The sequence below is a fragment of the Akebia trifoliata genome, chromosome 12 (genome assembly GCF_017979445.1).
Source record: "Akebia trifoliata isolate Shusen 1 chromosome 12, ASM1797944v1, whole genome shotgun sequence".
Taxonomy (NCBI): Eukaryota; Viridiplantae; Streptophyta; class Magnoliopsida; order Ranunculales; family Lardizabalaceae; genus Akebia; species Akebia trifoliata.
The window spans coordinates 13,047,960-13,192,138 of record NC_141386.1 but is presented as its reverse complement, the minus strand read 5'-3'; the positions used below and the strand labels follow the sequence as shown (position 1 = coordinate 13,192,138).

Here is a 144,179-nt window from a genome sequence, read left to right as displayed (position 1 = left end):
GTGGTTTTAGAATTGTGAACCATTAATTATTTATCAAAAATTTGTAATCATTGTGGATGGACTTAGAAGTTTCAGATTTGACTGATTTTTGGTGAGAATGATCTCTTTACCATAAAAATCATCCTCAAAAAAAAAAAAAAAAATCAGCCCAATCAGAAATTTCTAAGCATATATGAGTGGAGTTTGGCTCACAATCTTAGGTTCACAAAATGCTACCAAAACGTTTGTCCTATGTGGCTTATAAATTTTGGATTAGGTTGATTTGTTTTAAGGATGATCTCTATGGTGAGTAGATCATTCTCACCAAAAACCAGCCATCAAAAGTGGTTACAAATTTTTGATAAATAATTAACTGTTTACAGTTTGACGCACACACCCACGTGAAGTCAAATTGTTGAAATTTGCACCCCCCTGCGCATGCATCATGCACATGCATTAATAATTTTTTAGATTAATGGTTTAAATCCTTCTTAACCCCATGGGCCCCTTGCGCGTGCGTGGACTTACCCAAGTCTCTCTCTCATATTAACTTAAGTGATATGAGAAGTTCTATATAAGAACTAGACAAATTTCTTATTCCTATCCGATGTGGGACTAAATAGTTTCACTAACAAATTCAATAGTTCTATAAACCACATGCTAAAAAATCATGACTAATAAGGGTTGTTTGAAGCCAATTTCTCATTCACCCAAAATGGATTTTCGACAACTTAATAATTGAAATTATTCTCTTCAAAGAGAAGAATAAGTTTTCAAGTGGTCCCACCTTAAACAAAGTGTGGAACCCACTTAAATTATAACTTAAAGCGACCCACTTGGTCACAAAAAATTTACAAAATTCTGCAGATTTTTCCAACACACCCCCTTTATATGTAGAGAAAATAAAGTTAATTGGTATGTATTATACACCACAATAAGAAATCTTAGAGGTCTTTCAAAGAAACAAATTATTTTTGTGCTTAAATAATGCAAGGATAACAAATTTATCGAAATGATTAAAACATAATGGAGATGAGAATGACAAATTTATCGAAAGAAGTAGTAGAAGATGCGAGAACTTTCAATTTAGGTGTAATCGTTCAGTTTGGGTTTAGATTTAGATTATAACATTGGAGATGAGAATGGTAAATTAGGTTTGTGTGTAATTGTCCGGTACTCAATGGGTGGGCGCAATTAGAATTATTAAAGATATTAGTGAATTATGTTGTGCAAATACTTATTTTAAAGGTAAGGTGGGTATTGCGATAAGTGGGTGCAATGAGCCTTTTTGGTGCGTGCAAATAGAGCCACTCTTATTAATACAACGCCCTTAACCGTAGTCTAGGTAAACTGGTGGGTCTATTTGCACATACCAAAATGGCGAAATGTACTCACTTGCTTGCGATACTCACCTAAACTTTAAAATCTACATGCACTTAATAAATGTACTTTAAACTAAATTGTTTATTTCACCCACCTAAAAGTATCATACCATTCCTCTCCTCCTACCTTTCTCTCTCATTTATTTTTCTTCTTCTTCTTTGCAACTATAAATGTTTTAATGCGAGTTTTACATTTTGATCTTACTTATTTTCTTACCTTAACACTTCTAATCGAGTTAGAGTCATTCACATGAGAAAATTTTGTTTAGTAGGTACTTATCGAATATGTTTTGTAAGATTTTGTAGGTACCTATTGAATCGATTTTGTAATGTTCAGTAGGTATTTACCGAATCTGTTAGGTAATATTCAGTAGGTAAATTTTGAATTTTATAAAACAAGTTCAATCTAAACGTACCAAATATAATTTGTTAAAGAATCTCCAAGTTCTTCGATTCAAAATAGTTATTTTGAGATTTTGATTGTGATTTTTAAAATTTTTCTTGATGACCAAATAAAAAAAATAATTGAAATTTCAAAGAAATAAGATAACATGAAAAAATAATCCTTAAGACCTAATTTCCATTTATTCAACTTCTCACAAAATTCAAAACGAGAAGAAGTATATTTTCTTTTTTAATAACAAGAGTAACTTAATAAGTGGGTGCAATTTGCCATTTCGGTGTGTGCAAAACTAAAAAGGTTGATGCAAATAGAGCACTCCAAAAACCTCCACGGCAAAACTAATTTTTCTCTCGAGCTACTGTTGTTTTCGTTCGATCGAAATGGCTCTGTTCTTCAGACGACTTGCAAGAGCTGCCGCTCCTTCCACATTCGCCAATGCATTCAAGGGTCGAACCAAGCCAAGTGTTGGTTGTTTTCAGGTTCCCCTAGGAGCAATCGCTGCAGTTTCTGGTGGAATCTCATATTATTTTTACTTTTCTTCGCCAAATACGGTAATTAATAATCTCTGCAATTTGATCTCATATAGTGTTTACTCAAATTCTTTGTAGATGAAATGGGTTGATTTTATTTTGACAGATTTCTGGTATTTATGATGCATTCTTTCATTTGGGGTTTTGAGATAAATCATCGAATGAGTTGCTTTTTTTTGTTTGTTTTTAAGATTTATTCCTTTGACATCCATCCATGGTTTTAAAACTGGTTTTGACGTCTCGTCAAGTTTTCCAATACGTTTGAGACATCTCGTTCATCAATGAGAAAAAATGAACGTAGGTTTTAAATCTCGTGTGATACATTGACTTGTCCGTCCATCTCGTTGCTGGGCGATACTGAGACGAGTCGGGTGATATGTTTCGGTGAAACCATGCATGCATCACACTCTTTCACATGTTGGCGAAATTCAAATTTCATACCACATCAATAAAAAACCCGTGACACCCATTTATAATTTTCTTATAGGTTGAATGACTTGTTTGTAGATAAGTCGTGAAAACCACTGATGCAGGACGATAAGGGACGAAGAGGAAATATTGGGAATTAGCAAAATTGATTTAGGATTGAGTAAATGATTTAGGCTAGGATAGAGTAAACCCAAAAGTAGAATAATTTTTTTTGTAATTATGACATTTTCAATAGGATATGAAAAGGGTTAAAGGTTAAGATTTGTAGGGTAAGAAAATGATTAAGGGTTAAGAATTGAAAAAGAGATTAATGAAATAAGGGTTAAAGAAAATGGGAAAGGATTTAGGGTTGATGCTTCTATGTTTCAAGAATCAAGTATCAAGAATTTAATAATTCATGAATCAAGAATTCTAGAAAATCAAGACTAAGGAATTAAAAGAAAATCATGAAAAGCAAAAATAGAAAAGAAAAATAAATATTAGAAGAAAATAATGTTATATTGGACTCATTTCAAAGTCCATTGTTGGGAAGATCAAGCTCAAGCTTTCTTTTTATTTATCATTTTTTTTTTCTTATAAAAACAAATCCTAATACAATCTATATAAAGAAAATAAATCTAAGAGTCATAATCAAATTAAACATTAAATAAATGACCTAAATTTCATAATTTTTTCTCTCATAAATTTTCAACCCTAATAAGCTTCAATAAAAGACAGAATAAAATTATTAAATTGTCCTTAAATATTATACTAAGGCCATGGGTCAATAAAACATCAAAATAAGCCCAAAACATATAAAATTAAAACCCTAAAACATAAATCTAAATAAAAACTAAAATCTACTCTTCAAGATTTGATGTCCCCATCAATCCTCCTTGATTGGAAAATTTTTGCCATTGGTGGAATAAAATTGTGCTAATTCCCCAACAAATGAAGTCATGTAATCTAATCTTGAATTGGTTTTCAACCAAGACATCCCAAGGTGGGGTCTTCCACTTTAATTCATCTTGAAGTTGAGTCTTCAATTCAATCTCTTCTCAGATGTTGACATTATCGAACCAAATTTGGACTCTCATTTTTTGATAGTAACCGAAGCTGGTATAATTCACTGATTTATCTAAAATATTATCTACGTTTTCTTTTAAATGGGATAAAATTGGTGTTAAAAGCAAAGGATGTTGTGACTCCACAATTTCCTGTGCCAATTGTCCAGATTCTCTAGACTTGGATTCTTCTTCAAGGATCAATAATGATGTCTCACACTCGTCAATCTCACTCTCGCTTAAATCAGGCTTATAAATTTCTTTCTCGATTTTTTCATTACTCTCCTTGAGTTTAGACACATGGATTTTGACCTCATAAGCTTCATTATCCCAATTCAAGCCGATTTAAAGTGTCCAAGACGATTGCACTTGGGGCACAAGTTTTATTGTTTGAACGCTTCATACCAGAGATCACGTAATTGCCTGTGCTCTTCGCTTTCCTTCATAATATGGTCACTAACAATGTAAAAATATGTCAAAGAGTAGTGCGTTCGATGTAGTTCTGACAATATATTTTTTCAGCTCATCTTGTGTTGCCTGAACTTAGGCTTTGATACTAAAGTTGATGCAGGACGGTGAGGGTAGGATAGTTTAAACCCAAAAGTAAAATAATTTTTTTGCAATTATGACATTTTCAGTAGGTTAAATGAAAGGGTTAAAGGTTAAGGTTTGTAGGGTAAGGAAATGATTAATGATTAAAATTTGAAAAAGAAATTAACGAAATAAGGGTTAAAGAAAATGGGAAAGGATTAAGGTTTGAGGCTTGTATGTTTCAAGAATTAAGAATCAAGCATTTAAGAGTTCAAAAAAGGGATTTCAAGAATCAAGAACTCTAAAAATAAATAGTAAGGAACTAATAGAAAATCATGAAAAATAAAAGAATAGAAAAATAAATAAAGATTAGAAGAAAAGAATGTTATATTAGACTCACTCCAAAATGGTCTTACATATTGTTGGAAAGATCAAGCTCAAGCTTTGTTTTTAATTATCATTTTTTTTATTATAAAAACAAACCCTAATACAATCTACATAAAGAAAATAAATCTAAGAGTCCTAATCAAACTAAAACACCAAATAAATAACCTAATTTTTGTAATTTTCTCTCTCCTAATTTTTTAACCTTAACAAATTAAAATTATTAAATTGCCCCTAAATATTATACTAAGACCATGGGCCAATAAAACATCAAAATAAGTCCAAACAATATAAAATTAAAGCCTTAAAACAGAATTTTAAATAAAAATAAAATCTATTCTTTAAGATTTGATGTTTCCATCAACCACCTTTTGAATGAGAGCTACGATGGGTAGCACATGCGTCCTTTATAAGACCCCATCATGGATTGAATAAGAAGACACCAGCTCTCCCCTTCCCAATTGTTCAATTATAGTGTTAACTTTCGGGTCCAATGAATATGAGGACTTGATATTGTCGAGCCAATCACAAATCACTCTTGTGATGGGTGAAATCATGCCTTGCTCATCTCAACAAGTGATCTTAGAGATTTTGGGGATGATGTTCCTTTGGTCGAAGATGAGTAAGGACTTTGAGGGAGTAAGCTTTCAAGATTTTGTATTTAACTGGGGAAGCATTTGTGATTCTTAGCTTCCCGTCAGACTTGTTTTCTTTTCCATTACTTGTTTCTTTTTTGTTGTTGCTGGTGGTTTGTTGTTGGGGGGCTATCTCAGCCTTCTTTACTCCTTTTCTCCATTTATAAAAGTTATATTTATCAAAAAAAAAATCATGCCTTGCTCATATCATCAAGACAACACTTCTGCAGCTGTGTACTCTACTCCTTTTTTATATACATTATCGTAATTCCAACTCATGAGTTTAGTAAGCCATTTTTGTTCGGAAGATGTAGCAGTACACTTGTTTGGTAGATGTTTGAGACTTACGTGATCAATCTTTGTTGATGAAGCAATGACCCAATTTATACGTTTACCATTTATCGACTACATGCACAATGCACAATGCCCAATTCCATGTGTAGAGTATCCCAAACTTTTTCCAGCCAAAGCCTTATTGAGAAAGGCGATTAGCCGACCTTCTTGCATTAAGATACTACCTTTGCCTGTGCCAGATGCATCGCATTCAACAAAAAGTAGTGATGAAATGGAGTGCAAGAACTGGAGCTGTTGTCGTAGCATTTGTTTCAAAATTAGTTATCTTGGTCTCTATTAATTCTGATTTACAATCCGTTTGGTTTGTGAATTCAAACTAAGAAGCTTTTGGTGGAAACAATTCCTGTTCACTGATTAATGAGAAGTTTGGTTTGTGGACTGAATTGGACATGGATGAAGTTTTATGAGTAAAATGTTGTAAGACTTGAATGTGAAAAGTTTTAAAAACTTGCTTGCACCACTGCATCCTATTTTAAAGATCTATAATCCTTCGATTTCTCCTGTAATTATTTAGAGGTTGAAGAGATAAAGAAATTATTTTCTCTGGTTTACAGGTTCATCTAGATCAAATTCGTGAAGAAGTGGGTCCAAAAGTAGGTGGGTTTGCTTTTCAGCTTCTGGATTTTATGTGATTTTGGATAAATTCTTCAAATGATCATAATCAGAGAATACCAACTTTTGAGTTCCTTTAGGCTTTGTTGAAGTGTGAAATGGATGAGCAATTTATTGTCTACTAAATGAGTTCTGTACCATGTTTTGGAAACCCTATTATTATCTAATTGGAATGTATATTTACAGCGAAACATGAAGCTAACACTCAACTAATTATTTTTCTTACACATTATAACTCAATATATTATTTTATTCGATTTTCAGCTCTAAATCCAGACAAATGGGTTGAATTTGAGCTCCTAGAGAAAGCAAGGGTCAGCCACAACACCCAGCTATTCAGGTTTGTCCCCCCCCCCCCCCCCCCTCTTTCTTTCTCACCTTGTATCAATACTAGAGGTGTATATATATATATATTGTGTGTTATGTGAATGCACAGGCAGATGGCACAATGTGATGTCTTTCTTCACTAGGTGGCTATCAATCCGGATTTTCAATGTTCTGGGATTATTGCATTAGGGTAGGGCCCAGATTCCCTTTAAAAAAATAGGGAAAGCAATTAATTTGCTGAAGAATATATGGAATCTTAGGACCTTGGTAGTACCAACATCCCAAGATTTGGGTGGAATTAGGAATTTTTGGCTGAAGGGAAGATGGATATGATATGTTGCATTAGTGTGCAAGCATGCAGGACGAGTGGGTTTTTGTGATGGGGTGATTATTGGGTTCAATATGCATTGAAGTAAAAAAGGGCTTCCTTCAATATGCTAGATTGCATAATGGTACATGCAAGGTTGAATTTGTTGCCGAAACCTCATGATTGAAGATGAGAATGGGCGATTTTTTATTTTATTATCTTGATTGATGCAGCTGATTAATGAATGCGGCGGCACATCATGATGAGATGTGACTGCTACTTTGAAAGTCTAGAAATACACCATCATTATCTATATATATATATATCTGATCGCTGCATTTCTTTCACTTTGATATGTGGGGGTTGAACTGTCAATTTATAATTTTGTTGGCAAGAAGAAGAGGAAGAAGAAGAAGAAGAAGAAGAAGAAGAAGTTGGAGGATGATCAGGATGGAAAAGGGGATTTGAACCTGGAGGAGAAGGCTTTGATGGAAGTTGCTTGAAAGGTTGAGTGATCGTCCCAACAAGAATAGTATCTTATCAATGCATATGTGAATTCCCTATGAGTGTGTTAATGGTAAAGATCTTTATTCAAGGGTTGATGTTGTGTTGGCCACAGTTCATTGTTTTTTTTTAAGGGAGATTTGGTCTCACATGGTAGATCCTTTTATAAAACACAGCTAACCATATGGAAAAAGATTCCTTGGAAGGAGCTTTAGGTCCCCAGACCAAAATAATGTGGTACTCCATATAATTGGCCAATGAAAAATATAATGATTTAATAGAGAGCTATCTCTCCCAATTTCATGTACATTCCCTTCGCTAAAGGGTCATTCTTTGAGCATCCACACAAATGTATCAAAGTCCTTATAGGCATTTTATAGACCCAAAGATAAAAATTTTCTTTTTCCAATGGTTATTTTTTATTTTTCGAGCTCAGTGGCTCAGATCATCCCCGATATCAACTTTTTCATCCGCATTTTTCGCTGCAGTATCTTGATTCTCAGAATACTGGAAAACAACATCAAGCTCCTTATCGAGTTTTTCATCAGAGTTAGGCCCTTTTTCTTCCTTCTCTTGCTCTTGCTTTTATCTTGCTCGTCCTCTCCATCTTCTCTTTCTTTCTCCAGTTCAACTTCTTCATCCTCTTGACCAACTTCAGTGGTAGCCTTGGCCAATGTAAGCACTTCTTGAATCCTACTCTTTCAACCCATCAGCTGTTATTAGTACTCTAGCTTCTTGAATTTTTTGCACAAACTTGGTTACAAGGCCGTTATACATATTTTTTCCTCATAACATCAAATTCTGCTTTAGTTGCATCAAATGCAGCTTTGATATTAGCCTCTCGTTGTTCTCGCATTTTCTTCAATTCGACATTCCGATCTTCAAGTTTAGTTTTAATCTCGGCGATCTGAGCAACAAAAGTTGCCTGTTCATTTTGAAGCTTAGAGATAGTATCATTTTTGAGACCCAAGAGTGATCTTTGACTTCTTAGGTCTTCAGTGTTCTGAAAGAGACGGGATCTGAGCACTCTACCTTTGTAGAGCATCTAGAGAACCTGAAAAATATACTAAGTGTTCATATGGAAAAATAAAAACCGAAAAAAGGTAAGTAATGCACTTGCACCAATAACATCTTGAGCAAAATAACCATAAAGATCCTGGTCTTCAAGATGTTCTAGCTTTGCTTGGCCAAAAGGATGAATGATTGCTTCTGTAAGAGATTTGGAAAGATACGAGCTCTTCAAAATACTTTGGTTCATATGGACTAGACCATTAAGCACATCAAACTTTAACTTGCAAGGAGCAATAACTTTCTAGGAAGTGGTCTTGTCCGAGCTCCTTGTTACTTCGGAGGGGGAGATATTGACAACTTCTTTACCTTTCTTTTTTCCTTCTTTCTTTATCTTTATCCTTTTTCAGCTTTCTCGACTTCATTCCGTTTTCGTCTTTCTTCCTCTCTTTCTTCTTCTAGTGGGCCAGGCACAAAGCCATTTTGAACTTTCCTTCTTTTTGATGCAGCAGGAGGCTTAGTTTGAGTTTTTCTTCTATACCTGAGGGTAGAAGCATCCAACATCAATTGTGACACTTCTGGCAGAGCAAATTTAGAGTCACCCATTTTTGACTCAGCGCCCGTGATGTCCCTGGCATAGTCGAGCTCATTCACATTTATACTATCAGTATCATCGGAAACATTAATGATAGGAATAACATAAACATGACTTCTATCATAAAGAGAGTAGAAGGCAATAGTTACACCAGCATATGTGCACCTTGTTCCTCTTCATCATGTTTAATTTTCTTGGGAGGTTTCAATAAGTCCAATAAAGATCCAACATGCCGATGAAATTTTTGGGAGTTCAAGAGCTTTAATCAAGATTGCTATGCACTTTAAAGTAATGTCATATTTTTCTTTAGCTCTGTCATTTGCAAATATTTATTTGAAAAAAAAAACTAGTTACTTAACCAAATAATCATCTCGGAATTATGGAAAGGAAACCAAAACTAAAATACCTGACTAAACTCTTCTTCTCAGAATCCAAGTATTCTTCGTTCAATAGGAATGTCATCTCCATATTCCCATGACCCCAAGACGATTACTAGAAATTGGAAACATAACTTTTAGCTATCTTGTATGTTGAGCACAAATACAAGGTTTTTCTTGTAGGGACTTAAATAATAACAGACTCTTTTGAATGGACATCTTTTCAATTTGTACAAGTGCATGATGTTTTCAACTCCAATATCAAAATTATACAACCTATTTAATTCTTTTATACAACTAGTAAGTCTAAAAACTTAGCATTCATCGAGGTGATAGTAATGTTCAAAAACCGGAGGAGATTTCCAACTAAACGACTCAAAGGAAATTGAAGTCCAACGTAAATTTGGCTGAGAAAAAATTTTATTTCACTGTTTGTAGCTTTTGGCATCATTTTCATGGCTGGCCCATCTAAAAGCTGAGTGTCAGGAATATTATTTACTTCTCAGTCTTCCATAAGGTCAGGACAAGCTTAACGACTCATGATTGTATAATGGAAGCTGAGGTAAAAAAGAAAAATGAAATACTAGAAAGGAAATAAGGATCAAACCAGGCAAGAAAGAAGAGAAGAACAGTGGTGGACACTGCCGAAAAACTCAAAATGCACTGGAAACTTCAAAATTGCCGCTTCTGAGCTTCTCTCTCTTCAAACAAGGTAAAAGTGAAAATGAGGTGGGATCTTTCTCCTTATATAATGAATTAAATTATTTTTTCTCCTTAAAATTTGAACCTTCTCGAAAACACAAGAAGCCTTATATGTTTGACACGTGTCACAAATAGCTGTACACCACCTAGAATACGAAACGACATGGAGATGAAGCACCATGAACAATACAAATTCTCTTTACCTTGGGTCTTCAAACATTGGAATTTCTTGCCATCTCAGATTTATTATCATCCGAGCTAACAAGAGGGAGCAATTGTGGATACCATTTTTCTAATTAGCTCAATACGATGACACATATAACATAATTAGTGAATAACTAATCAGTCATTAAGTGTTAACACATGAGCTTGGAAGTAACTGAACAATTCAGATGATCAAAGTATCACAAGAGATTGTGATATCAATTTTGGGTTTCTTGTTCTTCTGTCTTCAAGGAATTTAGGTGAGTGTTCTCCGAATACTTTGTAGGAAGATGTGATCGGTTCTGTCATCTTAGCATGGGTTAAGCCTATAGGGTGGGGGCATTTTTATTTTTTGGTGCTTGTGTTGTTTATCCTCGGTGGTCACTCGACTAGTAGGTTTCAATTGTAATAAAAAATATCATTTTACTTATCGGAAAAAAAACATAAAATAAATTAGACAATAATAAGCCCTGTTTCTTGAGCTGCTTTATGGGTTTTTAGGTCAGGTCATCCTTGTTCAGGTTATTTAGGTCAGACATTTATCGATGTCTGTCATAGACTCATGGTGTTTGACACTGCACTTTTGAGAATCCTGGAAATCACATTTCAATACCCCTGTGTTACAGTATTAAGTTTTTTGTAAATCAAATAAGGAAAAAAGATCTGGAAAGCAAAATAAAATACTTCTACACATAGAACTTACAAAAAAAAAATAAAAATTTCTATATCATAGATCAGTTCTATTACTATATGTAAAGATTTATAAGAGGGAAGACGGTGGAACACACTTAGTATTTAACTTAAAAGTTGTGTGCATGGAGGATGGACTACACCAGCTTAACTCTAGACTACTTTCTGTGGTTTCCTTTGTTTGTATCATATTCATATTACTGAATTTCGTATCATTTTCTGCTCTGTCACTTTAATTTGCATCAGGTTTTCATTTGATCCTACGGCCAAGTTGGGCTTGGATATTGCTTCATGCCTTCTTACCAGGTACTTTCTTTCTCGTTACCAATAGAAATGAGAGGGTTTATGTGATAGGGTTACTTGAATGTTTCTTTTCCTATACTCATCACTTCAAAGCATTTTGTTACTGTAGGGCCCCATTAGGGCAAGATACTGAAGGGAAAACAAAATATGTTATTCGCCCGTAAGTATTTCTTTCAAATTATGCTTCATCTGAACTTGTCTAAACTTGTCTTACTGCTGGATTAACTTTACAATGATTTCCGATTTTTGTTGTTCCCTTGACATGTTTGAGTCTATGTATTAATGATGCTCACCATCATCAAAGCCTTATCCAAAAAATAAAAAAATTGGAGCTGGCGTAATATTTGGGTGTGGGTATGCTAGACACCATTTTCATATACACTTCTCAAAGGAAACATGACAGAGAGAACCGTAATATTCTAGGGTAATCCTAAGTGTTGCACTGCTCAAATAAATCTCGGCCACCCACTTAAAATGAGACAAAAAAGCTTAGCGTCCCTTAACTAAAATGACAATGTTATCTTGGAAATTCCCAAAATGCCAAAAAGATATCTCTGGTTTCTTTCCACTGATTGGTTTGAAAATGGGAACAATGGATATCTCGTTCTATAATTCTTCCCTGTTTAACCCATCCTTGGGTTTTGTCTTGAGGTATCCATCCAACCAGTATCATTCCAAGACGAAACCATTGCGAAATCGAAAAAAATTGTTAGTTTCAGTGATTTTTCCTTAAGTGAGAGATCCAAAAGAGAAGAGAAGGGAAGAAAAGAATGTCTGTTCTACCCTTCCATCAGTCACTAGAGCTTTAAGGTGATGAAATGCATATCTTAATCATTATTTCTCATAGACGAACAACATACATACATACACAACATACATGATATTACGTCTATGATTGTAAAAATCTCAACATTTCAAAGCAGCATGAAATCTTAGCAATACATGCTAACTTTTAAGGAAGAGAATAATCTTGGGTATTCGTATCTATGTTACATGGTTCGTCAGTTCGCTTGGGGGCTGTTTATTTGCACTTATTTTCAGCACTTAATGCTGAAAAAAAAAACAATTCAAGACTTTTTGTCAAATCAACATGTTTGTTTACTACATATTTTCAGCACTTATGGCTGAAAAATAAGTGAAGTTGGGTCACTTAATTTTTTTGCTGAAGTGGTAAGCACCGGTATTTTTCGGCACGGACAAGTATGCCCTTATACTTAAAAGGATACTACCTCTTATGTCTCATGGATAATTATATAAGCACCCCACAAATTAATAAGGCAACACATAGTCAAATTGTTTTATCTTATATGGGTTAAAAGTTTCGGAATGAGCTGATTTTTGGTGAGGACGATCTTTACAATGAGGAGATCATCCTCACCAAAAATCAGTCCATCCCGAAACTTCTAACCCCCTGTCAAAACAAGTTCAAGAACTGTAAATCGTCCATTTTTTTTGAAAACCATTTTTGATGTGGTTAGAAGTTTCAGAATGGGCTGATTTTTGGTGAGGATGATCTCCAGACCGTATAGACCATCCTCACCAAAAATTGGCTCATTCCAAAAAATTTAACCCATATAAGACAAAAAAATTTGGCTATGGTGTGGTTTGCCCTTAGTAATTCGTGAGGTGCTTTTATAAGTACTCATCCTTCATTTCTATAGAAAATTATTCATCCAAAATTAAGTTCTTTCATCTTTGAAATAAGATGATGGGATGCTCCAACTGTTATTACAAGAGAGAAGATTGTGCATATTGTATGAACAAATTTATATTTGGATGAGAAAGTTATTATCTTGTAATTTAAAATTTGCGTACAATGAATTATGTACGTACATATTATCTTTTACATTTATGCTTTTTTTATTATGTGTGATGTGAATTAACAGTTAAAACCGTCAAATAGAATATATTGTGATTGAAAAGGGTAATATAGTTATTTTATCAGCTTTTAGTAGTAACTAACAAACAATATTCTGTGATTACAATGCTTAATTTGAATCAGTTCAGCAGAAGTCAAACAGGTAAACAAACAACATTCTCAGCACTTAAATTCAGCGCTTATACAGTTTCAGCAATTATAGTCTTTTAGCACTTATTTACTTAGTTTAACAAACAGCCCCTTAGTTTGAATTTGGCTTCGGGGTTTGGCACTCTAGAATGAACCTGGTTCATAGGGGTAGGTAGAGATAATTCGTCTCTTGGTTTCCTAGATTGGTTTGCTTGTGCACATATATAATTCAAGTATACAAGTTACAAGTACAATTATAATTTTCAAAAAAATTCTAAGTTAAATAGAAACAAATTAATATAATAATCCATATTTTAAATATAAACAATGAAAACAATATAATAAATTAGTTTGGTTCATCGAATTAATTAACAAATGATTTGAGTTGTCGAACCAAATACTTTGGTTCGCTGAATCCGAACCCAATCAAAATTTGGCGGGTTCATGTTTCGCTTGATTTTATGAACCCAGTACGAATCGTACCACGAACTGGTTCGCTTCGTACCGGTTTGTGGTTCAGAACAGTAGCAACGAATTGTGTGAAACATAGATCCTTATAGTGGCTATTGGTAAGGAAAGGAACACATTACCCTACAAAATGTGGTTTGTTCAATGACTCAGTTAGATGATTTATTCACTTCTCATCAACTTCATGTGGAATTTTCATTTTGTCTTAAGGGGCAAAGGGTATGAATAAGATTTTCCCTGTGATATACCCAGGTATACTCCCATATCAGATCCAGATTCTAAGGGATATTTTGACTTATTGGTTAAGGTATGTCATTGGCAATGGGGTCTACTTCATTATTTTCTGATTCAACTTCAACTTCAAGTGTTCATAGTAACTCTTGATTCAAAAAGAGTAACACTCCTTATTTACATTGTTGATTTTATTACCTTTTCTTATATAAATTATACAGATTTATCCAGAAGGAAAAATGAGTCCGTATTTGGCAAATTTAAAACCTGGCGATGTGATAGAAGTCAAAGGGTAAACTCTCCATATGTGCTAAGTATCAACGTGAAAAACAACCTATGATTTGGTTTTCATTGTTTTTCCCCCGTCTTTCAGGCCAATTGAAAAGCTCAGATATAGTCCCAATATGAAGAAAAATATCGGCATGGTAAGTACAGGGTACATGGAGATCCAGAACTAAATTTCTATAGATAATTTATTAGTGCTTCTATGGCTACACCAACTTTTGTTAATGCCACCACAAGATGTGTGGTAATTCTTTGGTGATTTACGTATGAATTGGGTGTCATTAGCAAAAGGTGGTGTGGCAATATAATCTCTCAAATTTATTCTAGTCCAACAAGATGCGTGGTTTTTAAATGTCAGCTATGAAAAATAAATTACGTACTTCGACATTGAAAACAGAAGGAATCCGTCCTCTGTATTATGCAAAATGTGGCAACCATGGAAGAGAAAATTACGGCCCACTACTTGAAGGGCCCCACCAAATCATCCTGGTTAAAAAAGTTGGTCCTGACTGATAATAGACATGGCAAAAACCCTTTTAAGTGCCGTTTCGTTGTTACATAGAGGTAGTCATCCCATCCTGACCCCAATGTTCTTTTTTTAATGGGCAAGCTGGACATGAATCCATGCCCTCAGACCTCAAAGTTGCTTTGCAATACGTCAAACCACCTGAGCTATGGGTCTAACTGTCTAAGACCGCCTGATGCCAATATTCCTCCTTACTAATTGTTGTCAAACTTGTTTGTACAAAAATTAGGTTAAAAGTTCAAATGTAAAAAAAAAAAATTGATTTGATTAATATCTTTATAACTCTTGCTGGCAAGGAAATACTAGGTGTTGAATCTTTTATTATTTATTTGACAGTTCTTTAACCTTTTGGGTTTCTAGAAACTACTGTTAGAATTCATAAGATAGTTTGGACTTGGTAAAAAATATCAACAATGTATAGAATCAGTGATTTTATCTTGTTGAGGAACTGAAAATTTCAAATTTCCAGAACTAGGATTATTATAAGAGAAAAAATGGTGAAAGAAATAAACGATTAAAATAATAAAAATCTGAAAAATATCTATGTAGTAGTAACTGTTGTCAAATACAAAATAATTCCGAACTAACAAAGGTTAATTACATATTTACAATAAGCCATGAACATTATTTTTGATTACGTAGGGTATACCTAATCCCTATGGTTGCATGCCCCAACCCCACGGAGGTTTCCTGACATGCAATACGGTAAATCAAGAGGTCATCCAGTTTCGAACACATGACTAGATAAATCGAAAGGTTTCAGAATCCTTACCTAATTTAAATTCGAAAATTAGAATGCCACTAGTAATTAATCTGTTAAACGATACATGACTTGAGAAAAACAGTCATTTTTTCTTAGTAATTTATTCTTTCAATTCTAGGTGAAGTGATGGATGGCAAAGTTACTGGTATTCTAGAAATTCATTCAATAACTGCTTCTGCTTGAACATTGTAGCATACTGTTAATCAAATCTTAACGAAAATGACGGCCTTGATATATAGGTACAGAAAAGAAAAAAAACTCTAGGGTTAATATTGTAATGAGCGTATGTTTTTGGTTTAATGAGCATTCAGCTGTATATCCAGGTTGCAGGTGGTACAGGCATTACACCTATGTTGCAGATAATTGAGGCCATTCTAAAGAATCAAGATGACAATACTCAGGTAAAAAACCAATCATCTCTATTTTCTTGAGATAACGAATCTCGTTCATTATCTTTAACATCTCCAAGTTATGAATATTTCAGGAACAATTTAATTTTGTATATATATTTACAAGACTAAATGTTTAAATCAGTATCCAGCCTGAATATTATTGAAATAGATTGCAATTTATAAATAGAATACAAAGGACACCTGAGATGCATGTGTTGGGTTTGTGGGCCCACGTAGGTGACTTTCAAGGTCAAAATTTAGATTGTTCAAGTGCTTATAATAAAAAGAGCTGCTATTGCCACCCCATATTTACTTGTTACACCCCAATTTCTTAAATTAAATTTTTTTATTTATTAATGGGGCTGGTCGAGATGACCTAAAACCCCAAAGAGAGAACCAAGCAAACTAAACAAGGAACAAAACAAAAGCAACAACAAAACAACACACAATTACGAACTATAATCTCAACATAACAAAACATTGTAACACTCGTTCAAACAGTTTCAGTATTTGTTACAATTATGACTAGGGTCATATAAAATCCTAAACCCAAAAAATAGAAATCTAGCATAAAACAAGAGAGCTTCTAGTGGCACCCCAACTTTTACTTATTCTCAACCATTCACTTATTTTCTTTATTTTTAATTGGGGTGTAATAAGTAAAAGTTGGGGTGCCAATAGCAGCACTCTAAATAAAACATCTGATTGACTACTTCTATTTGGATGGTTTGTGATCATTCAAGTCTAGAACCTCAGTATATTTGATTGTTTGTGGAAGTTCTAGTTCTCTTGAGAGTGACTTCTTGTTCTTTCAGGTATCATTGATATACGCTAATGTATCTCCAGAGGATATACTACTCAAAGAGAAGCTTGACATATTGTCAACCAGCCACCCAAATTTGAAGGTAACTGCTTCTACTGCCGTGAAGTATTTTTTATAATAATATTCATTAGATTTTGTTTTACTATTTAAAAATGAAGCTAATCTTCTGTGGTGGAAATACCAGATCTTTTACACCGTAGATAACCCATCTAAGAATTGGAGAGGAGGTGCTGGTTATATATCCAAGGATATGATCATTAAAGGCTTGCCTGGTCCAAGTGAAGACTCACTTATCCTAGTAAGTCCTCTATTCTATTCTGTTCTGGATCCTCAAGTCTTACCGCTTCTCAGTTTGCAATTGTTATCATGTCGTGGCATCAAGCAAAACATAGTTGTGAAGGCATTCCATTTTTCCTAAACACGGTTATTGGGAAAAGAAACAATCTAAATGGGTAAAATGTGGAGCTAATCTGAACCATGCACATGTTCTCCTTGCTCCCGAAGTGATGGGACGGAGGTCTTTGCACAAGGATTTGTCCCTTGACAGGGGGTTAATCCCATCGAAGGTGAAGAACGTCACAAGTCACAACAAGTGACACCTTGAAGACGTAACTGACGACAAAAATCCAGGGAGCGGATACAGATGAATCCCTGGTATCATGAAGAAGATATCTGTGATCATGAAAAGAAGATTGGTAAAAGAAAATTGCCCAATCGAGCTAAGTGGGGAAGAAACCCAATAAATAGAGATACATTGACAGGTATTGAGGACTTTTGGCTTTTGTGAGCTTCTTCCTTCGTATCTGTAACTAACTTTAGCATTAGAGACTCTTTGACAGGTACCACACTAATGCCCTAGGTTGGAGTTAGCAAGCAAGTAAGGAGTGCAAGTAGATATATGTTTGTCCCAAGAGTGATCTCGAGGTGTAAGTGATCAAAGGATAAAAATCACCTCTACAGCTTTGGTGCGTCTATGGGATAACGATTTACTCAAGTGATCAAGATCACTCAATGGCACGAAAAATCAGATCTCGAAGATTTGTAGTAGCTGCACACCAAGGGCAGACAATGTTGGAGAATGCATTGTTGGCCTAGATAGGTGAGATGATGAGGCATTAAGCGGAGATGCAAAAGCGTATGGGGGACATTGTGCAAGAACATGTCAATCTTTGACAATGCTTGGAGGCAGAGCCCTGCAAAGGAGACAGCATTGGAAGACCCTTAGGCTGAGAGGTAACCTGAGGGTTGAGGAGAGAAAAGTAGATGAATGGTGGTAGACCCTAGAGTAGCATAAGGATTTTATTGTTGCAAATTCATCGATGGCCTCATCCAACTTGGCAGGGGATTAACTAGAAAGGAAGTGAAAGAGATGTTCATAAAGGAGAAAGAGGGTTGTAATTAGATGCACCGCAACTTTGGAATGCAAATTTTCACATGTTAACACAAGTAATGAAATATAAATTACTAGTTAATAACTATATAAATGAACAAAATCTTACTCTTAAATTGAAGTGCCAACTTAGTTCAGTTGGTAAGATGTGTGGAGTGTTCTACCCACGTCCTAGTTATTATAATAAAGGAGGAAGAGGACATAAAGAGAGGCTTGGATTTAAACCAATTGGTAGTTATTTCAATGAGATATATCCAACTGTGACGCCCCCCAAAAATTCAACCTGAATCCTCATGATTCCAAGTTGAATCTCAAGGCATGATATCTCCTCCATATCATGATGAATCTCTCTAAGACATTAAATTCTGACAATGATAAATAAATAACACAACAAAAATAAAATTTAAATATATTAACTACATTACATACTTGAGCATTGCCCATATTAAAATTGAAAACAAACACTTGTCTTTAGAAGATCCTACATTTGAGATATATACATAATCAAAAGTAGTGACAAGTATTGCATTTTTATATGTAAAATCTTTCCAAAAACTCCAACTTAACTCCAGTCTTAGACTTACTAGTAGTAGATCCAAACTCCTCTCCCAGAACCTTGGATTCAATGTATGTTTGATACTCCTTAAATTGATGCTCCTCAAAAGATTCATTTGGAAGTGAGAGCAGGTGTCTGAAGGTCTCAAATAATTGTAAGACATAATAAAATACCTACGAAAATTTAAAATATAAAAAAGGCATCAACTCATAATATAATACAGTGACAAAGTTCTATAATAGATGTTTGAAGGTCACGACTGATGTGAACATCTCAGTCAAGATACAATTGATCCGATACATCACCGACATTGAATCTCACCGTTACTTCTTGATTCTATGGTTTGCCTCTACCATATTTGGGTGATTGATTTTCCTGCTCGGGTTGGTTGTTTACTAAGATTTTCAAAAATTTCCATTAGTTGCTCACACTGTAGACTATTAATAATCATTTTTTCCCCATCTTATATATATATGCCAATTTGGCGTGCATTCGATCTTCAATAAAATTCTATTATTTATACTACTATTTTAACTACTTGTTCTTTATCAAAGATAGAGAGAAATTACTTGAATTCTATGATGAGGCTATGTTCACATCCATTACTAAGTAAAAGATCAACCATCTTTACCATTATCCTAAAATCGCGTGTTGCTCTGGAAGTGATGCCACATGTTATTCGTTGTAGGCATTCCCACTCTTTAATAGATTATGGAAAATATTATATATACACTCAGGAAGGGCAGGTCAGTGTTCGAAACCCCACAAAGCTATGCATTCCTTTGGGCCACCTTCTAGGGTCCGATTGACCCTCAAGCAACCATTTGCACGTAGGAATTTCTGAGGGGGTGGTGCATGTGATCGTGGGATTAGTCTCATCGATAAGCAAGACCTTATGGGGACGTTAGTATTCTCCAACACATTTTTTCCAATAATACCCCTATTCATTGTCTTTTAGTGACAAAAAATAGGGGTATATTGGTCTTTTACATAATAAATGCTTGTTTGCATTGATTGTCAAATCATTTATTGCAAACAAGACATTTAATTCCAAAGATTAAATGCCTTTAGTATTTATTATATGAGAGACAAGTATTTATTATGTAAATAAGCATTTAGTGTGTAAAAAGACTAATATACCTTTTTATTTTTCACTAAAAAACAAAATGGGTAGGGGTATTATTGGAAAAAAATTGTTGGAGGATGCTAATGTTCCCATGGGGTCTTGGACGTTAGCATTCCCCTATATATCTTTTCTTTTTAAAACGTAAATTGAAAATAACCACGTATAATGTACAAGTGTCCTGAATACCCAGTTTACTCTCAAACATCACCAAATCCTCTTTCTTTTTTTCCTTTCGTTCTCACACAACACAATTGAAACATTTCACAACATAAATAATCAACTCTCACCCTCGTTCGTGATTTACACGACCATTGATCGACACATTATCCCACACTTCTTACCTTACACGGCTAAAGCTGAAGCATTTCTTCATTTATGTGTTCATGGCAAAGCTGATGCATTCTCACTCTAGCTGGGTATTTAAGCAGCACATCACTCAATTAAGAACTCTTTAATATCGTTTAATAGAAAAGCTATTATTTTTCGAAACAACCTACCTGACAAAACCAAATTTTCACTTTTATTCATTATTATATATATATAGTTTCAACCAAAACCTATTCTCCTTTTTTAAAATTCATTATACTTAACACACTTCATTTTTTGAAAATATTTGAAGACTTAACCCCATTTCACCCAAACTTCATACTTTCATAGAGTCAAACACAAATAAATCAAGAAATAAACCAAATAAAACCTAATCTTTTCCCCCATCAATATCAACTCTTCAATATACATATGTTTAGGCAAATTAGAATAGGAATGGGAAACTAATTTGCACTATTTGATAATAATTATTTAAATTTTTCTTTGACTATTGTAAAGGTGTAAGTTTCTGTTTTTTTTTTTCTTTTTTTCTTTTTTGTTACTCTTCTTTTCTATCTTTCCCTTTTTTTTTTTCCTTTTTTTCCTTCCCGTCTGTTTCTATTCTTGGATGAATGGGGCTTAGCTCCTTTATACATAAAAGGTGGTGGGACATGTGGGCTTAACCCATATGTTTAAAATTTATTTTCCTTTAGAATTTTTAATTAATTAATATTTTAAACCTGTATAGGGTTGGGATCAGTAGACTTATGAAAAGTGAACACATGTTCACACACAATCCCGACTGTGTATGTGCAAGATCCAACGGTTGGGATCAAAGATGTATCTTGATAATATATTATAGATCTCAAAGATAATCTCAACCGTTGGATCTCACACATACACGGTCAGGATTGTGAGTTCATTTTTCATGAGTCTACGGATCCCAACCTATATATATATATATATATATATATATATATATATATATATGTATATGTACATGTATATATGTATTTATATATTTCCTCCAACATGTCCATTACACTATAGCGAGCCATTTCGTGTTTGTCGGAATTTTGAAATTCTTGAACAATTTGCCAATATTTTAATGAAAATGCCTTTACCTACGACCTTCTAATCGAATTTATTCAAACTTAGATGTTCGTGTTCTTACACTATTACTAATAGTTTGAGCTTTACCTAATGGTATGGTTAGATTTTTCAGAAAAGTATTATTGGTTGATGAGTTTTGCATTTTTGAGGTTTTGCTAACTTATCTGATTAGATTCAGATTTACGCATGCTTACAGTCTAACTTGGTTTCTTGGTGCTTCTAAGTCTAATGGTAAAAACAAAATGTCCAAAATCTATCTTATAGACACGAGTAATAAAGTGGCCACGTGTGATTTAGGACATTTACAATTCTAGTTAGAGTTTTAGTAGGATTTCTATTTCTATTTCTAGTTCTAGTAGGATTTCAATTTCATAGTTATGTTAGGAGTACAATTCCTTATTAGTTTCTAATTTGTTTTAAAATTCGTTTTTATTATTTAGACTCTAATTAGAAGTGGTTAGAAGTATCCAAATTGAGTTGCAATTGGATTAGAAAGTTGCTATTATGTTATAGATAGGTTAAGAATGTTAATTTTTAGTATTTTAGTAGGTTTCTAAGTTGTTATGATGGGGTTATCTATATAAGGAGCTCTAAATCCGAAAATTGATAATAATAAAAATAAATTCTGATTTAAAAAAAAAGGTTTCAGACATTTTCTTGTAGATTCTAGTAATCCTACCGGTTGAAGACGGTGATCTTCCTTGTTCATAATCGTGATCACCTTTAAAGCTGACACGTGGCATCATCAAGGGCTTTGACCATGATAGCATGAAAGAAGGGCATGTCCTTACACCTCGAGTTTGGTACCCTCATAGGGTCACATATATATAGAAGGCACCAGACTCTATGGCTGCCACATAGGTGACTGACATGCCATAGGAGCTTGACAATGCTAATGCCTATAGGCTCTAACATAAGCAAAAACGTGACTTTACTTCGGTCTTGAAAGAGATAGGTCACAACCACCATGTTAGGATGTGACCTTACCTCGGACTTGACTGTGACAAGTTGCAACCACCCTGTTAGATGGATTGACTAAGGAGACCTTTTCCCTCTCCATTATAAAGGGAGTAGAAACCTGCCATTGAAGGGGTTAGGCCCTCACACATAGTTCATCATTGTAATATCTTGTTCTCATTTTGTCTAACAGCAACAAGGTCCACATGGCTATTTCACGAGCTTAGTGGGGTTTTGGAGTCTTTGTAATCATTGTCATTGAATATATATATTAAAGACCTTATTCGTACTATTCAACATTTGGTGACTTTGTTGGGGAAAACATCGGGACTCACGTCGCAAAATGAGGATTGTTATATATATCGGTATTTTATATATGTGCCATAAGGGCATATGTGTAATTTCATTTATTTTATATACCATGGTTCATAGTGAGAGTCAAGTTCGACTCCTTTCTTTCTCCATTCTTTTCTTCTCTAAACCCTAATATGATCTTCTACATGATTTCAGAGCTTCTCTAGTGATCAGATTTTGGTTCTCTCTCCGTTTCTTCCGCATTTTTTTCTTCTTCTTTTCTCTCTTGGTATAAGTCAGATTTTTTTGATCTAATTTGTACCTATTATCTTCTTTGTGGTTAAAATCCTTTGTTTGGAAGATTTTATTTTTGTGGTTGGAAAATATCCCTAATGTGATCATAGATCAAGGGATTTTCGTCAGTTATTAATGATTGGTTGTGGTGCAGTGTGGTAGTTAGGTTTCAGATTGTGTTTCTAGTTTTCAAGGTACCCTGTGATTTCATCTTGAAAGGTATTGGAGATTTGCGATTTTATTTGGAGGAGTTTTAGAAACCGCGACTTTATTGGGATAAACTTCTCTCTATTTTTTGGAGGTTTTTCATAGCTCTAAGTTATAAGGAATTCGTGTTGAGGAGATTTTTCGGTAGTAGAAAATCGTCCACGACAAATATTTGAAAACCTCTGAGCAATTTTCATCATAGAGTAGAAGATTATCTTGGGTATATCTACTGATTTGGTTGGAACTCAAACGACTTCTATTTTCTTAAATGGAAGTAACTACATACAATGGTCGAAGGTCGTGGAGATATTTTTGAATGCCAAGGGTAAGAGATCTTATCTAACCAAAGCGAAGTCCGATTCTCTTGATGAAAAGGTCATTAAGGTATGGGAACAAGAAGATCCTCAGATTGTTACTTGGTTGTGAAACAGTATGGAGTCGTAGATCACTGTTAATTTTATGTTTTTGGATACTGTGAAGGAGATTTGTGAACGAATGAGGCACATGCATTCGGGATCCAACAATATAATTTGAATTTATGAGATCACTCAGTAGTATTTTTCGTTACAGCAGGATGATAAAATTCTATATCAGACCTTCACTGTTCCTCAGATGGGAGAGTGATAAGCTCCCAAGTATTATTTTTTTGCAAAGCATCCATCTCAATAGTCAGAGCTTTAGTCCACTGAGGGTCTTGCAAAGCCTCTGATACAAATCGAGGGACTTGAATAGAATTAATGGTTATAAGGTATGCCTGATAAGAGGAAGATAGACCCTGATATGAAACAAATTGAGCAATAGGATGATTAATAACACACCCTCGCTTACCTTTGCGAAGGGCAATAGGTAAGTGAGAATTAGAAATAGAAGGGATAAGAACAGGTATATGTGTGGAGGTAGGAGACGAGATACTTGAATCCAAGGAGGAGGTTGGCAAGGGTATAGGGGAGCGATGGCGACGAGAGTAGACCTTAATCCTCAGTGAAGATGGAGGAAAAATGGGAGATGACAACACTATAGGAGACGAATCCTGCAAAGTAGATGTGGCATGAAAGTATGAAACATTTTCGAAGAAAGTAACATTAAGAGAGTGTATGACACGGTGAGAAACTAGATCATAACATCGATACCCTTTGGACATAGAAGAGTAACTCAAGAAAATGCATCGAATGGATTTGTCATCCAATTTGGTACGATTGGTTGTTCTATCCTGAACAGAATATGTGCACCCAAATACTCGAGGTGTAACGGGAAAATGTATACTATCAAGTTAAAGGACATGAAGAGGCACTTGTCTCTCTAAAGTACGACTAGGGACGCGGTTAATAAGATAAGCCGTAGTGAGGATTGCCATATTCTAATATACCTTAGGAACATGCATTCCTTGGAGAAGACATCGAACAACGTTCATGAGATGACGATTCTTATGTTCTGCCACCCCGTTTTGCTCATGAGTATAAGGACAAGTCAACTGGTTAAGCATACCATGCTTATGAAGATGAGAACGAATCCCATCAGATATATATTCTCCCTCCCTAATTATCAGATCAAAGAGATTTAACAGTAATATTGTACTGAGTTTGAATCATTTTAAAAAAATTGACACAAATAGGAAGCACCTCAGAACGAGAACGCATCAGATAAACCCAAGTGCAATGTGAATAGTCATCAATAAATGTAACATAATATCTATGACCATTAAAAGCAGTAATAGGGGAAGGCCCCCACTCATCAGAATGAGTTAAATCAAATATTTTATTTACTTGATGCACACGAGGAATATAAGAAGTACGTGTGTTTAGAAAGTTGATGCACAGAGCACTGAAATTTGTGTCCACTACAAGCACTTTTTAAAATAGGAAATAAATGACTCCTAGAGAAATGAAGCTCAGAAGTCGGAACAGCAGTAGATTGAGATCCAAACAAGTACAGTCCATCCCTCTCATACCTCTTGCCAAAAATCCTCCTCGAAGTCAGGTCTTGGAAAATGCAGTGAGTAGGAAAAAAAGTAACTGAGCAATTTATTGATTTAGTAATACTACTCAATAGACATAACATTAAGAGATAGATGAGGGACATGAAGTACAAAGTCTAGTGAAATCTTAGAAGATAAGGGGATGGTACCCTTGGTGTGAATAGGTGTAAGAGATCCATCAACAAGACGAACCTCCCTATGAGTGGTAGGAAAAGTAGAAGAGGTAAAATGACTAGACTAGACTCACCGGTCATATGATCAGAGGCAACGGAATCAATAACCCATGTCAGTCGAGTAGAGCCAGATTGAGTGACATGGAAAGTAGAGGATGTACCTGGAGGAGCAGTAACTGAGGCTACTGTCAAGGATGGGTGAGTGTGAGCATGGATATGATCCCGAACAATAGTTGCAATCTGAGTCTGTAACTGTTGCAAATCACTTGTGCCAAGTGAGGAAGGATGATCAGTGGGAAGAATGGATGATGACTCCACTGTAGCGGCACGAGGAGCAAACTGTTTCAAAGATGAAGTGGACGAAGATTATGGTATCAAATGCGGATAGAGTTGAAAGCAGCGGGCTTTCTCATGACTAGTTTTTCCATAATGACTGTAAGTAAGGCCATTCCCTTTACCACGACCACGGCTACCACGACCATGATTCCCTGATCTCGGGATCCAAACGTTGGAGAGACTTGAATCGATTGCTAGAGTCATCTGATCTGTAGAAAAAGCAGAAAGAATACCAGGTGCCTGAGTTTAAGATGGAACAATACGATGATGACGTTCATCACTATCAATGGTCGCCAATATCTCAAATAAAAGAGGTAAAGGAGTGGTATTAATGATCTGGGTCCGAAGTGCTTCAAACTCAGGATGTAAACCCATGAGAAGCTGATATATTTGCTGTCGAGCAATCTTCTTAACTACAAATCTGGCTGCTTTTGCAGATAGCTTAGGCATAGACTTATAATGAGAGAGCTCCTCCCAATGGGTCTGGAGGAACCCAAAATAATCAGCTACACTTTGTGCTCCTTGGGTAGCCTGGGCAATGTTTTGGTAAAGCTCATAAATCATCGAGTCATTCCTAACGTGAGCATATGTCTGAGTGAGGGCTAACCACAAAGACGAAATAGTTTCGTGATACATAAACATTGTATAGATCCGCTATTCCATTGAATTAAATAGCCATCCAAGAATAGTGCAGTTATCGATTTTCCATTGTTTAAATTTGGGATCAGTGAGAGGTGGTTTAATAATGGTTCCCAAAAGCCATCCAGATATACCTCTACTACCCAAATAAAGTCGTACAGACCGATACCAGGCCTGAAAATTCCGACCATCTAGTAGGGCATTAGTTATACACTGAACTGATAAATTTGCCCCAAGAGTTGTGTTGGAATCCTTGGTCTTGTGATTTGTCGTCATAACGAACTATAAACAATAAAACTTTGGATCGAGGGAGATCTCTCGTAGTATTAATCCAAGGTGGAAGAAACCACAGGTAGAAGGGGTAGCAACACTTTCACAGGTCTCTTAGCAGACTAAACATGAATCTACAGCAAATCTACTCCTGTTGCAGATCAACAAGTTTGTCGCAAAGTCTCGCAAGCCCTTACAAGCAGTCCTATTGCTGTTTCAACCCCTCGCAAGATCCCATGGACCTATCGTAAGCAGTCCAGTCCACACAGTCAAACAACAATCTTGTTGCTGTCGCAGGTCTCCACAGCAGGTCTGCAAACAACAAAAAAACAGTAAAAACTGCAGCCAGCAGCCTCACACACTGTCGCAGCAATCTGTAGTCCTATCGTAGCCTAGGCATAACAACCAAGCCCAATCGCAGCAGCGTGTAGCCCAATCGCAGTCCAGTCATAACAGCCAAGTCAGTCGCATCACAACAACACTGCAGCCAGCAGCCACACACACTACCGCAGAAAAAAAAAAAAAAAATAGCCAGCAACAATCGTACACCTTGCTGTAGAAGTCAACAACACAGCCCCTTATTGCTGTTGACAACACAATCCTTATAACAGAGGCAGCCAACATCAACCAACAACAAGTCCCTAATTGCATAACAGTCCAGCCAGCAGTATGGACCTAATCGCACAAGAAAAAGATAACCTAACAGCAGTGCAACCCCATCGAAGGGAACTATTCGCGCAAGAACCCCCTTATCGCATTGTGCGATTTAGGTCAAAAGAAAAAAAGAAAGAGGAGAGGAGAAGAAAAGAGAGAAGAGCGGGATGGCGAGGGTAAAACTCCAAGAAACTCAAAAAACAAATGAGAAACACCAAGGGGGAGAAAAATGATGGATCCTCTAGGCTCTGATAACAAGAAGAATTGTAGAAGAACGATTGTCAAGTTTCTATGTGAGAGCGTGGTAGGAATTTATATTAGTAAAAAGGTAAAAAGACAAAAGTGCCTTTACAAACCAGAAATAAATAAAAGTTAAATAAAAAGCTATATCTAAACAACAATTAGAGCTAAAATAATAACTAGATTATTTCCAATAGCATTCAACATTTTATTGTGAATGACATTATCATTGATAATTTCAATTTCATCTGCCCACACAAAAGACCTTGCATGTCTCTATGAAGTAAAAGAACACATGAATTAATATTATCAATCTAATTATTTATCATAGGCATCCAACATTAATATCAATGAGATATTACCTACCAAGATGGACACCTATAAAGCATCTTCCCATAATTTTCCTTCGTTTTAGTTATAACTAATTTCATCACTCGATCACATGAACAAAGTGGTGGGTTTGTATAGTTTGTCATCAATGCTATTCATCATCAACCACATACAGCAGAAGCATATATAATATATCATCATCTACCACATACAACAGAAAATATAGATAATAATATCAATCAAACATAAAAAAACATAAATAAAATATCCATCCAACATAAAATAGTTAGAGTATCATAAAACCAATGCATACTGCACCTTACCACCTTATAGGTAGGATGCAAAACAAACAAGTAAAATTATTGACATGTCGATGAAAGAGAACTACTGTCCAGCCAAAAAATTAGCCATCTCTCCCTCCAACCACTCAAGACGAATAACTGTTGATCACAACCCAGATAAGCCCTCCCTGAATTCTTTGTTCTTTATAAACATCTTCAACGCAAAACGATAGAGATCACTGTTGGGGGTTAAATCTGTTAGTTGGTCAAAGAGGTCGATGGACTCTTGAATACTAGATGTTTTAACAGGAATAGGCTTGCTAGTGGCAGATGCCTGGGTGAGAACCACATCTACGAGCCTATCCAATGTCTGGCCAAATCACATAGCAGTAGGCATCTTCTATCTATGACCTTGAGGTTCTGGAGTAACTCCACCTCTACGATGAACGTGATCTGTAGGTGTGTGTATACTAGGGGTAGCATCATCTTTAAACTCGTTGGCATCATCAAGAGTTAGGTCCAGAGGTGTTTGAGATTCCAAGGGTTGGGTCTCGATGACATAATCTAGATCATCTTTGTCAAGGTCCTCCTCGTGAGCTCTTGATCTACTCGCAGGTGGTATTGAATCAGATGCAAGTGACCACATCCATCCACTATTAGCATACGTGCCTCCAAAGATGAAATTCAATTCCTTTACAAACTTCAAAGGCTTCATTTGAAACACTGCATCTTTCGGATGATGCTATAAAAAAAAATATTAACCCTAAATTATATAGAAAGATGCAAAATTCCTAAAAGAAAACTAACAGTATATACCTCTAACCACCCATCCCACCACTCGGTTGCATCTAACTTGCTGGTGTCAGGATCATAAGCCATATCAGTATTTGAGCAAATCTTATTCCACGTCCCCAAATGTCTTTTTGGCTATCCCACTAGTTTGTTTTTTAAACTCCCTCACTAAAATTCCATAGGCAATCTTGTCAAGAACTTTATGTGGTCTCCTTGCCTTAATTACTTCGTAGCATATCTCTACCCAAACTTGGTGCTGTTTGGGTGTCCAATATGCTTTTGCACTCTTTGAATTGTTATCCTCCATCGGACAATGGTAAAAAATAACTACAAATTCATGTAATCCTATTTAAGAATTGACCAAAAAGCATGAAATTTCAGATTATTCATCAATCAAATTATATAAATACAAATTTGAGACTTTTTTGCCATCAATCGAACTATAAAATAACAAAATTTCAGTTTTTTCGTCAATCGAACTACATAAATACAATTATCACATTTTTTTGCCATCAATTGAACTATAAGACCACAAATATTTTAGATTTTCTTCATCAATTGTAAACCCACAAGGTTTGGTCGACCAAAAACCTATGAAATTTCAGAATTTCATCAATCGAACTATATGAAATACAAATTTGAGAATTTTTTTGCCATGAATCGAACTATTAAATCTCAAAATTTCGGTTTTCTTCATCAATTATAAACTCACGAGGTTTGGTCGACCAAAAACCTATGAAATTTTAGATTTTCATCAATCGAACTATATTAAATACAAATGTTAGATTTTTTTGCCATCAATTGAACTACAAAACCATAGAATTTTGGTTTTCTTCATCAATTATATACCCACAATGTTCGATTGATCAAAAACCCATGAAATTTTAGATTTTGATCAATCGAACTATATAAATACAAATTTCTGATTTTTTTCCATAAATTGAATGATAAACCACAAGATTTCATATTTTTCATCAATTTATAAACCCACAAAACATCAATTGACCAAAAACCCATGAAATTTCAGTTGTTTTCATTAAAAATACCTGTATTTTGAAGTTGATGGGAGTTGATGCAAGATTAGTAGTTGAACGAAGTTGACAACGATTATGGTTGCCATCGATCAAGGGTTGAACTCGAATGAAGTGCTTGCTGGTTTTAGGGGTCTATTGAAAATGATGATTAGCTTCAGTCAAAGAAGATTTTGTAATATTTTAATTTGTCTAAGGTTATTTTAGTCATTTCACGTGAATCATTTTGAATGTATTTGCTTCTCCCGCAAACGCATATTTGAAAAACTCTTGAAACCCGCTCGACCAAATCACGTTCAAATAAGTGGATATTAAATGCGATTTTTTTTTAACAAACGGTGAACACTTTAAAAATTTGCGTTTTTGATCCACAAAAAGCGCAAAAGCGCCATTTTAACGTAGAATCAAACACCACCTTAGGAATAGTGTAATGGATTGTTACGAGTCTGTCGAAGAATTGAGGTTGGTGGAGATTTGCATTGTAGGAATAGTCATTTCTTTTCACACACATTTGGAAAACCTAAGGATATCATCTTTCTTGGATTTGCAGTGATGTTGGCAAATGAACGAAGGTTTTTGTGGCGGTGAATGCAGAGAAGGCAAAAATGTGTAGGGTGCCTGAAAGACCACGAGTAGAGAAGTGTCAGGCTTAACACACCTTTGTCGCTGATAATCGGGGGAAACGACGGCAGAACAATGAACAAAGGACATTTCAAAATGGAGAAGGCACGACAACAGTGAATACCCTGACTTTCCATGCACTATAGAGGAAGTCGAAGAGATATTATATGCATGGGTTCGAGATGATGTCATACGTCTGCCACTCGCTAGGATTGATATGAATCCTTTGCTAAATCATGATCACCATGCTGTATTGATGACTGCAAGAGAGACAAGCTATGACGGTGCAACTAACGAGTATGCACCTATTGCGACCAAGCTCCAGCAGACCTCGATATTTAAGCAATTTTTCGACAAGTTAGTGTTTACCGAAGAAAAACACTATGAGGCTGCGTTGGCACTGGCAGTGATACCGGCTCAAGACAAAGGATAGTTGATAGCAGCGTTAAACTGCAATGTCAAAGGAGTTATTACATTTACCAATGCGGATATACCCATATATTCTGACTATATGTATCTGTTGTACGTCACGATGCTGTTAAATGGAAGAGAATTAAGGAGGGCCTTTGTTGAAAGGGGCTTTTTTCTTAATCTATTACCGATGGGGACTTTAGATATGGTTGGGATATCATTGCACAAGGTAGTACAAGTACCAACTAAGATACAAGGCTTCAATAGACATAGTTTCAGCACAGTAGACTACATCACGGTCAATTTACGTGTTAGACCAATTAGGTCTTCCACACGCTTTCATGTCCTAGAGACAGACGCCTTGTACCACATGCTGTTAGGGCGCCCATGGCTTCATGCAAATGAGGCCATTGTGTTGACATATCGTCAATGTGTGAAAGTGGCTATTTGTGGTAAAGCGATAGTGATCCAAGCGTCTGAAAGATCTTTTTCCCAAGAAGAAACATATTTTCTAGAGGCTTTTTTTTGGAAAAGAAAGCTTTACCAGGGGAAATGGTAATCACATATATTCTACTCCATTACCCATATGGGACAGTATGGACATGACAACGAAGAAGGCACTTAATGCTAGGAAGGTTGAAAGGCTTACGATGCCTGATGGGAAAGTTATTTATCGATTATGACGGTTGCATGAGGTCGGCGGCGCCTCCTCTAGCAAAGTGCATGAGGCACATGTCATCATAGATGATGAAGAGGAAGGAATGATGGATGCTCCTCCACACATGGAAGGAGAGAAGGATGTAGGTGATCAGCTTGAGGAAGTAAACATAGGAGCGGATAATAAGAGACGCCTTGTCTTCATTAGTAGAACATTGACATGAGTGAAGAGAAATGATCAAACTTCTAAAGCAATTTTCAGATGTATTCTTGTGGACATACGACAAGATGCCTAGTCTAGGAGAAACTGTGGTCACGCACTACCTTCATGTTAAATGTGGCACCTGCCCGGTTAAACAAGCGCCTAGACAATTCTGTCACGAAGTGGAAGAATAGATCAAAGAGGAAATTCAGAAGCTTTTATCCACAAGTTTCATAAGACCTATCCAACATCCGGTATGGTTTGCTAATGTTGTACTTGTAAAGAAAAAGAATGGTTGGATCTACTGTTGTGTCGACATCTACAAGTTAAAAGAGCTTATCTGAAAGACGAGTTCCCCCTCCTGAATATCGATCTTTTGGTAGATGCTGCGGCTAACCATAAGATCTTTTTGTTTATAGATGGGTTTAGTGGATAAAATCAAATTTGGATGGCTCCTAGAGACGTGGAAAAGACAACTTTTCGTACACCAATAGGAAACTTCTTTACTATGATGCCATTTGGGCTCAAGAATGTTGTAATACTACTCACAGACAAAATGTTAAGAGATAAGGAACATGAAACACAAAATCAAGAGAAATACTAGAGGATAAAGGGATGGTACGTTTAATGTGTATAAGTGTAATACGCCATTAGTAAAGTCAACGTTCCTATGAATAGTAGGAAAAATAGTTGAAGTGAATGGCTAGATTAACCGGTCATGTAATCAGGGGCACTACATTCAATAACCCATGTCAGGGTGACATGAAATGTAGAGGATGTACCTAGAGGAGTGGTAATTGAGGCCACAGTCGAAGATGATCGAGTATGAGTATGGATATGATCACGAACAAAAGTGGCAATCTGGGTCTGAAGTTGTTGCAAATCAATAGTGCCAGGAAAGCTGGGAGATCAGTGGTAAGACTCGGTGATGACTTCATAGTAGCATCATGAGGATCAGAATGCCCCACAGAAAGAGTGGTAGTAGATCGCAACAAGTGATGATAAAGCTGTAAACATCGGATTTTCTCATGGCTAGTTTTCCACAGTGATTGCAAATAAGGCTACTCCTTCCACCACGACCATGGCCCCCCGACCACAACTTCCAAATCACTGGGCCAAAGACTCAGAAAAATCCGAATTGGCTGCTAGAGCCATTTGATTTGTCGTTGAAGCAGAAAGAATTCCAAGAGCCTGATTCTGAGATGGGATTACACGGTGACAATGCTTATCGCTATCAATAGTCACAAAGGTTTCAATTAAGGAAGGTAAAGGAGAGTGTTAATGATCTAGGTCCGCAGTGCCTCAAACTCGGGACGTAAGCCCATGAGAAACTGGTATGTCTGATGTCTAGCAATCCTCTTAACTACATACTCAATTGCTTTGACAGATAGCTCAACCATAGATTCATGATGAAGAAACTCCTTCCATCGAGATTGAAGAAATCCAAAATAATCAGGTATACTTTGAGTTTCCTGAGTAGCCTGGATAATGTCTTGATTGAGCTCATCTTCGATAGCATGTGCATATGTCTAAATGAGAGTTGACCACAAAGATGAGACAGTTTCATGGTACATGAACATAGTGTAGATACGTTGCTCCATGGAGTTAAACAACTATTCAAGAATAGTACAATTATCAATCTCCCATTGTTCAAACTTGGAATTAGTAATAGATGACTTGTTAATAGTGCTAAAAGCCATCTAGATTTGCCTCGACTACCCAAATAGTCTTACAGACCGAGACCAAGATTGAAAATTTCTTCCATCCAATAAGGCACTAATAATACGTTGGGCTGAGGAATTGGCCCCAAGAATAGTATTGGTGTCTGTTTTTTTGGTTCGATGTCATTTCTCATAAAAATAAGTGGATAGAAGAGAAAAAAGGCAATAGGACAATAATCAAATGTAGGAAGACTACAATTTGAAGGAGAAAGTGTAAGATCAAATCAACACACTTAGAGTGCCAGAAGTAGAATAAAATCAGCCGAGAAGGTCTGGTATATTAAGAAATCACTAGAAATTTGAAGAAAAGGGGACGAAATATAAACTAGAAGCTTTGGCTTAAAGGGAGGTCTCTAGCAGTGTGCGATCAACAAAAAATGCAGGGAGCAACTCGTACAAACTAGAAAATAGTGGCACAACTCAAATAATAGTTTTGTTGCACAATAGGCACACAACAATACCTAGCAGCCCTATTGCAAGGCATAATCGCAAGGTAGAAACCTTATCGTAGGGTAGAAAAACATCAACACAGCCTATTGAAAGGCAATGGCACTATCGCAAGGAAGAAACCTTATCGTAGGATGTGATACCTCGCAGCCCAGTAGATTCTCTATAGTAGCAGCCTAGCCTATCGCAAGGCAGAATCACAACCTCGCAACTCAGCATAGCAGAAGAATCTCTATCGCAACATGCGATTAGATGAATTCGACCCAAAACAATAAGAAAAAGAAACCCCCAAAGGGGGGACCTTCTAACGAAGATGTTGCTAGGTTATTTGGTCTTAATATCTAAGGGATTGTTGAGAGAGAAAAGAGAAAGAAGAGATGAGGAGATGCTCCAAGATCCCAAAATCAAAGAGGAAAATCCAAGGAGTGCGTGTCAATGGGTTCTCTAGGGCTCTGATACCAAGAAGAATTGTAAAAGAGTAATTTTCATGTCTGACAATGAGAGGTTGGCAAGATATTTATATTAATTAAAGTGAATGGACATAAATGCCCTTACATAGAGAAAAATAGAAAACTAGGAAAAATAAACTAAAGGCCATTATTTCCCAATACTACTCACACCGTGATGGTGTCGATACCTCAAAAACCATTGTTGATATACATAGCCACAACGGATGAGGCTATTGGGGCTTTGTTAGCTCAAGAAGATAAAACATGTCACGAGAGACTAGTTTACTACATTAGCTAAGCATTACAAGGGGCAGAACTTCGATACTTGAAAATTGAGAGGATGTGCCTTGCCCTGGTTTATGCCTCTCAGAAGTTTAGACTTTACTTATTAGCTAATGAAGTCTAGGTGTTGACGGTAGTTGACCCCATCAAGTACCTCTTATTATAGCCCACCCTAACAAGACGGACGGCAAAGTGGTTGCTTTAGGTAATCGAATTTGACATCAAATGTATTATACCTTGAGCCTTCAAAGGACAAGTTGTTGTGGATCTCTTGGCTGCCTTTCCTAGGACTGACATCAGTCCTATAAATGATGAAATTCAAGGGAATTAGCCTGAGGTTGCAATTGAAAATGAATAATCTAGATGGACGATGTATTTCGATGGGTCCTCCACAACAAGAGGAGGCGATGTTTTTGTATATGAGGCCCCGAACAAGTCAACAATCTCTTTTTCGTTCAAGTTGGTTTTATATGCAGTAACAATGAGGCGGAGTATGAAGCGTTCTTGCTGGGACTCACCTTGGCAAAACAAAGGGGTATTAATAATCTAGATATTAGAGCAGACTCCAGTCTTTTGGTGAAGCAAATGAATGGGTTGTTCGCTTTAAAAGAACTACGGTTGTCGGACTAGAGCTCAGCATCTATTGCATTACTTCAAAAATTCTATTATTACACATACAGGGTAGAATTCCAATAGGCATGCTGATGTTTTAGCAACACTGGCTTCAAGGTTGAAGTTTGAAGGGGAAGTCAAGGACGTTCGAATTATCAAAAGAACAATACCCTACTCATGGGATTGTATGGAAACATGAAATGAAATTGAAGAAGGTGATTGGCACAAGGAGGTGACCGATTCACTTAAGTCAAGTAACATGAGTTGCATCAAAGTGCCTTTGAAAAAGAAAAACGATTACATGATTTACGATGGCGTACTCTATTTTCATAGGGCTGATGGTACTTTGGCTCATTATGTAGAGAAACAAAAGCACAACAAATTTTAAGAGATGTGCATGACCTGGATGCGGTCACACTCTTGACGCCTTGTTGTATCGAAGGATTCAATGTCAAGGGTATTTTTGGCCAAAAATGACTCAAGAATCACAAGCCTTACAAGCAGCGTGTCCAACCTGCCAAAACCTACCATATCATGGAGAAACTTGTGTCGTAGAAACAACTAATGATTGGAGGGAACCATATCTAAAGTATCTTGAAACTAACGAGCTACCTCTCGACAAACAAGCACTCAAAATTAGGAAGTTCTCTATTAGATTCTTGATCATTGACGGCGCCTTATAGAGGAAAGGCATCGTTGGAAAGTTGATGAGGTGTCTTACAAGTGATGCTTTGAAAAGGCGAACTAGTTGGTGCATACGAAGACAAGAGAACGTATCCAAAGCATCATCTGCCGAAGGAGTCACATGAAAACCCATAGGGATGCCTTGGTCGAACCCAAACTAACATGTAGACCGATCTGGATTATATGATAAAGGGACCCATATACCCTTAATGAAGCTTATGACAAAAGACGGTGTGGTGTATAAAAGAAAGACGATCTCGGTCCAGTCAAGAGAATCCCTAGCGTGAAGGTTAACGACGCCACTAACATCTGGGTACACATCATTTGGAGAAATACCTTTAAATGTACGCCTATAAGGTTGAGATACAAATGAAGAATATGGTGCTAACTTGAGTCTGCCCTACATTGAACCATTGTCAAGTTCGAGGTACATTGTTTGGAATGCAACAGTAGCAAGCAAACCCAAGCTAAAGATATCCCCTCTCTTAATGGACTTAGTAAATTCGGTTGCCGGAGGTGCTTACTTTGAAAAATGTTCCCATAGCCACATCTACAAAAGGAGGTGTTTACAAAACTTTGAATGATCCTACGTCCATTGGATTGTCTCGCATTTTCTACATATAAGTCAAGATTTTTGTATAACACCGCAAAGAGATCACCCGTATGGGGAGTGGTACTTGATGACATCTTAGCTGCTAAGGGGAAGATAAAGTCTTGTACCTTCTCAGAGGGATAACATTCAGTTTCATGGTGAGACAATCATAGTGCAATCAGCACTGCAAGGTTCCAAAAATCGTCCCAACGAGACCCTCATGTGAAGCCATCGTTGGCGGAAAACCCATAAAAGTGATGTATCCACCCAATAAAGTTAGCGCGTCTTGATTAGTCGTTTTTTGTACGTTTGTTTAGAGGGTTGACAATTTGTTTTGATGCTGCAAGACCAACCACCAATTCGTCAACTAGACATCGCTCCTCTATAGATAATACGTTAAGGTTGGGGGACTCAAAATAACCACAAATGGGTAAACCAAGGAGTACATGGACATCTTCTAATGATATCACTACCTCCCTCCAAGTCAGATAAAAGTATGGCTTTGATGACTCCAACGAGACATTAACATCAATAAACCTTCGACGTCCATCTCCACCTTCAGCTTCCTCAAAGTGATTAAAGCGTCAAAACTCTGACACGATCAAGCAATTCAAACTTGTGCTGGTTGCCTAAAGAATCCGTCACTCATTTTCCCCATAAATTAGAAGGATGAGCATGAGAGACCGAAATTGATTGAGAGGGTGAAAATTCATTGCAACCAAGAGGAAAACGTATTGTTGAAGAAGGATGAGGAACTACACTATTAACGTCGCCTTCAGAAGAAAGGAATTCCCAAGAATGCTTAGAAGAAGGTTTGTCGCATTGGGTGGAAGAGGCGTGCTTGAAAAAGTTGTCATTGCAACTAAGAAGGTTCTTCATGATTGCCTTTAAAAAAGTTGGAGGGAGAGAAGAAGGAAAGCTTACCTTCTATTTTGGTACAAGTAGCTTGTTTTCCAAACAGATCATTATCTTTCAACGAGACCGCCTGATGAAGGTACTTATAAGAGTCTCATCAAACATTTGTAGTGCGGAAATAGCCGTGACTCCATGTAGATGCCACGATAACTTGGGGACTTCACAAACGATAGTAAGCTCTAAGGCGTCGTATACTTGGGCTTTTTAAGTAGTGGCAAGCTTCAAGGTGCCATATTGATGTAGCGGAAGCGTATGAATCAATAGATTCGATAGATCGTATTCAATGGAACACTCAAAATCAATTTGAATCAATAGATTCAATTGATAAACAAGCAATGGCTTGAAAGAAAATAAAGTATAAAGCTAAAAAAAAAATTAATTAAAAGAAAGGATAATTGAATTGATTCTTAATTTTCGGATTTGGAGCTCTTTATATAGATAACTCCATCATAACAACTTTTAATCCTACTAAAATACTAAAAATTAATATTCCTAAGTTATCTATAACATAATACTAATTTTCTAATCCTAATAGAACTCAAATTGGAGACTTCTAAGTACTTCTAATTATAGTCTAAATAATAAAAACGAATTTAAAACAAATTAGAAATTAACAAGGAATTCTACTCCTAACATAACTATGAAATAGAAATCCTATTAGAAGTAGAAATAGAAATAGAAATACTAGTAAAGCTCTAACTAGGATTGTAAATGGGGGGGTGCGTTATGCATGAACACGCGTTCAACCTCTTCAAAATCATGGAAGGGCTGATTTGTGGGTGCGTGATAATGGGTCCGTCTTACATTGACTTTGCAATATGGAGGTGGGTGAGTATGGGGAGGGTTAGGGAGAAGTCTATCATGGTTAAAATAGGGATGTTTAGTTGGGGGAGGGGTAGTATAAGGATTCAATTCATCTATGTAATCCATATATGGGGCTGTTATGGTCATTGAAGGGTCATTGAAGTTATTTGATGGGTTTTGAAGGTTAGGAGAAACGTTTTGTGGGGGCGGATATGTGGCTGTTGGAGGGTGAGGGATTTTATTTTGAGGGAATAGGAGTGATGCAATATGGTTAGAAGGTTGAGGGAGGGTGGTCTGAGGTGCGGGAAGTGGTATGGTTTGGGCAAAAACAAAATTATGGGTAAGGTTATGGTTTTGAGGGAATTCGGCCTCTCTACAAGAGTTTCTAGGGGCTGAATTATGAGGGGAATTGTGGGAGGGATGGTGGGAATCTTTTGGGTCTTCTTCTCCAAAAGTTTTCTTACTTTTTTCCTTCTCAATGGTGTTGAGAATCATGCCTTGAACACGAGACTCCAACATAGTCATAATTTTGTTGGTAATTCTTTCTTCAAACTTTTCCAATTGAGTTTCTAGATAAGATTCTGTGATAAAATCACTTTCACCATCCATCTTTTGTGGATCGCAGCAAGAGCTCTGATACCACTTGACGTAGCGGAAGCGTATGAATCAATAGATTCGATAGATCGTATTCAATGGAACACTCAAAATCAATTTGAATCAATAGATTCAATTGATAAACAAGCAATAGCTTGAAAGAAAATAAAGTATAAAGCTAAAAAAAAAAAAAATTAAAAGAGAAAGGATAATTGAATTGATTATTAATTTTCGGATTTGGAGCTCCTTATATAAATAACTCCATCATAACAACTTTTAATCCTACTAAAATACTAAAAATTAATATTCCTAACCTATCTATAACATAATACTAACTTTCTAATCCTATTAGAACTCAAATTGGAGACTTCTAAGTACTTCTAATTATAGTCTAAATAATAAAAACGAATTTAAAACAAATTCGAAACTAACAAGGAATTGTACTCCTAACATAACTATGAAATAAAAGTCATATTAGAAGTAGAAATAGAAATCCTATTAGAAGTAGAAATAGAAATAGAAATACTAGGAAAGTTCTAACTAGGATTGTAGATGTCCTACATCACATATACTAGGGCCTTCTTAAGTATGGGCAATCTTGAAGGCGCCATATACTTGGGGACTCAAACTGTTTTTACTTCAAGGCACCATATACTGTCAGATTGCCTAACATGTCATGTCGTGCGACTTCCTTTAAAGTCGCCCGTACATCACTCAAAATAGCATGATGTGCTCAAAGATCATAGTCCAATTGGGTGTCGTGTGCTCCTAAACAAATGCACTGTGTGTATTCTAGACAAGGCGCTGCGCGCCTTACGTGAAGATTTATTACTCATTCGTACTCGATGAGGCACCAAGCACCCTTTGAGCAATGTACCGTGTGCAACTATTGAACGGGTGCCGTGTGCCTTACTCACGAATAAGCATTAGTACTCGTTTTCACTCGACGAGGCGTCACATACCCTTCTGGTGAATGTAGTGTACAATTATCAAATGGTGCTGTGCGCCTTTTACTAAAAAATTACATTAATGTTCATTTTGAAGAAAAAGAAGCGTTGGATGCATCATTCAAATAAGAATGATCTCTTTCTAAAAAGTGCTTCAAAGAACGATTGACTATAGGATTGATGAAGCATCGGAATGCACACCACACGACTATAGAAATAATAAAGTATTCCCACGGTGCGCAGGGGACTATTGTAGACGCGAGTAATAAAGTGGCCATGTGTCACTTTTTGAAGTTGTCATGTGTCACCTTTGAAGCTGCCATGTGGCATCATCAAGGGCTTCTATATATAGAAGGTGTTAGACTCTACTGCCGTCACATAGGTGACTGACTGCCACATGACCTTGACAATACTGATGCCTACAAGCTCTGACACAAGCAGAAGCGTGACCTACCTCAGACTTGAAGGAGACAGGTCATAGCCACCATGTTAGGATGTGACCTTATCTCGGACTTGACTGAGATGAGTCGTCTAAGGAGACCTTTCTCCTCTCCACTATATAGGTAGCCAAGCTGCCATTGAAGGGGTTGGATCCTCACACATAGTTCATCATTGTAATATCTTGTTCTCATCTTGTTTGAGTGCAACAAGACCCACACGGCTATTTCACAAGTTTAGTGGGAACTTGGAGTCTTTGTAATCATTGTCATTGAATATATATATTGAAGACGTTATCCACACTGTTCAACATCTCAATCAAATTTTTGATATTTGCCAATACCACAAAGTGGAATTTATTCATCGAGATTTAGAATAATTGTTTCATGTCATTACAACATTCGCCCTTAACAAAAATTTGGTTCTCAAAATTAAGAAGATACCTCATTCAAAGAATAGTTTTGGATATCTAGTTCGTTTCTTGATTATTTTTCCTAGGTTGATTGTTTGATATTATGAAGTCTCCACACATTTACTAGGGGGATTAATGCGTGATCTCAACATTTTTTCCTTTTTGCCAATGATCTGTAGTGTTCATTCTTTATAAGATATATCTTCCCCTAACTACAAAGATTGCCAGTTGATCACATGCGACGGATGTGGTTCATATTTCCTCAGCATCGATACTTGAAAGACTTGGTGAATTTGTACTAGCTGAGAAGGTAAAGCTAATCTGTATGCCATTTGACTTACTTTTGTCCCACATCTCCTATCTTAAATTCCAAAGATGTAGCTCTTTTGCCTCCTCTGTAGTCTCTTCAACCAAGTTTCCTCCCATGAGGATTGTATCCCCGACTTTTGTCCTGCCGTAAAGTTCCTTGAATGTAGTCATACCTATACTGGACCGATAACTATTGTTATATGTAAACTCAATTATTAGAAGGTGAGCCTTCCATTGACCTTCAATATACAGTACACTTATCCGAAGCATGTCACCATTTCTGACTGTCCATCAGTCTGTGTATGTAATACAATCAATGTGTAGTTTTAAATGAGTAGCTTGAGTTAGACTGTAAGCTCTTCCCAAACTACGAAGTGCATATGGGATCTCAATATGAGACTATAGATACTGATATTCTATGTAACCTTACAATTTCAGTTATATGCAATTTGTTCAAGCTATCTACTGTGTGTCATTTTGATCATTAAAAATTGAGTTAACCTTGCAAATCTGTTTATAATCACCCATATCGCATCTAAACCCATCACTAGCCTTAGGTAACCCGATCCCAAAATCTATGTTTTGTGTTCCCATTTCCATTTTGTACGGGAAGTGGTTGTAAAAGGCCTGTTCAGCTTTGACTTGCTGACAAATCATACAACAATTCACTACACTTCTTAGTTCCAGCCGGTTGAATCAAATGACGGGATTGATGTGCCTCATTTAAAATCTCTCTTCTTAGCTGTTCATCTAACGGTATTCACAATCTGCCATGGAACCCGAGACTGCCATCTGCCGTCAATGACGATGACAATTTAAAAAAAATTGTGAATCCATTCATTCCACATGTGATTCATTGCTTTATAAGTATCAGGCAAGGTAGCTACTACCTTGGGGGTGTTAGTTCATGAAATCCTAATTTTGGGCTTGAATTGATTTTTTTCTTTTTTCTTTTTTACTTGACTAGGTATGTGGTCCCCCTGGAATGATGAAACACATATCAGGAGACAAGGCAAAAGACCGGTCGCAAGGCGAGGTATGAAAGAGACATCTTGTGTTTTTTAAATGTTTTAGACTAGAACAAATTACTGAAAGAAATCTTGTGTGCTTCTCCTCTCCCATCTGTTTTATGTGCAGCTCACTGGCCTACTCAAGGAACTTGGGTACACAGAGGAAATGGTTTATAAATTTTGATGTTGGTTCGGTGGGAAAGTTGCTTTTAGGTGATGGAACCCTCCCCTTATACTGAGCTTTTTTAGTTATTTTAAATGTCCAATTCACTCGTGTGGGTGTGTTAAGTTACTAACAATGGAAGTTGAGTGCTTGTTATAACTGCAAACAATGACATTCAGGAGAAGATTGATAATAAAATAAAAATGGAAATGAGCTGTTCACATTCCCAACACATTATATCAGAATGTATCATGGTTTGGTGTAGATAAGATCTATTTTTTCTCTTGGCCAAAACATTTCCTTGAGATTTTAAACCTTGGTTTTTCAGTAATGGTGTTTCAGAAGGAATTAAAAATAAAAAATAAAAAAATTTGAAGGCAAACAGTTGAAGGGAGGAGCAAAATTCCTTACACCAATATAGATTTTGAATCATATAAATTTGATCTACGTTTCGGCATTTTATTTAGTCCTAATCTAGAACATCTGGTCTTATATTGGCAGTTTGTAAATGTGTTTCAGATGTACATCTATGTCTCTGGTAGATTGTATACTTGGTATGCAATTAAAATAGCAAAATTCTATTGCCACACCAACTTTACACATAGCACACCAATTATTGAAATCATATGTGACACTAAATAATCAAATACACGCCAAATCTCTCTCTCCTAAAATAATTAGTGATTTCAGAAAACCACCATGAATGAGAACTAGACAACTGTACTATACTTTCTTTTTGATGCACAATTGTCAGCTTCAATGTGGAAAAGAAAGAAAGCTTCTTCGCCTTCCAAAACCTTAAATTTGAGCCATCTCACCTCATAGATCGCTCCCACATCACATTTTTTCGAAGAGAGGTTATATTGGCACTTTTAACTTTTATTTATATTTTACTAGTAAAATGGAACGCACGTGATTTATTATATTATTACTATTAAAAAAATAAATACAAGTAATTTTAAATATTTTATTTTAAAATAACAAATCATAAATTAAAATAGGTAAGAGTACTTGATCAAGGATGTTAACAAAATACATGATTGAAAATTGTATATTTTATAATTAAAAATTAGTATTTTAATAAAAGAATTCCCTCTATTTTATGAAACCTTATAAAAAGCCTCAATTACAAGATGAATGCAACTTAGTACTATTAAACATGAATTCATATTCATTCAAAGTACACTGAATTAGTCCACTAATTATCGGATAGTGTCCCTAATAGTGAGATACATGAAGGATTAAGGATTATTTAATAAGGATACCAAATCTAATAATTCTCATATCCCAAATCCTTGGTCCTAACCTCAAGTTGGATTTGATCCAATCCATTGATGGTAATATTCCAAACAATTTAAAAGTTCAATCGGGACAATGACATCAGTTCTTCTCATTCAAACGTTTGATTATGGATTCATCTCATTTTGCAAGTGCAAAAAACTTTAAAATTTAAAATTGAAAGATTGAGCATTTTGGTGTATATCATTTGTGGAATAACAAGATTGAATGTTGCTACTGCAAATATTCCTTCAAACAAACATTAAACATAAATTTGGTCTTGAAATTCCTCAATTTTTCTTGACTGTTTCTACCTTGCAATAGTCAACTGTCTACATTTAAATCTAGCTTCCTTACAGTTGTTTCTACAATGAATGACTACATCAAAAGTTATTAAAAATGATCATTATAAGATTATAGGAACATAACTATCTAAATTGATAACTGGTTATATGTCTAAGACAACAAAGTCAATTGAAAAATAAAAATCCTTGACTTTCACAGTCATATCTTCAATTATTCATTTGGGAACCTTGGTAGACCTATTGACTAAGCTTAATGTGATATCGGTGGGTTTCAAAATCTATAAACCTAGTTATTTATAAACTGTTTAATGTAAAAGATCCACACTTGTCCCTAAGTGTAATAAATATTTTTCAATCACTTGATCTCCAATGTGAATGAAAATTGTCAGACATCCAAGATCTTTAAATTTTGATGTAATCATTTGTTGGATGAGAAACGAAGCTTGGACTACCATGATGGCTTTCCGAGGAAATGGTGTTTTCTTCTTAGTTGTGGTTAAATTTTTCAAAATTTTTGTATAAGAAGTTATTTGCTTAATGGCATCTAAGAATGGAATATTGATGTGTATATTTTGAAAATTTTCGAAAATACCCTCGAATTGCTTACTTTTCTTATTGTCTTTAACGCGATGGGAAAATGAAGTTTTAGGAATTAATAGAATGATGGAAAATTTTTCCAAATCTTTTTCATTCTCCTTAGTAAATTTTACGATTTTTCTACTTGAACTTTGTCATTTTCTAGGACATCATCTTCCTCGTCAATAAGTTAGATATTGTTGTCCACTTTCTTTCTTGACTTTAAGGTGTAGATAGTATAGACAAAATCTTGTTGATTTCCTTAATGGCTTCTTACCTGATATTGACCTTTCGATCTATTGGAAATCGTAAGTTGACCTTTAGGATTGGGAATATTTTGAATGGGGAATTGCATTTTCTCTATTCCTCCAAAGGAAAGAGCTAACAGATCCAACTGAACTTCCATCTTTGTTATAGATTGAGTAGTGACCTGATTAAGCTGAGTTTGATTTTGATTGGTCTGTTATTGAGTTTGGATGAGTTGTTGTTGTTGTTTTATCAACTTTGCCATCATAAATTCTAAAAGTATGGATTATGAAATTATGATTCTACATTCAGTAGGTTATTAAGACTGATACGAGACTTATGGAACAATGGCTTGGTTCATGGAAGGATCGGTTTATTTAGAATAACTTTTATTGTAACTTGGCGGACTACTAGATTAAATAGGTTCGTTTTGCTTGTATGAAAAATTCATATGAAACTTATTATCTGGATGATACGTTTGGCTATAAGAATTCTGAGTGAACTTCTTAAAAGTATTATAGGCATTAACAGTATTGGCTTGTTAGGCCTTAATATATGACAAGTTGGGATAACATTCAACCAAATGGTTGTTGCTGTTGTGTCAAGACACATAGAGAAGTTTGTTCAACTGAAACTGGTGACATTGAGCGAGAATCATAGTGAGAGTTGGATATTGAGATGCTAAAACTATCTAATTTCTTTATAAGACTGTGCATACCATTCATTAGAATAAGATCAGGTCTACCTTCATATTGTACATTCCTACTTTTTAACGAGATTTTCTCTATCAAACTCTCCATTATTAGTACTCCAATTTTGAGCACTCTTGGCTAGTTCAACTAGAAAATTGTATGCTTGGATAGGAGTTTGATTCATGAATTGACCTTTATGCATAGATTCAACTAAGATACGTTGATTCATTATTAATCATCGATAGACATATTGCACCAACTTTGCATTGTGTGGGCATTTGACTAACAAATCATTGAATCTTTCTCAAATTTGAGAAAATTCTTCATCTGGACGCTTTCTAAAATTTCTAATTGCGTTATTCATTCTCTTAATTTTGGCCACAAGGTAAAATTTGACCATGAATTTCTTGGATAAAACATCCCATGGAATTGGAAGTTAGGAAGTTCAACCACATAGCTACGTGATCCTCCAAGGACAATGGAAATAGCATGAGCTTAACACTCCCCTCATCAAAATTTTGATTTTTAAAAGTTTAACAATTGGTCAAGAATTGTTTGAGGTGGGCATACGGCGATTCACGTTTTAAATTGTGAAACTTAGGAAGTATGTTTATGATGGCTACCCTAATTTCAAACTGAAATGCATTGTTTAAAGGTAACATAATACACATAGGTGGGATAGCAGAAACTAGAGCGAAGAGCTCATTGAAAGTTCAGTTTTGATTACCCATAATGTTTAATGATGGTTTCTTACGAATTCTACTGATGGTACGCTCGATTTTAATATCAAATGATTCTAATGTGTTACTCCTAGATTGTCTACAAAACATGAAATTCACAGAGTATTTCAAACAATCATGAAAGAAAAGACTAAACCTAGATAGGTTGCTTAACTTTAGACAGCTTCTAACTGGTTAGAAATTACACAACTAGCTTTCTAACTCAGTTTTATAAAATTAAATTTAGATTATTCGAATCTCTAGATCGAAGACGACGCACAATGCATAAGCAAGGATATTATTAAATCACATTCCTTTCTCGAATAAACTAATTCTATCATCTTAAAAGGGCAAGATCTTACTAGATGCCAAATATAATCAAGAAGTTCTAGCGGCACAACTTGAAGCGGATTTCTCCTATTGAATTCGTAGGTATTATAATCAAGTCTAATTGCTTTTAGTTAATTTGATTGAATAATTAGTCAATTGATTCTCCTAATTAGAGCAAAAAATTAGAAATGACCTCCAATCTTTATCTTATGGTGTCATCTCTAGAAGAGGGATGCTTTATACTAAACTTAATTAACTGATCTAACTGTGTGTAAAATAGAAAATAACAAATAAAAGTAAATAGTAATTCACTAGTAATGAGAGGTGTGGGTGTTTCGAATTTACCTCCCGTGCTAGATAGGGTGCAGATGGGTTGAGTCGACTTAGGCCACCAATTCTAATTTTAGTGTACGAACCTAAGGAATCGTGACGGTATCATCCAACCGTTATCCTTCCCTAGTCTATTACAATCAAAGCCTTCTTGGATAATTAATGAACTAATGAAGATTTTACAACATTCCTAATACAAGTGGATCTTAAAAAAAATAAACCTAACTAAAATAAAAGCAAAAACTCAAAAAGATGGAATGAATCTTTGATCTAATGGATTGAACTTAATCTTTTTGTCTTAAAATTCTCCAATCTACAAGAGAAACAGAGTGTTAAAAATTGAACAAAATAGAAATGAAAAAAATAAAAACTAAACCTACCACCACAATCCAGAAGCAAAAAAATAAGGTCAGTGTTAAAATTTGGAAATTCAACTTTCTAGACTCAATGTGGTGCAATGAACAGTGCACTGCGTCACATTGAAAACTTGAGATTCGTGTCCAAAATTTTCACACAAATCTTAGTTTGTTTCTTTGATTACAATGAACACATATTTATTTGATTTTTTGAAAAAATTTGGATCGATAAAAAATAAAAATAGAAATGAAAAGAAAAGAAAAAGAACTATTAACTTCAACCAACTTAGAATAACTACACTTTTTCCTGGCAACGGCTCTAAAATTATGATCGTTGGATTATAGAAATTAATTATTTGAGACTCTCCTTAGCTTGTGGGCAAGTAAGAGATTGAACCCAAAAGAAAAGAAGGATGTTACTGAGTTGACAAGAAATGAAGTTAACCTAAGTTGTAAATTAAAACCTGTTTTTATATTTTTGTGAAATAAAATGGAAAGTAAATGAATGTTGCTGAAAATTAAAATAATAAAAGAGAAAATAATACTATGTAAATAAAAGATAAAGTACCCATTAGTGATTAGAGTAACCTAGGATTAGCATATAAAACTATATTTGAGTTTATCATTCTTTGCGCTTAACTACAAGGGCTTGGTGTGAGCTCCTTGAGTTGGAAGATATGGGATGAAGCTTTTTGAGAAAATACTATAGTTAAGACTCCTTCACTCACTGATATGTGAAGTCCTTACCACCAAATACCTAATTTAAGTGTGTTCTATCTAGATCTTATCTAAGTATAGAACATATAAATTAAGCATATAAGGTGTAGATATTCAACTAAAACTTTGATCCATTAGAGTTGGATAAAACCTTGAAGTAAATCCTATAAATATTATGAAGAACATGGAAGAATAAATAAATAACATAGAATTAAAGCTTGCTCCTAGGCTTTATCCTCTCACTAATGGAGAGAGTCTGGCCTATGGTTATGACAAAGATACAAGAGAAAGTAAAAGAATTAACACTTATATTTATGATAACCAAGATACACTATCTCCTTGAAAAATTACAAAAGTTGTTGAATTAAAATCTAGCTAAAAAATAAAAATTATAGAGAAAATGCCAAGGGCATTGGAAGAGAAGAAGAGAAGGGACAAGTGCCCAATGACTTTCTAAATTGGGGAATTGTATTTATAGGCTTGAGGTGTTCTCGAATGATCCAAATATAGTCGCTATCACTCTTGCATATAATTTTACGTGCAAAGTAAATAGGAGAAATTCTGGCGTGATCCAATCATGGTGGACTATGCCACATTGAAAGTTTACTGCGTCACATTACTTTGGAAGCATTAAGATTTCATCTTTTGACTGGATGTTTGATCTGACCTCTTGATTGCAATGCACTCTTGCTTAAGTGATGTGGTGTCCTTCTTGATGAGTTGATCATTGACCTGTACAATAAATACACGGTCAATTTTTTGAAATTTACAATTATTTTGTGCAATTAAGTCTAATTAACATGGTATAACATAAAATGTGATAATTTGAGGCTTAACATACTTATTTATCTAAACTAATAAAATAAGAATAAAAATCGAGAAAAATACCTAGGAAAAGTGCGATTAATTCAGTATTTTAAGACACTCTCATCGGTATGTATATTCACGATCAATGAATTAATTGTGGTGAATTTATAAGCGTATAAGTTATTAATGTAAGAATGTTAAGGAGAATATTTGCAAGACTTTGATAACGATGATAATTTCAAAGGATTGGACAAAGGAATGATATATGACGAAGTATCTTAAAATTTTTAGTCTCATATGATTGTAATACTTTAGTAATAAAGGTTTTAATTTTTGAAGTATGGTGAGGAGAATGTCTAACTAAGTATATTGAAATATTTAATGCATTGAAGAATATTATCAATATGGACTTAAATTTTTTGCATTAAAAAATGATCATATCCAAAATAATCAATAATCCAATATAGCATTGAAGTGAATTTAATGACAAGTTCTGATAAAATCAAAAACAATTGTTGATTATTGGATACAAGGTAGATTGTATGTAATTTTTTATTATTATCTCAAAGCTAATATTTGTCTATTAGTTGAGGTTTAATAGTTGCTAGAGTTAGGAAATGATTGAGGTTTTAGAAAATCATACACTTTTTTCTTTTTATGGGAAAGTTTATGATGACTACGAAAATTCCATCGAACATTTTAAGTCATAGTCTTTTATAATTTTCTTTTTTTAAGGATGTTGGGGTGCCCCGCCAAACGCTAACACCAAGTCCCATGTCAAATCTTGAGGCACAAGGTGGAGCTTCAAAATTTCGACATGGTCTTTTTTGTTTATGTTAGCATTCCAAGGCATTCAACCTGCACCTGATAAACAACACATATTATCCTGCATATATACATACAAAATATAATACTAGCGGAAGCCTATATACATCTAATAATGTACGTTAAATTAGAGTGCGGAAGGATAAACAAAATACATGATTATACAAACATTCGTCACTCTAACAAAAGTCCTAACACTCAGTATAAGACCCATAATACTACCTGAACAAACTCACACCACTAGGAGTATAACCCCCAATACTCACCAGGTGACGGACTCTGGTTGTCTTTATAACCCACCAGATGATCCTCACTTATGCTCTATACTTGCCTCGCCAAACTTTAAATCTGAAACTAAAAAAAATGGAGAAGGAAAGGATAAGTAACAATGGTTACCCAATAAGAAATCAAACAATTTATGCCAATAACCTCTTTTAACATGAACGAATAAACATAATGAATCATTTTAAAATATGCAAAGTTTTATAAAAGAAAGTACGATTAACTGGTACATATAGCCAGGGATGAGCAACTAAACATTTTAAAATTCATATTACGTCAATCAATAGTACCCACTATAGCATTTTCTTTTTATACAAATATAATTGATCAAATAGTAACATTAAAGAGGCATTTCATTTTATATATCAAAATAAGGCAAAAAATACATAATACATAATGGTGGAGTAGTGGAATTAGAGAGCTGGGATTCACGACTGGATCGTTCACAGTCGGGACATAATGTTTCATAATAAAGTATTAGTTTCTGATTTTGTGGTTGGTCGCTGTTTATCACATTTGCAAGACCATTTATTTGGTTCAAACTGACCGTTTGACGTGACTGTAAGTAATGGGTCTCTTTTCGATATATCAGAGCGTTCGACTACTATAGATTATTAGTGATCACTGACTAATCATCTTCGTTTATGCCTATTAGGCGTGCATGTGATTTCTAAATATACAATCTATTCGTATACGACCACTTTTATAATACAAGTTCACTAGTAAAGATAAAGAGGAATAAATCTGAATTCCAGTTGTGACTCTACTCTCATACGCATTTCATACCGTGTATGAGTTTGGTTGTCCCTACCGTGTATCCTAGGATAGTACACCACTCCGGATGCTATGTCGCACTATCCCTTCAGGCATTCACAAACTCTTTAACAGGTCACGAAATAGCAACATATATATATATATATATATATATATATATATATATATATATATATTATTTTCATTTGAAAACAAAAGAGTAATTAATAATACAAGGTTGACAATGGATATTCAGTTTCCTACCATGCAATTGTGACCATTTGGCCTAAAATAAATAACAAAACTTGGAGCCTCTACGTCAATAGAATTTAAAAAAATATGCAACCAATCATTATCCCTGGATATCCTTTCACCAACCTACACACAATACACAATGTAAAATGCAGACATCACTCCTTAGCCATATTTCCTACCCATGGTCACGTGTCAGCTCATGGAACCTACCATGTGTAGCACTGCTACCACACCGTTATCCCAATTGATCACGGACCCAGTTTAACACGTGCACGGGGTGTGACATCCTATCTTTTTCTATGTAAAATGCAGACATCACCTCTCGGATGTGGTTATAACATTTTACCGTTTCATCCATGTGGCGTCCCATCAAATGCTAACATAAAACCCTATGTCAGATCTCGATACATTAGGTGGTGCCTCGAAATTTCAGCATGGTCTCCTCTTTTATGATAACATTCCAAGGTGTTCAACTTGCACATGATAAATGACATACATTATCCTGCATATATATATACAAAATATAATACTAACGGAAGCATATATAAGTTTAATAACGTACGATAGATCAGAGTACAGAAGGATAAATAAAATATAAGATTATACAAAAATTTCTCACTCTAACAAAAGTCCTAACACTCAATATAGAATCCAAAATATTTCAAGACGAACTGACACCACTAGGGAATATAGCCCCAGTACTCACCAGGTAACGGATTCTGGTCGTCTATCTGACCTTCTAGATACTCCTCACCCGTGTTCTACACCTGCCTTGCCAAGCTTCGAATTTGAAATTAAAAAAATGGAGAAGGAAATGATAAGTAATAATGGTTATCCAGTAGGGAAGCAAACAATTTCAGCCAATAACCTCTCCTAAGATGAACGAATAAACATACTGAATCATTTTAGAATATGTAAAGTTTTACTGAAGAAACTACGATTAACTGGTATATATAGTTAGGGATAAGCAACTAGACATTTTAAAACTAACATTACATCAATCAACAGTACTCACTATAATATTTTCTTTTTATACAAATCTAATTGACCAAATGGAAATATTAAACATGCATTTCATTTTATATATCAAAATAAGACAATAGATACACAATACACAATGGTAGAGTAGTGGAATTAGAGAGTTGAGGTTCACGACTGGATCGCTCCCAATCGAGAAATGATATTACAATTTCTTACTAGCTTTTAGTTCCTGATTTTATGGACAGTCACTGTACTTACCACACTTGACATGACCGTAAGCGATGAGTCTCTTTTCAATATGTCAGAACGTTTGAGTACTATAGATTATTAGTGATCACTGACTAATCATCTTCATCTATGCCTATCAGACGTGCATATGATTCTCAAATATACAAACCATTCGTATATGACCACCTTTACATTACCAGTTTACTGACAAACCATTCCTTCTTCACCGATGGCCAACAAGATTTTGATCTCAATGAAAACCCGACTCAAAGTTGTTGAAAAATCAACATTTTTTAGTCAATTTTGGTTGTTGGTTTTTTATGTTTGGGGAAGACAATGAACATTAAAAGAAAAATATAAATCCTTTATATAATGTAATTGCAAGACGAAACTGGTAATTTAAAACTTATTTATATTTTTTATGATAATTCAACTTTTTGGACTTGAAAACTGACGAGTAAATATGCCATTTTTCATAATTTTTTGTTGTGGACCTAATGGTGCGATTGGATTATTCTAATTCTCATTTGAACAAAAATTCATGTTTTTGGCTTCATTCGACCTTAAATCGTGGATTTTTAATTTTTTCGTTTGAACTCGAATTTGAGCGTGCTTATTGGTAAAATATGTTTTTCAACCATTTTGAATCCAATAGTGAGATAGATTTTATTAAAAGTGAAAAGAACAAAATCTTAAAGTTTTACTCTAAATTTCACTATTTGATTTTTCTCAAGATATGAATTAAAACTCGAGGTATTATAATGGTTTAGAATTTAGGCTTTGAAGCCCTTTTGAAAATTTTTTTTGGGTCAAGGCCATTTCAGAAGGTTTACGAGGCTCCTAGGCTCGGTCTTGGCAAAATGGGGTGTCTACTAGGGCTATAGATGGAAAATTAAATTCTTCTAAGTTTATAAATATCAAAACTTCCCTCATTTGGAGGGGACCTATCACTTTCTTTTTGAAAGACAAGTTTTTCCTTAAGAAAAAATCTCTTCTAGAAATACAGAAAGGTTCTTCAAAAGAGACTCAGACTTCAATTAAAAAACATAAGTCTAAAGTCCCTTTTCAGACGTTAAGAAATAATTCTAAAATAATCAAACGCAAAGTTTGGAGAGAAGAAATTCACACAAAGATCTTAGAAAAGATCAAGCTCAACAAAATCACTATCAAAACAGTCTTCGCAATCGATTAAGCACGAAGTTCGGAGAGAGGAAAGCTACACACACATCACTAATATTTTATAATTGACTATTAATCAGAGAAAACTACTCTATTAACTGAGTATAATTAGATCTATATCACCATTTCTCATTAAAATCAATTGCAATCCTGCTGTATGTATCTCGAGATAGGTTGTAAATTTTTTTTGACACTTGCATAATCACAAAACTAACCACAAGATCAAGGATAGAGCCAATAAAGGGCTAGGGGGAATTTTGCCCCCTCATTTTTTTGGTTAGCTTCAAAAATCATGTATTTTTTTTGTTAATTTGAATAGCACTCCGTGTTTTCAATTCGTTACAGGCCACCTTCAACCTTATTACCACCCTCTTCTCAACCTCATTCCATTTTTGCCCCCATCCCCTCCTTTCCCCTTAATGTTTTAGGTGATTAGAGATTTTTTTTCACTTCTTTGGATTTTAAAGAGACCCCCACCTTAGTTTTCAAATTGATACCATACCTCATTATCTTATCCTCCCTTCTCCCTCCCAAATTTTTCTGAGTGATATAGACACCCCTTCTGTCAAATTTGGATATTGTATGTGTAGATAAATGATTTTCAATTACGAGGGCCACTTCTACTTAGGTTTGGAGTCGTTACCATTCATATTGTAAGTGGGTGTGAATGGTCAACTAATGCACATTTTTAGGAAAATTACCATTTTTGACGTTTAGTGACTCTCGATGGATAAGGTACTAATCTAACCTTGAGATCGGGGTAAGCGGCTCGATTTGAGAAAAGGGAAGGTGTTAGGCACCCTTTTCTTCCCGTCAAGTGGCGGTAACCTCAACTCAACTCTATCATTTTGTTCGAAAATACAAAATAAAAATAAAGTGCCACGTGTCGATAAATTATACCCTAAGTAGGGATTTATTTTTAGCTTGATTATAGGATCATCCTATTGATGGAGATGATCCTTATAAACTTTTTCCTTGAGAACTACATGTGATTTGAAAAAATATGGGCTAAGGTTGAGGGTTCATTCTCATGAGTTGAAAAGAAACCACATACCGATTACCTCAAAACAGTTTAAGGATTTAAAACTGATTTTATTTTGAAAGTGATTACAACCCTTATACTTTCAACCGAATCGAAATCTGATCTATCGGAGATAAGGGAGGGGGAGCATTACATCCTAAGTCCTTCTGGAGTAAAAATTAAAGAAAGGAAAAGGATAGTAAAAGAAGGATATGAAGAGGGTAGAAAGAGAGATATGGAGGGTATTGATCCTTTGACCCACCTTGAAGTTTCAAAGTTGTTTTTCTTTTCTTCCTTCTTCTTATTCTTCTATGTCTTCTTGAGTTAAGTCCTTAGTAATTTATGATAATGTAAATTTTTTTAAGAGTATATGAGAGTATGAGAGTAATAAAAGAAGATAATTTAGAGAAGATTTGTTCTTATATGAGATTTGGTAGGGGAGAATTAGTCACCATTTTGGAAAGAGGACGGGGGTATTTATAGATGTTTAGGGGTTACTTTAGAGATATAGTGGGGTACATTATTGGGAGAGTAGAGAATAGCATAAATTTTAAAGGTGGGGGGTATGAAATTTAGAGTGGAAAGGAGGGTAGTTGTGTAATGAAGGTAAATGGATAGTGTTTTGATCCAAATGATTTGGATCTTACCCAATCCATTTGGGTAGAGTCTTTGATGAGATGAGATGAGTGATATGAGATGGAGAGAATGGGGGTGTAAGGATTTAGGTGTTGGATTGTGTGTTAGGTTGGTTGAAGAGGTGAGGTGCTTAGATTAGGAGAATGGGTTGTGTAAGGGGTTAGGTATTTGGATTTTTGAGAAGGTTGAGGGGATGATAACATGTGGCAAAAAAAAAAAAAAAGAGATGAGGTGATTTAGATGAATTGATTGGAAAGAAGGAGTGTTGGATTGGAGATGAGGGGTGTAGGTTTTGTTTATAGAAGTGGATTTTTAAGAAATGATGAGGGTAAGCGTGGGTTGTGATGTGAGTTGGTGGAGTATTTAGAGAAAGGTGATGGGTTAGGGTATAAGGGATATGAGTTGTGATGTGGGTGGTTGGTTGTGTTAGAGATGGGTAAGATGGGTAGGTAGTTGGATAAGGGAGGTGAGATGGGGTAATAACATATGTCCCCTTTGATGATCAAAGGGTGATTGGTTGACGTGGATAATGGTTTATGGGTTAAAGTTATGGGTATTGATGTGGATTGGATATGGATAGTGGTTTGTGGACTTTAAAGTATTGGGCTTGGGGTATTTTTTATTCGAGAGTGGAGCGGTGAAAGGTAAGGAAGGTGGTAGATATCTCAAATCTCATTTTATATCTATTCATCTTTTTAGGGGTTTTGGAAATCATCGGATTGGTCAAAATGCCACATGTTGACAAATTGGGCCTTGAAGGCCCGTTGGTAAATTTTATTGAAAATCGAGTATTTTGGGTTTCGAGAGCAAAGTGGGGTACGCCAATTCTTTTTTGTGGGCTCATTAGACCCTTAGGGGGTCTTAAGAACCTCAGTTCGATAAAAATGTCACTTTTCAATGATTTAGGCCTTTGAAGCCCATTGACAAATTTTGTTGAAAATCTAACATTTTTGGACCCTTTCGAGTGAGGGCCAGTTCAAATTGGGGTGTCTACAGTATGTGTTAAGCCCATGACCTTTTTGAGAATTTCTTCTTTTCTAGAATTTAGAATAATCAAAATACCATTACGTTCTATTTGTAACTAAAAAATCTTTTTTCCCCCTAAAATCATTCATATTCAAACACTTTAGTCTCTATAGAAAATTAATTTATTTTGAACCATCCTTTTAAGCATTGCTTTAATTCCTTGTATGATACATTATAATTTTCTATAAAAATTCCATCATCTTCTAGTTCAAAAAGCCTATCATATTATTTAGATTTAAAGGTTGAAATGGTTAAATTTAATGTTGAAAATTAGGGTGTAAAAAAAATTATCTAGGAGGTTGATGATGACTGATGTTGAGAAGAGGATTTGAAGGGTTTCTAATTTCAAATTAAAAATGGGGGTAATAAGGTCATTTTACATTTGCCTATTGAAGAAGACCGAGGTCAAAGAGGCATGTAAGCATTTTGGTAAATATTTGAGATACCGTATTGGTTTCTAGCTGATGGCATTCCATCACTTGATTTTGGTGTTTTCTCATAAATAAATGAGAAATGACCTAAATACCTTTTTATTTAATCTCTAATTAAAAGCACTTGAATTTTCTCTCAAATATTGGTGATTTCGCCCTGCACAAGATCAGTCTCATTGTCATATAATTGTGAGGTGCCAATCAAGCCCTATAAAACTAATCCTATCCCACCCAAAAAATCTAACTTCTTGACTGATATAGGCTTTGAAGTCTACCAAATAGTGAGTAAAACATAGATGTTTCAGTGGGTATGCAAGAGTGTGCTACGTGGCTTGCGACGAGGGCAGTAGTTGAGTTGTAAACCAACTTCTTGACATACAGGAACCGAATTCTTCCCATACCTTCCACAAACGAAGACCAACCAGTGATTTGCGGCTAAGGTTTGTATACTCTCCAACTCGTAAAGAAAACAAGAAAGAGAGAGAGAGAGAGAGATGGCTATATATCTTACCCACCATACTTTCCGGCCAATTCCCAATATGTGTGTCGTCAGATCACAGCAACTAAGCTCCCTAAAACATGTGGGATTTTCATTCCCTAAATACAGAATTTCCAAAATTGGAAAGATGGCTGGTAATGAAAATTTGATAAAGTGGAGTCTTAAACTAAGTTTAGTAGATCAAAAAACAACAGTAGACGTAAACAGGCTGGTTGATTTTTTGTATGATGATCTCCCACATCTTTTTGATGATCAAGGAATTGATCGAACTATGTACGACGAAAAGGTCAGATTCCGTGATCCAATCACTAAACATGATACCGTTAGTGGATATCTTTTCAACATTGCGCTCTTGAAGAGACTTTTCAGGCCAGATTTCCAGTTGCACTCGGTCAGACAGGTACTCTCTTCTTCTTCTTCTTCTTCTTTCATGTTTTTCTTTATCAAAATTGAAAATTTCCCAAATAAGTAAATATTCTTTCTGCTTTTATTAATTTTAGTAAAATTCTAAAGTTTATTTTCCTTTATAAAATTGAGTAAATTTTTTCCCCACTTACACAGTATTTTAATTCTGAAAGAGGTTTATTTATTATCATTTTGAATTAAAATGTGTGATCTATCATTTTCCGAATTTTCAACTTTTTCTCTCCTGATTCGGTTATTCTCCTTTTTCTTATTTACGCTTTTGATAATTTTGAATAGATTATAAGAAAATTAATGAACTATTTTTATTTATTTTTTAATCAATGAAGTATTCATTTGAGTTTGCCCGATATGAGTATCCTCTATTCCAGCTCTACTTCTCCTTTTTTCATTTTCCCCCCACAGCTTTACCGTTGTTTGGCCCATCTGCCTTGTGGATGATTATTTTTGTAAACGTATTAGATTGCGACAAGTGGCATTATAATTATCTTAACCCGAAACAGAGTGATCTATTCCGAGTCAAACGTGGCATCGAGTCCAATCAACAAAAAAGGTAAGTGAGTCGAGTCCAAAGATAAGCAAATCCAATATCCAAGACCAAGGAAGGAAAATGAGAATAACCCAATCTTGGACCTCGGAACCAAAGACAACAAACTGAACAAAACACAAGATCCGAATCCAGAAATATCCAAGATTCAGTTGAAATACTATTTGCTGGATATTCCATAAATCAGGGATTATCCTTGATTGCAAGGAGTTCGTTGCAAATTTGATTCGGCGAATATAGACATAGTCCATAATAAGATACATTCCAAGTAGGGTCTCATTTCCGATTTGGAAGGAAGATGACATCACCAGGGAAACATAGAGGCTAGGGTTTCACCTCTATAAATACAAAAGGCAGAGACATTAAGAGGGGGCCTTTTCTCCTAGATTGAAACTTTGATCAATTTTACACTTAAATCTGACTTGGTCGTCGAAGTGGTTGTGTTGCAGGCACACTTAGGATCAAGAAAAACCAAATCTATAACGGTGAAGAGAATCTCGATGTAATGCAAGAAATTGCATCTAAAATTTGGCATTGTCCGTGGGAATCGATACAAAGAGAAACGACGAGATGATGAGAATAAGGCGAGAAGGAATTGGTGAGGCAAAAATTTCATCACCAACAAAACCTCCACCAGTTCCACAAGACCCAATGCAAGTAACACAATTCTTGCTGATTGAAATGAGAACGGAGATGCAGCAGGGACTCCAACAACAAAAGGAACGAGATTCAAGCAGTCAGGAGGGAGAATGAGCAATTGAGATAGATGTTCTCAAAGTGATAAAAACAAGGGGGGGCTAAAGAGCAAGGAGGAGTAGTAGAGTGGCCCCCTTCATGAAGAAATCAAGTTAATAGAATTTGAGCGAACTTCGAATTCAATAAAAATGCACACACATGAATGAGTTTGGAGGTTCAAAACCCTGTGACATGGGAAGAGATTGAGGAATTGCTCCAAAGAAAATATGACAAGAATAGTCGGGGGAGGGACACAAACCGACTTGCTCGCGGAGTCATTAAGGAGCTCCAAAAAACTTCGTTCTCCCTTGCAATCCTAGCAACCACTCCATCAAGGACCTTTCATCCTCTAAAGTTTAAAGAGTTCGATGGAACGAAGGATCCCTTGGACCACATCCTACATTATCAGAACCAGATGATTCTATAGGTTGCCTTCAAGGTCAATCAACTACTTTTATGAGCTTGAGGAAGTCTTCGTCATGCAGTTTATTCACAATCAGAAGAGGAAGGTCAGAATGAATGCCTTGTTCCACTTGAAACAAGATACGAGGGAGTCAATTTGAGCATTCCCTATCAATTCAAAACAAGGCTAGTATTAGTAAAAAAAACCTTGATGAAAATCATATGAGTAATGTATATGACGGTAGTGACTTTGGGAACTCGACTACATGAATCACTAATCAAGATAGACCCCACACAATTCGAAGACCTCAACCTAAAAGTCGAAAAGTATGTAATGGTAGAAGAATCGATGAAACATAAGGGCCAAACTTGGCTCGTAAGGGGAGCCAAGCCCGATTGTAAAGGGTCGGTTTACAACGAAAATACTTAGCTCATAAGGGGAGCTTATCCCGATCATAAGGAGTCGATTTACAATGAAAATCCTTGGCTCATAAGGGGAGCCAAGCCCGAGCATAAGGGGTAGGTTTACAGTGCAAAACCTTTGCTCGTAAGAAAAGCTGTCTTGGCTAGTGAAGGGAGCCAAGCCCGATCATAAGGGGGTCGGTTTACAATGAAAAGCCTTGGCTTGTAAGGGAAGCCGAGCACTACCATAAAGGGGTCGGTTTACAATGCAAAGCATCAACTTGTAAGGGGAACCAAGCCTGATGATAAGGGGGTCGGTTACAACGAAATGCCTTGGCTCATAAGGGGAACCAAGACCGACCATAAAGGGGTCGATTTATAACTAAGTGATTTTATATTTATAAAATAAACATAAATGCTTAAGCATGGAAGGTCCAAGACATAAAGAGTCCACAAAATATGTTTTCGTTAATATGAAGATTACATGAAATGAAAAGAAAAAAACAAAATGAAAACTATAAGATATTAGGTTGTGGGGGTTGATAGGTGGAGTTTTCTCCATAGCCATTTCCTCGAACCTAGCGATCTCGAAATCGAGCCCACTTGAAATCTCCGAAAGAGTAGCTCTAGTATTGGCAGTGCTGAAATGAAAAAATCCCTCAACATCAACAATGTTCAAGATCACAAAGTGAGTCTTCGGGTCAATAACACTTGGTTGGATGGAGGAGAGGGAAACTTTCTCAGGAGAAGTCTTCTAAACCTTTTCAAGTTTGGCCTCGACCTTATTTAAGGCCCTCTCTCATCTAGCCTCCGAGTAGTCGACCTATTTTTAAACAGAGACATCATGGTCGATCAAAGCTCGGACTTAAAAGTTTCAAGCTCTTGCTTGCTCTTTTTGAGTTGAGCCCAATTAAAAGTTTCAAGCTCTTGCTTGCTCTTTTTGAGTTGAGCCCAAAGGCCTTCTCTTTCCTTTAGTAGCATTAGGCCGATTGCCTAAGCTTTCTTTTTGTCCAAAATAATACTATCTCAGAATTGATCAAGCCTGGATAGTCCATGTTGGACTTACGAAGAAAAAAATTAACAAAAAACAAGAAAAAATGACAAATGAAATAGAAAAGCAATTGTTTACGTAAAAAGATTACCACAACCAAAGCTCAAAAGACATTGTTAAAAAAACTCTGAAGGATTGTTAGTGAGGCTCTGACCAGTCATGGCTAGATTTTTCGGAAGGCAAGCTACCTCCATTAGCACCCTCACAACCTGGGAGTTGTTAATTGGTCGGTTAGAAGATCATTGACCTTGGGAATGACTAACCAAGGGGTCCCCAAAGGCTCGGAACCCCTTGAGCCCTACTCTTCAGTAGGGGTCGAGGTAGTTGATGAAGAAGGACAGGTCGTAACCCCTCATTTTTCCATGGGAAGGACTACCTTCGTAGGCACAACATTTTCTAAAGTGCCCTTCTTTAGCTTCTATAAGGTTTTCAGGATTCCTTCTTGGTAGCGGTAGCGTCGGTGGCAGCAAAAGAGGGAGTAGATCGATTCACTTGGATATTCGACTCGGTGTTGAAATCATCAGTTAGGGCCCTCGGATGGATGAAAACCATGTCACCATGGTCTTCTTCCTCCTCGTCCAGTAGGTATTGAAGAGGCCCAAGAGAGCTCATCCTCACAACATCATCTTCTTCGTCTCTTTTGGAAGATAAGAAGTTAGCAACCCGATCATATAAGGCACGATAAAAGGAAGATTTGCGATAATCGTTGAGTTCGAAACTCTCATATTTTTGCAGATCTAAGAAAATAAAAAAAATTAACCAAATTAGAATATAAGGAAAAAGATTGACTAAAAGGAAAATCAGAAAGGTTGGAAAAATTACCGCCACAATTGAAAGTGTTGAAGGAGAGATGAGGACCTTCATCCCCAACCGCGTACACACACCCTCCGATAAGTTTGATCAAAAAAAGGAACCAGTCCTTATTTGAATTAGATAGGACAAAAAAGGGCTCCTTCCCTCTGCTTTTGGTCAGGTAAAAGAAGTCCTTCCTCCCACCCTTTTGAGGGTAAAGAAAGATGGCATATCCAGCAACTTGAGATTTTCACCTTCATCAAGCTAAGCATTGATCTACTCAACAGTGTACATAACTCGGTAAAAGTTACTGCTCATCTGAATCGAGGCCCTCATGTAGTATTATAAAACCTCCCAAAACAACTAACTAAAAGGAACTTGAAGGCTAGCTTTAAATTGTCCCCAGAGTATCGCTGTGGTATTCTAAAAAAGGTCATGCAAAAAGAGGGTTCCTCAGTAAAAAAGGGTCCCAACCTCTTCAGGGATATCGTAGGCATCCCTTATCACAACCATGGTAGGGCACATGGGGAAACAAAGACGATGGGAGTAAGACGACTTTTTTGACCTCACAAAGAAATTGGATGAATGCTTTACCGAATAGTACCAAAAACTAGAAAGCAAAAACAAGAAGAAAAATGAACGAAGCCCAAAAAGACCAGAAGAAATGAAAAAGAAAAGAGAATGCAAGAACAAGCTTAAAAAATAAAGAAAAATGGATTGAGGAGTACTTATAGACAGGAAAACGTCTAGATCTGTGATCTAAAATGAACAACTAAGATAGCATAGAAAGATAAGGTAATGATGGGATGGTCGCGGCATTAACGAGACGCAATGATCGAGGAGACCAATTCGAACACATGTGCGGAATGAATGAATGAGAAACTGATACGTGGTAGGAGTAGTAACTATGATGTTCTTCGATTTCGCGAACGATGTAGCCTCATCCTCGACATAGTATAGAACCTTCATTATGTCGCTTAGATTCTTGAGGGCCAATAAATATAGGATTTAACAAGAAAATCAAATAAAAGAAGACCATACTTCATCAGTACTATACTCGATGTCTCAAGGATCCAAATAAAATCTGAACCCTCAAGAGGGGTAATTGTGGATGATTATTTTTGTAAACGTATTAGATTGCGATACATGGTATTATAATAATTTGAACCCAAAGAAGAGTGATATATTCTGAGTCAGACATGGCGAAGAGTCCAATAAAAAAATGTAAGTGAGTCGAGTTTGGAGATAAGCAAAACCAATATCTGAGGTCAATGAAGGAAAATGAGAATAACCCAATCTCAAACCTTAGAAGTAAAAATAACAAATTGAATACAACACAAGATTTGAATCCAAAAATATTCGGTATTTAGTTGAAATACTATATGCTAGATATCGAATAAATTAGGGATTATCCTAGATTGTAGGTGAAAATTCCGAGCTTCATACCATATCTAGTCCTAAAGGGGGCTGAATAGGATAATTAAAATTTCATTCGATTTATACAATTTTAACTTTGATTGATTAATTAGACTATGTGTTCTAAGTCACTCACCTAGCCTCGATTTTGTACTCATGTCTCTAATTTGCATTTAATGATATACATTTGGAATTTAAACATTCATTTTGTCATGTCATTGAATGGTTCATTCATATAGGATTTACCTATTTGGCATTCATGGCATCTTATGATACTCAAAACATTCAAGTGTAAATTGCCAAATTATGAAAACATGCACAAGACATAAGATATCTAATGGATCGATAATATGCCTACATCCATTTTCATGACTTAGCTTTAGTTTGCAATGCAATTGAGGTTTACTTAGAGTCTAAACATTCATGGAATATTATACATAGCATAATACTCATTCATGGCATGCATTCATCTAAGTATAAATTGATAGAGGAATTTTTACAAACATAAGACAAGTATTTTATAGTGGTTCGGTAACGCGCCTGCATCCACTCCCAAAGTTCTTACCTAAGAACTTGGTGTTCACTATCAAAGAAGTATATGGTTCACCTTGAACCTTTTACATAGAATTTTTATACCTAAGTTAAATTCTAAAACCTTAAGATCGAGAGAATGTATCCTCCGGAAATTATAAGTTTTGTTCATCGAAAACTCACGAACCTCTACTCTTGTCATAAATCTTCAATTCTAACAAGAGTTTGATTTTTGAGGGCCGAACCAAGTAACCTCATACATAAATTTGAAAATAAAAAATCAAAATAATAAGGACTCACTCAATGCTTAATATTTGTTAATGGCGATCTTGAATTCTTCAAGTCTTTGAGCTCACAGGTGAGTCTCGATTGTTGAATCTTTTAATTAAGCTTTTGAATTTGTCAGATCCTTATGATCACTCCTTATATCTTCTCCCTTTGCTTCTTGCTCCATAAATGTACGAATGTGTGTGCAGGAAAAGGATTTAATGGTGGGAGTGGGATCAAGAGAGAAATCTACATAAGTTGAGGGTAGGCTCACCTTATACTAAGCTATCATGTAGGTTGCTTGGGTTGAGGTGCATTCAACTAAGATATAATCCTCCAATGGTGTATAGAATGCTCTCTAAGAAGGGATAGGCGAGAGTCAATCTTCTTTAGTCAATGATCCAACCCACAAATGAACTCAAGAAATTAGCTTTATAAACGTTTGAAGGGTTTTTCGAGACTTATCGATGGTGTCGGGGTCATTACCGACGGCACCGGAGGATCAACAGTCCAAAATATGATCATTGGGTACTTACTTCTGGCAGTGTCAGGAGCCATCGTGAGTTCCATCGGTGGCACTGTGAAAATTACCAAAATGCCACTCTTGGTAATTTTGACCATAACTTTTTCATAGAAGCTCTGATTGACAAACCATTCAGGGATCTTATAGATCTTACTTAGTAGAAGGTCCCCAAACTATCACCAAGGGGTAGGCCATGGCCTAAGGGGATAAAAGTATCAAAATACGTTTTTTGCCATTTCAAACCAAAACGAGTTCTTGGAAAGTCTGGTGATGAAAGGGTTCGTAAGTGCAATATATCTTGTCCATATAAGGCCCCCAAATAATCTTAGGGTGGTCAAATTTCTAATGTCCCCTTTTTTATCATTCTTGATTCTCGAAAGATTCGATGAATGAAAGGGTCGAGAAATTGGTTTACCAAAATAATATGGGTCGACCTAATAACCATCTTAGTGTTGGATAAAGGTCTAGGTGGTTTCATTACCTTTTAGGCTTTGTTCACACACATTGGGGGTTTTTTTGTCAAAGTTCGTGAGGTTGAATGACTTTATCGAAGTCTTCATACGTCTTCAAATGCAAACTGATCTGACACTCGACATTAGTCTCGAGATTGAAAAAATATGAAACTAACAATATCCCCTTTTGTCAATTATGAGATAAAATCCTAAGCTAGACCAAATAAACTGGGAAACATTCCCAAAATGACCAACACAACTTACACCTGATTAGAATCTTACAAAAGTTTTTAAATATAAAAATCTAAGATTCTAATTGTTTTGCTTCCCCTTAAATATTGCTTCTCCTAAATGATTTACCTATAGAAGTCAATTGGGATAGTACACACGGGTGAAAACTACATTCTCCCCTTTTTTTATAAATATTTGACAAAGGGCATAATCAACCCAATGTTGATACAATACATATACCAATAAGCATAGGGGAAAAGCAATAGGCATGCAAGCAATAAATGTAACTATTATAACAAAATGCATGATGAAAGTAAAATCGAGACATACCAAAAATAATATTATTATAAAGTATAATTACACATAAAAATATAACCAAATGAATCAGTGTCGTAACATGCATACATGTGCAAATAATATGCTAATGAATGCTCAAACACACACGTGATAGTTGTAAAAGATTTAACTATAAAGAACAACTATTTGAAAAATAAATGTCAAAATTATTTACTATTGAAATATTAAGCATAACATACTAGCAAGATAATAAAGATATACAAATAAGAGCATAGGAATTATAGCATGATAGATGTGTAAGAAGTTATAAAGTATACTAATATGAATACTCACACAAAACAGTTTAAAAAGATTTTACTTTTAAGGGCTAAAGAAGTTGAGTCATGTTCATGAGATTCAACACACTAAGCACGAAAGGTGTAGGGGCTAAGTTTTTAGAAAAAATATTTTCTAAAAGTAAAGACTCTTATAGAGACAATTATTCCTCAAATTTGCCAATAGAAATAGCTACAATGGTTTTCACTCAATATGAATCAATGTGGTGCAAAAATAAAAAGTGAAATTTTTTCCAACATGTGTTTGTTTACTTGAACTAGTGTTACATACTTGTGCTTCTCTGATTAATTGATGTTATAGACAGGACCTTATGAAATAACAACAAGGTGGACTATGGTGATGAAATTCATTCTCTTACCTTGGAAACCAGAGTTGATATTCACTGGGACCTCTATCATGGGCATCAACCCAGATACTCAAAAGTTTTGCAGTCATGTGGTAAGGTTCACTTGTTCACACTACATTAAAGTTTATGAAGTATTAATTATTTATTTTGATGTAGGATATCTGGGACTCGATAGAGAAAAATGATTATTTCTCTCTAGAAGGTCTATGGGATGTTATAAAGCAGGTATTAAATTTCTACTTATTAACAAAACCAAATTATTTAGATCTAATTTTAGTGCATATATATATAGTCCTTTGAACCATATATCTTATGATAGTTTTTACTTTTTCTTAGTTGCGAATTTACAAGACTCCAGATTTGGAATCACCAAGATATCAAATACTAAAAAGAGCTGCAAATTATGAGGTACATATTTCCCTCTTTAGAAAGATACATTGCTGCAATAATCACACTCATACATATACACGGACAAATGGCTTGTATAGATAAGGACTTCGACATGTTTCATGGTAAATGCTCTTAGACAATTCCAATCATTAAGGAAATCATGAATATAGTGGTTCAATGACAACTTTTGTTGTTCTAGGTTCCAACCAATGTTTTTTTTGGAAGAATTCATATTCTCTTCTCTTGCACTTTTTATAGCCCTTTTCTCTTAAGTGAGACAAAAATGGGGGTCGCTGCATGGCAATGATGACTCCTCTCCATGCTCTCAGACACTCCTTACCAAAAGTTGCCTATCCTTATACTTGTTACTTTTGCACACTACTTTACAATTGGCTGTCTGCGTCAGGGAGAGGTACCTCAAATGAAGAAAGTAGCAAACAAGTTGCTTGTACACCTAATCCCCCATCATCTTTTTCCCTTGGAGCGATGTACTGTCCGTCGTCAACATCTTAGAAATTTACGGCGATGGTGCCAAGAAATCCTTACAACCTGTCCATCGAGGTAAGCTCTTGACATCGACAAGGCCAAGCCTAAATATATTATTTCTTCATCTTAATTTGGAGAGAGGATATGACATCATTTCCAATATTTTTCCTTCCATATTCATAATTTTCTGAGCACTATGCAATCTAGGTGCTACACACCTTATAAGATGCTTAGATAATGAAGAAACTAAAGTCAGTGGGCATATATGACATTTGTGCTTGTATATGAGACTAGAAATTTAAAAAAATCTGCTCAAATTTGTTAGTGGTATGTCGAGGTAATGCAACAATATGCACACCTTTGTTTGTTAATAGGGCCAATTGCCATTACTTTAGAAGACGTGGGCCTCTTCATAGGTTTGTCCGTTTCTGGCTTTATAAATAAAGAGGACTAAAGGCTTGCCCATGCCGAGTAAGTGATATTGGAAGATCTAGGGTTATCTCAAGTGGTTGTCTAGAGGAACCCCAACCCTGACTTGAGTAAAATAACAAAGAATGAGTAGTTGAAGTATACGAACTTTGCTAGATGGATGGGCGTTATTTCTAGAGTAAACCAGGGACCAAGGGTCATGGGAATGGCAGTGGACAAAGGACGTCTATCTGAAAGGATTGACCACCTATTGAATTTCTACCTCCATTGGAGATAAAGCTTTCTCAACAACATCAAACGTACTTGCCCTATTTTCCTTGGCAGTAACCATCACTATTCATTTTTTGAAGAGGACTTGAAGCTTGCAAACAATATCTTTACTATTAGACGTTTTTCTATCCTTCATTTTTGCAAATATGAGTGTGAGAATATTTTCTCAATTATGTGTCAAACCACGTGGAATTCCCCACTTTTACTAAAAAGGGTATTTCTAAAGAATGGTTCCAAGGAAAAGGATGATCTCTCCTTGGCTAAATGGCATCTTTGTCATTGATTGGGGTGAAATCAACAAATAACGACCCATTAGTGATTAATGTCTAAGATAGGGTGTTGCATCACCCCTATTTCCATATTTCATGCAACATCGCTTAAATTGAAACATTTGCAAGTAAGGCACGCAAAGACATTCACTCTTCGATAGGAGTCTCTTTTGAAAAGGGAATATGATTTTTATAGCTACATTATGAATTCCTTTTTGGCGATCGTTAGGTTGTCCAACATTATAACTTGCCCAATTGTTCCACTTATCAATTGTCAATGTTTCGTGATAATAGTTGTGGCTTTTTGTTGGCTTGTTTTATGAAAAAAATGTTTCATAACAAATTGAAACTCTTTGATGGTTGCCTACAATCCAATGTAAATGGAAAAAACTTCGAGTCCCATTCCTTTCGAGGGGGATAGCTCACATTTTACTGGTGGCAAGCGGATGACAATTGTCTTGAATCCATGGCTCAAGGATTTCTTCCACATCCTCAATGTTGTATGGAAATTTTGATATCTTTTCATCTTCTTAATGTTTGAACATGGGTTATCTTGTAATAGATTTGGCAAAAATTTTCCAAATGGCATTTGGCCGGTTCAACAACAAAGACATGGGATGCCAACCATTTATCTATATGGTTGCGTTCAATTCTTCAATTTTCATCATTTGGTTTTAAAGGGATATAGGAAGACAAATGAATAAACCGACAAACATGACATATGAAGACTACGAGATTGTCGATAAAAAATCCCTAGGTACTATTCAATTATCTCTCGTTCCATCTGTGGCTTTCAATATATTTAAGGAAAATACTACAATAGATTTGATAGTCACTTTGTCAAGGATGTATGAGAAACCCTTTGCCTCAAAAAACATTTTCTTGATGAAAAGATTATTCAACATGAAGATGGCCGACAATGGTAGCATAGTTGAGCATCTGAATGAATTCAATACTATCACAGCATAGTTGGAATCCGTTGGGATTACCTTTGAAGATGAAACTAGGGCCCTACTGATTTTATCTGAATTACTAGATAGTTGGGATAATCTGGTAATAATTGTGAGTAATTCTTCTAGATTTAGTAAATTGAAGTTTGATGATATTGTTGGCTTCATCTTAAATAAGAAAGCTCATAGGAAATCTTCAAGATTAGCTGATGCTTCGAGTGATGCCTTGAGCATTGAGGAAAATGGAAGGAAGTTCAATAGAGGAAACCAAGGTAAAGATCGCTTAAGTTCGAAAAGGAGAAAGTCAAGAATATCACTGGAAAAATGATGTAGCGGAAGCATGTGAATCAATAGATTCGATAGGTTATGTTCAATAGAACACTCTAAACCATTTGAATCAATAGATTCAATTAATAAACAAGCAATAGCTTAAAACAAATATAGCACAAAGCTAAAAAGTAATTAAAAGAGAAAAGATAATTGAATTGATTATTGATTTTCGGATTTGAAGCTCTTTAATAGATAATTCCATCATAACAACTTGTAATCCTACTATATTATCAAAAATTAACATTTCTAACCTATGTATAGTATAATACTAACTTTCTAATCCTATTAGAACTCAAATTGGGGACTTCCAAGCACTTCTAATTATGGTCTAAATAATAAAATTAAATTTAAAATAAATTAGAAACTAACAAGGAATTAAACTCCTAACTTAACTATGAAATAGAAATCTTACTAGAAGTAGAAATAGAAATCCTACTAGAAATAAAAATAAAACCTAATAGAATTAAAAAACTACTTAGAGTTGTAGATGTCCTACATCATGCCTATTTTCTTTGAAAAAACTCATCCTCAAGTTGTTCATGAAGGCCTTTTTTTTCTATTCATCCCTTGTTCTAATCCATTTCTAGTGATATCCGTTTTTCAAACTTAGATAAGAGAATATAATTAACCATTGCTTATGATTAGGCAAATTCTTCACATAAACATTATCGTTTATCTTATTCAAGATATGAATCAATTTTTTTCAACTTATTCTTGTTAGTTCTAACAGGAAAATGATATTTACTAAGATAACCCATGAACAAGTTTCCTTTTTCATACCTCTTTATCTTCTATCGACACCGATTTTATACTTGTTAGTAGAAGTTTCAAAGGTTTTTTAGTTGTTATTTCAATATGTCATATTCTTTCAAACTCGTTCCAGAACGAGATAAATTTGGGAGACTTGTATCGGGTACCAAATCAGTGTGGTATTGTATAGTCATCATAAGTGATAATGAATTCGATATTTCTGAAGGAAGAACATAAAAGAATTCGTCAAGGAGAAGTTGTACTTGAAGAAAAACTTGAGTAGGAAGGTATCAGTTGGAAGGTTGCATTACCATCGAGAGCACTTGACTTGTTTCCTTTAAGTCCTCATTGATGTTGGTAGAAACAAAGCATGTTTCATTCTCCTTGGTTGGTTGGGTAGCCTTAGATTTGAATGGGAAGGGTGTGAGATCAATTTGATACCATTATGCATGAAATAGTAGGTGTTGACTTTGCCTTAGTAAGTAACTTTATTATCATGAAGACAAGGCCTTCCCAAGAGGATGTGGCATGTTCTCATCGGGATGATGTCATAAATAACATCATCTTTATAGTGTCCAATGCAAAAAGAAATAGAGCATTGGCTTGTCACATTCATCATTTACCGAACCTATAGAATAAGGTGTAGGGTATTGCGTAGTATATAGATTGAGTGTATCAACCATGTAGCTTGAAATTATATATAACTTGCCTTGCACCTTGCATGTAGTTCAAAAAGACTATGTCGAGTTGAATGATCAACATGTTGTATTGGCATTAAGGTGCGAATAATACTGTTGAGATGTTCACCTTCGTCCTCCTTATAAGCCTCAAAGATTACAACTGCATGTAGTTCAGAAAAGACTATATCAAGTTGAAGGATCAACATTTTGTATTGGCATTAAGGTGTGAATAATACGATTGAGATGTTAACCTTCGTCTTCCTTATAAGCCTCAAATATGACAACTGCATCATTATCAATATAAAGATCATCTTCATCATTGTAAGAATCAATCTCAACTACTAATGTGTGAGTCCTCCGACACACTTCGAAGGTATGACCAACTTTGCCATACTTAAAACACTTATTTTACTTAGGTTGTGCATAGGGATTAGGTTGGTGAGGTTTAGGATGTGAAGGTGGAGCTTGAGAGTTGGAAGCATGGTTGTTGTTGTCATAAGAGGACTAAATATGGGATAGATAAGGTTGATGAGATGGGGGGGGGGCAGATTGTGGATAGTTAGACCTCTGAATGTTGGTATAAGAAGGACAAGAATCAAACATAAAGGATTTCACCTTTACGGGAATTTTTTATGGTTGCGTGCAAGCTTGTGTATTGATGTGTGGCCAATTTCTCTTGAATTCTTCTATTCAACTCATTGATGAAATGCCTAATACTTTCGTCTTCATTCTCTTGAAGTTCATTCCTTCAGAGAAGACGAGAGAAGTCATCAACATATTCTTATACACTTTGAGACCCTTGCCTACAATTTTTTATGTTGATAAACAAGGTTTGGATGTAATCTGGTGGTAAGTATCATTGCTTAAGCAATTGCTTTATAGCTGGCCATGATTGAACTTGCCAAAAATTTTGACGTGGTCAATCTCATTGGAGATGATCCCACCAAGAGGAGGTTGTCCTGGTTAGCTTAAAAGCCACAAGTTTGCCTTTCTATCCTCTAAAATTTTCATATACTTGAAGAATCATTAAATATTGGAGATCTAATCAAGAAAATCCTCAATGTGCAATAGCAGATTGAAACTAGGAATATCTACCTTAAGCCTATAGTCAAAAGATCGCTCTTATTGCCCATTGTTGCGAGGATATGGGGGTGTGTTATGCATGACCACACGTTCAACCTCTTCAAAATCATGGAAAGGTTGATTTGTGGGTGGGTGATAATGACCCTGTCTTGCATTGGCTTTACAATATGGAGGTGGGTGAGTTTGGGCAACGTTAGGGAGAAGTCTATCATGATCAAAAGAGGGATGTTTAGTTGGGGAGGGGTAATATAAGGATCCAATTTATCTATGTAATCCATATATAGGGCTATTATAAATGTTGAAGGGTCATTGAAGTTATTTGATGGGTTTTGATGGTTAGGAGAAACATTTTGTGGGAGTGGACGTATGGCTATTGGAGGGTGAGGGATTTTATTTTGAGGTTATAGGAGTGATGCGATATGGTTAGAAGGTTGAGGGAGGGTGGTATGAGGTATGGCAAGTGGTACAGTTTGGGCAAAAATAAAATTATGATTAAGGTTCTAGTTTTGAGAGAATTCTACTTCTCTAGAAGAGTTTCTACAGTCTGAATTATGAGGGGAATTGTACGAGGGATGATGGGAATCCTTTAAGTCTTCATCTCTAAAAGGTTTATTACCTTTCTCTTTTTCAATGGTGTTGAGAACCATGCCTTGAATAAGAGACTCCAAAATAATCATAATTTTGTTGGTGATTCTTTCTTCAAACTTCTCTGATTTGACTTCCAATTGAGCTTCTAAATAAGATTATGTGATAAAATCACTTTCACCATCCATGTTTTGTAGATCGTAGCAAGGGCTCTGATACCACTTTACGTAGCGGAGTTATGTGAATCAATAAATTCTATAGGTTGTATTCAATGGAACACTTTAAATCAATTTGAATCAATAGATTCAATTAATAAACAAGCAATAACTTGAAACAAAATATAGTATAAAGCTAAAAGGTAATTAGAAGAGAAAAGATAATTGAATTGATTATTGATTTATTTCTTGGTTTTCGGATTTTGAACTCCTTATATAGATAACTCCATCATAACAACTTATATTCCTACTAAAATATCAAAAATTAACATTACTAACCTAACTATAACATAATACTAACTTTTTAATCCTATTAAAACTCAAAGTGGAGACTTCTAAGTACTTCTAATTACGGTCTAAGAAATAAAAATAAATTTAAAACAAAATTATAAACTAACAAGGAATTAAACACCTAACTTAACTATGAAATAGAAATCCTACTAGAAGTAGAAATAGAAATAAAACCTAATATAATTATAAAATTACTTAGAGTTATAGACGTCCTACATAAAAAAAGGTGATAATTTTCGAAATTTTGAAAAGTATGATCACTTCAAAAAGGACTACAAAGCTCTAAAGAAACTTGTAGAGATAAAAAATTAAGGAGGTAAAGAATTTGTTAACCTTCCTGATGATAGTGATTTTGATACTTTGATTTTATTTGTTGCCACACACGATGACACATGGGTAGTAGATTTTGAAGCATCATTCCATGCTACTTTCTATAGAGACATGCTAAAGAACTATATCCAAAGTGATTTTGGTAGAGTATATATTGAGGACAATAAACCTTGCAGCATTGTTGATATGGGTGATGTATAGATAAATATGTCGAACGGGATGTCTTCATAGTTAAAAAATATGAGACATGTTCCACAGCTAAAGAGGAATCTGATTTCACTAGAACAGTTTGTAGAGTTGGAGATACTCACCACCCTTTTAAATGAATCCTAGAAGATGAACAAAAGGTTTATGGTGGTGGTCCGTGGCAAGAAAAAAGGACTTTTTATATTACATCTGGGGTCTATAGCTCTCTAACAATGGCTTCTACAAGTGTATATGTCAATAATTGTAATTGTAGGCTTGGACACATGGGTGAGAAATGGATGAAGGTAATGTACTCCAAGGGTAAATTATCTGGTCTAAAAGAGAAGAATTTTGACTTTTGTGAAGACTGCATCTTTGGAAATCAAAAAAACTTTTAAGTTTCTCAAAAATTGGAAGAACTCCAAAATCTAAGAAATTAGAGTTAGTTCACACTAATGGATGAGGGCCGGCCAAAGTTTATTTTCTAGTTGTTCTCGCTACTTTGTCACCTTCATTGATAACAACACAAAGATGCTTTGGATTTTTTATTTTTTATTTTTATGAAGTAGAAGTCTGATGTATTTGGTGTATTCAAGAAGTGGAAAGCCATGTTTGAGAATGAAACTTGGTTAAAATGGAAGCATATGAGGTTAGACAATGGTGTAAAGTATTGTAGTGATGAGTTAGAAGACTAATGCGCATATATTGGGATTAGAAATCAAATCATTGTATGAACCAAACCATTGTAGAGTACTCCAAGAGTATGAGAATTACATGCTAGGTTGCCTAAGTCATTTTGGCCAGATGTTGTGAACTATGTTGCATATCTAATCAACACAAGACCTTTTACTCACTTGGACTTCGGTCTACCCGAAGATGCTTGGATTGGAAAATAAGTAAATTTATCCCATTTAAAAGTTTGATTGCACCTCTTATGTCCATATTAACACTAATGAAAGGACCAAGATAGATCATAAGTCTAGGAAATGTACTTTCATTGGGTATAACATTAATAATTTGCGTATTGATTTTGAGATCCAAAAAATTGAAAAGTCATTAGGAGTAAGTAGGGCTAAAAATGGGTTGGATTTTATCCAAAATCCAAGTATCTGAATTCAATTTTTAAAGGATTTGGTTTCTTGCAGTATATCCGAATTAAAATATGGGTTGGATATGGGTTGATGTACCTTGACCCGAGTTGGATACAAGTTGTATATGGACCTACCCCTATATCCACCTATTTCCGAATGATATATTATTTTGTATGTTGTATGTTATATTTTTATATGTTTTATTCTATCATTCATCAACAAATAAGTATTAGGTGTAGTGGTCAAAGCTTCTTTTCAATGTGAAAGAGGTCTTGAGTTCAAATCATATTTAAGCTACATATTTTAATAAATTACTTTGTAATGGTTTGAAATTATCTGACCCGAATCAATTAATTCAGTTGGATCAGATCTAGATATGATTTTAATGAAAGTAAAAAAAAAAAAAAAAACATCGGATATGATTTGAGCTAATAGGATCCAAGTCGGATCTGGATTTAGATCCGAATTAAAAATCCAAATATGCATATAGGTAGGCACATATTTGGCCCGAATTGACCTATTTTAAGCCCTAGGAGTAAGGTTGTCATCTTTAATGAAAATGTAATGTATATGGAAAGGTGGAATGAAGAGAAGCTTTTACAAATTTAGGGATGATGGGTATGTTGAGTTTGATGGTAATCTAGGGATGTGTTTAGACTGGTAGATGAAAATAGATAGGATGAAATTCAAGATCCTCGTACTCATGTTTCTCCATGTAAACTTAAAAGATCTACTAGAGCTACACAAGGAAAGATTTCAGCTTGGTATATTTCTTCTATACATTATACAACTGACAGACAATGGTGAACTAGAGTATTACGATGAAACTATGCAGGCTGAGACCAAGGTTATGTGGGAATAGGAAATGGATGATGAGATGGATTCATTGTCCACAAACCAAACTTGGAATTATTTTGAGCCAACCGATGACAAAAAGGCTTTGCATAACAAGTGGGCTTACAAGTTAAAAGAAGAGCATGATGGGACCAAAAGATACAAGGCCAGATTAGTTATAAAAGGATTTCAACAAAAGATAGGTATCAATTATACAAAGATTTTTTCTCCTGTTGTAAAGTTGTGTACCATTACAACTAATCTTTGTATAATGATTTAAATGAAAATATTTACATGATACAACCATACGGATTTGAGGTACCACGGAAGGAATAGTTAGTATGTAATCTTAATAAGAATTCGTATGGTTGAAACAGGCACTTAGACAATGGTATATCAGGTTCGATAATTTTATGTCTAGTAGTGGGTATACAAGGTGTAATACTGATCATTATTGTTATTTCAAGAATTTGATAACTCATATATCATTATTCTCTTGTATGTAGATGATATGCTTGTTGCATGATCAAATATAGCTATAATAACAATGCTAAAGAAATAACTTTTAAGAGTTTTCTATTAAGGATTTGGGTGCAACAAAAAAAAACCTCTTGTACATAGATCAACAGAGATAAGAAAAATAGAAAATTGTGGTCATCTCAAGTACAATACATTGAAAAAGTATTGAAAATGTTCAACATGGCTCATGTTAAACTAGTGACTACTCCTCTAGCAAGTCATTTTGTGTTTTCAAAAAAAAAAAAGAAACAACTACAAATAAAGAGCAGGAATACATGTCAAAGGTACCATATGCTTTAGCAATTGGTAGTATTGTGTATACCATAGTCTGTATCAGACCAGACATAACATAAGAAGTAGGAATTGTAAGCAAATTCATAAATAATCTAGGTAAAGAGAATTGGAAAGTTGTGCAATGGATTATGAGGTATTTGAGAGGTACGCCAAATTTATCTTTATGTTAAGGTGTAGCAAAAATCAATCTATAGGGGTATCTTGATTGTAACAAAACGGGAACATCTAGATGAAAGAAATAACACAACAGATTATGTCTTTACATTGCGTTGTGCAACAATGAGTTAGCTTTCAAGATTATAAATGCTAGTTAGTCACTTGACTACAGAAGCAAAAATGTTATAGCTACAAAAGCGTGCAAGAAAATTATATGACTTCAATCTCTTTTGAAAGAATTGGTTAAGGTGTCAAATTATTGCAAGTTACAAAGTGATAATCAGAGTGCAACTCACCTAGCGAAGAACTCAGTATTTCATTTGAGGATTAAGCATATTGACATCAGGTATTACTTTATACGTGCAGCTTTGGAGGAGAGGATAATTAATTTGGAGAAGATTCGCACAAGTATGAATCTTGCAAATATGTTAACGAAGTTGGTTATTATTGAAATGCTAAAGACTTCTTCAGCTTCTATTAGTCGCCAAGCTTAAAAGACAAGGATGATCTACACAGAGTTTGTTATAGAGGAGTTACTGAAATTACAAGATTTGTATCATGTCCTAGAGGGGAGTGAATAGGATAATTAAAATTTCCTTATAAATCTCCTAGGTTCTCTAGATAAGTCAAATGACAAGTTCAAGTCACCTAGATCTATTCACCAACAAGCTCAGCAAATCAAGGTCTCAAGGCTATGCTAAATAAAGTAAAATACTTAAAAATTCATAAATTTAAAGCATGTCATTCATGGCAAAGCCTTCAAGTACATTCATGTGAAAATTAAAGCATAAGCATAAATATGAAATAGAGACATTAGATTTATAGTAGTTTGGAAACTTGTCTACATCCACTACAAAGTACATTTCTTTATGGTTCACCTAAAGGCCTTCCAATTAGATTTTTTTCCTTAAACTAAATCTAAATCTATGATTTTATAACGATATCTTCTCTCTTAAACTTATGGATTTTGTTTTTAGGAAATCCACAACCTATGTCTCTTGATTAGAGTCCTCAATTCTAACAACAGCTTGGTTTTGACTAGGAATCAAGTATCTTTTTGAATAAAAATAAAAACAAAAACCACTCACAAGGACTCGACTCAACTCGATAGATATTTCAATCCGGTACTTAAGTTCTTCATGTCCTTGAGCTCCACTTCTTCCATAACCTTGTGCTCCTTACTCCAAGAGTATGCTCCAATATGTCAACAAGGAAGGATGGATGGATGAAGGGGAATCAAACAACGAGGTTGTTAGGGTTGAAAGTGGGTTCAACTATGGCAAGGTATGGTAAAAAAATGCTCTCAAACTTAGATGAGGAGAGAGAAAAGGTACTTTCAATTTTGACCAACTCATAAATGAACCAAGGGGTTCAAATATGAAGGGATCTGTAGGCTAACGGTCACCTATTGGTGATGCCAGGACAATTCTCGATGGCACTGTTAAGGTCCAACGGTCATATTTTCAAATTGAAGACCAAATAATTTATTTTACCAGCGCTATCGTGAGTGTAATATTGAATGTTCACTGTCGGTGGTGCCGCGAGAATAAAACTCAGCTTCTTTAAAGTCTTTCATAGGAAATCATAAGTTACTCTTGGGGAGATACTCTTGATCAATCTCCAAGTGGAAGATTGTTGTGGTTTGTGAAGCCAGCTAGTATTGGTCAACAAAGAGGTACTATAATCAAGCCAGGCATTCATATTTAGGTTTCCTGGGGTATTTATATTTCTCATTTTTGGTGAAAAGGTGTAATCTGTAACTGTGAATTTTCTCTTCATAGTGTAATTGGTGTGATCTGTGGATGTACCTCAATCTTGAGGGAGCCACATAAAATCTTTGTGTTTGTTTGTGTGATTGTATCTTGTTTTGTATTTATTTCGATTGGTCCTCTTGGTTCGATTGCACTTATTTTCTTAACAATTACCTCCCTACATAGTAGTCAAATGTAAAACACCAAAATGAAAATTCAAGTGATTTGCATGGATAAGGACTTAATGGCATGTTGTGTGCCAAATTGTTTTTAATTATAAAGTTCCAATCAATGTCTAGACCATGAATATGGCCATTCAATGATTGTTTTTTTTTCCAAGTTCCAACTAAATTTTTGGAATAAGAGCTTTATTTTCTTTTCTTGCACTATTTATACCTCTTTCTCCTGAAGAAAAGATGAATGGGATGCAGCCACCTAGTAATGGTGGCCTTGTCCAAGCTCTCTGACACTCCTTACCAAAATTTATCTTTTTCATACTCATTACTGCCAAATGCCCTTTTCAATTGGCTGTCCACAACTAGGAGTGGCATGTTGCCTTAGTCGATGAAGGTAGCAAAAGACAAGTTGCTCGTTCACGTGATCCATTGTCATCTTTTTGTGTCGCAGCATTGTTCATAGTTGTTCCCATTAATTATTTACAATGAAGATACATGTGAAGCCTTACAACCATTCCATCATTGCAAGCTTGTGGTGTGGCTTGGGCCCATGGTCTTTATGGTCATTCCAAAGAATGAGGCACATCCACACCATATATATGGAGGTTTCAAAGCGAGTTATAACCTCATCAATCTTAAATATTCAAAAAGTGCTCTTTAAAAGTATTTATTATATATTCTTTTCTTTAGTGAAATAAAATGTAAATGTTATTCTACTATGACAATTTTGAAAAAACTTAAAAATCACAAAAAAAAGTTATTTACAAAAATTGACATTGCATAATAATCAAGACATCCTTACTTTTTTTTTATAGGGAAAGAAAAATAGTAAATGCTTTTCAAGAATAATTTTATAAAATCCTAGGTTATCAGATTTGCTAACTCACCATGAAGCTAGGGAAATTAGCATTTATATATAGAGTTGGGATCCAGTACAGTGTCCCATTCCTATAGATAAAAACGATGTCCATGTGGCAATTTTTTATTGCAAAATAAATAAATTGGGCTTCATGCACGGCTTGGCTAGGAGTCTAAGGTGTTTCAAACCCCAACTAAAATGTGCCACATAAACACCATTCCTATTTTATAGGAATGGGACACCATATTTGATCCTGAGTCTTATATATATATGAAAAAATTTACATGGAATAAGGTTCTTGATGTAAGACATCTACAATTCTAGTTAGAGTCTTTAGTAGTTTTTAATTCTAGTAGGTTTTATTACAAGTTTATAGTTCTAGAAAGATTCTTCTCTTTCATATTTACTTTAAGAGCATTTTCCATGTTAGTTTCTAATTTGTTTAGTTTTTATTTTAGTTTAAATTCGTTATTATTCTTTAGGCTATAATTAGAAGTGTCCTAATTGAGTTATAATAGGTTTAGAAAGTTTATATTATATTAGATATAGATTAAAAAGTTACATTTTAGTATTTTAGAAGATTTATAAGTTGCTATGATGAAGTTACCTGTATAAGGAGCTTCACATTCAGATTTTGAGATAACAACTCATTCAATAAATTTTGAATTTATCTATTTCTCTTGTTTCAATTTATTTTTCTAGTTTTTCTTTTTTTCCAAACTTGAATCTATTTATTCAAACTAGTTTTGTGTATTCCATTGAACACAATCTCTTAATTTTTTTTCAATCTATTGATTCACACACTTCTGGTGTGTCAAGTGATATTAGAGCCACGTATAAGAGCCTACTACTTTCAACATGGTTGAAGAACACCAATCCTGTGTAACAAATGATCAATTAGACTAGAGGTTCAAGGAATTCAAAGATGATAAGGCTAAGGCCGACATTTTTGAGGCTTATGAAAAAGAAAAATGTGAACATCTCAACTATGTTATTCGCAACTTATTATCTGAATAACATGTTGATCATTCAACTTGACATAGTCTTTTCTGAACTACATGTAAGGTGCAAAACAAGTTGTATCAATTGATTATATATAGTAGAAGTTCAGTTAATATAATTTCAATGGTTGATACACTCAAACTACCTACTACACATCACCCTAAACCTTATTCTATAAGTTGGATGGACGATGAGTGCAAGAAGAATGTGACAGGTAAACGTTTCCTTTTTTTTTTTTATATTAGGAAATATAAGGATGTAGTTATTTGTGACATCGTTCCAATGAAACTAAGCCACATCCTCTTGGGAAGGTCTTTACTTCAAGATAATGATGTTACTTATTGAGAAAAAGTCAATACCTATTCATTCATACATAGTAGTGTCAAAGTGATCCTACACCTTTCCTATGCCAAATCCAAGGCTTCCCAACCAACCAAAGATAAGGGAACATGCTATATCTGTGGCGTCCCGCCAAACACTAACATAAATCCCCATGTCAGATCTCAAGGTATTAGGTGGCACCTCAAAATTTCGGCATGGTCTCCTCTGTTTATGTTAGCATTCCAAGGCGATTCAACCTGCACCTAATAAACAATATACAATCCTACATATATCCATACAAAATATAATACTAACGGAAGCCTATATACATCTAATAACGTACGAAAGATCAGAGTACGGAAGAATAACCAGAATACAGGATTATACAAATATTTCTTACTCTAACAAAAGTCATAACGCTCAGAAAAAATTTATTACTTTTGGACAATCGACACCACTAGGGGCTATAACCCCAATACTCACCAAGTGACGAACTCTGACTATCCATCTGACCCACCAGATGATTCTCACTTGTGCTTTATACCTGCCTCGTCAAGCTTCGGATCTGAAACTAAAAAAATGGATAAGGAAAGGGTGAGTAACAATGGTTACCGAGTAAGGAAGCAAGCAATTTCTGCCAATAACCTCTCCTAACATGAACGAATAAATATACTAAATCATTTTAACATATGCAATTTTTTTTTATAAAAAAAATTACGATACATATAGTCAGGGATAAGCAACTAAACATTTTAAAACTGATATTACATCAACCAACAGTGCTCACTATAGCATTTTCTTTTATACAAATCGAATTGATCAAATGGAAACATTAAACTTGCATTTCATTTTATATATTAAAATAAGGCAACATGTACATAATACACATGGTGGAGTAATGAAATTAAAGAGTTGGGATTCACGACTGGATCGCTCCCAGTCAGGACATGATGTTACAATTATTTACTGACTTTTAGTTCTTGATTTTGTGGCTGGTCGCTGCATTTATCACGTTTGGTTGACCATTTATCATGCTCAGGCTGGCCGTTTGACGTGATCGTAAGTAATGGGTCTCTTTTCGATGTGTCAGAACGTTCGACTACTATAGATTGTTAGTGATCACTGACTGATCATCTTCATCTATGCCTATCAGGCGTACATGTGATTCTCAAATATACAAACCATTCGTATACGACCACCTTTACAGTACAAGTTCACTGGTAAAGATAAAGAGGAATAAACTTAGATTCCAGTTATGACTCCACTCTCATACGCATATCATACCACGTATGAGCTTGGTGGTCCTTACCGTACATCTCAGGATAGTACATCACTCCGGATGATATGACGCAATATCCCTTCAGGCATTTACAGACTCTTTAACAACTCACAAAATAGCTACATATATATATTATTTTTATTTGAAAACAAAAGAGAAATTAACAATACAAGGTTGAGAATGGATATCCAGTTTCCTACCATGTAAGTGTGGTCCAATCGGCCTAAAAAAATAACAGAACGGAAAAGTAAACAGCGCCTCGCGCTAATAAAAAGTAAATAAATATGCAACCAGTAATATTATCCTTAGATATTCGTTCACCAACCTACATACAACACAACAATGTAAAATGCAGACTTCACTCCTCGGGTGTGACTCTGAAATTTTACCATTTCATACCCTTTTTCCCTTTTTTCGATTCTTATAATTTTCAATTTTTCAAACAAAATATCCACTTTTTGATATTCATCAACTCAATTTGTGTTCATTGAATATTAAAATCATGTTTTCAACTATGAAATTCATTTTTATCAATAATATTGAAAAAAATATCAAAACTTAGATCAAAACGAGGTCCAAGTGGTGCACATGACCCAATTGACAAAAATAACCTAGTGAGATATCCTACCCACGTATATTTTTATTATAAAATACAGTTAAACATATCAAACATGCAAGTTCTTGAGTGAATTTAAATTAACAAAAAGATTTTATATTTTTGAAAATTCACCACCAATTTTTAATAAAATCCTAAATGCAATTTTCACAATCTACGATTACTAATAGAAATTGAGAGTTCCTTAGAATCTCTGTGCGAAAGGATAGAAGAACGTGCGCAAAAATTGAGATGAATGGTGAGAAAATCGAGATGGCTCAAAGTTCGAGACAATTGATTTTTGAATCTAACCTGGTGGTTTTGAAGATCTCGACGCCGTCATCTTTTCTCCCTTTTGCGACGGAAGTTTGACTCCGAAACAGGCAATTCGAAGTCGAAGTTTCGAAACTCCTGTATATATATACGGCTGATTTTTGACGATACGGGATGAAAGAGAAAGTGAAATGAAAGAGGTTGGGTGGGTTTTGTAGAAAACGCAATTGCGGACGTTTCTTCCTTCTGCGTCGGTCGTCGACGACGAGCCGTTTGCAAGGGATCTGAGGTGGAAGATCAAAGAAAAAATGATTTAAAAAAAAAAAACAAAATGGGTTGGCTGATTTTGGGTCGTTTAAAACGAAAGTGAATAGTGAAAAAATTAAAAAATCTTATTTATACATATCTTGGGACAAAATCGGTATTTTGCCTATTGTTTCAATCAACAATAACTTGACCGTCCGGACATCAAAACTGATAAATAGATACTCTATTTTGCCTAATTTTTCGTTCCGGATCTAATGGTATGGTCAATTTCTATAAATTTTATCTCTAACAAAAATTTACATTTTTCCCCTGAGGTAACCCATAAAATTGACGTCATTTTCGTTTTTGGCGATAATTCAACTTTCTATGCTCCAAAAATGACAAATAAATAGTCCATATTCAATAACTTTTCGTTACAAATCCAATGATATGATCGGATCTTAATAATTCTTTCTCTAGAAAAAAAGTCACTATTTTAGCCTGGTCCGACTCGATAATCACGGATTTTGTAACTTTTTATGTTCGAACTCGTATTTGAGCGTGTTTACAGGCTAAAGTATGTTTTTCAATCATTTTGAATCCATTGGTGAGATCAAATTTTCTTAAAAATGATCAGAAACCTCCTAAAATTTTACCCCTAAGTCTTACTTTCAAGATTTTCAAAATTCTATTATTTATTTTCCTCGAGATACGAATCAAAAATTTGGGGTTTTACAATATTAACATCAATGGGGACTTGAAAGAAATATGTCAAGTGTTCGCGATGATAGTCAACTTTCCAATCGAGACATTCTTATTCAAGTTTCTCATCAAATACAATCCTTTCTTGAGGAATATTTTTATGTTCTTCCTTCGAAAATGTCGGATCCATTGCTTCCTATAAGGAATATACAACACCGCCTTGATTTATTACCCGATGCAAGTCTCCCAAATCTATCCAATTATAACATGAGTTCAAAAGAGCATGACATATTGAAGGAACAAGTAAAAACTAACCTTGAAGCTTCTACTAGCAAGTACAAAGCCTATGTCAGTAAGTATAAAATATTCAAGTGGTATAAAAAAAAACTTGGTTATGGTTTATTTTAGTAAAGATTTTTTTCCTATTGGAAATTACAACAAGACCAAGTTGAAGAAAATTAGATCCCCTTCGTATCTTGAAGAAGTTAAATTATAATGCTTATGTGATGAATTTTCTTGATGATATGCTATTGTCAGGTGCAGTCTCTAAATTAAGCCTAAAGAATGAATATCACTAGAAGTAAATTACAACAATAGTTGAATGGAAAACATAACAAAAAAAGATCCTCAAGAACAACTCCAGGGCGTGTTTTTTTCCAAAAATGAGGGCTAGATGTAGGACATCTACAATTCTAGTTATAGTATTTATTAGTTTCTAAATCTAGTTGATTTTATTTCTATTTTCTAGTTCTATCAAAATTTGTATTTCATAGTTACTTTAAGAGTATTATTTGTTGTTAGTTTCCAATTTATTTAGTTTTTATTTTTGTTTAAATTCATTTTTATTGTTTAGACTATAATTAAAAGTGTTTAAAAGCGTCCAAATTAAATTATAATAAGTTTAGAAAGTTTGTATTATATTATAAATATATTAAAAAGTTACTTTTTAATATTTTAAAAGGTTTCTAATTATTATGACAAAGTTATCTATGTAATGAACTTCATATATGAATTTTGAGATAATAATTCATTCAATAGATAGTGAATTTAGTTATTTATCTTATTTCAAATTTTTTTCCAGTTTTCTCTTATTTTTCAAGCTTGAATTTATTCATTTAAATTGGTTTTGTGTGTTCTAGTGAAAATAATCTCTTAATTTCTTTTGAATCTATTAATTCACACATTTCCGTTACGTCAGTTCTCATTTGGGCAATGTGGACTTTCATATTCGACCAAATGATACAACCCTCTAGAATTTATGGTCTATGTTATATTTAAACAAAAAACAAAACTTTTTTTAAGACAAAGGCCTTGAAAATTTACTACCAACCAGACTCCCAAATTTATAAACTAAATCACACGATGTAAAATTGTCTTTTTTTAAATTTATATTTTAGAGTTCTTAAATTGTTTTGCTCTATATCAATATAACACCTCATCATGTTTTTAGTTCCACATAAAGATGTTGTCCATAGAGATAGGTTGTCTTTCCATCCATAAAACTCAATCTCTGTAAGGTTCATTGAATAGGGACAAACCATGTGGTCAAAATTAGTACCTCATGCATGCTATGTAAGGTTCTTTAGTTCATTTAACATTTTTCCTATATTTGAAGGTCTATGTCAAGAACCAAAATCTCAAACTTGTTTCATAATTGAGGCCTAATTAAATAGATTTCTATCTTGGATTATGGATTATAACTCTAGGTGTAATCACAGGTCCGGAAGTACTCTTCGTTTGTGGTTGTAGAGACGAATGGTGACAAGTTGTCTGGGTCAACTGGATTTAATGATGTTGCAGGGTGAGTAATTTTTTTAATTCCATTTTTGTTAGATAATATATCTATATATAAGGGTTGGGATCATGTGTTTCTTTCATGAGTCATTCTTAGGAATCAACATATCCTAACCATATATATATATATATATATATATATTTTGTGTTGGTGTATAATTGATATTTTTTTTTATCTCTCTCTTTCAGATATATTTTTGGGAAGAATTCCTCAAAGGAAAAAATTCCAATGACAACTCCAGTCTTCACCCAGGCATTTGATGCTAAATTATCCAAAATATCAATCCAAATAGTTCTACCGCTGGAGAAAGATTTGAGTAGGTAAAGCTATTATAAATTATTTTAGGTGTTTGGTTTGATTTCAAGAAAAATAAAATTAAGGGAGAATTACAAAAATGGTATCGACTTTTTTGAAAATTACATAATTTCATAATTAGATATGCTTTATCATAAATAATTTTTTATATATAAAAACTAGAGTTTTGCCCATGCCTACAACACATGCATCCTCTTTGAGGTTAAAAAGGTAAAAGAGAAAAGATAGTAAAGTTAGTTGGGTATTATTGAAAAAGGAGATAAAAGAGGAAAGATAGTAAACTTGAGGATAAATTCTAAAATAATTACAATAATTATCGAATATTATCAAAGTGACACTAGTTTTGTTGTATAACTAAAAAGTTATTGTATTTCTCGTATGTAACCAAAATGCCATCAAAAATGGGTTTACATGAGATTGGCCAATTGACATGAGCAAGTCTAGGAAGTGTATGGTACAACATAGGCTCAAAGGACCTTTTTGTCTTCTTCTACAAGCTTTCTCTTATTCTTCTTCATTTCTCTCATCAATATATTCATCTTATTTTTCCTTCTTCATTCTCCTTCCTTTGTACACGAAAAGAAAAAAAACTTATTTTGATTTTCATCTCCTTCATGCTTTAAGTTTATCTTCTTTTACAAGCATTTGAGGAAGGGACTAAAGGTGACAATATATTTTATTTTGATTTTTTCCATCCTAAGAAGTGAAGTAATATTACCCATATATCTCTTCAACATTTGGACAAAGATCATAGTTTGCATTTTAAATACATCAAGATGAAATAAATATCCAAAGCATGTCTCCTTAAATGTATCATTCTCCTCATCTATGACATTTGACAAGAAGGTGTGGAGCTTCTATACAGACGATTTGGTTGTAATCATGAAATTTATATTACTTCATTTTCCTTCGAAAAAAAGTCAAAATTGTTAAGACTATAAAATTTTCAACATAACATATTATATTTGTCAATTCTACTAATATATTTATCAACATAACTTATAGATTTATTAACAACACATTGTATACTTTTCAACTATTCTATGTAAAGTTAACAACATAACATATACATTTGTCAACCTTACTTGTACATTTGTCAATATGACTTAATGTTAAAAAATCGGATTATCAATCTTATATGTACATTATAAATGATGAATTTTTCCAACATAAATAGATCAATTTGTCAATTGTATAATGTTTTAAATAATTTGATTTCACAAACAAAGTACATAATATTATGGTAAAAAAAAAATTGATTCTGTGAGGAATTACACATAAATATGTTAAAAAATTCAGACTTTGGATTCGGAATTAGACAAAATATACTTACTAACGATGTGTTTATTCAAGACCTAATCAAAATCGAAAGAATTTTGCAACGAATTAGATAAAAATATGTTAAAAAATTTTGATTTTGCGACCCTCCATCATTTTTTTCCGTAAAACTACGAAGAAGATGAACAACAAGAGTTAGGGTTCAACAAAAAGGATAAGAAGACATACCTTTGTTCCTCAATATTTTATGTTCGTTTAACAAATGATTGACCATTTTGCTGATATACTGCCATCTTGATATTTTGCTGCAAAACATACTTTAATTCTTGAAATAATATTTTTATCTTAAGTTAAAATAATCACAATCAAATTTTCATGAGATTACAAATATGCATAATAAGGTCAACAAACATGTGTATAAAAGTTGGAAAAAAATGCCCAGAGATTGACAAAGGTTAACAATGACGTTGACTGATCTATAACATTCTCTCTTATCAAGTTTTCTTCAATGTAATTTTTTACATAATACCATGCATTACATCGAAAAACCATACATAATATGAATAATTTTCTCAATATTAGTCTTTAACAAACATGCATATAACTATGTATTAATTCGACAAATATACACAATATCAATAATTTACTCAATATCAATTGTGGATACAATGTCTGCTAAAATCATATTTTAATTCTTGAAATTATATTTTCCTCTTAAGTTAAGATAATCACAATAAAATTATTATGAGTTAATAAATATGAAGAATAAGGTTGACAAACATCTGTAGAAACGTTGACAAAAATGTTCTAGAAGTTGACAAAGGTTAATTAAGACATTGAAAGATCTATAACATTCCTCTTTAACAAGTTTTCCTCCATGTTTTTTATTTTTTGAATTTATAATAATAATGCATATTTCTAAGAAATTGAACAATTTTAATTGCAAATAAACATGCCAAATCCATTATGATGGTTTTGGTAAACATGCAATTGATTTACAACAATGTCATTTACTTTTGATGGTAATCTTATAATTCTCAGTCACAATATGAGTAATTTGGCCCTAAAGTAATGAAATGAAAACCATGTAAATACCTGTAATGTACGGTTGGAATTACATTAAATAATTGTAAGTATTTGGGAATTTATCCTAAAATTGGAGGGATATTATTAAAAAGGTGGGGGGAGGAAAGACAATAAAGTTCAAGGGGCTGCAGAGGAAAGGTAATAAAATGGAATATTGTGCACCCCACTCCACTGTAGCTGGAGTGGGATGTTTATCCCCCACAAAAGATGCATCCATTTACATGATTTTTCGTACAAACTATAGGCATTTGTTAAATATTAAACATAAAAGTATAACTGTGGTTTCCTCTAAATGGGTATTGTAGAGGCAAAATCTTGGATGGCCGTCAGTTCCTCAAGATTTACCCCTAACAATCGATCTTCATGGTTCTTGATGCACTAAAAAATGATCAAAAATCACACAGAAAAATAACCAAAGAGAAGACGAGAAGCAATATTTTTTTACGGAGTTTGTCCCAAATCGGACTATATCCCCGGGCTCTGAAAAGCCATTCCACTATTTTCAAGTCATTACAAGATTTACAAGCCTTAGGCTCCTCTCCATTTCTTTCTCCTAAAAGCCCCCATTTCCTCTACCTATTCATTCTCCTTATATAACTAGAGAGACAAACCCTAAAAGAAAAGTCAAATCAAATAAGGATTCTCTACAAAATCTATCATTATCATCTACAAATAGATATTTTCTAGTCAATTAGGAGACTTTCTGTTCTGGGTAAGATTACAATCTTAACTAAAAATCTAATCAAGGATATATCAATGCCTCGAGATATGCATGAATTATCATGTGATCGATCATCTATATTCGTCTTATTTGCGTCATGTGCCTAATACCGATTTTACCCTTTATAGTTAGCCCCCTTTTCGTCAGTAGAGATTGGTGAGGTCGAGATCCACTTATGAGAATATTATACTACTCTTGTGTCTTCACTTTACTTTATGAAAATATTGTTTTTTGCTCTTTCTCTGAGGAAACGATGGTTTCTTGGAACCTTGTAGTTACTCAGGACGTCTTGGTTATTCAGCCCTCATCTTCTCACTATAGAGTTGTCACTCAAGACATTAGCCATTCAAGACCCTTAAGCCATTCAAGGCTACTCTTTCACGCAAGATAACTTTGTCGACCCTACTTTACTCTACCTACACAGTTCTATTCTACTCTACCTGCATAATCATGCTCTGTTCTGCTCTACTTTTACAATCCTACTCTATTTTATCTGGACAGTCCTACTCTGCTCTACCTACACAGTCCTGCTCTGCTCTGCTCTATTGCATAGTCATGCTCTGCTCTACCTGCACAGTATGTTTTGCTCTAACTACATAGTCTACTTTGCTCTACCTGCACAGTCCTACTATGCTCTGCTCTACTGCATAGTCCTGCTCTATTCTACCAACACAGTCCTACTCTGTTTTACCTATACAGTCTGCTCTAATCTACTACTCAGGATAGAGCAAGGTCACGCCCAACTCTACACTCTACCCATTAGGTTAGAGTAGAGTCGTAAAGACTTTGCAACCCCAATGGAACCAAGCGGTCGCGCCCAACTCTATGCTCTACCCTTCATATCAGAGTAGAGTCACGAAGACGTTGCAATCCCAAATGAGCCAAGCGGTCACATCCAACTTTATGCTCTGCCCATCATATCAAAGTAGAGTCGCAAAGACTTTGCAACCCCAAAGGAGCCAAGTGGTTGTGCCCAACTCTGTGCTCTGCCCATCAAGTTGGAGTAGAGTTACAAAGACCTTGCAACCTGCCGCTTATTTTATATCTTCATGTTGTACACAAACCAATCATCATACCTTTCACATAGTTATATTAGAATACCTTGGTAGTATTAATAGCATTACCTTTACCTTTTTACCTTTTGTATTTATTTTTTCTCTTGATGTTGATACAACACCACATTTAAAGTTTAGTAATCTACACGTTTCTTTCTCTCATGCATCTTCCAATGATTGTTTCCCCGAACAACACTAACTTAGCACCTTGTACAATTGATCGTCACCACCATAAAGACACAATTAAATTACTACCTGTGATTTCCTGATGTGCCACTACTTTTTATCTGATGAAACCCATACCGATCAAAGGGTTTAATAACCAAATTAGAATCCAATAAGGTGCCCAAAATTCCCTCACCATTCATTAATCCACTCTACCATGTAGTTTTCGTGAGTGTTCTTGATTTGTTCCCACGGACGATGCAAATTTATAGAAGTAAAATCTCATATGGCCGTCGGTTCCTCGAGATTTACCCATAACAATCGATCTCCTTGGTTCTTGATGCACTAAAAATGATAAAAAATCACACAGACAAATAACCAAAGAGAAGGAAAAGAGAAAGACAAGACAAGAAGCAAGATTTGTTTACGGGGTTCGTCTCAAAATCGAATTACATCCCTAGGCTCCGAAGAGCCAATTCACTATTCTTCAAGCCATTACAAGATTTACAAGTCCTAGCCTCCTCTCTACTTTCTTTCTTTCTCCTAAGAGCCCCCCCCCCCCTTTTCCTCTACCTATTCATTCTTCTTATATAGATAGAGAGACGAACCCTAAAAAAAAGTCATATCAAATCAAGATTTTCTACAAAATCTATCCTTAATTAGATTTTTAGTTAAGATTATAATCTAACTCAGAATCACAAAGTCTCCTAATTGACTAAAGAATATCTATTTTTAGATATGGATAGATTTTGTAGAGAATCTTAATTTGATTTGACTTTTCTTTTAGGATTTGTCTCTCTATCTATATAAGGAAAACAAATAGGTAGAGAAAGTGGGGCTTTTAGGAAAAAAAAAAGAAGTGGAGAGGAGACTATGACTTGTAAATCTTGTAATGGCTTGAAGAATAGTGGAATGGATCTTCGGAATCCGAGGACATAGTCTGATTTTGGGACGAACCTCGTTAACAAATCTTGCTTCTTGTCTTCCCTTTTTTTTTCCCTCCTCTTTTGTTATTTGTCTGTGTGATTTTTGATCATTTTTTAGTGCATAAAAAACAATGAAGATTGATTGTTAGAGGTAAATCTTGAGAAACTGATGGCCATCCAAGATTTCGCCTCTATAGGTATGATTTTAAAAAAGTGCTTAGGATGTTTGCTCTAAATGGGCATGGTTTTAAAAAAGAACAACTTAAATTAAGGGCATAGATGTAATTTAAGTTAGATATTGGCAGACGACATAACCCATTTTGGACTAAAATGATATTTACTAGAATGGGCATATATCCATTTTTTGTAACTATTTCAAATTAATGTGTATACCCAATTTTATAAATAAATAAAAATAAAAAAATAAAAAAAATTATTGTATACCTATTTTCCTTACACATGTTACTTGGGGAAAATTGATCGCCTTGCAAGAGGGACTTCTTTCTAAATCCCCCCTAATATTTTTCTTGGTATTTTTTTTTTTTTTTTTTAAGCAAGCAAGAGGTAAGTGGTTAATGAAGGTGAAGGTGGGTTCAATAGGATTTGAACCTATGTTAAGGGGATCAACTCCCCTCAAGCCTTTACCACTTAGTTAAGTGGCACCTTTAGCTTGGTAACTTGATGGTTCATTTAGTGATCTTTCTCTTCTTAATGCCCCCTCACTTCCTTTTTGAAATGTTGAGATTAACAATCCAAATCATTGAAATCAAAAGAGGGGACGTTTTTGGCCTTCTAAATTTAGATGACGAAAATGGCCAATGACAATAGTATGATTAAATGTAAAAGTGGGGGCATTTTTGGTCTTCCAAATTTTAGTGTCTAAAAACTGCTATTTGATTTTCCGTCGGTATACATAGAGAAACCCTTTTCTTACTATGATAGTGAAAAAAATGCGTTACTAAGTCTCAACCATCATAAAAAAAGACCTCAAGATGTGTAGAACAAAACCTTGAGATTTGTCATGAACCTCAAAGACTTGTTTTGCACATCTCAAGGTCTTTTTGATGGTGAATTAGGCTTAGAAAGACCTTTTTTCCTCACTATCATAGTAAGGCTAGTCGGACTTTTTTATATATTAGGTGGCATGTGCGAACACACATGTATCAAAGGGCTTTATTTATAATTTAAAATATTGATTAAATGTTTTTGAAAATTACATACTTAAAAAGAATACTTTTATTATTTTGAAAGTTAAGCAACGTGATTATAGAATTGTAGGTTGCAATTTTCTAGATTTATTACCAAAATGTCTCTGATTGTTAAATTTAAATATAAAAATAGGGGCATTTATGACCACTCAAATTTCTGTGTTAACCACTCCTACTCTGCCTTTTCTCATTATATAATAATATAATCATGCTGGAGTGATATTAAAATTCGGCATCATTTCACACATTGCTCAGGTGGAGGTGGCCACAACACCATAAATGTTTTTTACTCATATCTCAATGAAAAGCATCGATGGTTCCTAACACACAAGACACATCCACATCAGCAATGTGTGAAACAATGTCAATTTTAATATCACTCGAACATTTTCCGGTAAGATATAGTAAAGATGATGTTAATTTCTATATTTTAATATCTTAACCATGCATCTAGATCAGTTTACCAGATCCCAATCAAGAGTCACTTAACTTGAGAAAGGTGGAAGGAGGCATTGCAGCAGTTTCCAAGTTCAGTGGAAAACCAACAGAAGAAATTGTTTACGAAAAAGAGGAAATGCTTCGATCCACACTTGTTAGAGATGGTCTCAAACCTAAAGAGGGTTGTTTGCTTGCTCGTTACAATGATCCAGGTCGAACATGGAACTTCATCATGGTAACCATCGCACTCCGTTTTATGTTCATATAATTTCTTCCATTATATATATATATATATAGGGTCCCGTTCGGCACACTACACTTTACCCTACGTGTTTTGTCCTACATGGGTTAGAAGTTTTGGAATGGGCTGATTTTTGGTGAGGATGATCTCTACGGTTAGAAGATCCTCCTCACCAAAAATCAGCCCATTATAAAATTTCTAGTCCCATGTTTACAAGTTGAAAAATTGTAGACCGTACATTTTTTGTAAATCATTTTTTATGGGGTTAGAAGTTTTGGAATGGGCTGATTTTTGGTGAGGATGATATCCTCACCAAAAATCAGCCCATTCCAAAACTTCTAACCCATGTAGGACAAAACACATAGGGTAATAGAAGATATATATATATGGGTCGGGTTCCTGCAACACACATTGCGACACACATATAGACAACGTGTTTGTCTTATATGGGCAAAAATGTTTGGAATGAGCTGATTTTTTGTGAGGATGATCTCTGTGATGAGGGGATCATCCTGGCAAAAAATCATCCCATTCCAAAACTTGTAACCCCATCAAAATTGATTTACAAAAATTGGACGGTCTAGAAGTTTTGGAATGAGCTGATTTTTGGCAAGGATGATCTCCTCACCACAGAGATCATCCTCACAAAAAATCAGCCCATTCCAAACATTTTTGCCCATATAAGACAAAACACGTTGTCTATATGTGTGTTGAAATGGTTGTCGTTTGTTTGAACCTGATCCTATATATATATATATATATATATATATATATATATATATATATATATATATTTATCTTCTTGTTCTAGGTCTTTCCTTTTGGGTAATTTAGTATAACCCCCTGTTAAATGTGAGATATTCAATTTACCCCCCTGAAAAATATGAGATTAGGTTTGACCTCGGCAAAAAAATTTATGAAATAATGGTGGATTTTTTTTTTATATTCAAATTTTAATTTAATAATTTAAGCTTAGAAGGTGTTGTTTTGAAAAATCGTTAATTCATCAACAAAAAGGGATCTTGACTATCATCGAAGGGTAAATCTAATATTACACATGCAGCGGTAAACCTAATAGTATTAGGATCCAGAATGGTGTCCATATATATATATATATGGGTAGCGTTCAAGGGCAAACTTTTTAGCAAACTTTTTGGCAAAACATTTTTCAAAACATGGGTTAGAGGTTTTGGAATGGGCTGATTTTTGGTGAGGATGATCACTACGGTGAGTAGATCACCTCACCAAAAATCAGCCCATTCCAAAACTTCTAACCCATGTTTACCAGCTGAAAAATCGTGGACCGTCCATTTTTTGTAAACTGTTTTTGATGGGGTTAGAAGTTTTTGGAATGGCTGATTTTTGGTGATGATGATCTCCACTGAAGATCCTCCTCACCAAAAATCAGCCCATTCCAAAACCTCTAACTCATGTTTTGAAAATGTTTGCCAAAAAGTTTGCTAAAAAGTTGGCCATTGAACGCCCCCCTATATATATATATTTATCTTCTTGTTCTAGGTCTTTCCTTTTGGGTAATTTAGTATAACCCCCTGTTAAATGTGAGATATTCAATTTACCCCCCTGAAATATGAGATTAGGTTTGACCTCGGCCAAAAATTTATGAATAAATGGTGGATTTTTTTTTTTTATTCAAATTTTAATTTAATAATTTAAGCTTCGAAGGGTGTTTTGAAAAATCGTTAATTCATCAACAAAAAGGGATCTTGACTATCAATCGAAGGGTAAATCTAATATTACACATGCAGCGGTAAACCTAATAGTATTAGGATCCAGAATGGTGTCCCGTTCCTATTCTATAGGAACGGGGCTGCGTGATACCTTTTGGTAGGAGTTTTAAACACATCGGGCTCTCTACATGGCATGCAACGCAATGTATTGAATCTCCAACCAAAAAGTTCCATATAAACATCATATGTTACTATAGAAATGGGACACCATTCTAGGTCGCGAGTCAACCTAATATTGCTAATTTTACTATAGTGTCAACTTGAAACTCAGCCGACTATCGAGTGAACACTACTGTGGAGTGTATATACATGTAAGATCTTCCTCTACAATTCGCATAAGCTCTCGTGGAAAATTCTCTTCATCTTCAATTACAAAAATTGCTCCGCATATGAGCCCAACCGAGCTAAAAAGTCAGTAGCTCGGTTTGTTTCTTTCCAAAAGAATTCAAACCTACATATTGTAAAGGAAACACATGGTTAATTAATCTCAGCAATGATTTATAAGTAACTCCAGGCTGGTTCTATCTCCTTGTTGATGTTCTTGATTGAATAGAGTGAGTCTGATGAAATTAGGATATTTTGAAGATTCCGCATCTTTGCAAGTTTCATTGCCTCTAAAATCACTTCTAATTCAATCTTTATAATGTCATCTTCAATAGAAGTACTCCAACCTGCAAAACGAATAGTCCCACAGCTATCTCTGCCTATAAAGTCGAATCCTGCCCCCACAAAGACTGTGAACCATCTATTATGTTGATCTGATTCCACTTGCTTATAAACACTACCTCCTTAGATGTCAATCTCTCCTCAAGTACCCTTTTCTTCCTCTCTCTCCAGCAGAAGTAAATAGCGGCACATAAGGAAGTAACCAACATCTGAGTGATGTGTTTACTCGGCATCTGAAAGCTTTTTAATCACCAAAACTTCCACTATGACCGATCCTGAACCCTCCCTTAAAATTCCAAACCTTCTCAAGCATTGGTTCCATACCCAACTAGTAAAATAACAACCAAAAAATAAATGATCATTCGTTTCATGGTTCTTGAAACACAACTGACAACGAGAGAGCCATTGGAACCCTCTCTTATTAAGATTTTCGATATTAGAGAGTTTCCTATGCATAGCTAACCAAGCTATAAAAGAGAACCTTGATACATATCTTTTTCTCCAAATGATTTTTTTCCCTTCCACTGAATTGATATCATCACACAAAGATAGATAAGCAGATTTAGCTGTGAACTTGCCACTACGATTCAACGCCCAGACTATCTTATCATTCATCAACCTTCTTGGAACTGTTTTGGACTTGATCAACTTCTCCACAGCAGTCATACGTTCGTTATATGGCGTTGGGAATACCCAACAACAATAATCAAAAAAAAAAAAAACTCAAACTTTTGCATACTATCAAATTGGTTTACAATATGGTTCCCATATCTCGAGATAATACTCTCTTCTTCTAACCAGGGGTCCCTCCATATCAACGTGTTTTCTCCATTCCCAACTATATATCGGATTTGTTTTCGTATCAAATCACGCGCTTTCAAAATGCCTCTCCAAGCCCATGAAGTATTATTCAGAGCTTGATAACCCCAAATATTTCCATTAGCCATATATCTATCCCCCATCAACTTTGCCCAAATAGTTTCATTTTCCACCAATGTCCAATAGAGTTTTTCCATGCCAATTTTATTGTTATCCCTGAGGCGTTGAATGCCAAGGCCTCCTTTATCAAGAGGTTTACACACCTTATCCCAACTAATTGGATGAATAGATCGGAAAAGGGAAGGACCACTCTAAGCAAAGTTATTCAGGATGTTTTCAATTGAAGATAAGTCATTCTGAGAAAAAATCAAAACATCATCCACAAAGACTAAATGCGATACACCTCTAATCCCCATAACATTACATAACAAGATAGAATTGGAGGATAGTCTATGGTTAAGTAGGCACGAAAAGGCCTCATAATAATCGTGAAGAGGTAAAGAGACAATTGATCACCCTGTCTGAGACCTCGATTAATTTTAAAAAAACATGAGAAGTTCCATTAATGAGAATAGAAAAACTCGGTGTACACACATTCCAAGACAGATCCACCCAAATTGAAGGATAACCTAATTATTAAAGCACAAACTTAAAAAAATTCCAGTTAACACAATCATAGGCTTTTCTTAAGTCTATTTAAGCACAAATAGATTCAGGAGATTTAGAAAGATGGAAGTTATGGACCATTTCATAGGCAAGAATAACGTCATCTTAAATTTTCCTACCTTTAACGAAAGTTGATTGATGGGGGAAGACTAAGGAGGAAAGACACAAGGCTAATCAATTAGACAGGATTTTGGAGATAATTTTGTAGACAAAATTACAAAGGGCTATCGGTTTAAATTCCTCAAGTCTCTTAGCATTCTCCTCCTTAGGGATTATGCAGAGCAAAGTGGCATTTACTTCTTTCAACATCTTCCCATGTCTGAAATATCTATAACTACATCACAAACATTCTTCCCCACAATATCCCAGAAAAAGGTGAAAAATTCCATACCAAATCCATCTGGCCCCGGAGCTTTATTCCTTGGAGACTAAAAAATTAAAGATTTTGTCTCTTGTCTACATGATTCAATAAAATATGCACATTTTCCTCTATAAATTTTGAATTAAAAGGAATTTGAAAACTTACATTCGGGCTGGAATTCTGAAACATTTTTGAATAGAACCGTGTTGCCCAGGCTCTACTACTATCTTCATCTATGATCAATTCACCTTGATTTGTCTCCAATTCCATGATTCCATTTCTAGCGATGTTAGAGGCTATTGAACTGTAGAAGAATCTAGAATTTCGGTCTCCCTCCCTAAGCCACTAAACTCTTGATTTTTGTATGTAAAAAATTTCCTCTTCATCAAGTTCTGCATTATACACTTTCAATGCTTCGGCCTCCTGAACCTGAAAAACCCTATCCATAGGTTGTCTCTGAATCTGAACAAGATTACCTTTAGCTTGAATATTTCGATAGTGAACAAAATCAAAATATTCTCTATTCCAAGCTCTAAAGCGATAATCAAAATGATTTGACACCCCACATGGCAAAATAAGTGAGAATCATCTGTGGAAAAGTAACTATCCACGCCATGCTAATTAATACCCTATCCAATTTGCAAAGTATTCTTCAAGACCCAAAAGATTTATTGCTCCATGAAAACCATTCATCATTAGTTTTTAAATCCTGAATACCAACGAAATCCATAGATTCACATTCCTCCGTTGATTTTTTCATTAAATATCTGAATCCTTGGAATTTTTTTCCCTTCTAATGCAGAAAAAGGGTCAACAATTCTCATAGGTTGGACATGTAAAACAACCTCTAAGCTAGATTCTTATTTAAATCCGAATCCTAAATATTGATATCTACCCCCATGGCTAATCTTAGAGGAAGATCCTTTATGTGTCACTAAGGGCGTGTTTGGAAATGGGAGTTGGAATTACAACTCTCCCGTTAGAATCCTAATTGGTTGTTTGGTTCACCAATTCCATGGAGTTGCAACTTCAAGAAGGTCCTCAACTCCCATTTTTAAAGGAGTTACAACTCCCACCTATGTGGGTGGGATTTACAACTTCAGATAAAAATCTTTAATCCCAAAAATAGAGTTGACTCACCAAATCATCTAGTATATAAATTAGGGTTGTCAATGGACCGGGATGGGTCGGGCTTTAAATAGGCCGAGCCTTTTAATCTAAAAAATCAGGCCCTAACCCAACCCATCTAAATATGAGCCTGGGCCCTATTTAATAAATAAAACCTTAGTCTAAGCCTGGTCCACTAGGGCTATCAATGGATCGGATTCAGATCGAATCAAAATTTATTTGGTATTGATCCAATAAATATCGGATCAGGCCAAATCCGATTTTATATACAAAATCTAAATCAACGTCACACATTTCAATAAATATATAATATAATTTATATACTTTCTAACATGTAACTAGATCAAGTCCTTACTAGATCGGGACATGGTTGATCCAGTTCCTATCTAGTAAGATATCAGATCGAATCCTTATTGAAATCCAAAACATCAATCTAGACTCGAAGTTATCGGATTTCGGGTCTGATCCGATCCATCAATAGCCCTACTATGACGCCCCAAAAACTCAACCCTAATCCTCATGATTCCCAAGTTGAATCCAAAGACCTGATATATAACCCATATCATGATAGTCAATATATAAACATAAACGACAAATAAATAACTATATGTCATACCTGATCATTATCCAACAAAACATATTTATATTCTCAAACCAAACTCTAGTTCGAAACTCACCAGTAGTACCCATGCTCCACTCTTGAAAGCTTGGACTGATCATCTATAAAGCCATGACAATGAGTTTATTCGAAAGGATGCACTTGAAATTTGTGATGTCATAGAGGTGAGTAACAAGGGAGTTACCCAGTAAGGGAATCTTACAATTCTAAAAAATAGCACCTTATATGCAATTTAAACATTCTAGGAATTCGTAAATCATGCATGTTTGATATTCAACATATAATTGAACAATGATGTCATAAAATCTAGTATGAAATTGAAACACAATTAAAAATCTGCCACAACTTGAGTTCATAATAAAACATCAAATAATAGAGTACTATAATAGAGAGTTGAGAGTCATGACTGATGTGAACATCTCAGTCAAAATACGATTATTTTAATACTTCATCAGTGTGGAACTCCACCGTTAGTTCTTGAGTTTATGGCCAATCTCTGCCACAACTTGAGTAACTGTTTTCCGGTTCAGGTTGGCCATTGACCAAGGCCTTAAGAAACGAGCCAAATCAAGTAGGTCATTCTTTCTTGACTACTCTAGACTATTAATAATCATTAACTAACCATCTTCATCTATACCAATCTGGCGTGCATGTGATCCTCGATAATCTCTATCAATCATACAACTATTTACATCTTGTTCTCTATTAAAAATGAAAAATAAATTTCTGGATTCTTGTTGTGATGTTTCTATTATGATGTTGTGTTCTTATGCATCTCATAATACATAAGAACTTAAACAACGCAACTATTATCCTAGAATAACACATCGGTTCGAAAATGTTATAACATGTTATTCTTTATAGATTTTCACAATCTCTTTAATAAATCACTAAAATACTACATATAAGTATTTATTTTCTTTTCAAAACGTATTGAAAGTAAAACATACACGTGTTTTAAATACCTAGTCCGCTCTTAAATGTACAGTCCCATCTCTCTTTTCTTTTTCTTTCTTTCATGTCTTACACGACCATTAGTTGAAGCATTTCTCTCATTCATGTCTTACACAATGTATGAATGAAGCATCACCTCATTTTTTCTCTCTTTCGTGTCTTATACCGCATACGCCAAAGCATTTCACTAACTAGGTATTTTAAAAAACACGGCAATCAATTAAGAACTTGTTCTCATATTTATTTTAATAAATTATTTTTATTACCCAATTGTTTAATTAGAAACATTTCTTGGAAACCCATCACCAAAACGATTAAAGTAAATTGTCCACTAATTTAACATATTCGAAATCATGCATGCCTATAAAATATGAACAAAATATTTGAATGTATGTAAAAACAACAGCTTATATAGTTGCTGTATTTTTCTTTTTGATACGTATAAAATACATATAAAATATGTATAAAGTATGTATTAAGTAACAGATGTTTTGAGCATTCAATTTAGTATACATAGTAAAATATTATACAAAAACAATAACTTTCATAGTTGTATTTTATTTTTAACATGTATAAATATGTATAAAACACGTATAAATTACGTATAAAATAACTTTTGATTATTCAATCTAGCATACATATTATATCAATTTTATGTAAAAACAGTAACTTTCATAGTTGTTGTATTTTATTTTTAGCATGTAAAAATACGTATATAACATGTATAAACCAATTACAAGCATATAATAAATTCTTTTTAAATAAAACAACTACTACTACTATGTTTTAAACTCATAAAAACAATAATATAAATATATATAAAACATGTGCATATTGTTGAAAATAATTACAAAACAACTTTTGTTTTAAAATTACTAAATCAGAAAAGTTTTAAAAATAAAATAAATTATATTTTACAACTACAAAATCAGCAATATTTTTTCTTAAATTTTTACTCAAACTATCATAAAGAATTACAATGGCTTACCTCCTTGTTTCTCTTTTTTTTTCCTTTATCTTCATTTTCCTTCTTGTTTTTCTCTTTCTTTTTTGTGTAGAAAGTGAAACAATAAAAAAAAAATCAGCTAATACCATATTTATATATTATCAAATAATATCTAAATATTACTAAAAAAAATTCTAATTCTTTTAGAATTTTCTAGAAAGTTGGACTTTGGACAATTTGACTTAGTCAAAATTAGTTGACTAAAATTGACTTGACTTGAGTAAAAAATGATTGACTTGACTTGAGTCAACAATAGTTGACTCAGTCAACAATAGTTGACTTGGTCAATTTATTTATTTATTTTTTAACATTACACCTACGGTCCACTTCCATCAACATTCGGGCCATTTGCAGGTCGGGTCGGGCCAAACCCATTTTCAAAGACATTAAGAAGGTAAGAGGATCATTATTAATTTATAATAAGACTATTATATATTATATCTAATATAATATAGTGGGTCGGGCCACCCACCAGACCTACATTCAAAACTCTAATTCGGCCCTATTATTAAATAGGCTTAGACTGGCTTGGTCCTATTATTAAATGGGCTTAGATTGGTTCGGCCTGATAATTAAATGGACTTAATAACTAAACCCAAACCCTATCAATAGCGGGTTGGACTGGATCAGGCCAAAACAAAACCCATTGACTGCTTTAATATAAATTATTCAACTCACTTTACATTATTCATGATCTAGATTCTTATTTAAATAATCATTATTTTTTAATAAAATAAGGTGATTAAAATAGGTAATAAAATGAGAATTTTATCCAAAATTCAAGTGATTCGAATTTAGAGGGTTTAGAACCTTGGAGTGGATCCAAGGAAAAATATGAGTTGATGTCCCTTAATATGAGTCAGATCCGGGTTAGATACGGATTTGTCCCTATGTCCGAGTGATATATTGCTTTGAAAAAGGACAACTACTAAACTCTTAAATTTAAAATTAAAATTTAGCGGTGGAAAATAATTTTTTATGAGTTTTTTCTTCAAAATTTATAGAATTCCATCCTCTAAATCCATGTGGCATGAGATGATGTTTTTCGATGCTATAAAGTGATCTCAACAATCTTTTGTAAGATTGGAAATCTTGCTAAGTTAGTAAGGCTAGACTTACTCTAAATCTTAACATATTGTTTCATCCCAAAAATCGAATTGACTCACTCAGTCATCTTGTATATTAATCAATTAACTCACTTTCATTGCTTATTAAATGAATTTTATATTTAAATAGTTATAATTTATAATGAAATAAAGTGATAAGAAAATATTTAATCACAAAATCATATTTATTTAATATAATAAATATTTAAACTAATAATTGCATTTAATTATTTATAATAAAAAAAATACATAAAATCAAATTGACTTAGCTTAGTCATAGCCAATCTTAACAAAATACAAGGGTTGAAGATTTTTTTTACGACTCCTAGGCTGAATTCATAGATAAACCAAACGAGATATATATATATAATAATTTTGTGGAGAATAAAATATAAATATTTTTATTTGTTTTAAAACATTAAAATCTATTTGTTAAATTTTCTTTGACTCATCCGAGCCAACTTGTGAGTAGTTGGTTAACTTGACTCAACTTGATGGATTTTGAGCCTGAGTTTTTTGAGTTTTAAAACTATCATCACAGAATCAAATTCCATTGGAAAATTTATAAAACTGATATTTTGATATATTTATATTGTTTGTATCATACTTTTTTTAAATTATGATTTCTCTTTTGTTTTTGTGGTTGCTTTGCATTGAAGAGGAATGAGGTGTTGATATGGCTGGACGAGTTCACATTGGATTAGCGTGCATTGCTATCCTTCGAATAATTTTGTTAATTGTCTTCTCTACCCTGCATGATGCTACTATAAATGCTTCAAACTCAAAACGGTCATCTAAATGTGTATATTTCAAGAGCTTTTTCATTCCAAACTCAATCCCAATGTAAAAAAATTGGATTCCATGATTAAGAATTGAATTACTATTAAATTTCAGAGAATTGTACCTAAATTTTAATTTTTGAAGTTAGTGGTCATATTTATAATTATTCACATTTACATGTTAGAATATATAGGGTTCCAATTTTTCCGGCAGGTATGCGTGTATTTTTATACATGAAAATTGATTTGAATTCGACCAACCTTGGTGTCAAAGTTTACCCTTTTAAACCCTCAATATATCTTGATCAGCATTCCACTATTTGTGGTGTGAGCCACACGAATCACCCAGTGTCCTAGTCGGGGTGGAGCTAGTAAGGAGTTGGTGGGGGCAATTCCCCTCACAGAACTTTGAGACACCCATATGTTTTCAACTAATTACATGCCCCGTTTGTCCCCACTCCCTCACCTCACTCCCCATTTGTCAATTTTTTGCTGATGACATTGCCTCTTAATCGGGCCTTCTCATAATTTGCCCCCACTATAAGAAAATCCTTGCTCTGCCCCTAATCCTAGACCTGAGGATGATAACATAATAGTATAACATTTGGAATTTTTTTGGGAAAATTACTTAATGAACCCTAATATAGGGTTTTCTTTGAACATAACCCCTAATTTTTGCGTGCAAACTAAAGTTTTTCTTTCTGACTGCACTTCACTTGAGAAAAGTTCAAACGTATCCAAAATACCTTTTGTACCCCCTTTTACATTACTTGAGTGTTTTTCAATGGTTGTTGCGATCATTCCAATGATTTATAATGATGAATGGAGACATACTAATAATCTAGAAATTTAGACATAATTTATGATCTACTCAAGACAGTTTGTCATGATGAATGATGAGCAAAGAATGTAATACTCAAAATTTTGAAGATTTAGATGTAACTATTTCTCGCTAGTGAGCTATTTCACTATTATTAATTACGTATGTATTTAAGGCTCTAGTGAAGATTTATCCAGTGGTGATGATCGCCACTTGAAAAAATAGAAGGCGTTAAGCTCGATGCTTGAAAAATCAGAAAATGTCTAGCTTTTTGTGCTTTAAAAATCAAATACAATTTCATCACTTGGTGAAGTGTTGAGCACGCCAGAGAATAAATCTTCCCGAAATACCTAAAATGCATACATAATATTTGCAAAACGGAAACTTGCAACAAAAGTTCAGCTCTGATTAAGATTATCCAACTACAATCTTAATTAGATAGTAACTTTTTAGCCGCACTATTATGTTGGAAGTGTTAGAAAGATAGATATTGATGCTTGAAGGTATGGGGTCATATAGAGCTGTTTTATTTCATTTGATCACTCTCGCCTATTCGGAAGCATTATTATTTTTAGCATCTGGATCAATTATTCATTCAATGGAAACCATTGTTGAATAATTGAAAAATCAGATTATTCAGGAATACACATTGAATGCTGAGATTACGCATTGAATTTCTGGTAGTGGATCCATAATCAAAAAAGTGTTTGTGATTGTTCCAGAAGAAATGAAACAAAAGATACGGTAGAACTAGGACAGTTATTGTATGAGGTCTACCCAATGCTAGATGCAGAGGCGCATAATAGATCGATATGAACATCATGAGCTGTCCCGTAATAAAACCAGTTGTTGCTGATACCTCCTTCTCGGTTCCTTCTTCCATAACCCGAGCTCGGAGAAGGAAGAGATAAGAGGTAAACCTGTTTTAAATATACAACACGGATTCTGGCAATGCAATGTAGTTAGACCCTCATGTCGATCCAAATTAATCAACTTTTCCATGGAGGTAATATTTGCCTGCTAAGCAAGAAGATAACAAGTTACAAATTCTGTCTCGATAGGACATGTAATGAATTCAGTGCTTTAAAGAAACGAAGTCAATGTTTAGTGAAGTGTCAAGCTTGCCACTAGATAGATGTTCACAAAATAGCCGAATATACTATATACATAAATACATATATACATACAATAGAGTTTGCACACACCTTTCAATATGGGCATCTTCTTTGGAGTTAAAAGGGTAGAAGTTGAAAGACAATAAAGTTGGAGGGGTATTATTGAAAAATAGGTGGGAGGAGTGATGAAAGGCTATAAAATTGGAGGGGCATTCTTGAAAAAAGGATAGAGGAGAAAAGATAATAAAGTTGAAGGGATATTCTTGAAAATGTGGAGAAAGAAAAGGAATATTTAATATTAAGATTATCCAATTGCAATCTTAACTAGAATGTAACTTATAAATTGTGCATTCGTTTTATTAATTATTAATTATTCATTTTGGGTGTTACGTGAAGAACTATCAAGTGGTGAGCTTGGTACTTGAAAAATCAACAAGATTAAATCTAAATGCTTCAACGAGATTTGCTCGTGCCTTGATGAAGTTTTGAGCTCACAACTATATAAATCTTCACAAAAGACTTGAAATGCTATATAATAATAAGGTAGACACATCTAGATAGAAAGATACACTCCCTCTAAGATTGGAATTTGATATAGTAATTAAAGGGTAACTTTTTATCTAGTGTCCATTCCCTATTGTTAGATATGCATTTCGGGTATTCGTGAAGATCTACCCAGTGGTGAACTCAATGTTTGTTAATTTTTTTTTTTACCCATAGGCTCGACTTCTTTTTTTTTTTTACAAAACCTATACTCACCACCAAATAGATCTTTAGGAAATATTAGAAAAAACATGTATAACAATAGTGTAATAGACGCTTATATTAAAAGTTACTCTCTAATTAAGATTCATAATCTTAATCATAGTGCAACTTTTGATCCGAGTGTTTGTTTCATTGTTATTAGATATGTATTTTGGGTATTTTAAGAGATCAATCTTGTGGAGAGCTCTAACTTCCTTGTTTTTCTAGCTTAAGGATTGACTATTTTTCAAGTATTGAGGTCATCATAGGATAAATCTTCATAAAATACTCGAAAAACATACTTAATAGTGAAAATGACGCCCTAGTAAAATGTTACGACTAAATCTTCAAAATTATGAGTATGTCTTTCTCCATTTGTCACTCAATAGAAAAAATTATCGAATAAATCGAAAGTAAAGTTTAAATAATCAAAAAAATGAATATGTGAATCTTTGTTCATTATTCACTGTTCAATATTCACAATTGTCGTTGAACAAACTCAGGAAAGATAACAACGTAAAAAGGGTATTTTTGGTTCTTCAAAACTTTTCTTAAGGTGAGAGTGAGCATTTAAAAAGAAAGTTACCACTCAAAAATTGGGGTTGTTTAGGTAATATAAACCTTATTAGGGTCTATTAAGTAATATCTCCTAAAATTTTTAGAGACTTCTATGATTAACATGCATGAAAGGAATATTACAAAGTATGTGGAAGAAAAAGAAAAGGTACTCCTGGTTACGAAGATGAGAAGAAGGAAAGTCTCTATGACTCTATCCCTCATCATTGTGCATGGAAACTATATGATTTTATGAAATCTTATCCAAAATCCCTAGACAATGAACATGATATTTAGTGAAGAAGATAACTTGATCGATGAAGAAGAGAAAAATAACATGATTCAATTGTTCTCACCGTCAATTCTGTCATTTTATATTTTCAAAAAAAAAATATCTTTACTATTATAATGAAACAAGGTGGACTAAAAGTACTTTGACAGAAAATTTTGGATCCCCTCCTTTACATTTAAACTTAATATGATCAAGTTTATTCTGATCATAAATCAAGAAAATTGCACTTTCATCTTTATAATCACATTAGTTAGTTTTTAAAATTACAAAAATATCTTTTTAGTATTATTTAAATTTAAAAAGTCCTTTAATAAATGTTTTATATTATAAATAAGACACGAAAAATCATTTTTTGGCTCTGTCTTTAGCCCTATGTCTCTTATCCCTAGGAGGTCTTCCTCCACTAGTAGGTTTTTTCGGAAAACTCTATCTATTCAAGAAGATATAATCCAGCCGGGGGTTCCCTTGATCAAATTTACTTGACTTAATAAGGCCGCCTGTTTTAGGAATGATTGTCCTGAAACGTGGCCGGGAAACATGTCCCAACTTTTGCTCAAGCTCTCAGATATATTTGCCCTTCTAGTACATATAATGACAATTTAGTGATTTATGTCTGAGAAGGTATTTTAACCATTAATAATAAATCACAAAATTGAGCAATTTCTCATCACTAGTCTATGACAGTTAGATTTTCTCAAGGGAGGCAGGGAGGGAGGGATTTTTCTAAATTTTCCTTAAACTATTTTCTTCTTTTACAAAATCAATAAGAGTAAAGCAAGATTTGACTAACAAAATAAGATTTTAAATTGTACTAAGGGTATTGAGCTCACATTTTGGCATCAAAAAACATGATTCGATGCCTAGGGGTGTAGAGACAAAATTTTAATAACTTTGAAATATATATATATATATATATATATATATAGGGTCAGGTTCAAGGGCCATATGAGAAAACATATGTAAAAACTTTAGTTTTTAATAAAATTTTAAAATATGGGTTAGAAATTTTGGATTGAGCTGAATTTTTGTAAGGATGATCTCTATGATGGGAAGATCATCCAAAAAACAAATCAGCCCAATCTGAAACTTCTAACCCCATTAAAAGTGATTTAGAATGTGGACCGTCGATTTTTTACTAATTTTTATCACTAATTTGTAAATCACTTTTGATGGATTTAGAAGTTTCTGATTGAGCTGATTTTTTGTGAGGATGATCTTTTCATCATAGTGACCATCCTTGCAAAAAATCAGCTCAATCCAAAACCTCTAACTCTTATTTTGAAAAATGAAAGTTTTTTCATATGTTTTCTCATATGGCCCTTGAACAAGCCCCATATATATATATGGGAAATGTTCAGCACCCTAAGTTTTACCACACACTTTAACAAACGTTTTTTGTCCTACATGGGTTAGAAGTTTTGGAATGAGCTGATTTTTGGTGAGGATGATCTCTATGATTAGAAGATCATCCTCCCCAAAAATCAGCCCATTCCGAAATGTTTAGCCCCATGTTTACACGTTGAAAAATCGTGGACCGTCCATTTTTTGTAAATCAATTTTGATGGGGTTAGAAGTTTTGGAATGAGCTGATTTTTGGTGAGGATGATCTCCTCACCATAGAGATCATCCTCACCAAAAATCAGCTCATTCCGAAACTTCTAACCCATGTAAGACAAAACGCGTTTGTTAAAGTGTGTGGTAAAACTAAGGGTGGCGAACGGGACCCTATATATATATATATATAGGGAGGCGTTCGGAGGCATCAGTTTCGTCAGCCATTTTAACAAAAGTTACCCGACTGTTGGATATAATTAAATCGGACGGTCGAGATTGTTTATTACGTTTAAATGATAACTTATAAGTTTTTACTGCGCCATCCCTCATCTTTTGACTTATTAGTGTCACCTCCCTGACTAAAAAACAGCAGAGAGTGATGGAAGGGCCTGATCAAGATGGGTCTGAGAATGGTGATTCGAAGAGGGAAGGGTGGGGACATTGGATGAAGGGTCAGCTCTCTCGGACTCCTTCCGTTTCTTCTAACGCTTATAAACGGTCCGATCTGAGGCTCCTGCTTGGTGTCATGGGTGCTCCTCTCGCACCGGTGCACGTTAGCACCTCTGATCCTCTCCCTCACCTTAGTATCAAAGACACACCCATTGTGAGTCCCCCTTTCTTCCTTTCTCAGTTTCCAAATTTCATCAGTTTTTGACATTTATTTTACCACATTTTCTCGCTCAAAGAAGCTCTTGAGGCTGTTTTTCCACTTTTCCGCGTAAATGGCAATCCAAACAAGTCTTCATTTTCAGAAGCTTTTGTTTTCTTGAGAGTTTTTTCTTTGGTAAAACAATATTTTTTTTTTTGTGCGTTTGGGTAGGTTTGAGTTTCAGAGAAAATGGATTTGTCTATCTTTTTCTTTCTTTTATTTTGTGTGTGTTTTTAATTTTGGTTTTCTGTAGAGGAATGCTTATTTTAGGTTTTGTTTTAATTTTGTGAATGTTCACATGGAAGCACTGTTCTTTAATTCTTCCCCCAAATTTCTTTAATTCTAAGATGGGTCGTGAGATTGTTGTTATTTCTAGGGAAGCATGTAAATGAGTATCTCTGTGTTGCCTTTATTTGGAGAGCAGAACAAGAAAGTTCTTAAATTTGCATCTTAATGAGATGTTGATGGTTAGAGGAATTGGTGTTGATGGCTAAAAATTGTTTTGTTAGAGTAATGTTAGAGGGCAGAGAGAGAATCATTCTCTGTTTTGAGATTCTTCATTCTCCTTTGATTTACTAAAACCCTGTAAATTAACTCCGTTTTCACTGTGTGGTTACTGTTGCAGGAAACTTCGTCCGCTCAGTATATATTGCAGCAATACACAGCTGCTTCAGGAGGTGTAAAGCTGCAGAACTCCATTCGCAATGCCTATGTCATGGGAAAGGTGAAGATGCTAGCTGCTGAGATCGAGACAGCCACAAAAGTCATGAGAACCCGGAACGCCTCTAGAGCTGCTGAAACGGGTGGGTTCGTTCTATGGAAGATGTCTCCAGACATGTGGTACGTGGAGCTTGCAGGAGCCATTTGTGTTCGTGTTCGTGCTTCGTCGATGGAGTTGCAGCGAGAGAGAGGAGGGTTTCAACGAGAGAGAGTGAGAGTGAGGAGGTTCGAGGGTTTCGGCGTCGCGAGAGAGAGAGAGAGAGAGAGGTTTTCGTCGAGGAGTTGCAGCGAGAGAGAGGAGGGTTGTTCGAGACTTTTAGAGAGAACAGACGAGATAGAACAGAGGGGGGTTGTTCGAGACTTTTAGAGAGAACAGACGAGTTCTCTCTGCTGTTTTTCACTCAGGGAGGGGACACTAATAAGTCAAAAGATGAGGGATGGCGCAGTAAAAACCTATAAGTTATCATTTAAACGTAATAAGCACTCTCTGCTGTTTTTTAGTCAGGGAGGTGACACTAATAAGTCAAAAGATGAGGGATGGCGCAGTAAAAACTTATAAGTTATCATTTAAACGTAATAAACAATCTCGACCGTCCGATTTAATTATATCCAACGGTCGGGTAACTTTTGTTAAAATGGCTGACGAAACTGATGCCTCCGAACGCCTCCCATATATATATATGGAAATTTTCAGCAACAAACATTTTGACAAAACATTTTTCAAAACATGGGTTAGAGGTTTTGGAATGAGCTGATTTTTGGTGATGATGATCTCTACGGTGAGGAGATCATCATCACCAAAAATCAGCCCATTCCAAAACTTCTAACCCCATTAAAAATGGTTTACAAAAAATGGACGATCCACAATTTTTCAACTTGTAAACTGGGGCTAGAAGTTTTGGAATGGGCTGATTTTTTATGAGGATGATCTCCTCACCGTAGAGATCATCCTCACCAAAAATCAGCCCATTCCAAAACCTCTAACCCATGTTTTGAAAAATTTGCCAAAATGTTTGTTGTTGAACGGGACCCATATATATATATATATACTTCACTGTTGACTTTTACTTTCAAATTTGTGAGTTCAATAACCATCATTTTCAGCATGTTGGATGAAGTTCAAATTTTTTTTTTTTTTGTTTTAATCTGATTTTTTTCCATAAAATCAAGAAGGCTATGGTGTTAAATTGCCAATATGTCCATGTGGGTCCAAAGATAAAAATACAAAGTCTCAAGTTGTTGATCAAAATTTGCTCTAACCATCTTTTTATAATTGTAGCTATTCATCTATATAATAAAACATTACGGTGAGACCCACTTGTGAGGGTAAACATACTCAGTTGCAATGAGGGTAAAATACTCAGTTACAATGACTCACTTAATTACTTTCTTCCTCCCCTCCATTTTTATTGTCCTTATTCTTCTACTCCCACCATCCCTTTTTTTTTTTTTCTTTTTCGGTAATGCTCTTCTAACTAAACTATTTTTCCTCTTTTACCGTTTCAACTAAAAAGGTTTTTTAATAATACCCTTTCAATTTTTTATTTTCTAGCTATTTTTATCCTAGAAGACGACTCTCGTATAACAATAAATGATTTGATTGTAATTGGAAAGAAAATATTTTGACAATAGATTTTATGTCGAGGAGATGCACTATAGGTAGAGCTTTAGAATGTTTTTGAATTTATTTAGACATATAAAGATATTCCATAATTTTAATTTACAGGAGAAAAGGTTTCTTCATCCATTCAGGATGAAATTCATAAATGAGTTCCATTTTCTTGCAAAACCACACCACTTTTTCTCGACTTTAACCCAAAAGACTACCAGACTAACCAAGAAAGAATGTCTGTTTTATCTCCAACATTGCAAATCTATGAAAGAATTGAAACAAATCCAATCCCAAATCTTCAGAATCGGTCTCAGTCAAAATAGAGATGTACTGAACAAGGTCATGGTCTTCTGCACAGACACAGATTCTGGTAATTTACACTACGCAGAGAGAGTTTTCATTTACATTCATGACCCATATATCTTCATCTATAACTTAATGATCAGAGCATTTACAAAGAATGGTAGCTTAAGAAAGTCTGTTTCATTGTTCTATCAATTAAGGGAAGATGGATTGTCACCTGATAATTTCACATACCCCTTTGTTCTCAAGGCGATTGGATGTCTTCGGAGAGTTTCACAAGGGAGAAAAATCCATGGGTTTATCGTAAAAGTTGGGTTTGAATTCGATTGTTACGTGAGGAATTCACTTATGGACATGTATGCCGAGATGGGAAATGTCAACACTTTGCGCAAGTTGTTTGATGAAATGCCTGAAAGAGATCTGGTTTGTTGGAATATTTTGATTTCTGGGTACAATAGATGCGGTTTTTTCAAGAATTCGGTTGCTGTTTTTTTGCAAATGAAACAAATTGGAGTTATTAGGCCTGATGAAGCTACATTGGTTAGCACACTTTCTGCTTGTGTTGCGTTGGGAAATTTAGAATTAGGTAAGGAAATTCACCGTTATATTAGTGAGGAACTCGGTGGATTCACCACTGTTCTTGGTAATGCCTTGATAGATATGTACTCAAAATGCGGATGTTTAAGCATGGCCCATCGAATCTTCAATGAAATGCAGGTTAAAAATGTGATTTCCTGGACTAGTATTATGTCTGGGTATGTGAGTTGTGGCAAGTTAAATGAGGCTAGAGAGTTGTTTGATATGAGTCCAGAAAAGGATGTTGTTCTTTGGACTGCTATGATCAATGGGTATGTGCAGTTTAACCATTTTGATGAGGCTTTAGATCTTTTTCGAGTGATGCAAATAATTGGGAGGAGTGTCAAACCAGATAGATTTACTGTTGTAGCTCTCCTTACAGGTTGTGCTCAGTTGGGAGCTTTGGAGCAAGGGAGATGGATCCATGGATACATTGTGGAGAACAATATCAAGATGGATACTGTTGTTGGTACTGCTCTTGTAGACATGTATGCAAAATGTGGGTCCATAGATAAATCTTTGGAAATATTTTGGAGAATAGAAGACAAGGATACAGCCTCATGGACTGCAATTGTTTGTGGGCTTGCTATGAATGGACAGACTGACAAAGCGCTCAAGTATTTCTTAGAGATGCTACAGCTTGGGTACAAGCCGGATGATATCACCTTCATTGGTGTTTTAACTGCTTGTAGTCACGGAGGATTGGTCGAGGAAGGAAGACGGTATTTTGACTCCATGAAGAAGATTTATCAGATAACACCTAAAGTAGAACACTACGGGTGTTTAGTTGACCTCCTTGGCCGTGCTGGACAGTTAGATGAAGCGGAAACTTTGATAGAAAATATCCCGGATGTTAATAACGATGAGGTTTTGGTACCACTGTGGTGTTCCTTGCTAAGTGCCTGCAGAATCCATAGCAATGTTGAGATGGGCGAACGTGTAGCTAAACGTCATTATCAAATTGAATCTAATAATTCTGGTCTCCATACACTTTTTGCCAATATTTATGCAGCAAGTGACAGATGGGAAGATGTGACCAAGGTTAGAAGCAAGATGAAGGATCTAGGAGTCAAGAAGATTCCTGGGTGCAGTTCAATTGAGGTGAATGGCATTGTTCATGAGTTTCTTGTTGGTGACACATCACACCCGGATGTAAGGGAAATTTATTCCCTGTTGAATGACATGGCCCGACTGTTGTTGGATTTGGAGGAAAATGTGAGAGCTAGCAAGACCTGATATCTCAACGATCTCATGCTACATAAGCCAAATTTGGTTTTTCAGCTTGAAAATTTTGTGATCCTAAATACAGTTGGCATGATATTAGAAACATGGTCAATCATTTGAGTGGAAACTATATGGCGACTCCACTTATTGATTTGTCAATCTTGCTATTGTGTTCTGACCATCCAATTTGTAAATTACTGATTGGTGATCAATTAAATCATGGAGTGGGATGCCTTGGCAACCTTCAGAGGTATAAATATTAATAATTCCAAATTGTTGTCATAGTTATGAAGGCATTGTTTATTAAGCTTTGTAAATGGTGGGAGCTCGTTGTGGATGGTGCCATCAACACGTGCTCAATCGTCTTCTTTTTCGTATGTTGCATAAACTAATAAGTTTGCCGAGATGGTTTAATTTTGCTTTCCTTCTCGTCTCTCTGTTCCTTCTTTTGCATGTGGTATGGGGATTATGAACCTATAATGCATCCTTGCTGTTTGTCATTTAATTATGAGCCTTATTCCCACTTTGTCTGCTTCACATAGTAGATTTTAATATTCCAAAAACAAAAACGTGATGAAACATCTGTGCGCATTTGTCAAAAGTATTCCACATCAGAAAGATCATATGTCAAAACATCTAAAAGAAATACGTGGTAGTCCATTTTGAATGTGATATTCATTAGATAGTTTTATATGAACTTCCACTTGGTGGATTGCATCGAATTCATTTTGTAAAGGATAAAATTGGTATTGGACATGTGGCGTAAAGAAGGTAATTTTTTTATTTTAATTTTTAGGCCATTTTTTCTTACAAGGTAAAACTTTTGAGAAAAGTAGAGACTGGCGTTCGTCAAGCGGGATTGGTGCCTAACACCTTCTAATCCCGTAATGTGATCACCAGACCCATTTTTTTTTTTTTGTAGTTTATTACTTTTTATCTGGTTAGAGTCATGTCTCTGTTCCTAGACCGTAAAACTAAGTAGCAACTCCTAAAAAATAAAAAGTGGATCTGCACCTGCGAATTGAAGGCACTTTCAACTGGTTCTACGTCAAGCCCAACAATAAGGTTGTCCAGGCCTTCGACAGCTCAAGAAGGGGCTCTCTCGGAGAAATTGATTTGACAGTTACTATTGATTTTTGTACTTTTAAAGTCACCTTTGAAGTCATGGACATACCAGCAACGTTTAATCTTCTATTAGGGTGCCCATGGATTCATATTGCAGGGGTAGTATCGTCTTCTCTACACTAGAGGGTCAAGTTCATAATGGGGCAAAAGATGATATTAGTTCTAGCGGAGAACCTAAATCCACTTGGCCAAACTTCGGACGTGCTGTTTATAAGCGTGGAAATGACTAAAGACAAGGAAATGTACTACTCTTACTAATTCACTGTTGTCAACCAGGTCGAGAAAGGAAGGAAAAAAAAAAAGCAAAAGTAAAGTTGTCAAATACAAACCTGATGATTGGACAGATAATGAAGGAAGTTGGCTATTGACCCAAGCAGGGTTTAGGTCAAAGAGGAAAAGGGAGAACCACCATGATCATCGCAAGTAAGCACATCCCTTACTTTGGTCTCATCTTTAGACTCACAAAGAAGGACATTGTTGACATGAACGACAAGAAAAATGAACTCTGGTTAGCAAGAAGACATAACTACGAGCCAAATGTCTGGAACCTGAGCAAGGTCTCTCGTATCAACATCAATTTCCCAATGTCACAAGCTAGACCTGACAGCCTATCCTAGCAATTGCCACCAAAGCTAATAGAAAATCACATGACTATAAGTCTCAAACCAAAACGTGTACAAAAAGACTCGATTGTTGAGTCCCAACCCTTCTTCGTGGACAACGTTGATATTTTATTCAATGGGGATTCTAATGAGAATTCACAAAAGACAACAAAAGAGCTCGCTGAAGCAAATTGCCATGAGCAAAAAGAATGATTCACCATTTCCTACTAGCATTGACTGGGCATCAATTATGGTTCCACCCAACTTGGGGGGAGCTAAGTCCGGCCCTGAAAATTGTCATTCGGAGGGAATGGTCATCTCAGAACTATCAAAACATGTTACCTTCTTACTTCATCTACCTTATAAAGGAATGGGAGATTCTGAACAATTGGGAAGAATTTTCTATCACCCTTTAAGGCTGTTAAAGGCTAAAAAAATGTCATTAGGCAAATCGAATTCACATGAGGATCATAACAAGCCCTCGTCCTTGGGAAAAGACAGTTTTGAGGGCTCCCTACATAACTAATGAATTTACATAATTGCTCTTCTTATTTCAGATGTCCGAAAAATAGTAACAAAAAATTAAAAACTTTTCAAAAACAAAAAAACCTTTAAAATCTAAATAAATAAATAAAAAATAGATATTTTTCAAAAATTAAAAAAAGAGTTTTCTCAAAATTTAAGGATTTGTCTCAATCGACTGAACCTTTGGATAGAATAGAATACGAGAGTGATGAGTACAACTTTGATCTCGAACTCGATTTTGATCTCATGAGAATCGAAGAAAAGTCAGAAGACGAAGTAGAATATTCTTTCGAAGAAATCAAAGACCTTCTTAAACATCATGAAAAAGGTGTTCAACCAAACATTGAGGATACAGACTTGTTTAATCCCAGCACCGAAGTTGACCCACAAGTTGTAAAAATCATATCCTTGTTAACACCTCAACAAAAAGAAGAAATAATCAAACTACTGTGTGACTATCAAGACATCTTTACCCGATCCTACAAAGATATGCTTGGCCTAGACATAGAACTCATTGTTCACAATCTACTAATCGTTCATAGGAACAAGCTGATCAAGCAAAAATTGAGAAGACTTAAGCTAGAATAGACACTCAAGGTTAGAGATGAAGTAATAAAACAGTTCCAAGCAGGTTTCCTTGTAGTGTCTACATACCCCAAATGGCTAGCTAAGGTCGTTCTGATACCGAAGGATAGTAAGTTGCGAATGTACGTCAACTATCGAGATTTGAACAAAACCAACCCTAAGGATGCTTTTCCACAATCTCATATCGACACTCTAGTCGACAACACAGCAAGGCATGGCATGTTCTCATTCATGGACGATTTCTTCGATTACAACCAAATAAAAATGGTAGAAAAAGATAATATTCATCACACCCTAAGGCACTTTTCATTATAAAGTCATGCCATTCAGGCTCAAGAATGTTGGGGCAACCTACCAACGTGCAATAATAGCATTATTCCATAATCCACAAGGAAATTGAGGTTAATGTGAATGACATAATCGCTAAGTCTAGATTAAAGGGGGACCATTTAATAAACTTGAGAAAGTTATTTGATTGACTAAGAAAGTACAGTCTGAGGCTTAACGTGGTAAAATGCATCTTCGAAGCAATGTTAGGAAAATTATTAGGCTTCATCGTCAGTAAAAGAGGCATCAAGCTAAATCCAACAAAGATCAAGTACCTTATCAAAATAAAGGCACCGCTGTCAGAAAGGGACGTTAGAGTATTTTTAGGGCAGAATACAATATATCAGCAGATTCATAACATAACTTACATCTATTTGCGAACCAGTCCTTAAGTTGCTAAAAAAAATTTACCAAAAGCATGGAATGAGGATTGCTAGGAAGCCTTTGACAAGATAAAGAAATATCTACTCAATCCATCAGTCTTGGTTTCCCCCCTGCCAGGGCAACCTTTGCTAATGTATATCTCAGTACAAGAAATGTCAATGGACTGTGTATTGGGAAAACACAACGAGTTAGGTCAAAAAGAGCAAGTCATTTACTATCTCAGCAAGAAATTCACCGATTATGAGGCAAAGTACTCAGCACTCCAAAAAACTTGTTACGCACTAGTCTGGACATCTCAACGACTACGCCATTACCTCCTCAACTACTCAATTATACTCATCGCTTGAATGGACCTTCTCAAATACTTCTTCGAGAAACCAATACTAATAGATCGTACCGCAAAATGACAACTGCTGTTATCTGAGTTCGACATCACCTATGTCATTCAAAAGGCCATTAAGAGGCAAGTTATTGCTGACCACTTAACTGAGCACCCATTACCCGATTATGAGCCATTAAAGGCAAATTTCTCGGATGAAACCATCTTGTTGACTGAAGTTGAAGACAATAATGAAAAGCAAGGTTGGAAGATATACTTCGATGGAATTGCAAACTAGAAAAGAAATAGAATAGGGGAAGTTTTGATCAAACCTAATAGGTCTCATGTCCCAATCGTTATCCGACTGAAATTTCAATGTTCCAATAATAAGGCAGAATATAAAGCATGTATCATAAGGTTAAAGGTAAAAATTGACCTGGAAGTGGATGGAATCGATGTATTCAGGGACTCAAGTCTGGTGGTTTATCAGATAACTAAGGAATAGAAGACTCGAGAACAGAGATTAATCTCTTACCATGAATACTTTGAAGAACTAAGCTAAAACTTCACCAGGATCTCATTCACTTTCATGTCTCAAGCCAAAAATCAGTTTGTAAATGCACTAGTCACGTTTGCTTCCATGATCAGTATCTCAGAAGACCTAGTCATCGATCCTATTGAAATCGACATCCAGAATGAGCCAACTTATTGTTTATTGGTGGATATAACATAGCCCAATAAGAAACCATGGTACTCGGTCATTAAGGCATACTTAGAAGGTCTAGTCCTCCAGTCAGATGTGACGGTAAATGAACGAAGAACCATCCAGAGATTAACAGGTCAATTATTCTTAAGTAACGGGACTCTGTTCAAAAAATCATGTCATGAGATTCTTTTTCGTTGCGTTGCAGAAGCTGAGGCTAAATGATTTATCGAGACTGTACATGGGGGGGGGGGCTACGGACCTCACATGAATGGTCACATGCTCGTCAAGAAAATCATGAGAATGAGATATTACTAGATGACAATGGAAAGTGATTGTTATCAACATGTTCGTAAATGTTATCTTTATCAGATCTACACCAATAAGATCAATGTTCCACTTTCGGAATTACATAGCATGACTACCTCTTGGCCTTTCTTACTTTGGGGCATAGACATCATCAGATAGATTTCACTGAAAGCTTCAAATGGACATCGCTTCATCCTAGTCACTATTGATTATTTTACAAAGTGAATAGAAGTAGCCTCTTACACCAACGTCACAAAGACTAGTATGTTGAAATTTATTAAAAACAATATCATCTGTCGGTATGGTCTCCTGATGGGTTAATAACCGACAACACCAAAAACCTCAAGAACAAAGGCATGACAAAAATAAGCGAAAATTTCCATATCACACATCACAACTCTGTACCTTATAGACCCAAAATGAATAGAATAGTTGAGGCTACTAACAATAACATGAAAAGAATCATCGAAAAGATGACAGTCACCTACAAAGATTGGCACTACATGTTATCTTTTGCCCTCCACACCTATCAAACTTTTTTTCGAACCTCAATTGGGGCAACTCCGTACTCAATGGTATATGGAATGGAAGCAGTCTTACCCCTCGAAGTTGAGATTCCCTCCTTTTAGATCTTAAAAGAAACAGAGTTGGATAAAACAACATGGGTTCAGGCTCGGTTCGATCAATTGAATTTGATATAGGAAAGACGCCTTGCAGCTATCTGCCATGGGTAGGTTTATCAACGATGAATCGCCCGTGCTTAGAACAAAAATGTCAAACCTCAATTTCTCATTAGGGGACCTTGTCTTGAAAAATATTCTACCAATCCAAAAAGATGCTAGAGGAAAATTCTGACCAAACTACAAGGGACCCTTTATCGTGCAAAAAGTAATGATGTGAGGAGCTTTGATCCTCATAGAAATGAACGGACAAGTCTTTTTTCAACCAATCAATGTTGACACTGTCAAAAAATATTATGCCTAAAATCTGACCCCGAGATGACGAAATGCCATAACCAACCCTAGTCAGCCATTTTGAATCATCATGTTCATTTCTTAACCTAAGACTAGGACAATTCACCATCGAAAATAAAAAACAGAAAAACCAAAGCATCAAAGTACTCTTGGCCCACATGAAGATAAACTGTGAATGGCTAAAACTCAAAAACTCGGACATCTGATCTTGAGCTTGACCCAAATCTCTAGCCTAAGAAAGATATAAAGACGTTGAAAGGAGACATAGATCATATTTTCAAAAAAACAAAATAGACAAACCTTATGTTTAGCCCACTTTAGACAGACCCAGACCTTGACCTTAACCTTTTTGTATTTTCCACTACCCATAACTTAAGCCAATGTTTTGTCCCACCAAAAGTCCTTTCATATCAGGGAATGTTCTAAGGCATCACAATGACAATAGCAACACTACCTAAAGACACTGATAATCTTGCAACTTGATTCAGACCTCAAGTCTTATTAGTCGTTGGAAGACTCGAGAGGGGAATATAGATCAAATATTCGAAAAAAAAAGTCTTCAAACATAGAGTAGCCAATTTCGCGGCTCAACTTGAATTGTCGAATCACGAGAAGTCGTCAGCAAATTCGAGAGAAGAATCTAGATCAATCATTCAAGAAATGATGCCACTAAAAAAGTATAGTCGCCAATCTCGCAGCTCAACTTGAATCATTAAGCCACAGAGATACAGAGACTCTAAGCAAGAATTGTAATGTGAAAATCTGAAAAAAAAAAAAAAAAAAAAAATACAAGCATAGCTTGAAAGGGTATGGTGAAAATCCAAACGGAGCTATGAGAAAAAAATTAGACTATGGCAAGATTAAAGCCATCAGCAAGATGAAAATCCAAAAGGACGTCGATGTGCAAAAATGTGAAAATTGGGTTTGGTGAAAATCGTAATTGATACCAAGGACAATAAGGGAAAACAAAGCAAAAATAAAATAAAATAATCAACTCCTAGCTCGCATAAGTATAAACTGTGAACAGTAAAAGATTTCTCGAAATCCCAAGTCCCACGCTCAATTGATATTCACCCAATAATAGGGCATTGGGGATGACTATATAAGAACCTAAGAGCTATCAACATCTATATCCTCGGTAGTTGGCAAGAGCACAAAAATCATCGAAGTACCAAAGGATTTTAAACTTTTTTTCATATTCTATATCTACAATATTTGTTTGACAAAGAAAAATCACAAAAATTCAAGTATTTTCAAAATTACTATTTTGGCTAGTGAGGAAAAATCTAGGATTTATTCAAACTTCATGTTTGAAAAGTCTATTTTATTTTCATTCTGTAGACACCCCAATTTGAACGGGTCCTCACTCGAAAGGGCCCAAAAACAGCGATTTTCCGATAAATTTGGCCAACGGGCCTCGAAGGCCCGAAGCATTAAAATCTGGCATTTTCACCAAAATCGAAGCCTCTAACACCTCTCAATGGGTTAGTAGGTCCACCAAAAACTCGACCTGCTCCGCTCCATTCAAAATACTGATTTTCCAACAAAATAGGCCAACGGGCTTCTAAAGTCCAAAACGCTAAAAATGGCAATTGGATTGAACCGAAGTCCCTGAGACCACCCAGTGGTCCAAGGGACTCACCAAGAGGGTTGTGACCCATCCTACACGTGCTCGACCTCACCGCACCACCTTTATAGCCAAGAAAAAATCGAACGATCGATGAAACTCTCCAATGGGCTTAAAAGGTCCAATTCGCCAACACGTGGCATTTTCAATCAAATCGATGATTGCAAAAATCCAAAAAAATTAAAAGCGTGAGACTTGGGATACCTACCCTCCATCTATCGCCTACCACTCCGCCTCGAAATTCACAAATACCCTAAACCCACCTAAGGCCCACAAGTCCTTAACTCCTTCCTAAACCCATTCTCCAACCTTATCCTTAAACCTAAAACCAACCTACCCTCAAAATCCCGATCCAAAACCAACCCTATCCAAGCCAATATAACCCACAACCCTCCTAAACCCAAACCCAACACTTAAAAGCCCACTAACTATTACCCATACCCAACTCATTATCTAACCCAACTCATTATCTAACCCATCACCTTAACCCATCACCCATTACCCACATCAACCAAACAACCCCTCAATATCCAAAGATGACACTTGTCATCACCACTCTTCATCTCCCTCATCCAATTACCCACTCCCATCACCACTCTCTAAACAACTCATCTAACCCATCTTACCTCTCTCCAAAATCACCTCAACCCATACCCTACCCTAACCTAACCTATCCTCATTCTCTAACCACCAACATCACAACCCATACTCAACATACCCTAACACACCATCACTCTCTAACATCAACAACCACCCACATCATGACCCATACCTACACCCATCCTCTTCCTTAAAACACTCCAACAAAATCCCATCAACCCATACTTCACTCATCATCAATCAACTAACCCATCCCTCTTCTCTAATCAAACAACCCCATCAACCAATCAACCAATCTCATTATCTCACCCTCTCATCAAGATTGCCACATGGCATCACCCCCTCCCTCCTCCCAAAAATCAATTTAACAACCTCTTACACAACCCATTCTTCTAAATCTACACACCTCACCTCATCAACCAACCTAACACTCATTCTCTAAACAATCCTCTTACACCCCCACTCCTCCCATCAACCATCACTCATCTCATCCCACCAAACACTCTACCCAAATGGATTTGGGTAAGATCCAAACCATTTGGGTTAAAACACAACCCATTTCATTCTCTACAAAATTACCCCTAAATTCACTCCAAATTTCATACTCTCATCTTCTAAAAACCATGCCATTCTCTATTCTCTCAATTATTCACCCCATTATACCCCCTCCAAACATCTATAAATACCTCCCCTCTCATCTCAAAAATGGTTACCAAGTCTGACAAGAAAAATATTTTCTCTACTCCTCTCTATCACTCTCTCATACCATCTTCTAAAAAAGAAATTTCACTTTTATATTACACTAAGGATTTAAGAAGAATAGAAGAAGAAGGAAGGAAAGAAAAGAAAGGAGAACCTTGAAGATTCAAGGTGGGTTCAAGACTTTCCCCTCCCCTCTCTCTAATCTTCTTCTCTTCCCTCTTCTACCATCTCCCTTCTTTTCATTTTATTTTAAACAAGTTGAGTATGAATGGAGCCCAAGGCTAAGATTCATAAGGGTCATTCCCATTAATGGAACGACCCTATGATCAAGCCGAAAGTGAATTCCTATCAAGGGTACAAACACTTCCACGTGGTACTTATTTTCTAATATTTCGTCAAAATCAAAGTAGCCGAGTTGTGTAGAGGTTACCGCCATTTGGCGGGGAGAAAAGGGTGCCTAACACCTTCCTTTTTCTCCAACCGAGCCGCTTGCCCGAACCTCTAGGTTTAATCAACCCTATCCATTGCGAGTCACTAACACAAAAAAAAAATGGCAATTTTTCGAAAGGTACACACCGGGTGACCATTCACACCCCTTTTCAATTTGAATGGTGGCGACTCCAATTTTAGTACGTGTGGCCGTCGTAATGACGAAAACCACGTAGCTACACATTCAAACTCTTAAAAACTTCCCATTACATTTTTGTAAACAGAAGAAAATACAAAAAATATATGGTGTAAATTATACGTCTCAATGAGAAATCAAGAAATAATCAAGTCTCTCATCTAAGGCACGAATTTGGGCAGCTTGCCCAATCCGCACCACCTCAACATCTAAAGCATCACGACTAACCAAATAAGATGTAAAAGCATTGAAACAGAGACCCTAGGCAAGTCTCTCCCGTAGATTATCAATCTCAACCCTCAAGATAAAAAACTCATCACTCCTCAAAGACTCAAGCCGAGCTGTTTAGGTTTTCATTCATTTTCAAAACGTAGTCAAAACATCTCAATCCTCTTGTACGACACCCTCATCTCTTCTAGTTGATCACAGTGGTTATAAAATGACTTTACTCAAACTGAAGATATAAAACTAGCCTCTTTCAGCACTCCATTGTTGTATCCAAAGCCTACAGTTCAAAAAGGAATAGTCGAGAAATACGAGATGATTTAGAACCATGACATTCTTTCAAGCTTTCTCTAGCCAGTCACGTATCGTCACGAGGAAGGAAAATGAGAAAATGACCCAACCAGCTCACCAAAATCACCAGACATCCAGGAAGGCAGAGTCACTACCGGTCAGATCCACTTCGCGAAGGTTGGAAAAGACGGAGCCAATATCAGGATTTCTAGGAAAAAAAAAAGAAAAAAATAATATTTTTGCAAAAGAAAAATTTAGATTGCCGAAGACTCGTTAGAAAACCCTTATTTAAAAAATGGCAATTTTTTGAAAGGTATACACCGGGTGACCATTCACACCCCTTTTCAATTTGAATGGTGGCGACTCCAATTTTAGTAGTTGTGGCCGTCGTAATGACGAAAACCACATAGCTATAGCTGGCGACACCACTGGGGACCTTTGGCTCATCCCTTGTGACAACTCGGTCATTTTAAAAGAAAAAAAATAGACTTTTATTCACTAACATAGTTTGTTTGTGGTCTCCTATGTTCCCTTTTTATTTTGTATCACATGTCCATTGTAATATTTATTTACTTTTTGTCTCTTGTGTTATATATATTTGTAAGGGGGTCGATGAAAAGAAATGAAAAAGAAAAAGAATGGCACGTGCACTTGCGAGCATAGCCTCACTTCCAAGCCACCCCACCCTCAATATACATAGCCTCGATGCTTAGTAGTTCTACGGCTTGAGATCGTTATTTCAAGAGTTGGGAATGAAGACATCAAACCCGATCACCAACCAACGACATGTGTATTTCGGTATGCATCGAGGTTTGAAGATCGGGTAGCCGTGAAGCCACCTATTAAACTCATGCATATGCCCGGTTAGATGAGCTAGGACACAAATTTTTGGATGCTATATCGACCCCCAAGCAATGTTGTAATCATACAAGTTGTGGTCGGGCCTTGAAGCCCAAGTTGTAAGCCCAAAGGTGGCAATTAGATCGTAGGTTTGCTTCACTCTCTATTCATATCCCCTTACGTAAAGGGGAGGGAATGCTTGTCGCATCATGTTCAAAAATAAAAATAGAGAATAAAAGACTCAAAAATAGTGAGGGAACATTGAAAACAGGGGCAAAGAAACAATTCTGTGAAAAGTCCAGAAGCTGGATTTCATTCTGATCCGTGTCCATGGGACGGATGGACCAAAATGTGCTTCATCCGTGCTGGTGACACGGTTGAAACATTAAATGTCTCATCCGTGTTCAAGACACGGATAATAGAATGAAGATTAAATCCGTGCCATTGACACAGACCAGAGTGAACTCGACCCCCCTGAATGAACTCGACAGTCCATTTTTAAAGACCCTCACCATTTGTCAAGTATTGAAAGCATCCACGTGGGAAGATCATAAATTTTGAAAAAAAAAAAAAAACTATGAGAGATGGATTTTGGTCAATCGATCTTTTTCACAAGGTACAACCAAATTAAAAATGAAAAAAAAAGGGAGGGGGAGATATGGAATGAAGAAAAGAAAAAGGGAAGAAATTGCGGATTTTCCCCAAAACCAAAAATAATTTCGTAAACTGGATCCCCCACTCGTATTCATTTAAACCGGGTCCACGACCCACATCCATCTAAAAATTGGGTCATGACTCAGACCCATTTCCAACTGGGTTCACGACCCAGACCCATTTCCAACTAGGTCCACGACCCAGAACCGTTTCCAACTGGGTGTACGACCCAAATCCCGTTCGACTGGGTTCACAACCCAGATCCAAACCCACTTCAGTTGGGTCCACGACCCAGATCCAATCCAACTGGGTCCACGACCCAGATTTATCCAACTGGGTTGCGACGCAGATCCATTTCAAACTGGGTCCACGACCCAAATTTATCCAACTAGGTTGCGACCCAGATCCATTTCCAACTGGGTTTACGACCCAGATCTATCCAACTGGGTTGTGACCCAGATCCATTTTCAACTAGGTTGTGACCCAGATCCATTTTCAACTGGGTCCACGACCCAGGCTCAATCCAACTGGGTTAAGACCTAGATCCATTTTTCAACTGGGTCCACGACCCAGGTCCATTTCCAATGGGCCACGACCCAAATCCAGTCCAACTGGGTTGCGACCCAAATCCAATCCAACTGGGTCCACAACCCAGATTTATCCAACTGGGTTGCGACCCAGATCCATTTCCAACTGGGTCCACGACCCAGATCTATCCAACTGGGTTGTGACCCAGATCCATTTTCAACTGGGTTGCGACCCAGATCCATTTTCAACTGGGTCCACGACCCAGGCTCAATCCAACTAGGTTGAGACCTAGATCCATTTTTCAACTGGGTCCACGACCCAGGTCCATTTCTAATGGGCCACGACCCAAATCTAGTTCAACTGGGTCCACGACCCACATCCAATCCAACTGGGTCCACGACCCAGATCTAGTTTCAACTGGGTCAACAACCCAGATTTAGATCCAATTTCGAACCAAGTCCACGATCTAACAAAGATAACAACCAATCAACCGACTCAAATGTATTCAACTTAAAAAAAAAAAAAACCAGATTTCAAAAAAGCACCAATTGCAATCCTTGATCAAAGCTGGTGCCTAGAAAGATCTTACCCTGTTGATACGAGGGGGATAGACTACGTCTATTCAGAGAACAAGGTGATTTAAGAGTGCCATTGTGCGCCGCCTTTCCTTGGAGATCTGCCTGGCCGGCGATGATTTCAGAGAACTGAATTGGGGGCTGTTAAAAACATGGGTTATTCCAAATCATTTATCTCGAAAAACTACTTTTTCAAAATGTTTTCCCGATTCCGTGTCGATGCCAGCTCCGTGCTGATGAAATTACTTTTTCGAAATATTTTCCCGACTCCGTGTCGATGCCAGCTCCGTGCTGATGAAATTACTTTTTCAAAAGGCGTTCCCGACTCCGTGTCGATGCCAGCTCCGTGCTGATGAAATTACTTTTTCAAAATATTTTCCCAGCTCCGTGCTGATGCCAGCTCCGTACTGATGAAATTACTTTTTCAAAATGTTTTCCCGACCCCGTGTCGATGCCAGCTCCGTGCTGATGCCAACTCCGTATTGATGCCGACTCCGTGTCGATGCCAGCTCCGTGCTGAGATAATTCTGCTTTCAAAATATTCTCCCGACTCCGTGTCGATACCAGCTCCGTGCTGATGCCAACTCTGTGTTGATGTCGACTCCGTGTCGATGCCAGTCCTGTGCTGATGTAATTCTTTTGTAAAATATTTTACCAACTCCGTGTTGATATCGGCTCCGCACTGAGCAATTACTTTTTCGTCAAAAACTCATAATAAACAACTTTACCTGATCTAATAAAACATCATGCATCCTCATTTTTTGTAAATAAGATAGTAACACTTGGTTGTCTGTACCCACAGCTGGCCAAGCGAAAGAAATACAAGCAGCCAGAAGTGCCTTCCTATTTTCTCAGATCATCTACCGTCACCACGAGTTCTTCCGAACCAACACAACCTTCAGTGACCGAAGCATCAGGTATCGACCCACAAATTACAGCACTACTAAAGATAATCGAAAGACAAGAAAAAATAGTCAGTACTGTGTTAGCCAACGCCAGCATCCTACAAGCGCAAACGATATAGCAGCACGCATCCGAGTCAAATCAAGAGTTACCCGAACAACCTCCGCAGGGACCTCAGACTACGATGCCACCCGCAATGCCTGAATACCAAGGGCTTCTACTCTATATTCCATAGAACCGACCGCCCCCAGTGGTCATTCCCGACGATGAATGTGAATATAGAGCTACGAAAGCCAAAAGTGCAATAGACGGGAAACTGGCTCAACAGATCGAATCTCTATAGGAAAAGATGAGGAGGATGAAGGGACTCAATACTATGAGCGGAACCCGATTCAAGGATTTATGCTTCTACCCTAATGCTCAACTACCGGCCAAGTTCAAATGCCCGGAGTTTGAAAAATATAACGGAGTAGGGTGTCCGCTGTCGCATCTGAAGTTGTATTGTGGTTCCATGTGCCAGTACGGTGAGGATGATAGGTTGTTGGTACAGTTGTTTCAACGGAGCTTAACCGAGCCGGCGCTCAAGTGGTTTTCTGGACTAGATCATTCGCTCATTAAGAACTGGCAAGACTTAGCCGAAATGTTTTGGCAAAATTACCGATTCAATACTGATGTGGGGCTAGATCGAAACGACATGGCCAAAATGACAAGAAAGCAGAGGGAGACGATGAAGGAGTATACCCAGAGATGGCGGGAATCCGCCTCACAAGTAAGGCCCGCAATGACAGAGCAAGAGATGAACACTACGTTTATCTCAACACTAGTGCATGCCTTCTACACTCATTTGGTGGGGCACACCACAGGCACATTCTCAAATCTGGTACAAGTGACAGATAAGGTCGAGGACGGAATTCGAACCGGTCTTATATTCGATTTCACGAGTCTAGGAGCAGCAACGGGAATCCCTTCTCATAGAAAGCCAGTGCCTCCAGGAAAGAAGAGGGAAGAGACTCAGGTCAATAACGTACAGCCAAACCGACCCCTCTTCATTCCCTCACCAGCATCGAGACCACCAACACAGACAACTTCATGGGCACCAGCTCCGCCAACATGGAATCCTCCCCCTCAAAATCAATTCAGGGTGAACCCTCCACCAGTTGCACAGTAGGCACCACTATACGGGCAGAACCAGCAGGCACGACCCAACAGAGTGAATAGAGTGTTTAACAGGTTACCCATGACATTATCAGAATTACTGCCACTCTTACTCAGGGGTGAGTATCTTACAAAACGCCCGCCAAATCTGGAGGCTGCCAAAGGACCATGATACAACCCCAATTTATTTTGCGAATTCCACATGGGTGCACTAGGGCACTCTACGGACCAATGCTGGTAGCTCAAGCATCAAGTACAAAACCTAATTGATAAAAAGGCCCTCATCCTAGATGGGCCTGCCAACCCGCCCTAGCAACAGAATGTCAATCAAAACCCCCTACCCACTCACAATGGAGAGGGGAGTGGGCATAGGGTAAATGTCATCTGCGGAGAGCTCAACTTCAATCCTTCCGATCTGATAGCACCAGTAGGGGCAAAAATTAGGGTCCACCTAACCCAGGATTCAAAGATATCGTCAGTTAACACAGTCAACCACTACACAACCAGTCCACCTCCAAATCCACAATTGCCTCTCAGAATGGCCGACCTTACCATCCATCCCACTCATCAAAATGCTGCTACTCGACCACCTCTAGTCATACCTTGCGGATCATCCAACCATCAAAGTCCAACCCGACCTCCCCTTGTTATACCATGTACACCACCATATTCTCAAGGATCAACTCGACCCCCCCTTCACGTACCCTACGCTCCATCCTCACGTCCACCACTTGTCATTCCATACACCACCACTACCTCTAAAATGCCGCCACCGCCCCTCATCCTCAATATGAAACCCCATCCACCTCCCATGATCATACGTTCACCTAAACCATTCTCCTATAGCTCCAAACAGGCAGTTCCCTGAAGCTATGAGACCACTATCACCACAACCTCGGGGGTCGAAACAGTGAAAGAAACAATAGTGGCGGACATCGACCATATGACAAGGGTAGAAAAATGCCAAAAATTGTCGAAAAATGGAGAAAACAGCGGAACAGAAACCAAAGAGACAATGGAAGGAGGGACAGGCGAAGAAAAAAGAAAAGCAAAGGGGAAGGGTAAGTTGTATAAGGAGAAGAAAACAGAAGAAAAGGCGAAGGTCACCGACAAGGAAGCTGCATACTTTGTTAAGCTCATCCTCAAGAGTGAGCATAATGTAGTGGACAGATTGAACAAACAGCCAGCTCAGATTAGTATCTTGGGACTAATACAAAAATCAGAAGAATACCAGGAGGTACTGCTGAGAGTTCTGGGAAAATCACATGTACCTTCAATCACGACACCATCACAGTTGGAACAAACAGTCGGCCAGATCATGGCCCCCAATTCTATCATCTTCACAGAGAATGAATTTACGCGTGAGGGGACAGGGCATGTCGAACCACTGAATATCATGGTCCTATGCAAGGGCATAATGGTCACCAGAGTATTAATTGATAATGGCTCAGCACTCAATGTCTGTCTGCTCGAAACCTTCCGAAAACTCAACGCCGATTGATCGTATGTGAAACCCAACAACAAGGTTGTTCAAGGTTTTGATAGCTCAAGAAGGGATTCGTTGGGAGAAGTAGACCTACCGATCACAATAGGACCTTGCACCTTTGAAGTGATGTTTGAAGTAATGGAGATACCGACAACCTTCAATTTGTTGTTGGGCAGGCCATGGATTCATATAGCAGGGGCTATACCTTCTTCTCTACACCAGAGAGTCAAATTCATCATGGGGCAGAGAATGATATCGGTACTGGCCAAAAACCTGATCCCAGCTGGCAGGGCTCCCGACGTGCCATTCATCGATATCGAAATAACAAAGGACAAGGCACTCTACCATTCGTACCAATTCGCTGTTGTCAATCACATCGAGAAAGGAAATGAGAAAATAAAGGCAAGACTATCGAGAACAAGTCTGATGATCGGTCGGGTCATGAAAAGGGCAGGCTATCGACCCAAGCAAGGATTAGGACCGGGAGGAAAAGGAAGAGCTACACTGGTCAAAGCGAGAAAGCATACTCCCTATTTTGGTCTGGGGTTTAGGCCCACGAAAAGGGATATTGCAGAAATGAATGACAAGAAAAAGGAGCTTCGGCTAGCAAGAAAGCAAAATCGTGAACCGAACATCTGGAATCTGGGCCCAGTCCCTCACATCAGTGTTAGCTTCCCAAAGTCCCATATCAGACCTGACGACTTATCAGAACTGCCATCAGCAAAGAAGCCAAAAATGGTAAACCCTAAACTAGTGCACATTCAAGAAGACCCAATCGTAGAGTCCCAATCATCCTTTGAAGAAGGCATTGATGTTCTATTCAATGAGGATTCCGATGAAAGTCCATCGGAGACTACTCCAAAACCCACTAAAGTGGAGGTCATTACCAACCAGGAGAACAACTCACCATTCTCATCGGGTATTGACTAGGCATCAGTCATCATCCCACCAAGTTTGGGAGGGACTATGCCCCAACTTGACAACAATTAATCGGAGATCATGGTCATCTCCAAACCACCAACCAAATCATCCAACGAATCACTTGCTCATCTCATCCGCCCCCTCAGAGAAGGGGAGACATTGCACAACTGGGAGGAATTCCCACTGACACTTGAGGCGGTTGAGGCCTAAAAAAAAAACGTCGTTAGGCGACATCAACTTGCCCAAGGATCATAATGAGCCCTCATCCTCGAGTAAAGACTGTTTTGGGGGCTCCCTATCTTTATTAACAAATTTGCATGATTGTTCTTCTTATTTCAGCTATCCAGAAAATCACAAAAAAATAAATATTTCTCAAAAGGCAAAAAAATCAAAAATAAAAAAAAATCAAAAAAAATCAAAAAGCTTTCAAAATCTCAAAAAAATAGATATTTTTCAAAAACCAAAAAAAGAGTTTTCAAGAGATCTGTCCCCATTGAATGAGTACTCAGATAAAACAGAATTTGAAAGGGACGAGTATGATTTCGATCTTGAACTCGACTTCGACCTCATGGGGATAGAAGAAGAGTCTGAGGACGAAATGGAATACCCACCCAAAGAAATCAAAGATTTGGTAGAACGTCATGAAAGAGGTGTTCAGCCAAACATCGAGGATACAAACTCAATCAATCTTGGTACCGAAGAGGACCCACGAATTGTCAAGATCGGAGCCTTGTTGACGTCACAGCAGAAAGAAGATATGGTCGAATGCCTACGAAAATATCAAGACGTCTTCGCATGGTCATACAGGGATATGCCGGGTTTAGATACAGATCTGGTTGTCCACAAACTACCCATTGCTTCTGAAAGTAAGCCGATCAAGCAGAAACTGAGAAGACTGAAGCCTGAATGGACTCTCAAGGTCAAGGATGAGGTCATGAAGCAATTCGAAGCAGGGTTTCTTGCAGTCTCCACGTACCCGGAATGGCTAGCTAACATTGTACCAGTACCCAAGAAGGACGAAAAAGTACGCATGTGTGTTGACTATCGAGACTTAAACAAGGCCAGTCCTAAGGATGATTTTCTACTTCCACACATCGACAATCTAGTCGATAGTACAGTAGGGCACGGCATGTTCTCGTTCATGGATGGCTTCTCAGGCTATAACCAGATAAAAATGGCCGAAAAAACCAAGAAAAGACTGTATTCATCACACCATGGGGTACTTTTCACTACAAGGTTATGCCATTCGGGCTGAAAAACGTAGGGGCAACTTACCAACGGGCAATGATCGCGTTATTTCATGACATGATCCATAAAGAAATGGAGGTCTACGTAGATGACATGATCGCTAAATCCGGCATTGAAGAAGATCATCTGGTCAATCTAAAGAAGTTGTTCGACAGGCTGAAGAAGTACAGCTTAAGGCTGAATCCGGCAAAATGCGTGTTCGGGGCAACATTGGGCAAGCTACTGGGATTCTTCATCAGTAGAAGGGGCATTGAAATAGATCCGGCAAAGACTAAATATATCCTGGAAATGAAGGCACCCGTTACAGAAAAAGACGTTTGGGGCTTTCTAGGAAGGATACAATACATTAGCCGTTTCATTGCTCAGCTCACGTCTATCTGTGAGCCAGTCTTCAAGCTATTAAGGAAAGCTACGTCGAAGAAGTGGAACAAAGACTGTCAAGAAGCATTCGACAAGATCAAGCAATACTTGCTCAATCCACCAGTCCTAGTCCCTCCCACTCCAGGGCGACCTCTGCTGATGTACATCTCAGTGCAAGAAACATCTATGGGGTGTGTGCTAGGACAACACGATGAATCAGGGCGGAAGGAACAGGCCATCTACTATCTCAACAAGAAATTTACCGATTACGAAGTGAAATATTCGATACTTGAAAAGACATGTTGTGCGTTAGTTTGGGCATCTCAACGACTGCGTCATTATTTGCTCAGTTACTCGACTATGCTTATCGCCAGGATGGACCCCCTGGAGTACCTATTCGAAAAACCAGCACTAACAGGTCGTACAGCGAAATGGCAGTTATTGTTATCAGAATTCGACATCACCTATGTCACTCAAAAAGCCATCAAAGGGCAAGCCATCGCTGACAACCTCGTTGAGCATCCGTTGCCTGATTATGAGTCGTTAAAGACGAACTTCCCGGATGAAGCCATACTATTTGTCGAGATTGAAAATGATGATGACGAAGAACCTGGTTGGAAAATGTACTTCGACGGAGCAGCTAATCAGAAAGAAAACGGAATAGGGGCAGTCTTGATTAAACCAGACGGGTCCCATATACCGATCGCAATCAGATTGAAATTTCAATACTCTAACAACGAAGCCGAATACGAAGCATGCATAGCAGGGTTAAAAGCAGCATTAGATCTCGAGGTAGACGAGATTGATGTTTTCGGAGATTCAAGCCTGGTAGTCTATCAGACGACTGGAGAATGGAAAACTCGATAACAGAGACTGGTCCCTTACCACGAGTATCTAGAGGAGCTAAGCTCACACTTTGACAGAATCTGATTCACATACATGCCAAGAGCTAAGAACCAGTTCGCCGATGCACTAGCTACGCTTGCTTCCATGATTAGTATTTCAGAAGATCTGGTCATCGACCCAATCGAGATTGGAATTCAAGAAGAACCAACCTATTGTTTACCTGTCGAAATCGAGGAATCCGAAGAAAAGTCTTGGTACTCAGACCTCAAAACATATCTTGAGGATCGAACCCTTCCCTCAGATGCAACGCCTAACGATCGCAGAACTGTTCAGAGATTGGCAGGGCAATTCTTCTTGAGTAACGGCATTCTGTATAAGAAATCACACCACGAGGTCTTACTTCGATGCGTTGCAGAAGCAGAAGCAAAGCGATTAATCGAGACTGTACATGGTGGAGTCTGTGGACCTCACATGAATGGTCACATGCTAGCCAAGAAGATTATGCGGATGGGGTACTATTGGTCGACAATGGAAAGTAACTGCTATCAGCATGTTCGCAAATGCCATCTATGCCAGATCTACACCAACAAAATCAATGCTCTGCCTTCAGAGCTGCATAACATGACTACGCCTTGGCCTTTCTCACTCTGGGGAATAGATGTCATCGGGTCAATCTCACCAAAAGCTGCAAATGGACATCGCTTCATCCTTGTGGCTGTCGATTACTTCACCAAATGGGTAGAAGCTACTTCATACGCCAACGTCACTAAGAGTAATGTACTGAAGTTTGTCAAAAACAACATTGTCTGCAGATATGGGCTTCCTAGCGGGCTAGTAACGGATAATGCCAAGAACTTCAAGAACAGAGACATGGTCAAAATGTGCAAAGATTTGTAGATCACTCACCACAATTCTGTACCTTACAGACCTAAGATGAATGGAGCAGTCGAGGCAGCCAACATGCTACCTTTTGCACTGCACGCCTATCGAACCTCGTTCAGAACTTCGACAGGAGCAACTCCATATTCATTAGTCTACGGAATGGAAGCAGTCTTACCCGTCGAGGTTGAGATTCCCTCCCTCCGAATCTTAAAAGAAACAGAGTTAGATGAAACGGAATGGATTCAAGCTCGATTTGATCAACTAAATCTAATTAAAGAGAAGCGCCTCACAGCTATTTGCCATGGACAGATCTACCAGCGACGGATAGCCCATGCCTACAACAAGAAAGTCAAACCTAGAAATTTCTCACCAAGAGACCTTGTACTAAAGAAGATTCTACCAATACAAGAGGATGCCAGAGGAAAGTTCAGACCAAACTACGAGGGACCATTCATCGTGAAGAAGGTGATGACGGGAGGAGCTCTAATCCTTACGGAGATGGACGGACAAGTCTTCCCGCAACCGATCAATGCTGACACTGTCAAAAAATACTACACCTAAAAACTTACCCTGAGATGACGAAAGGCCATCTTTGCTATTCTAAACCAACAAATCAAACCTTAGTCAACCCTTTTGAGCCATCACGTTCATTTCTTAACTTAAGATTGGGGCAAGTCAACAACCACAAAACGAAACGAAAAAATAAAAAGACAAAAGAAAAGAAAATCAAAGAGAAGTATCAAAATACTCCTGGCCCGCATGAGGATAAACTGTGAATGGTTAAAAATACAAAAAAATCAAAAAAGTCAAAAACTCGGACACCTGATCTGAGCTCGACCCAAATCTCCAACCTAAACAAGTTTGAGAGACGCTGGGAGGAGATACAGATCACCTTTTCGAGACAAAAATAGACGAGCCCCATGTCTAAACCACTCTAATATATCCAGACCTTGATCCTTTTTATAACCCTCCACCACTACTAGCCTAAGCCAATGTTTCGTCCCAACAAAAGTCCTTTTTGATCAGGAAACGTCCTAGGATAACATAATGACAATAGCAGCATCAATGATCTTGCAACTTGGTCCGAACCTCCAAAGTCTTATTAGTCGTTGGAAGACTCGAGAGGGGAATCCAGGTCGGATATTCGAAAAAAAAGAGTACTCGAAGTGTAGAGTAGCCGATCTTACGGCTCAACTCGAGTCGTCGAACCACGAATAGTTGTCGGCAAACTCGAGAGGGGAATCCAGATCTATTACTCGAGAAAGAGTGCCACTACAAGAGTAGAGTCACCGATCTCGCAGCTCAACTTGAATCACCAAGTCACAGAGATACAGAGACTCCGAACAGAATTGTAATGTAAAAATAAAAAAAAATACAAGCATAGTCTGAAAGGGCATAGTGAAAACCTGAAAGGGCGCTATGAGTAAAAGAATCAGACTATGGCAAGATCAAAACCACCGGCACGATGAAAATCCAGAAAAAAAGGGACGTCGACGCGCAAAAATGTGGAAACCGGGTCTGGTGAAAATCGTAATTGGCACCAGGGGCAATAAGGGTAAACAAAAAAAAACTCCTAGCCCGCAAGAGTATAAACTGTGAACGACGAAAATCCGTCCAAAACTCCGAGACCCAAATAGATAATAACCTTCTGATACCAGGGCACTGGGAATGACTCTAAAGGAACCAAGAGAGTAATTGACATATGCATCCCCTGTGTTGGGCAAAAATACCAAAATCGTCATAACCAAAGATTTTACAAACTCTGAATTTATCGTACTCATTTGATAAAGACATTTCACAAAATTACATTTCAAAACTACTATTTTGGTCGATGATGAAAAATCTAGGACGTATTCAACAAAACTTCGAGTTTTCAAGAACAATAGATATACCTGAGGCCAAGTAAGTACAAAACCTGTTTTCTTTGCATTAATCTTTCAACATTTTGCATACATTCAGTTAAGGAAAAAAAAATACAAAAAAAGAGTGAATACAACGCAGTCAATCAAACGTCATGGTGAGAAATAAAAAAGGAGTCAAGGCGTTCCTCCAAAGCACGGATTCGGGCAGCCTGACTCATCATCACTCTCTCGGCATCAGAAGCATCACGGCTCACCAAATATGCTGCAAAATCCTCAAAGTAAGGACACTGTGCAAGCCGATCCCTCAACTCATCAACCTCAGTTCGAAGCCTAGCCACTTCATTACCATCACTACTTTCGGACTGGGCAAGGGCAGATGTCAGTCGAGCAATCTCTTTCTGCATCTTCTTTTCGGATTTGAGCCAAATAGCTTGAATTCGACGATGATCTGTTTGAGACTCCTCAACTCGATCTCGATAACCAAAGAAAGATGAAGCACCAGGGCGTGTCCGAGGAACTATCGATACCGATGGTCTCCCAGAAACGAGCTCTCGAATCCAATGCAACTATGCCGGGAATTGGTGTACTGTAAAGATGGGTCGACTCAGGACCTCAATCCGACCCCATTCTTTCACAAGTCGACTCAAGAGTGTAGTCGACAATGGACCAACCAACTCATTATAATTCTCCAGGATGAGCACGCCCTGGTCATAGCCAAATTGACGAAGAACCCGAAGTGGTACATAATGAGTTGCCTCGTAAAGACCAATCAAAATAAGGAAACAGGCCCCATCAAAAGCAATCACGGGGAACCCTCGAGGTTGGAAGGCACTAACCCACCTCACTTCCTCATCATCAAGGTTGTCGATAAAAGAATACCATTCTTCTTTGCCACCGGAAATGAAGGGAGCAACTCGCCTCGACATCATGAGTACGACAGTATTAAAGCAAAATGGGCGATTAACCACTTCAGTTGAAGCCAGATGATCCATGAACCAGAGCTACAATAACATGAGCATTCTAAACTTGGGAAACTAATAAATTCAAATTTAAATTTAAATCCAAACTAAGATGGAATTTACCTGCAGGAGGGAGCACATCCTCAAAAAGTCCGATCACGACCAGAAAAACAAGCCGTGAGGGATTGGAACATTCCGCTCAAAAGCATCGAGGCCAACCGACGTCCCTCCCGGACTTGTTGCACTACGTGAATAAGAGAAAGATCTATGATGTCTCTGCCACCCGGGAACAAGAGTTGACTCACCACCATCAAAGTGAGAGCGTTAAAATGAATCAAAGGCTTCGAGGGATCCATGAGGCGTTCAATCAAAAAAGACTTGGACATTGTCTTCAAAATCGATCCGCCATCTGGAATCTTCAAAAATTTGAGATTTATACCCAAAAAATCGGAAGCCTCACTTCGGAATCCATCACGCAATGGTGGAATCACAACGGGGCCCGATATCTCAAGCCCCAACAATACTTCAAATTCTTCGATAGTTGGAGTCATTTCATGTACCCCAAATCGGAAAAGATTAAGCTCGGGAATCCAATACCCCAACATAGTCTCAATCAAACCCCATTGCAATGGAACCTTAGGCAAAGAGAGGGTGAACCACAACTTGTTCAAGCACCATCGAGCTCTATCATCATTATCCATGCTATCTATCCAACTACTCAAGAAAGAATCAACAATGCCATACCTTTTCAAGTTGGGAAGAGTAGATGACACCTCCATAGAGCTTGAGAAGAAGCTTTGAGGGAAGAAGAAGAGTAAAAATCGGCCAAAAGTGAAAAAGGGAAGTAAAGGTGAAAGTGAGATGTTAGGGCAAGATGAAGGCTTAAGTAAATCATTCTCGTCCGTGCCCAAAACACGGATGAAGCAATATATGACTCATCCGTTCCTATGGCACGGATAAGACATAAAACACCCTATCCGTGCTCTTGGAACGGATGAACATTGAAAAAGCCCATCCGTGCTGAGAACACGGACCAGAATATTCTTCAGCCTTGGGGCCCAAGACATTTGAAATGCTGATAATTCTGGATTACATAATGTTTATTTTAGGGCTCAATCACATAAAAATGATAGAAATTCTTACATGCTCGATAAGCGTGTTCAAAACTCTCAAAAGCTCTCAAGATATATGTCGGGCACGTAGGAACTCGTCAAAAGCATAGCAGGCCAAATCAGACCTCGAAGGACCACCCCACTCACTTAAATAGCGCCTACCACTTAAGAACACATAAAATAAAATAAAAAATCATCACTTGGATCCTAATCGCATCCTTTACCCAACTGTAAGTTCACCAATATCCAAGAGGACTCAAAAAACAATATCTCACCTGAGAAGTTCGAATGAATTGCACATGTAGTCATAACAATGTAACAAATATAAGGAACAATGAGCACAAATACATATATATACCAAAGTTGTAATATCTGCATACAATATCTGAAAGTCTAATATAGAAACATCTAATGTTTTGCAAGGTACATAAAAAAGGTCAGACAGAGGGGGGAACATCGTCCTGAGCACTCTGAGTCTCTGGGATAGTTCCAAGAGAAGATCCAGCCACTGCACCCGAGCCAGACACCCGGAAGAAGGTAGGCCGTGCATCCGCAACCGTCCCTCCGAATCCGTGAAGAAAAGCTCAGCGTCCAGGGCAGCATCCTGCTCCGCAGTACCCGCAAGATCACCACCCGGAATGGAGGGTCCAATAGAGGGGGAGGCCTGAAAAGAAAGAAGCAGAACAGATTAAAATGCATGCAGTGATATATGATGTCAGAGAAACAGACGGCTAAATGTAGATGCTTACCCTAGGAGGTGTCGGAGGCCGTGTAGAAGTGCTCGCTCCGTCTCGGCGTCGATAGTAGTCCTGAGAAAATCACGAAAAAATCAGGACGGATGAAAATACATGCTACGGGATACATAAGAAAGAAACAAATAACGACATACCATCTCAGCCTGGAAACGAGACTCCCGCATGGCAGCCTCCGGCTCCAGCTCCTGGATGCGAGCTGCCTGGGGTTCAAGGCGAGCCTCCTGCTCCTCAAGCCGAGCAGCCTGCTCCTCCACCTCAGCCCTAGAGGCCCTCCACCTGTTCTCCATCTCCACTGCCCTCGCCGCTTGGGCCTCGATCACATCGTAGCCCTCTCGAAGACGACGAAGATCATCAGCCTGAAAATAAGAAAATCAACCAAGTAAGAATGACAAAAAGTAGAAAATTCTAAAGGAAATAAGGCAATAACAGAGTACGTATCGTCACGGCATGCTCCTGTAGCAATACCCCTCCAATCTCGATGATCCCGGCCCGGGCAGTGACAGTAGGCATAATGCACCCAATCGAGGCCTCTCGGAACCATGCCTGGTAGTCACCCCCTATCACCAGCCCAGCAGCATCTACGCCCCTCGCCTGGGCAAGATACTCATCCACCGTCATCGCATCGGAGATAGGCTCAGGTGGAGCGACAGGGATGCGAAGGCTCCCGTCGTGCTGGAAAAACAAGCGCTCCCCCAGATAAAATGTATATCTCTGCTCGCCAATAAAGAAGGGGTAGCGCTGTCGTCTGGTGTTATGCCTGTAGGCGTTCCTTACCTCCTGCCTCCCGCTGACAGTGCGGGGAAGGTCTTGCAAAGTAACAGAAAATATCTGCAAAAGGGATAGTCAGATAATCAGATAACGAGTACAGATAACTTCAAGGCCAAATGAAGGGAAAAGGATTAGATCACTCACATCTCGAAGCCGACACTGATCAATGTCGGCCCGGACACTCCTAGGGCTACTCCTAATAGCCCTGACGTCTCTCGTAGCCCAAAAGGCGCCCAATGGATAACCCTAATCAGGATGACGACTAGTGGGCAGGTAAAATGGAAAGTACACATGAACAAAAATCTGAAAGAAAAAGCGTAAAGTGTCAGATAGTAAATGAGATGTCGAGAAGAAAACCAAGGAAGAATAAGACTGAGATCTATTTACCTCAATGAAATGCCAGAAGAATCGAGTGGAGATGCCAGCTCCACGGGACGCAGTAATGCCCGCCACTACTCAATCAAGCCCGGCCAATATAGTACCGTATATAAGGCTCCCCCAATCAAAATCGCCAATGTGGTCGATGTCACGCATGACAGAGAGGAATGTGGTGGAAACTGAAGAATCATCCTCCAAAAAGAAGCAGCTACCAATGAGGAGAAGGAAGCAGATGCGGAAAATGGTGTCAAAATCTCTGTCTCCAAAACGGGCTGATCTCTCTCTATAGGTGGGCGGAGCCCCGTCCTCCCCCTCGATCAACAACAAGCCCATCAACACCTCCGTACTGATCCTCCCCTGCTTCCCCACCATGGAGGCAGGGACTCTGATGATGCCCAATAGCTCACCCACCTCCTGGATAGATAGCATAGCCAAGGGCAAAGGCTCTCCATCCATCGCGATACCCGTAATCGCCACGAAATCCGAAGGCCGGATGCCTATCTCCACCTCTGGCATATGGAATGAGTGGGTCGCGGGAAACCACCTCTCTATCATGGCTAGAAATAAAGGTCGATCCGCCTTGAAAGACGGTATCTGCAAGAAAGCGCCAAAGCCCACCGTGGCGAACTGCGTCCGAATATCGTCTGAAAATAGGGCGGCAGTAGAAAGAAAAGCACTCCACCTACCCCTGAAACTGGCTGAAGGGTAGGGGGTAGGAATGTCCAAACGAACTAACATGGAGACATGCCTCCCCAGTCCACGAAGCAGAAAGGTATCTGGAACCCCCTCGTTCTCCTCTGCAGGGATCTCCACCCTGGGAACCTCACGACCCATTCTGCCAACACCCACAACCTTATCTACTTGGCCTCTACAACCACGTCTGCCTCACCCACCACTAGGAGAGGAACTGGCCTCATCTGCCCTGCTCCCTGAAGAAGAACCGACCACCGATGCTGAATCAGGCCTACGAGAAGGCTGTCTCGGCCAGCCATACTCCGTTGCCACGCCAGACCCCAAGGCAAAGCGAGCCCGAGTCCTGGACCTCGCCTCCTCCTCCTCATCCGAAGAATGCCTCGCCACTCGAGTCCATCTCTCTCTACCCATCTGCAAGTCGCCATGTGATCAATCAACAAATGCAAAATCCTATGATCACATATCTCGAGGAAGCGGCCTAGGATAAACCTAACCAAACCAAGTCAAACCAGCTTAAACCCAGTCAACCAGGGCCCTACCTAGCTAACCTAACCGATCTAAGTCAAAACCATCCAACTAGAGTCAAACCTAGGTTAACTCAACCTAAAGCCCAGTCAACTCAGCCAACTCACCTAAAACCCAGGTAACCCAACCCAACTCAGTGAACCTAGTTTAACCAAGACAAACTTATTCAATCCAATTCCCCCATTAAACCCAGTCAACCTAAGTCAACTCGTTCAACCAAAATCAACCCAGTCAACCCAGTCAAACCCAATCAACCCAATCGACCCACTCTACTTAGTCAACCCAACAAACCTATCCGACTCAGTCAGCCTAAGCCAAACCTAATCAACCCAGTCTACCCATTCTAACCTGATTAATCCATTTTGACCCAATTTAATCAACCAATCAAAAGCCCATGCTCATGCCAAACCAGTTAACCATCCATCACAAGAAGATACCATTCAAAAGAAAAGAAAAAAGAAGGTGTGGAGATCCGAAACAGGCAAGTGTTCACAACCAAGCAGGCAAAAGGAAGTAAATACAAGAGAGGAAGCATAACGAGCATGATGAACATACATTGCCAGACATAGAGCATGCTAAAAAGGGAAGAGAAAATGAGAGAAAAATGGACTCGCCTAACCAACCATTTCGATCCAAATAGTTCACCATCAGTCCAACTCAATCCCAACCGCGTCAGACATCCCCCATTTCAGTCCCAAAATCGATCCCTAAACCATTCCCATCTCGTCAAATCCAACAACCTTAGCCACCTCCGAGTCCCAAACCACTTCTCATAAACAATCTTCTAACCACCATATATCCTACTCAAAAACCAGTCCCAAAATATCACCTATAGACCATCCTATCTCATCACCAATTATCAAACAACCCAAACCAGTCCCAAAACAATTTTAGTCCCCCAGTCCCCTCTTCAATATCAACCCAAAACCACCACTCAACCATCCAATTCATCACCTAAACAGCCCCTCAAAAACCTTAAAACAATTCTGCTTCCCCAAAACTCAAACCAGTCCCGATCCCAACCGACCCTAAACCATAACAATTCTCACCCCCAAACAATATCTAGAATCTCAAAGGTAGCCCAATACATCCATAAACAGTCCTTAATACGTAACAAACCCATCAAATCCCCCCATACACCAGCCACCACCATCATCTACCTTCTAAGAACACCCAATTCTCTTCACACCGCCACATACCCCAACCCGACTAAACAAGCCATGAATCAAACCCACCAATCCCAACATGATTCACCCTTGACCATCATCCCTTTTAAACTGCACAAGCCCACTACCACCATGTATCCAAGGCCAATCACATCACACAATATAAAAAGATGGCAAATGATAACGAAAGACAATGTACATTGTTCGCAAAACATGATGACATTTAAAAAAAAAAAAAAAGCAAGTATGACCCGTCTCAGCCATTCGGAGAATCTCAAAAAATAAAGAAGTCAAAATGAAGGCAACAAAATGACAAACGAAGAGTCTGTGTTCATTATCATTCTCATGTGCCAAATGAAAGCAAAAAGAGGAAGAATAAAACAAAGATAAACTCACCTCTAACATGTAAACTCGCCCAAGAAGCTTTCCAAAGTTTTAAGTCACTCTCGCAAAAATCCAAATCCAACCCACGCACTCCAAATCGCCCCAACAATTGCGTCAATGCCCAAATCAATGAAAGCAAGAAGGAGATGAAGAGAAGGGGAGGAAAATCGTCATAAAAAGGAGAGAAATCGCCAGAGAGAAGGAAGAAAGGAAGAGAAATCGAAAGAAACCAAAAATGAAAAGGCGCGAAGGCTTTAACCGTTCAAAATTCATACTGGTCCGTGCCATCAGTACGGGCAAAACGAGGATTTAGCCTACCCGTGTCACCAGAACGGATGATGAAAATTTGTTTAAAACCATGCCCAGGACACGGATGAAAGAAACAGAAAAGCCATCCGTGTCTCCAACACAGATGAAATCGTTTCAAATGGTATCCGTTCCTAAAACACAGATCATTCAATAAATAAAAAGGAAAAATTCAAAAAATGAAAAAAATCAAATCAAAAATCAAAAAAGTCAGAAATCAGAAAATTTCAAAATCCTTTCGAGCTGCACCTAATCTCGATTTGTTAAAACACGACTAAGAAGTACCTCAATTTCAAAAAACTCATCCAATATTCATCAAATCCGAGGTCTCACACGAGCTCCGCGCCATCGAGACCAAAGAATTAATAAGGCAACTCTGTTATACCCCGTGCTTGAGTAACCATTTTTCTATGAAAGTCATCCATTCAACCGGTAATTCTAAGTCGTGTTTTACAAAATTTCGTCTGGCCCGTACAAATAGGGGTTTAGTCTATTCTTTGCAGTTCTTTGCACGCAATTCCTGCAAAGAAGGGCAGCTGTAGACACCCCAATTTGAACGGGCCCTCACTCGAAAGGGCCCAAAAACAACGATTTTTCGATACATTTGGCCAACGGACCTCGAAAGCCCAATGCATTAAAATCCGGCATTTTCACCAAAATCGAAGCCTCTAACACCTCTCAATGGGTTAGTAGGTCCACCAAAAGCTCGACGTGCTCCGCTCCATTCAAAATACTGATTTTCCAACAAAATAGGCCAACGGGCTTCTAAAGCCCAAAACGTTAAAAATGGCAATTGGATTTAACCGAAGTCCCTGAGACCACCCAGTGGTCCAAGGGACTCACCAAGAGGGTAGTGACCCATCCTACACGTGCTCGACCTCACCGCCCCGCCTTTATAGCCAAGAAAAAATCGAACGATCGATGAAACTCTCCAACGGGCCTAAAAAGCCCAATTCGCCAACACGTGGCATTTTCGATCAAATCGATGATTGCAAAAATAAAAAAAAATTAAAAAAATTTAAAGCATGAGACTTGGGATACCTACCCTCCATCTATCGCTACCACTCCGCCTCGAAATTCACAAATACCCTAAACCCACCTAAGGCCCACAAGTCCTCAACTCCTTCCTAAACCCATTCTCCAACCTTATCCTTAAACCTAAACCAACTCCACACCACCTAAACCTAAAACAAACCTACCCTCAAAATCCCGATCCAAAACCAACCCTATCCAAGCCAATATAACCCACAACCCTCTTAAACCCAAGCCCACTAACTATTACCCATACCCAACTCATTATCTAACCCATCACCTTAACCCATCATCCATTACCCACATCAACCAATCAACCCCTCAATATCCAAAGATGACACTTGTCATCACCACCCTTCATCTCCCTCATCCAATTACCCACTCCCACCACCACTCTCTAAACAACTCATCTAACCCATCTCACCTCTCTCCAAAATCACCTCAACCCATACCCTACCCTAACCTAACCTATCCTCATTCTCTAACCACCAACATCACAACCCATACTCAACATACCCTAACACACCATCACTCTCTAACATCAACAACCACCCACATCATAACCCATACCTACACCCATCATCTTCCTTAAAACACTCCAACAAAATCCCATCAACCTATACTTCACTCATCATCAATCAACTAACCCACCCCTATTCTCTAATCAAACAACCCCATCAACCAATCAACCAATCTCATTATCTCACCCTCTCATCAAGATTGCCACATGGCATCACCCCCTCCCTCCTCCCAAAAATCAATTTAACAACCTCTTACACAACCCATTCTTCTAAATCTACACACCTCACCTCATCAACCAACCTAACACTCATTCTCTAAACAATCCTCTTACACCCCCACTCCTCCCATCAACCATCACTCATCTCATCCCACCAAACACTCTACCCAAATGGATTTGGGTAAGATCCAAACCATTTGGGTTAAAACACAACCCATTTCATTCTCTACAAAATTACCCCTAAATTCACTCCAAATTTCATACTCTCATCTTCTAAAAACCATGCCATTCTCTATTCTCTCAATTATTCACCCCATTATACCCCCTCCAAACATCTATAAATACCTCCCCTCTCATCTCAAAAATGGTTACCAAGTCTCACAAGAAAAATATTTTCTCTACTCCTCTCTATCACTCTCTCATACCATCTTCTAAAAAAGAAATTTCACTTTTATATTACACTAAGGATTTAAGAAGAATAGAAGAAGAAGGAAGGAAAGAAAAGAAAGGAGAACCTTGAATATTCAAGGTGGGTTCAAGACTTTCCCCTCCCCTCTCTCTAATCTTCTTCTCTTCCCTCTTCTACCATCTCCCTTCTTTTCATTTTATTTTAAACAAGTTGAGTATGAATGGAGCCCAAGGCTAAGATTCATAAGGGTCATTCCCATTAATGGAACGACCCTATGATCAAGCCGAAAGTGAATTCCTATCAAGGGTACAAACACCTCCACGTGGCACTTATTTTCTAATATTTCGTCAAAATTAAAGTAGCCGAGTTGTGTAGAGGTTACCGCCATTTGACGGGGAGAAAAGGGTGCCTAACACCTTCCTTTTTCTCCAACCGAGCCGCTTGCCCGAACCTCTAGGTTTAATCAACCCTATCCATTGCGAGTCACTAACGCCAAAAAAAAATGGTAATTTTTCGAAAGGTACACACCGGGTGACCATTCACACCCCTTTTCAATTTGAATGGTGGCGACTCCAATTTTAGTAGTTGTGGCCGTCGTAATGACGAAAACCACGTAGCTACACATTCAAACTCTTAAAAACTTCCCATTACATTTTTGTAAACAAAAGAAAATACAAAACATATATGGTGTAAATTATACGTCTCAATGAGAAATCAAGAAATAATCAATTCTCTCATCTAAGGCACGAATTTGGGCAGCTTGCCCAATCATCACCACCTCAACATCTAAAGCATCACGACTAACCAAATAAGATGTAAAATCATTGAAACAGAGACCCTAGGCAAGTCTCTCCCGTAGATTATCAATCTCAACCCTCAAGATAAAAAACTCATCGCTCCTCAAAGACTCAAGCCAAGCTGTTTAGGTTTTC

At 36.5% G+C, this 144,179-nt stretch overlaps 4 protein-coding genes across 12 annotated transcripts; all 4 read left to right on the top strand.

Moving 5' to 3' along the window:
• Positions 1-2,060: 2,060 nt before the first annotated feature.
• On the top strand, positions 2,061-42,266 carry LOC147388917 (FAD/NAD(P)-binding oxidoreductase). Its single transcript, XM_086419210.1, has 13 exons — positions 2,061-2,315; positions 6,225-6,267; positions 6,547-6,622; positions 11,243-11,302; positions 11,409-11,459; positions 14,028-14,082; positions 14,228-14,298; positions 14,380-14,431; positions 15,904-15,981; positions 16,788-16,877; positions 16,980-17,093; positions 41,824-41,892; positions 41,994-42,266. Exons 1-13 carry the CDS (start codon positions 2,145-2,147, stop codon positions 42,048-42,050), a joined length of 987 nt encoding a protein of 328 aa, XP_086275336.1. The 5' UTR covers positions 2,061-2,144; the 3' UTR covers positions 42,051-42,266.
• Positions 42,267-56,429: 14,163 nt separating this feature from the next.
• On the top strand, positions 56,430-101,845 carry HBP5 (SOUL heme-binding family protein). Of its 8 annotated transcripts, XM_086417723.1 has the most exons (9): positions 56,433-56,901; positions 65,207-65,344; positions 65,409-65,477; positions 65,589-65,660; positions 84,313-84,395; positions 84,578-84,709; positions 91,603-91,816; positions 100,144-100,183; positions 101,555-101,845. In XM_086417723.1, the coding sequence occupies exons 1-8, from the start codon at positions 56,497-56,499 to the stop codon at positions 100,177-100,179; spliced, it is 1,149 nt and encodes a 382-aa protein (XP_086273849.1). In that variant the 5' UTR covers positions 56,433-56,496; the 3' UTR covers positions 100,180-100,183; positions 101,555-101,845. The 8 variants fall into 8 exon arrangements, with proteins under 8 accessions (XP_086273854.1, XP_086273852.1, XP_086273853.1 ...); XM_086417725.1 differs by lacking the exons at positions 100,144-100,183; positions 101,555-101,845 and adding an exon at positions 93,842-96,804; XM_086417724.1 differs by lacking the exons at positions 100,144-100,183; positions 101,555-101,845 and adding an exon at positions 93,824-96,804.
• A 5,288-nt stretch (positions 101,846-107,133) lies between these two features.
• On the top strand, positions 107,134-108,682 carry LOC147388915 (uncharacterized). The gene is made up of 3 exons (XM_086419681.1): positions 107,134-107,358; positions 108,029-108,318; positions 108,625-108,682. Exons 1-3 carry the CDS (start codon positions 107,134-107,136, stop codon positions 108,680-108,682), a joined length of 573 nt encoding a protein of 190 aa, XP_086275807.1.
• Positions 108,683-109,599: 917 nt separating this feature from the next.
• On the top strand, positions 109,600-112,155 carry LOC147388914 (Pentatricopeptide repeat (PPR-like) superfamily protein). 2 transcript variants are annotated; one of them, XM_086419897.1, is made up of 2 exons: positions 110,752-110,886; positions 110,997-112,155. In XM_086419897.1, exons 1-2 carry the CDS (start codon positions 110,883-110,885, stop codon positions 111,848-111,850), a joined length of 858 nt encoding a protein of 285 aa, XP_086276023.1. In that variant the 5' UTR covers positions 110,752-110,882; the 3' UTR covers positions 111,851-112,155. The 2 variants fall into 2 exon arrangements, with proteins under 2 accessions (XP_086276022.1, XP_086276023.1); XM_086419896.1 differs by having other exon boundaries at positions 109,600-112,155.
• Positions 112,156-144,179: the final 32,024 nt, after the last annotated feature.

Excerpts from the sequence above, each read along its gene's own strand:
- LOC147388917 (XM_086419210.1), top strand. The coding sequence starts at position 2,145 with ATGGCTCTGTTCTTCAGACGACTTGCAAGAGCTGCCGCTCCTTCCACA. Across the intron at positions 11,460-14,027 it reads ACAAAATATGTTATTCGCCC|GTATACTCCCATATCAGATC; the intron begins GTAAGTATTTCT and ends TGATATACCCAG. Across the intron at positions 14,083-14,227 it reads ATTTTGACTTATTGGTTAAG|ATTTATCCAGAAGGAAAAAT; the intron begins GTATGTCATTGG and ends TAAATTATACAG.
- HBP5 (XM_086417722.1), top strand. The coding sequence starts at position 56,497 with ATGGCTATATATCTTACCCACCATACTTTCCGGCCAATTCCCAATATG. Across the intron at positions 56,902-65,206 it reads AGTTGCACTCGGTCAGACAG|ACAGGACCTTATGAAATAAC; the intron begins GTACTCTCTTCT and ends TTGATGTTATAG. Across the intron at positions 84,710-91,602 it reads CTGGAGAAAGATTTGAGTAG|TTTACCAGATCCCAATCAAG; the intron begins GTAAAGCTATTA and ends CATCTAGATCAG.
- LOC147388915 (XM_086419681.1), top strand. The coding sequence starts at position 107,134 with ATGGAAGGGCCTGATCAAGATGGGTCTGAGAATGGTGATTCGAAGAGG. Across the intron at positions 107,359-108,028 it reads GTATCAAAGACACACCCATT|GAAACTTCGTCCGCTCAGTA; the intron begins GTGAGTCCCCCT and ends TTACTGTTGCAG. Across the intron at positions 108,319-108,624 it reads TTGCAGCGAGAGAGAGGAGG|TCAGGGAGGTGACACTAATA; the intron begins GTTTCAACGAGA and ends GCTGTTTTTTAG.
- LOC147388914 (XM_086419896.1), top strand. The coding sequence starts at position 109,796 with ATGTTTTTGAATTTATTTAGACATATAAAGATATTCCATAATTTTAAT.